This window comes from Trachinotus anak, unplaced genomic scaffold (genome assembly GCF_046630095.1).
Source record: "Trachinotus anak isolate AG129_WGS33_773 ecotype Australia unplaced genomic scaffold, CSIRO_AGI_Tana_v1 ptg000008l, whole genome shotgun sequence".
Classification (NCBI taxonomy): Eukaryota; Metazoa; Chordata; class Actinopteri; order Carangiformes; family Carangidae; genus Trachinotus; species Trachinotus anak.
The window spans coordinates 7,100,939-7,223,514 of NW_027273859.1; the positions used below are offsets into that span (position 1 = coordinate 7,100,939).

General features: G+C 40.7%; 1 protein-coding gene and 1 long non-coding RNA gene across 3 annotated transcripts; both read left to right on the forward strand.

The window, feature by feature from the left end:
• The first annotated feature begins 803 nt into the window (after positions 1 to 803).
• Positions 804 to 8,518, forward strand: LOC139623473 (uncharacterized). The gene is made up of 3 exons (XR_011691518.1): positions 804 to 1,347; positions 7,848 to 7,986; positions 8,409 to 8,518. It is a non-coding gene; the product is annotated as an uncharacterized lncRNA (long non-coding RNA).
• A 9,396-nt stretch (positions 8,519 to 17,914) lies between these two features.
• galnt9 (polypeptide N-acetylgalactosaminyltransferase 9) lies at positions 17,915 to 106,581 on the forward strand. Of its 2 annotated transcripts, XM_071482151.1 has the most exons (11): positions 17,915 to 18,943; positions 30,455 to 30,635; positions 41,312 to 41,478; positions 50,446 to 50,620; positions 62,322 to 62,519; positions 72,623 to 72,740; positions 94,614 to 94,799; positions 96,377 to 96,514; positions 98,661 to 98,756; positions 105,191 to 105,358; positions 105,596 to 106,581. In XM_071482151.1, the coding sequence occupies exons 1-11, from the start codon at positions 18,703 to 18,705 to the stop codon at positions 105,740 to 105,742; spliced, it is 1,815 nt and encodes a 604-aa protein (XP_071338252.1). In that variant the 5' UTR covers positions 17,915 to 18,702; the 3' UTR covers positions 105,743 to 106,581. The 2 variants fall into 2 exon arrangements, with proteins under 2 accessions (XP_071338252.1, XP_071338253.1); XM_071482152.1 differs by lacking the exons at positions 17,915 to 18,943; positions 30,455 to 30,635 and adding an exon at positions 40,928 to 41,022.
• Positions 106,582 to 122,576: the final 15,995 nt, after the last annotated feature.

The following is a 122,576-nucleotide window of genomic DNA, read 5'->3' on the forward strand; positions in this document are numbered from 1 at the left end:
TTAGGTTGTTGGTGTTATTTACTCTATACAGTCACTTAATCAACAGTAGCCACAGCAGAGATGACATAACAGGTTTCATGAGAATGTTAAGTTAATCTGCTTAAAAGAGACTGTGGCTACATCAAGGCTGTCAGCAATAAAAAAGGGCCTGGGTGAAACTCAATTGGATGAGATGAGTTGCGACAGTTGATACAGAGAGCTGTTGCGCTGATGAAATGGATTCATTGTGACGGCTGAAGATAATGAGCTTTACTCAATCAGCTTGAGAGGGCATCCAACCACCGTTTCAGTTGCTACCTTGCTGGTGTGCGGGGGTCTGTTAGGGACAGACAGTACAGACAGACAGAGCACTGCTGTCCAGCTGTGGTCTGTCGAGACCTGCCACAGTACACTGAACAACATCCCCACAGGAGGCACAGCTCACACTGCTCAGCACCCCGCAGGGACATTTTGATACTGTAATTGAGTAAACTTTATGTTTTATGTTCACACTTTCTAGGGGACTTTTGTTGGTCCTTGGAGTAAACTTTAAAGCTGCACTAATCAATATTTTAAATGAACAATAAAATTACTTGCAATGTACATGCAATGTTGTTTTGGTTTTATGGCCCTACTGTTTTCATCAGTCCTATGTATATGTATATGCAGATGTATATCTTCCTAGCACCAACAGCAGACCGACACAGTTAGCAACTAGCATATAGAAACTAAAGAATGATATATTCTGCAGACTTCGGTTTAGAGTGAACCAAATATAGAAGTTGAGATTTAATATGGATTTGCTTTCATTGGGTGGAGAGAAACACAACCCATATTAATACTAATGTTCCTTCATGGCCACTTGGTGTATAAATTGCCACTGTTTTCTCACTGAAGAATCATTAACAATACATAAGCCAAAAACAAGTTCAAATAATTCAGCTGTAATCTCAATTTTAACTTGATCACTTGATTCTAGTATGTTCTTTATATCAAATTAGAGAAAACTAAAGACAGCAGCAGAAATAAACATGTTTACTTCCTGGTACAAAATAAACTTCTGGTGTCTCGAAGTAAGTTCTTCATGCATGACACCTCACCCATTTGTTTATTCATTTATACAAAATTAAGGGTGTGGCTGCTTTGAGTGACAGGTGGGTGCTGTCACAGTCTGCTAGCTGGCTGCTTGGCTCCACCTCAGCTAATTCAACTCACTGAATGTGACCACACGGCCATGTTTGTGGTTTTTTGGCTTTTGGAGGATTTTTGATGCAAATTTCCGACAAATAATATGACTTGTTGTGCATTTAATTGAGGAAGAGGAACAGAGGAACAGAATATGAGGAAGTCTGTGCTCCTGTTTTTGAGGTGAGTGGAATTCTAGTACTCTATTTATATGTTTGCATTAATTAGCAGGTATCAATGTTTGCCTTCATCTTACCTGGCTTGCTAGCTTAGCTTGTTAACTAGCTAATTAGCCAGCAAATGAATTAGCCTTGGGTTAGCCTTTGAGCAAGATGCCCAGATGCCCAGCTGTTCTAATGACGCCAAGGGGAGTGTATGCTTGCCAAAGTAAACCGACGTGCATGAAAGTGTCGGCAACACACACGCTCCACTTATTTCCCCAGTTTTGGTTTACCTGAGAGCTCGGTGGAGTCCGGCACTGCCAAGATGCAATCCATTCTTCAGACACCTATGGGTGACAACACAGATGTCCATCTCTATGTAAAGTCTGAGGGCTACAAAACCATCAGTCATGTGATTGAAGGTATATTTCATTTTACAATATCAAGTATACATTATATATAAAATGCTCCAGTATTTTTATTTCTTTCAAGTCAAATTTTAGCAAACCAGTATATCTACTTCTTTTGAAGTCTAATTTGGCAAGCTTTTTCTCTTTTCGTGAGCACAATTCATTCTATGGTCATGGGATTATTTTCAACAGCTTCTGCAAGCCAGGGCACTTTGACCTTCACACCATTTCTTGGCATCTTGTATGGTTTGTGGTGCTAGACATCTGCTTTAGCACCATGAAACACATTAGCAAAAAAATCCTGAGACCTAAATATTAACTCTGTTTTTTTTTTGTAGGAAACCCACAAAAATGTGCATTTGCAAAACATCTAAAAACATTTAGTTTCAGCAATAGTCACTTCAGTATTGCTTATCCTGATTTTGCAAGTGCTTCAGGGTAATTTGTTTTAGTTCTGCACCACCGCTATTTTTGTTCCAGCAGTGCTAAATGCATTCATGAAAAGATACATTTTAAACATTAGGATTAGACTTCTTCATGTTTTATACACAGAAAAGCTGTTAAATTATTGTGGGTACAGAGGAAACTGCTCATTTGTGGTCCTATGGCAATTTATAATGTGGCAATCCTATTCCATTTAAATACCATGGAGTTAAAACCAACATTTAGAAAGCTCACTTTGATGCATGGTGTAAAACCCAGTCAGCAGTGCACAGTGTGGGGGCACAGGATTAGCAGCAAATACAATACCTATCAAAATTTCCCTGCACCACAGAATTCTGACAATTTCCTTACAGAGAAGACAGTGCGGAGCAGATCTGTCACAAAAGCTTCTCTAAAAAAGAAACTGATGTCCTTGCGTGGGAGGTGCAGCATCACCGCAAGCGAATACACTATGCAGAACCTTAAATTAGCTTGGGAGGAGATAACACATTTGGTTACTTTATTTTTCTGTTCCAAGGAGATCTGATGTCCAGTGAAAGAAACCGTTTAATGATATTAGGTGATGAGCCAACTGGCTGCAGACCATAAGCACAGTTTTGCCAGGGAGCACCCATCATGCTTAACATTTTTAGACATTTCCCATCAATTCACATACTCACAGTTTGCTGTATATAGTTGGCATGAAAAATGTAGTTGGCCTCAAATATTTTTCTCTGCCTGAAGGGTTTATATCAAAGTCAAGTTGTTCACACTCCATCACTGAGGAAGGTCGTGAAAATGTGAAAGATTTTAAATGCATAAATGAAAATAAAGCAAAGAGAAATACATTACACACTGTTATTTGCATTACATGTTTGACTCGATCCATGCAGGAAGTGGCAAATGCACAAATCCTGATTATCCTTGACACCTTAAATTTGCATTACGGTATGCCACTTAATTACTGACACACCTCTTATTGCAATTCTTTTTAACCTCTTAGGTTTTGCATCTGTTTGTAGTCATTTTGTGTTACTTTGTATTGAATTTGCATCATTATGTGCAACCCTTGGCTGCCTCTCAGCTCTTGCCTTTGCTTATCCAAAATGTTCTTTTTCATTTGAGCAATCATTCTGAGAGTAGATCTAATTATTTTCAAACGGTGGTTATGTCCCGATGATACATGAAACTCATATCCAGAGTACCACACAGCAAAAGTAATCAAGCTTTAATTCTAGGGAAACATTTTAAGGTAATCTAATTGAAACTAAGCCATTCATGGTGAGATAAATGCTACAGGGAAAAAAAAATCCCAGATTAAGAATAATTTCTTTGCGTTTGAAAAGCCTACATTATTTACCACTGCTGCTTTTAAAGTATTCTTTTTGCTCGCAGTGCACTCTTCCACAGAGAGGTATCTGCACCTTTGCAGAGATCTATCCTTCATGCTAGGAGGTGATTTGAGGTTTTCCACTGTTTTTCAGCAAGTGCACAGTATTATAAAAACAAGACAGAGGTTGTATGGGCATAAAATATAGGCCACACTGTTAATGAATCCGCTTCATGTCATGTTTTAGGCATGCATCACAGTGATTGTTATTATGGAGGAGTAAGCTTATTACAAATATGTTTTTGATGTTTTTGTGTCCTGAACCATACAGAGTGTTGCCCACGCACAGTGCACCCGTTAACAACTCAAGGAGCGGAGTTAGTGGAAAGCTACAAATATCTCGTAACTTGTAATGAATTGCCATAATATCCATAGCAAAATGACAAACTTGTTTTATTGGGTTTATTAAATAATTTATACTCACATTCTTAAAGCCTGGTTCTGCCAGTTCAAGCTCTGTGCAATAAGAGCAGGCTGTGAGTTTAACGGAAAGAGTCAGGAAGGTTAGTGACACGGCAGAGATTTTGTGAGAGATGTTTGGTGAGTAAAGCCAGAGTCTGACCTGATCCTTCCCCCAGGGGGCAGTTTGGACTTCAAAGGGCATAAACCAGTGACTCATTTATCTCCACTTCAATTAGATCACTTAGAATGGATTTTTTAAGAAAAAGATAAGGTAACGTGTTTTACTAGCATTTAATTATCACATTTGCAAACCAAATTTGGAGAAATGATGGACTAAAATAAAAGAATTCAGGTCACTCACTCCTGTGACCAACAGGCTGGTGCAGTTCTCCACGTCACCTCTTCCCCACTAGGCTCATGAACACACAGCTCAACATGCTTTACCAATCAGTGTTGGCCAGCACTGTTTTTTGCAGTAAAGTGCTGGGGTGGAAACATCAAGGGCAGGGATGCAGACAGGATTAGCAAACTGGTGAAAAAGACATGGCTCCGTTGGAGAGCTGAGCCCGGACACCCTCAAGGATGTGAACTGAGCTGAACTCTGTCCTAGACAATATAAGATTCATATTTGCACACCAAGCACAGCTGTGCATCCACAGACTTGCTTCTTCAGAATAAACATGTCCAACATTCACAGTACATGTACATGGACTTATCTTGTTTTCTTCATAATTTTCTTTCTCACAATTTCCAGCAGCATACATTTCATTTTACAGGAAGACACCAAAACCCTCAGGTCTCTTCCAGATTTGCTGAGGTGTAGTTACAGTGTATGAGTAAGGTCATGAATTAAAAATGGCAGATGGCATGCTGATTGTGAGCGGTATACCAGCACAGACTCCTGCTTCTGTTCTACTGGCTAATGACCCTTTAAACCTGTGTGTTACACTGTCATACACCACTTCCTACCACTGTACACTGCATATGCAGTTGATGATTTTAATATGTTGTTGCTTTGTGTGACTTGTGAGTTCCACTGGCTTTCCAATTTCCTCCAGCTAATCCTCCCCCGAACTGTAACTCTAGCGTCTCTTAATGACATAAGTTGCCTCTGTGGTGTGCCTGCTACACAGTATCTCACTGCTGTTGAAACATGCTCTGTAGTTTTACTGCAAATTGATCATAAGGGAGAATGAAAGTGCTTGGTTTCTGTTAGCCTTTAGTTACATAGACAGCCTGACTCCAATGTCCCATGTGTACTATTATATATACATTTCCCACCATAACCAAATGATATACACACCCGTGTTTTAGAAAGGCCACAAACATAATGTCTGACCCTTCCCGCCACTCTCACCACCTGTTTGCACTCCAGAGCATCTGTGCAAAGTCTGCCAGACTGAGACACAGCTTCTTCCCCTAAGCCATCAGGACTCTAAACACCCTTCAGATGCTGCCTCTCTCCTCCCTCTGACACCATATGATAGCACAGACTAGTGTGCCACGATTGCACCAGGCCTTTAAAATATACTCAGCACTTTAAAACAGAGACAGTTGAGAACCGAGATGGTTCATTTTCAATTTCCTGTAACGGTGTCACATGGGTTTCTCCACCTCCCCGCTCCATTAGGAGACCAGCAGCAGGTCTGAGTCTGTTCATTCCAATGGGAGGGGTGAACGTGATCACAGATTATGACCAATTCTTTCTCCCCATAGTGACTGAAATAAATATTGGATCCATTTTTCACACACCACAGATGTTCCAAATATTCTGCCTCTAAAATACTTTTTTTAGATGACAGATCAGGAGAAAATAAACTCTGGTTTCACTGCTGCAGTGCTGCAGATGTGAGAGGTACTTGAAACTTATATTTCTTTGCTTAATAATACTGTTACTGTCATTCCCTGTAACTGTTGTTGAAGACAGAGAGTATTATTAAACTGATATGATCTTGTACTGGATTGATCACATATTTAGCTATCAGATAAGTGGCAAAATCATTGTATCTAGTGTTGTATTGATTTGTGGTTTTGCTTTAAAATGAACAGGCAATCACAACCATTTAGCCCCACTTAGGAGACAGCAAGTGTATACCATTTCATACCATTTACGCTGCCTTCTGTACAGAGTATCTTTGGTTAAAATAACCAAACCAGTGCCTAAGCTACTACATTATGCACACATAAATGACAAATGATTCACTCATAAATATGTCTTTGTTTTTACTATGCATCTTGTTTTTTGAATGTGTCTTGTTTGTAATATGCATCTTCTTTTTAATATGTCACCCCCCCAACTCAGACTGGTGGAGACCGATATCTCACCCCCATGTATGCAAAGTGTATGTTATAGAAATGACAACTAAATCTGATTCTGATTCTGATGCTACCTAATGGATAAGGTGCAATACAAACCCACCCAATTCTAAAGAATTCCAATTAACTGAGTTGGACTTGAGTTGGTTATTGTCTTTAACTTATCAAATCACATCACTTACCCTACAACCTTTGGATGCCTGAAACGAAGACAATAGTTCTCACTAGAGGGGAAGGTGCAGCAAAAACATTTACTCCGGGAGAGAGGAGGGAATAATTACCTGTGTGTGGCTTGAAATGGAAAAGTTGAACAGTGCACAGATTAGAGTGCATCCTCCAGTGCCCATTAATCAAGCACATTGGAATTAACTTTCAACTGACTTTCTTACCTTTTCACATAAAATAGATGCCACGGCTGAAAAATGGACTATGCAAGCAATCTGTAGTTCAAACATGGTTTGTCACACTGGTCGAAAAAAAGCAACAACAGAGGAGCTTCAATTTGCATCTGGGTTGCAAAGTAAAAAGGGACTATCTGAAGGCCCAGTGGTGCTTTCATTTCATGAGGATTCTCAATAACAATGGACAGCATGTTAAATGATTCAATATCTGAGAAGATATTTTTTGTATGTTCTGAGGAAAAAAAACTCCTTCATTCTTCTTTTTGTATTTTCATGGCAAAAGCGAGTGAGACTTACATTTGAAAATGCTTTAATGGACAGTGATATTCATTTAAATGGGGCTACAGTGTATAAAATCAGTATTCATGTTAAGATTCTGTTATTGATTCTGTCAGATTCTTACTAGATCTGCTACACTATTGTCCTTCTTTCATTGCCTTCAACAGTAATTTTATTGCTGTACACAGGGAGGCACTTAAAGCAATAGTTTGATATGTGAGGAAATACATTTATTTGCTTTCTAAGTGTTAAATAACAAGATCAATCTCATATCTGTCCAGTAAATATATGTATAACTAGAGCTAGAAGCTGGTTAGCTTAGCCTAGCATAAAGACTGGAAACAGGGAGAACCAGCTAGCCTGGCTCTGGGTCCAGATGGCCCTCAAGCCAGGGCCCAGGTGGGGCCCATGCCAAGGTATATGTTTGATCCTTAAATGGAAAAATACATTTACTGACTCATATCACTAACAATACAACTTCTATGTATTTACATATAAATATGTGTTGAAAACTATGCGGTTGAAAAACTTGGTTGGTCAGATGTTGTTCTCTCTCTGTCTGTCTGTGAACAACCCCTCCTCTCAGTGCACACCTCACATCAAAACATGATCATGGGACTTGTTGTTAGCTTTTCTAAGCAGAGAAGATGGCTAACATAGCAGGTAGGTGACATTGACTGCTAGATATTTTCAAAGACCAAGACGCTCTGCAACCAAGTCCACTTGCCCTAGATTAAACTCTTCTTGGAAAAGGGCTCGGCCTGAAGAGGTGCAAAACAGTGTGGATCAGTGGTATTAGCAAAACAGAATACCTAGAAACTTAAGAAAACACATACAGGAAAACTGAACAGTCCAACCAGTGTGATTAGCTGTCCAATTAATTTGTTTCATATATTTACAGGCCACAGCCAGTGCTGCAGTGGCAGCTGGAGAGGGTCAGGGAGAGACAGCAGTTAATGAAGAGAGAGATGTAGGAGAGGAGGAGGACTGCAGCCAACATGCTGCCGAGGAGCCAGACCCAGCTAGGGTAGAAGCAACAGGTGAGATTGACAGCAAACACAGAAATAGAGCTGTATATATTATTTATTTGTCAAGTACTTGGAAATTAAAATGTGTTGTAATTGGAGCTAAGTGAGAGGGTCCTGTACATATTTACTAATGGCTGGCCTGGTTGGTGAACTATGATAGCTGGGGAGCCAACCCTCAACACACTCAGCCAGGATACATAGCACTAAGTCAGTCACAATGGCCTTCTCAGTTTGTACTTTCTTTCTACTGTGCCCTTTACTCCACCCAGCATTTGTCCTCATGATTGAACATCATTTCATTGAATGCAGTATTTCAATCAAGACAGAAGAAGCTTTGCTTCTAACAGAACATTAAGTTCACACAGTTTATTCATGTAGCCTGTGTACCAACTCATGTCCAATTACTGTCTGCAAACCTTTGTTTTTTTATGTAGCAGATTAAACTTTGATGAAGGAGGTCAAAAAAAAAAAAAAAAAAAAAAAGAATGGATGGTGCAACACGGCCAATAAGCTAAAACAGCTTCCTCCTCTCCTTTTCTCAAAGGTGAGCACTGCCAAGATGGCCTAAACAGCACAACTCTGTGGGTCAAAGTTCACCAAGGATGAACTTGATGCAAATAAAAAGAAAAAATGCATGGATTTATTAAATTCATTAGAAAATCCATTAATTATAGCTGTTGCATTGGACACTTTTGTATGTATCAGACACATGAGATATAATATATCAGTGAGCTTTAGAGGTGACAGTAGGCAGATTTCACCTTCAGAGATTTACTTTCAGACAAAGCCAGGCCAGCTGTTTCACATGTTTCCAGGCTTTATGATAAGCTAAACTAACTGGCTTCTAGCTGTAGCCATACATTTACCTAACATCAGTGATTTTGATCTTCTCATCTATTTCAGCAAAAAAGCAAATAAGCATATTTCCCAAAATATCACATAAGACCTTAAGATAATAGAACAAATCGATTAGGTACACACATAAACCTTCCTGAAAGTCTCACCTACATACATATGAAAATTACATTTAATGTCCTCTATGCAGTTGCACCTAACGCTATCCAATTCCTTAATATCTTTGCAAATCACAACTAGCAGCACAACCACTCAGTAGACTTGTTTCTCTTTCTAGCATGCAACATGTAATGCACAAATTCTAATCTCTGCTGATCCTGGCCGGATGATGTCTGCCTGATGGATCGCCATCCTGCTCTACTGGCTCGGTGGTTACCATCATGGATCACTATCTGGCTGCACGCTCATTATGGGTACTGTCATGGACCACTATCTTGTTATGCTGCAAAAACATCAGTGACAAATCAAAGCCACAAACACATGAAATGAGCTTTAGTGAGTGTTGTGATTCTTCAGTGTTGAGGAGGCTCTGGTGCAGTGCCAGCAAGACAAATAGATGCTCACTGATGATGATTTGAAAATATAACACATGGAATTTGGATTCACAGCTTCAGTATCCGCTGGTAAATACAGATTCATGGTGGACCATGCTGTTATCCTACCTCTCACTCAAACATTACACTCTGACTGGCCTCTGGGAGGAGTGCAACCTCTTTTTCTCTCTATCTTTTTCTCTCTCTCTTTCTGCCCTCTAATCAGCCATCAGGGAGTTGTGTGTGTGTCTGCATGTGTGTGTGTGTGTGTGTGTGTGCGTGTGTGTGTGTGTGTGTGTGTGTGTGTGTGTGTTGAGGGATCTTAAATGGGGGACAGTGAGAAGAGGAGCGATGGCCCGCAGTCTTTTGCACCCACTTCGACCTCAGCGGCTGGAGTCCCCTGTGGCTTGACTTCCCCTCCCTCAACACACACACCTCAGCCACCTCAGAGCCTTACATTCATTCACCACTGCGAACCCCCCTCCACCCCCCACACCTCCTCTCTACACCCACCCACATGCCCTCTTCACTGGCTGAGCCACATAATTATTTTCTCTGGGAGACATACTGCTCGCGTGTGTCTCTATCTTTAATTACAATCGAGCAAAAGGGGGCCTTAACAGGAGGGACCAGGCGTGCTGCTTTGATGTTGTCTGCTCCTGGCCCTCCACTTTTCTCTTTCTTTTCTCTGGCAAACGGCAGAATCCTTACATATCAACCCCGTTCTGACCACACAGCATCACATTCTCTCTGGCTGTGATGGGAGGGAAAGCGTGGTATCTCTGTCCAAAAGCAGATTGGGACAGCTTGGATGAGGGGCTGGTTTTCGGGCTGCAGCGTTAGCTTAACAATGACCAGCATGTTGTTCGGCTCCGAAAGTAAATTCCACTCTGGCCATCTGCGCGCTTTGATCCCCACTGCCAACGACGACTTTGTTCTTTTGGAGGAAACACTGGCAAAAGGGATTAGTATGTGTCTGAGGAGAGTGTGGACTTCAGTGTACATGTACTGTATGTTTTGAGGAGTGTCTTCACTTAATGCATGCATACTGTATGTATGAAGTTGTGTTGTGGTGAGATTATGTGGTTTTAGAAACTGGTATAGACAATATTTCAGATCAAAGCTTTGAATCTCAGCATTTTCATACAAAATTCCCACAAATATCTTTGGAATGTATTCCTGTTAGCATATGAAACGGCAATTAGACAATTTTCATCTATCTGAAGACAGGTTGAGCCAACACATACATTCATTTCATGTGCGTGTGAATCCGAGAGTATTTACACAGACACTGGTTTGTATGTGTGTGCATGTTGGCTCGTTTGTGTGTGCGTGCTTGTGGTGACTGATTAGCGACTAAGGTCTGTGATTGCTGCTGTGAGTCTGTGATTATAGCGTTGGCTGAGATGTTGGCTGCTGCTTCTTTTTGGCCACAAACAGACAAGAAACTGGACTGAATCAGTGGCTCAGAGTCTGCCACCTCCTAGTGAGTGAGATGTGCTGCTTTCTATTCATAATAACCTGAACCTATCACTTTATTGTGTAAATAAAACATCAAAATGAAAGCTGGAGCAATATTTGTTGTCATCTAGAGCTATTATGTGAGCCATTTTGTAAAAATGGGACTGTAATATCCTCCTGGTATCACTTCAAAACATATCAGACCATGCCACAGTTTGGTGAAGCTCAGAATTACTCATGTTGTCAGGGCAAGCAAGGTGAGCAGTGTTTGCCCAGTTAAAGCTGCACAACATTAATTAGAATGAGACTCTTAGAACAGTATTTTGTCCCATAAAGGATCTGCGCAAAGCACCTTAAGTATTCGACTTTTTACTTCACTTTACTTAAGGTTGTTGTACAAACTCTCTTAAAAGGTTTCCTTGGTTAAGGAAAACATTAAGGCATTTGCAGTAATAAAAGAAATTTTACAGTGGTAAAATTCTACAGTTTCCATTGAGACCATATGTTGATAATATGTGATAGCAGTTATCATCTCACAAAGTTTGTCTGTAAAAATGAATGGCAGAAGAAAAGAAGGCAACAAAACCAAATTGGTCAGAGGAGGAAAAGGCGAAACTTCTAGAGGGATATAACAAAAGAAAATAAAGTGTTCAGGAGACGGGTAAGAGTGTTTGACAATCAGTGAATGACACGGCACGCAGTTGATTGATGGACATGAAATACTTCACCAATAACTGACTGGAAAGATCCCGCAGCATGAAACCAGAGAGCAATCATTAACTGTGAAGGAGCTGGAAGAGCACAGCTGTGGAAAGTAGAATGATCCAGCTCTAGATGGTCAGACAAATCATTGACTGACTGCCGATCGAATCTATCATGCAAAATCAATTCCTTGTCTTTGACGGTGTCCAAAAATTCTTCACGGGATGTCTTCATTCTCTTCATTTATGTTGAGTTAAGTATAAGACCAAGATAAGGAGAAAACTTCTCTGTCAATACTTAAGTGAACACTTTAAGGAAAATTCAAGGAGAAGACTTAAGGGTGTTTTGTGTAACAGTTTTTATTTTAAGGAAATCTTAAGTTGGACTTTAAGGAAAATCTGAACTTCAGGTTTTTTGTGCAACTGGGCCCTGATTTTGCCTGCAGTTGCCTGTTGCCTGTTTGCATCAGCCAGGGGTTAAGGGTTAAGTGTCTAAGACCTGAACCCTCACAGACTTAACTCATGTCACCTAGTAAGTCATTGAACACAAGAGGCTGCACAGGCTCAAAATGGTTTAAGGCGGAATGGGACAGCGTTTTGCTACATACTGTATCATTACCTTGACAACGCCAAAACATGTTTTGTACTATTGTGGATTTCGAACTTGATTCTACATTTCTTATTCTCTCCCCTCTCTACATGTTTGTGAACAAAATAACAATGTTGGGTAAGATCTGATGAAAGCATCAGAGCTGTAAAAGTCACCTCCTGCCACTGCCTCACAGTATTATCTTTTTAGACTGATGTTGATGAAATGCCTCATTGGATGGTGCTGATTCTTATGCAGAATTAGTGTTGCATGAACATAAAAGATTTTGGGTCAAAAGTGACTCAGTTGCAATTAAATTCACTTCAAAAAGAATAGTTCAGCATTGTGGGAAAATATGCTCATTCGTTTTCTTGCTTAGAAAGAAAAGATACCATTCTCATGTCATGTATGTTAAAAAGGAGGCTAGAGCCAACAAGTGGTTAGCTTAGCTTAGCATACAAAATAGGAAAAACATCTAGTCTGGCTCTGTCTAAATCTCAACAATGAGCACATTAAAGCTCTTGTAGGCACTGTATGGCAACACATGGCGACAGGCAACTGTTTCCACTTTTTGTGTTAAGCCAAGCTAACTGCCTCTTGCCATTAGCGTCGTATTTAGCATACAGGCCTGAGAGCGATGCCAATATTCTCATCCTACTTTCAGCAAGAAAGAACATAAGCTTTGCCAAGATGTCAGACTATTGCTATCAAGTTCATGAAACTTTTTTTTTTTTATTATTTCATTTTGCAGGTATCTTGTGCATCAATGTAGTTATTACTGTATCATATATCTGGTGGACTCTTTCTGTTTCTCTACCTCCCTGCCTTCTAACTCAAGCTCAGCAATATATTTTACATTTACGTTTGTTTTTGAAATCCTATACAGGATTTTAAACAGAAATTCCAGGGAGACTGTTTTTTGGGTTTTTTTTGTCTCTGGATCAGCAATAAGGTAGGGAGTGTGCTGAGATGCAACTAAACAGAGTAGAGAACTGAGCCGAGGATTTGTTGGTAATTACGGCTGATTCTGCTTTAAAGGGTTTAGTGCTGACAGTATAGAAATCCTCAAAAACATTCCATCATCACACTTTAATGCATCAATTGAATTAACCCACATACGGAGCTTCATGTATTTGTGTGTGCGTTCGTTTGTGTGTGTGTGTATGTGTGTGTGTGTGTCTCCTTCTGTGCTCAAATGCATGCCTTTCGGTGCATTTTTAATAACATTTCTTTTGTAAATCCATCAATGGCTGTTTTTCTCAGTATGAAATACCCTCATCCATTGTCTCACCAAGAAATTGAAAACATAAACAGGAGGAATGCTCACAAGCCATGGAATATCAATCAGTCTGCAAACAAGTCGGTGGTGTCAGCAGAGTAATGGCTTTTGTTTGAGAAAGAGTCCATAGCTGGTGCACACAGGGATTTAAAACAATAATCTTTCCGGCATAATGACTAGGAAATATGGATAGTCCATTTATCTTTGATTAGATTTTTTGATGCAGGGATTCATTCCCCCGGCTCCCTGTTTCATTATTCTTTCTAATTACCTGCACCGATTCGCCCATCAAGCATCGGTACACTGGCAAGATGTAATTGCTTCTGCCATAAATCAAGAAACATTTGGGGGTGTCTGGAGAGTTCCTGTGCCATTAATACAAACACACGAGAAGCTCGGCTTATGTTCATATTGATAATTCCAATCACTCATTTTGACATTTTGATATTTAATGTGCTCAGTCTCCAGCTGAATGTTTTGCTAGTTCTTACACAGATAATTCCTGTCACAGTTTTGTTTGACAACATGTGTACAGAAGCGACTTCTGCCTCTGCCTCTGTCTCATTAACAGGGTCAAGATTTGCCTGGTCCCCACTTGAGAAATAAAACACTTGGCATCAGCAGTTGGGATAGCACTGAGTGATGCATCACAGGTACAGCCACAGTTGTCTAGCAAGGTCAAGGAGCACTTTGAGTCTTAATGAGGCCTCAGCTCTGATAAACATTCAGCTGCTGGCCCCAAGTGTTCCTTCATCTATGTTGTACAAAAACCAAAAAACATGTGAAAACTTGCCTGCAGCTGAACACCACATATTCCAGTCCGCAGGGTTATTATTCTAATTTAGTTAAGGCATTAGGCAAATCAACAGCTCCTGCAGAAGCTCAGTGGGGAGAAATGGCTGGAGGAGGAATGTGAATGAGCTAAGTTAAGGCAGACAGAACTGGGGCTTAGCTGTTAGCCTCAGGGTCAAAGTGATAATGTATGAACTTAGCTCTGGCAGGCGTGCAGACAGCACTACATTAGTGACCAACAACTGTCTTTGAGTGGGCGCTTTATTCTGAAAGCGACACAGCAAGTCTGCGTGTCAGCTGATCAGGGACAAACACGGATTATTTACTCAGCTACATCAGCACCCCTGTTTCTGGTGCATCAGATTTGTCTGTTGTTTTTTTCCCCTCCTTTTCACAATGGTCGCACTGACCTTGATGTAGCTTGTGGCAAATTAGATGTGCTTTTGCCAAATGTTTTGCAGATTAGGCACCGTGAATACAAATGGAGGACACTATTTTTTCTCTTCAGAAAAAAACAGACAAACAAGCATATGTATTTTTGATTAAATTATCCAAAGCTTAGATATGCTTCAATTAATATCCTATTTGTATTTGTGCTCAGTGCTTGCTAATTGTAACTGGCAATTCTGAGTTTGCATTATACTGAATACAAACGATTTGCTTTTAAAGAAACCAAAAGGTCTTTCTCTCATTAAATTCTATCAACATGCCCAAAATGCCAAGGCATGTGGCTGGTTGAAATCTGGTTAAAATGCTAAACAAACATACTAAAACCAAAGAAAAAAGAGTGACAAAAAGTTATTTTGATCTCTCACTCTGCTGCTGAACCTAGTCCTGCACTGCAGTGGATGCGTGTGATCTGTTGACATCTGGCTGTCCTTGCTTAATAGCATCTTGTCTGAACACATCCACTCTTCCTGGCCATGTTGACCGGCCAGTGAAAAGCAGCCTCAAATGATACTGCAATCACTGAAGTGTAGCAAACTAAATGGTGCCCAACAAAGCACAGTAGTTTTTATCCTTTTTGGATCCAAGACTTTTCTAGGCTCCAACCCACAGTACCTGTGTGTAGTACATGCTCACACACTAATCAATATTTATATATAAACAGCAGATCAATGGCTAGTGTGTCGCTCATAGTGATAGTTATCACCTGATTGTGCAGTTCCTCAGCACTATGGAGCATTTTAGCATCTTTCTGATAATTGTTTTGACCTTTTGGTTCTGTCCCCCCTTGCTCATCAACCTGATTTCCAGACGCTCTTAAACCAACTGTGGGCTGCTGATGTTTTTCTGTTGAACACCAAAACAGAGCGACAAGAGGGAGGAATGTTTGAATTATAATCATCAGGTCTCCTGAAACCAGACTCCAAATGAATGCTAATGTTGCTCCATATCTGCTGGATGTGCAAATAAGCTAGTTAGCTAACACACTGAGCATCTTAAAAACATAATGGCAAATGTCAAGATGGGTTTGTTTACATGCTAAATGTCCTGGACTTTCTTTAATACAACTGCAAAGAAGACAACTATTTGTCCTTGGTTGTAAGCTACAGTGTCCTGTGCTAATATGTATTCTTTGTGTCTTGGAGGTGAAAGAGGTGGCTTAGTTTTATTTTCAAATGCATCTCAAGATTTTTGACTGCAAAAAGGGATGGCTTTATTTCATTTGGACTCTCAGAACAGCACTACTTTAAGGTCAGCAGGTTAACTTTCATCACTGCACTGATGCAGACTGATTCATATACACAATGTGTCCCACTCACAGGGTAGTTACTGTGGAAGCTTCTCATTTGTTTCCTTTGAACACGGATCTGATGAATACATAGCTTTAGATATTTCTGGCTGTCTTGCAGCAGTGACAGATGCACAGAGTTTCCTCCCACTGAATGTGTTCAAGTGGCTTATGCAGAAACACTGAGTGGGTTGACTAAGGTGCAGCTGGCAGTGAACCAGGTTAATATGGTTAAAACCCTCGGGTGGCAGTGTGTGCAGTCACAGAGGCACGCAGGGTGCTGAATGCAGACAACAGCAGAGACGTCTTCAGAGAGTCTTAGGGGAGCGTAGAGGGCAGTGATACTGTAGCTGCTGCATAAGCAGCTGTGCTGAGGCCTGCGTGGTGGTTGAGGTGGCTGTAACAGTGATTTCCCCACAGTCTGCCTGTTTCTGCAGACCTTATATCAAATCAGCACCTTTTATAATGGGACTCATGTGCAGCAGGAATCCTCATTAAAAACTGCAAACAAAGCCAGTTATTTGAAATGTACTTGTCATACAGAGCTGTGAAGCACGAGAGCTGCAGGACTGGAAAGGAAGCACATGGGCTGCTATCATTAAAACACAAAGGGGTGATGATAGGAAGTGCAGTGTATCATCACAACCCAGAGAATAGTACCATCACAGCGGATGTGTGGATGATTCCATATAATTTTTTCCCCTTTTAAACACAGCAGAACCACATTTGAACACATTTTGTGAAGTAAATGACCCTTTGAATCTCTCAGTGCTCTTGTGCGTGTTAAGTTTGTGTCTTGATAGAAGTGATGAGGTGGTGCTCTTTGAAGAGCTCGCTCAACGCCACAGTGTACCTCTCTTCTCCAACGCTGTATCTCCAAGAGGATTAAAAATAAAAGCTCTTGAATCTGCTCTCAGAGAACTGGAATTGTTTTCATCCTGAAGGAGTTTACCATCCCGACGTTTAAGGGGTATGAGAATACTTACAAGACCACGTTCTCATCCCTCCTCTGACAAAGAAGTGTCTGTAAAGCTTTTTTTACAGTTACAGTGTTTTATAGTTATAGTGAAGCAGCAAACAAACTGAGGAGTATAAATCTGAGATTCTCTGGTGGGTGTGAAGTGCTTTGGGCAGCCTGCTCCATGTCTGGGTTTGCTCAATCAAGTAAAAGTACAGTGAGACTAAATCTCTTTGTACGTGATTTACTTCAGTCATAATTTATTTGGAGCTGGAGATGAGGAGCAGGAGGGAGGTTGTGAGGAGGAGCTGGCTGCTGATGGTTACAACCTTTACTGGTCTGAACAACCCATGTTCTTGAAGATCTAAGCAATTAGCTGCTGTAACTGCATTGCAGTTCGCAGAGATCAACAGTGTGGGCTGCAATGTGAGGTGGATTTTCTGCTGAGAAAAGTTGATCTTCTGCTCTGAAGGTGGTTGTACTAGAAACAGGCCTATAGCTAAATGAATGCCACCTCTCTTCCCAGGAGCTTTAATTATAAATAGTTTATTTATTCAGAGCAGGATGATGTTCGCTCAAACCTGATGGAGTTGAAACTCTGGCCAAGCATGTGATTCGTTACATGATGACTCCTCTCCTGAGGTTGACCATGCATGTGTGCAGGGGCAGTTACGTAACATGCAAATGAAAACCTACATCTATACAGGATAGATATGGATGTTAAGCACTAAAGCTTTAAGTTGCAGTGACATCAGAGGTGAGAGCGTTAAGTGTTAACCTTCGCGTTACGGATCAGACAGCGAAAATCTGTCTTCCCATTTTCACAGCTCACTTACTGAGGCGGGGAGAAGGCTGTTACACCAAGTGGAAGTATTTACAGCTTTCACGGCCGAGCCGTGTATCTTATCCTGCGAGCCCAGCTCCTGAATATTCATGATTGTGCCTCTAAACGTCAGGACGCAGCGGCGGCTCTTCCTCCCGTAAACGGAGAGGCTGGGAGGAGAGACAGCATGCCAGAGCCCGGACACATCTCCCCCACAGACACCGAGCCTCGGCATCGTTTGACAACATCTGCTCTCAACTCCTCCTGCCCTGCACCGCCGACAGAGGAGACAACGATGGACTGACGGAGCACAAACAGAGACAGAGGGAGACAGAGAGAGGGAGAAACGCCGCCTTGTTTTTGAAGCATGCACATATTCTCTGGACATAAGCTCCTCTGGTTCATGTTTGCAGAGCGGGACGGATCGAGTGACCACAACGCCTCTGAGGGAAGAGATGCCACGGCGGAGCAGTGGTATGAGGAGGATGCTTCGACACGGGTGGTTATTGCGGTGCGTCTCCTGTAAGATGGACGAGACATACTGGGGCTGAGGAACTGGCGACTTCTCACGTTGCGGATGAGAGATGTTTTGCAACTGCTGTAGGCTGTCCGAGAGGATGAATGCTTTCTGTGGCGTCATTTCTCGCCTGTAATATGTAGCTCACCGGACGGCGGAGCGTGTGCAGCTGTTCCCCGGCTTGTGAAGCCCAGTAAAAGCGTCGGTTACAGACTGGAGCCGAGCGCATCGGCCGCCAGCAACCTCTCCCACCTTGAACTTTCGTGTGACGAGTGCGATGCCCCGCTACCGAGTGAGCGCAGCCTCCTGAGCTGTCCGCGGTGCTGAACGGATCGGTCGGCTCCTCGGGTCTCCACGGGTTGAAACCTTCTCTCCACGGAGCAGAAAATCCGCCTCCCTGCAACACACAGCAAGGTGACAGAGCAGGCCACCACACATGGACAGCTGCTGGGCTTGACTGAGTCAGCCAGACAATATTCTCTTTCATGGCTGTGGCACGCAAAATCAAAACTTTGCTGACCGTCAACATTTTAGTGTTTGTGGGGATTATCCTGTTCTCGGTGTACTGCAGGATCCAGGACCGATCCGAGGAGCTCATCCAGTTAGGGCGTATTTCTGACCAGAGGCTGCGAGCCAGGAATGGCAAAGTTTCCAACTTGGTGGACAGACAGTCTATTCTCCAGAGGCTGGAGAGGCTGGAGGATGTGGTCTACAATCAGTTAAACGGTAGGACACGGCTTCAAACTCTTTCTAATGTAAACACTGGAAAAAAATCTGTGACTTGCCGGTTATGAAATCATCATCAACATAAAGCAAAATGACCATTGCAAAGAAAATATTTTTTTAAATCCACCCTTTTGGAATGGAGCAATATTTAGTAATAATATGCAAAATACAAAATGTGCATAGGATTTACTTATCTGAGTCTTTCTGTGCACATGACCCATGACTCATGCATATTTTTCCTGACAATGTGTAGCCTCATTTCTGGGAAAAGCAGCTTCTTTTTGCACATGAAACCATGTGAGTGGTCTGCAGCCTCCAATGCACCAACCCTGCTTGTTAAGAGGCAAATGAAGCAGGGTGATGTATTACAGTGCAATAGTACTTGTGTGGCTACAGACTTTACTGGGCTGTTACTTTAACAGTCTATCAGACTGTGGCGCCTTTAACCCATAATTGACTTGTTGTAAACTTCACATAAACTTATGGTTTGAGTATTGATGTGTGTTAGTTCTGCATAGGATCCCACGGACAGGAAGTCTAACAGGAAGTCTCTATCAGCTGCTCCTGTCATTTCACTGAAGGCACCGCTGGTGAAACATATCAGATTTAACAAGCTGTTTGAGTTTTGGAGGAGAGTCTAATGTCATGGCTCCATAACTGAATGACAGAATTATATTTCATTACATGGCCATTAATCTGCGGGGCAGAGTTTTGGTTTTCTCAGCACAGCAGCAACCATCTTTAAAATCAAGTTACATTCAGTAAGACTCTGTCTTACTCATGGTCATATTCTCCTGTGGGAAATCCACATAATCACAACTGCTGTTAAAGGTACAATCTGGTATTTATTTGGCATTTGTTCACATAGATGTTTGACAACACTGAACTGGAAACAGAACATGACATATTCCATGGTTGTAATTTACCATTAGGAAAATAAAGGCCTTCATTCCATCAGTCTTTAATAATTTCAGTGATGCAAACATCACAATTCATTTTAAAATCACAAAAAGCACCATGCTCCCATGCTGTTTACACATAAATATAGGCTATATGATCATTATATTAGCAGGCAGCATTAGTGGTGAGTCAGTGGGCTTAAAGCTGATGTTTAAATGAATGACAATTAGGGATGCAACATATAATTATTTTTATTATCGATCAAGCTGCTTTTATGCTCAGTTAATTGTGATAGATGCCCGTCACAGTCTCCCAGAGCCCAAAACCAAAAAATATATTATTTACTATTATACATGATGAGGAAAATCTACAAATCCTCACATTTGCAAATCCACACATGATTTTGCAACAGCTCTTTACAAAGAACTTCTACTGTACACTATTCTCAGCTACTAATGTAAAGGTTTAGAGGTCCAATAACATCGTCTTTCTTGTAAGTTAGTCAAATAAAAAAAAAAAAGAGGAGCAATCAATTTATGTAACATAAGATAGTAATCCACTGCTGACTGCCTTCTCACTGTGAAATAGCAGTAGTTTGTCTTGCTCGCAGGATATCAAGGCTAAGTGGCATCACAAGTAGCTCCAGTTTTCTCATACTGTCGTGGCTGCTTTGGGGACGGACTTCAAGGCAATATCAGCTGCGTTGTATGAGAATAAGTTACATCGGAAATGCTTTACTACATCACAGCACATATGGAATAAAACTCCTCGCCTGCTGCCAGTTCAAATCCAAATACCCAGCCCCTCACACCTCTCCACGGAAGCTGAACCATCTTGCTCCCAAGCCAGACAATGAGAAATCAGCATCGTTGTTCCATTATATATCATGCTGAAATGTTACTGCTTAGCAAAGTGTTGCAGATGGATTTGTAATCCATCAGTAAAGTCAATTTCTATTTACTAGCTTACTGTTCTCTCCTGGGGAATGGTGACTTTATCATTCTGTAAATTGCAGGCTGCTGTAGCTGCAGATGAAGAGGGAGTGTGAGGAAGGGGGGCTGTGCAGGAGGAGGTCTTTTCTGCTTGTGTTGTTGGTCATCAGTAGAGGTCACAGATATCTTTATACTCCTCTACCCTGACGACAGTTTTCCTCCTTGAAAGCCGCTGAAACTTGGAGTTCCAGAGCACACGAAACAAAAATAGAAAATATATTTCACAGCTGAAGACAGAGTATCTTATTTCAAATTCCTGTAATGTTAGAAAGGCTCAGAAAACAGTGGCTTTATGGTCCACTTGACTGTTTTCCCAGCAGTCAGTAGTTAAGGACGTTTCACAGCTTCATGGCCCCAAAACAGCGTGGCTGTGGATTTTTTGCTGCATGATCTTGTTATTATGCCCGAGCTTCAGCAGCTATGTGAGGGTCACTCTGTCACTTTGAGTTATGCTTGGCATCTGGAGTCCAGCCAGCAGGCATTGCCTCTCAAAAAGTACAATGCATCCTTTCAGTCACTCAGCTTTATACAGAGACAATGCAACTTAGTCATTCAACCCCATACAGTATTACTGCTGTGGGACAGAAACACACTGTGTCCACAAAATTTTTGTAGTAATGAAAGGAAACTCTACCATCACCGTCATTTGTCAGATTATACAATGGGACTGTTCCAGCTGCAAATGTGTATGAATTTTATCACTTTGTCTCATGTTCATTTTCATTCCAAGTTTCAGTGGTTGTTTGGTAGCGAACATCATATCAGCTTCATAAATTATTCTCAACAGTGACTACTCTATGCAGCACCGTTAAGTGCAAGTAGCTGGGACACGATTTGCAGTTCTTTCACAAGTGGAGAGAGTAACAGTGGCTTGTGGGCTGAAGAGAGGAATAAGCTACAGCTTAACAAACTAAGTGCAAAGCTGGCACAGTTTCTTGGCCCACAAAGCTGTTTAGGAATATATTATGGTGAAGATGGTGCATTTGGTGTCAGAATATGACAGAGAATTTGAAATCACAATTCACAAACAATAACTACAGGCGTGAATCTCTTTCTATACAATTTAAGTTCGAAACATAAAAAGGAATCAGTTGCAGTTGCGTAATTCTTCTTGACAGAGGCAATGAGTACCCACGAGTGCACACAGGCTGGAAACGTTCGCTGGCTGTCACAATCCCTCAATGATTTGTCTTGAGCTCTTTAATGGCATACTTAATCATATCCTCATATCCCAGGTCACTGCCCCCTTTTCTAAATCGTGCACAGACCACAAATTGTATTCTATGGCCACTGGGAATAACTATGGTGAGAGGAGGACTCTGTGCACCAATAACTATCACCATGTCCGGCAGCGATATGAAGTAATTGCCCATTCCCTCTGTTGTTTATTGCCTACCAATGTCCTGCCATGGGAGCTAAAGCAAGGTCCAATTAGATCTGAAGGACATAAACAAGTGGGAGAATTTGTCTTTTATTTGTCTGATGGATTGTCACTGGACTCCCAACAAGAAAACAACGTTCAAGCTTTATCAGCAGCCCATTCTGCCCAGAAATGAGCAACCAGAGAGTTATCAGCAGCACTGCTGTGCTGTTGATGCCACTGTCTTTGGATAATCAGATGAGAGGTTTTAAGCTTGTTAACCAGCTTATGAAGCAGCGTTTTGACCTTAAGTACTGCATTAGACCCAGCAAATATCTCCCTGCCTGTACTTACCTGCTGAAGCCCTGTGAGTCCGACCAGCCAGTATGAACCGTAAACACAAATAAGAGTAGCTGCCATTATTTAGGAAAGATAGAAATGCATATTTTAACATTAGAGTTTGACTGATAATGATTTTGAAGGCCAATGCTGATATTTTCATTTTGAACCAAGTTGTAGATATGCGTCATAATATATTAATATTCAATTAGTGCAGAGAAAACACTATTAAAGAATTACTTCACTGCTTCCTAAATCCTGATGCCCTCCATTACTGTTGCCACGTCTTTCAGGCTTTCTCTTCATGCATGGTACAGTCATAGTGGCAGCAGGTTATTACTGTATTAGTATTGACACATTGGGTCCTTGATTTCAGACAGGTAAGACGAGAGCAGGCTGATTATTTCTGGCCAACAACCCTCGATTTTGCTCGCATAAATGACAACTGTCGCCGGTAGCAAATGCTCCAAAAAGAAGCTTCTTTGAAAAACAGATGAGCAAGTGAGTGTGCTGCTGTTCAGTTCACCCGTCTGACCACTGCTGGATGTGTCACTGTTCGAGATGGGCTGTTGTCCCACAGCTCACGGTCCCGCTGAGGCTCTTGTCATCAGCCATGTGTGTCACTCCCGGTCTTCTCCTGGTGCGTAGGTGCTGATGGGATGGCAGCCTCACAGGCCCAGCTGCAGCACCAGATATGCTTCTTATCTGTAATGCTCAATTATGGCAAAGAAACCATCGCTGTTTATATGCTAAGCCTGGTGGAGCAAAGACTTGATGAGAAATGAGAAATGTCACACTCTCTCTCTCCTCCACACTGACACACACTTGATGCTTTGACTGTATATGGGTGATACACATCACAGTGTGCCTGCATGTTGTTATTGTGGAGTGTGTAATGGCGGCGGCGGCAGGGACACAACATCACAGCATGGTAAAGCCTGATGATATAAAATATATTCCAATAATGATATGTAGATTAGGCTCTGGTCGACAAAACAGATAAAAATCAATTCTGCTGAGCCTTTAGGAATGAAGATAATGAATTCAGCGGCTCACCTGACGATCAGCATGCAGCCACAGACAAAAACGACAATTTCAGATGGAGCAAGCGTTCGCTTTATTTACACTGTTGGCCTAGAGTCATGCAGGGATTACATTGCCATCATTTAATGATGGCATCCGATGAAGGATTGCATAGAGGCTGGACAATTACTGATGTAAATATATGTTCGTGGTGTCGGCGCATGTTGATTGTTTATCAAACACAAATTTGTGCAGAATTTCTTTTTCTCTGCTTAATTGACCTGTCCCCACATTGACATAACTGAGCTTAGAAATAATATGAAAGGAGCTGCTTATGACAGGATCTTGCAACAGATTCAGACTTCAGATTCAGACTTCGATAAGAAAACTAATCCAGGTGCATAGAGAGATAGTATTTAGTGCTGCATGACTTTTTATGGTACAGATTTTCCAAAATGTAAACAAATAAAAATAAGTAAGTTTGTTATTTACATTTACTCATGATCCAATATTAAAGCCTGGCACTGAGTCAACAGAAAAACAAGCTGCAGTTAGGGATCATCTTTAAAGCACAAGACAGCGTCTCAGATGTTGTTTGTGCTTTCAGTAGCAGTGGTAGTAATTTTTCATCCCGGACACTGCAGTCCATCTTTAGTTTGTCCTGGCTCCCTCCCATCCCACGCACAAGCTCCTTTTTTTTTTTTTTTTTTTAACATCAAGCATTATGGCAATGAGCAATGAAAACAGCAGTGGTCACATTGTTTAATTAAGTGTGATGTTTCTGCCGTTATTTTGTGTCTGTAAACAGCTAAACTCACACATTTGAAGAGTTTAAATAGAAAAACAACATGACATAGAAAAGGGAGGCAGTAGATAATTGCGGTATAAATAACAACATTAAATACAGTAGGTAGCTTGTTTTGTTTTTTTGTTTTTTTTTTTACCTCTAATTACTTATATCAGACTGAAAATGCTTTTTGTTCACTGGTAATAAAGACAAAACATATGTGAGTGTGATTTTGGTGTGGCGGTCCAGTAATCCAGTCAATAATCACAGAGAGTGGGTGAGTCTGTTACAAACAGGCAGGGAGAGTTGTACTGAGACTATTAACAGGGTCTGATATAGGTTCATTTTTACATAATGTCTCTTAAACCCATGACAAATGTTATATGAAAAACAAATGAAAAAAGCTTGATAAGTGGTAAAAGAAGAATGCACTGCCTCCGCTCTTTATGCAGTTCATGCCCATGATGCTCTATACTTGGTGCTCTATATTTGGTGCTCTTGCATTGTCAAGCGAGCTCTTGTACGACTTAAATTTCTCAAAAAGACAACATTCCATTGTTTACAGATAATTTAGGGGTCTAGTGCTACCAATTTCCAAATCAGAGTGGGATCCTCCTGACATGCCTTCTGTTGTGATGAGTGGCAGTGCTAGAATTACTGCAGCTCTTCTCCCAGTTTTCAATATTTCATAGATTTGTTTTGGTCTTTGAACACTTTAAACCTCTCTAGAACGAGTTATTTTCCTCTTCTCGAAGAGATCTCTGAATCCCCCAACCCTCCCCTCACCATCAATATTTAGTACTCCACTGCATCACTTTGGACACGCATAAATCCACTCTTGCTCTTAAATCATTCATTAAAAAGGGGGTCATCTTTGAATTTGAGACTCTATCTTATAAAGGCCAAATCAAGCACATTCTGTGGGTTGTTGTATAATTTAGAGCTGTTATGGGTTTTATGTGTCATGTCAGAGGGATTTGGACAAATGGATTGCGAGGAGCGAGCGCAGAGACAGATGTATACTTGGACACAATGAGATTTAAATTGGCACCTTACGTTGCAAGGATCCACATCCAGCTGAGGCTTTGGACGGGGATAAAGCCTGAGTGGAGGAAGCAGATGTTGGGTTGTAATTGCTTTGTAGTGAGATGATGATGAAAGTGTTGCTGTGCTGTTTGGAGTGTTAACTCACAGTGGAAATGGTGAGCGGAAGGATACCTCACAGGAAACACAGGGAAACACGACAGATCTGATATTTGTTTTAGTTTATAAAGCAACATTCATTGTGTCTTTGCATTTGTCTTGTTGCAGCACTACAGGGAGCAGTGTGTGCTCCCTGTAGTGCAATCATTGTCATCTTTTTTTGACCAGAACATAACAGCCCACTTGCTGGATGCTTTTATACAAAGCGCTTCACATGATCATGTGTACATACATTTTTAACTTGTGCATTCGACATAGGAAAAGTGCTCTTTGTCCTTACAGAGACAGTGCAGTGCCTTACCCACAGATTTGCACGGTCGAATTCTTCCTTTCAAGAAATGTATTAAAAGCCTCTGTCCTTTTTTTGTAAGCGATTTTTTCATGGATAAAAAAAAAATGTTGGAGCATTTGGGTTTTGATATTGATAGATTTAAGCATATTAAATTTTTTTTTGTTTGACTTTCTGCTTTCTTCCAAACAAATTTCACAAGAAGTGGAGATGAAATGGAGAAAATGTAAAAGATGAGGAGCAATTTAACTACCTCAAATTACAAGCCAGGCATTATTGACACAGGTTTTTATCAGCAGCTGCATAATGTCAGAACCCTGCAGAAGATCCCTGAGACTTTACAGTTAACGGCTATAAACAGCATCAGTTTGCAGCAGCACTGTTTTAAGGTCAGAAATAAAAACTCTTCATCATGAAATTTTTCTACTTTTCTGGAGTCTTTGAACTTACATTGACAGACAGCAGTGGATCAGATTTTCAGGCCTGAGAGTATCCATTGCTCATCCCATAATGGAATTTCCCTCACTTAGACGGAGGAAGAGAAAGGCGGTGGGAAATGGGAAAATAACACAGTGACCAGAAAACAAAGCTGGCAGGCATTGTCCTGCTTCCAAGACTCATGGAGAGACAGAGAGGCCCTCCAGACCCGAGTCTCCAGCTCTGGAGGGTATCTATATTATTGTGTGACACAGGCCGCTGTGCCAGATGGCTAGTCCATGACGTGAACCCCACCCATACTTGTCAAAATGCCACCACACTGGCTGGTGCAGGGCATGCTAAATCCCTCTCATGGGAGAAGCCAGTTTGAAACCATTCAGCTCCAATTACAAATCTTCAGTAGCACCCGAGGATTTGAGGCCATCCAAATATGGTGATTACGCCGCAGTTCCTGGAGGGGTGAAGCTGAGAGCTGAGCTCTTCATTGGTATGCGCTGTTTACTTACTGTCTGTGTGTCCATCTGTTGATATGGTGAACAGACGCAGCTCGATTTTTCTGTGGAGGCCACACTGAAAGCTTGGCTGGAATAACAATCATCTGACATTACCCTGCAGTTTCATGGTAGTTTAAATAGTCAAATAAGACTCAAGGCTGGCAGTGACTGATACGAAGAAAGCTGACAACATACTCTTACTCTCAAACTTAAACTTTGAGAGACTGCACTAAAGTCGTTAGGGCAGGGGTGGTCAGAAAAGCAGCGGGTTCATGTATTTTGTCTATTTGCTGAAGGGAGGGTCTTTAATTTTTCTATACCCCAGATATACATTTTATTTATTCCTTTACTTGCAAGATATCCTACAAAAACACTGAACAGTTTGCCAAAATAATAATCTTAAAAACAAGACATGGATCATATAGGTTTGTTTTACCATCTACAGAGGACAACAGTTATGTGGATCTTTATCATAAGTTGGAACTGAACATTATTTCTCAGCAGTCGCCTTCTCTGTGCTCTGCATCACCACAGCACAGCTACAATAAAATTAAACGTACAGTTTCATACAGAGTTTAGCTGTAACATTGTGCTTTTTCAGCACAAGCCCACCTGCTCTACTCAAGGATGTGGAAATACTACAGTGCGGAAAGCCCTCAGCAGCCACAGAGCTGCCGCCTGTGCCTCATTCCTTTATTCATTAATGGTGGTTATGAAGGAGCTATTCATTTAGAGCTGGAGTGCTCACTAAACAAAATATACCATTAATGTTTAGCATTGTTTTGGAAATTACTAATACCCCTTTTCCACCTAACTGGTTCCAGGGCTGGTTCAGAGCTAGAGCCAGACTTAGCACCAGTTCTTTGGTTTTCCACAGACAAAGCACCGGTTCCTGGCTCTCAAAACCGGTGCTAGGCAAGCACCAACTCCTTGCTGGGCCAGTAGAAAGAACCACGTTACATTGGGGGCTTCTGGCTTACGTCAGCGAGCGGGGGCGGGATTATTGACCGTCTTCTCGAGCGTGATCGCTGTTCGTTGTATAATCGTCGAGCAGTATTTACTTGCTGGATCGCCAAATTTTGCTCCCCAAGAAAGGCTCGAAAAGCCAACAGCTAGTGACAGAGCTCAGGGCAGAGGTCAGGGGATGTTTTTTTTTTTTTTTTTTACTCCGCCCGGGCCCGGTATTATTATTTTTTAATAACGCAGGTTAAAATACGGGATATTTACGGGAAAATACTAGTACGGGAGGACGGCAGGAAAAAAGGGTAAAATACGGGACTTTCCCGGCCAAAACGGGATACTTGACAGGTATGACCGCAACGTAGTCCTCCATCTTTGTTGTGGTGATTGAATTTGGCGCTTGTTCTATTGAGGAAATGACGTGACGCATACATATACATTGACGCGATGACGTGGCTCTCTGGCTGGCACCTGCCTGTGGAAAAGCAAACCGGTTCGCAGTTGAACCAACCACGAACCAGCTCTAGCACCAGCACTAGCACCAGCCCTGGAACCAGTTTGGTGGAAAAGGGGTATAATTGTACTCTAAATGTTTGATTTGCTCTATTTAAAATGATTCTTCCATGAACACACTAAGCGACAGGTGAAACCAAATTTTTTTAATTATTATTATTTTTTCTTTTTTTAAGTCAAACATAAGTTCACACCCCTCCCTATACCAATAGTTTTTGCACGGTCCCTTAGAGGTTTGAATCGGTGAATCAGGTTTTTCATTTCAGGCTTTTTCATTTTTGACACCACTCGCCATTTTTCTCCTTCCTCTTTTTGAAAGTGTCTCTGTCACAGTACCAAACTGACAGTCCGTTCAATCAAAGTCATGAGCCATTTTAATGACAGCAGAGGGGTATTTGAAGTCCGACACATTAAATCCTGTGCTGGATTGAGTTATGTTAGACCAAAGAAGCCTAACATGATGGGGCTGACCAAGAACCAGCCCTCATTAAGCATTAAGCACACAGACAGGCATTCTGGCTGCTCTTCACGGACTCTTTGTGGGATAAAACATGCACAGTTTGAACTCCCTCTTCATGGTGACCGTGGTGCTACACTGCTTCTACAATGCTTCTATAATTAGACTTTCAGAGCCATTAGGGACTCAGTGTAACATCTGGTTGCTCTTTGTTGGACTAAAGGTCTCAGTAAACACCAGTGAGTCTTAAATGCTCTAAACCAAATTAACTCCAACTACACAGCAGTGGTGCAGTATGATCATTTTTGTCAGAACTGAGTAAGTAAAAATCATGTTTCAAACCAAATCAGCATGTGTTTTTTATTCTGTCTCTGGATAACGCAGAAATAAATGTACCCTTATATGCAAAGAGGCTCAACATTGGTCTGTTTTCTTCCAATATTTTGTGACATAAATACTTCAGGTAATTTTGCAGGTATTCTCGTTGATTTCCCCCTTTTCAAATTATTGATTCACTCTCTTTTATGTTTTGAAAAAATAACATTTTGTATTTTCATCCCAATGCCTAATAAATGGGTTGAAAATTTCCTATGGAAATTCTTAGGGATCTGGTGTATACTGTATTTACTATGGGCCACATTCCATCTGTCCTAAGCATCATCACTTCACAGCACCATATGAACAAACACTGTGACTGTGACTAACAACACTGGCAGCAGTCACTATTCATGACAACACCACACCTTTGAAATACCACCGTTGGCTGAAAACTGTATTTTTTTTTCCTAACAAAAAATACAATATAGAATACCACAGTGAACCCTGTAGAAAGCTCATGTCGCTAGCAATAATTAAAAAAAACATATTGCAGGTGACAGACTGGAAGTGGTGAGATGGGGTGTAGGAAGCTTGCACTAATATAATATACAGCACCTCAGGCACCTCATGGAGGGGGCGATGCACCCTACTGTACTTCCTGCTCTTTACCCTTATTTATAACTACCTAAAATTTGCCTGCTAGCTAGCAGTACTATAAATGCACTGTACCTGTAAGCCAAGTGGCATAATTTTAGAATGACAGACTTGTCTGATCATTATAAACTAACGCGGTTGAAACCTGACACGTGGATTTGGAAGCAAAATGTTTTTTTTATTCTCTTTATCAAATGAAAAAAAGCTCAAAGATTGAAAGACTCACTGCTGGAGTGTCGCTCCCAATAAAATGATTGCTATCTACCTTTTAACACATTCATTTGATTTGATGACTTCACAGTGTTATGCATTATTAAAATGTCAATCATAGACTTATATTTGTCATCCTCAAAGTGTAAATATCCCAAGCATTCAGAAATCAGGTATAATCATAATCATAATCCCTCTTTTTCTTTCAGGCCTGATTCTGGATGTGAATTACAGCTGTGCACTATCTCTCTGCTCTCTGTTGGCCCTTGTACCACTGTGTCTCCTTGCTTCTGCTCTGCTCCGCTTATCTGTGTGACGTCTGTGTCCATGTGGGTGTTTTGCAGCTTTTTCATTGACAGACAGTGTAATGATGCCCTATGGATGAGCCCCGCTGGGTGTCTGAGCTGCCATACACCAGTTTCCTCACACTGCTACAGAATGTCAATCAGCTTCCCCTCTGCATGGCCTCTCTTCTCACCTGTCTCTTCCTGTTCTTTGTGCGAGCGTCTCTGCCTCTAGACATGGCCGTGTACATCTGTCTGACTGTCTTTCTGTTCTGTAATTTTCTCGGCAGGTTTGGCGAAGCCCATGGGGCTGGTGGAAGGACCCGGAGGCCTTGGCCAGGGGGGAGCTGCTGCCACTCTTGGGGAGGACAGTCATGATGCTGAGGGGAAGTACGAGGAGTATGGCTACAATGCTCAGCTCAGTGATCGCATCTCCCTGGACAGGAGCATCCCTGACTACAGGCCTAAAAAGTATGTCCACCTCCTGTTTCTTTTCATTTTTTGTCATGTACTTTCTATTTCTACCTACAGCTCTACACCTCTTTTCCCCCTGGCAGGGTTTTATGATGTTAGAGAGAGGTGTAACTGAAAGGTTCGCCAGTTTAATCCCTGCAGCAGTTGATTGTTTTTATTTTCATGAGGGACACAATGTACAGGACATCGTGCCAGGAAACTTGCATTTTCATCATCTTTTTTTCTTCTTCTTCCTCTTCTTTCTGTTGGGATTTTGGTGAATCTCCAGAACATTTGCTGTGGGAAAACTAGAAGCATAGTTGCAGTAAAAGGTGTGTCAGAAATGATCGGATGTGCTGTTAAGTTGTGCTGTTGAGGATCACAGGATATTTACAAGAACTTCCTGCAAGCTCAGATCAGGTCAGAAGTGCATTGCACAGTCATTCTTTTTAACTGTTTTTGCAAATTCATGAAGTCTGCACAGATTCATTCCCACAGCTCACCAATTAATTTCCTTAAGGAGAAATATTTATGTCTAAATGCAGCAGTGGTGTGAATGGTTGTAATCCAGAAAGAAGTGTCAGGATGCTCTAAGTGAGACTTGTTCTGCAGATGTCAGGGACAGGTTGGTGTTTGGACATCTTCAGACCAATGCAACATGGTACCCAAATGAGCTTTCCACTTGAATTTAATTTTATTCTAGGTGCTGTATATTTTCAAGACTTCTTATGCAAAACATTGAATCTAGTAGCTGCTGTATAGTGATGGTGATGGGATGTATGGGATGTCACATGGATCAAAAACTGCCTCGCACTGGTTTCCATATTGAACATGAAAATGCAAATGTCACCCTTGTAAATTTAATGTCTTCCAGCAGGAGACATTCCTGTACACCTAGTTCTTTATGATGTTCATTTTGCACTGGCTGCCCTCAGTTTCCCAGTGGCACATGGCACATACTAAACTTGCTCGAACTCCAAATGACATGAGTCAGAGAGCAGTGCACAGCAGCACAACAAATACATTTATTTTATGCCAAAAACACAATTTAAAGAAGTACATTTCTGTCACGTTTGGCATTAATTTCACAATGGTCGGCATAATGCTGTTAATATCAGCGTTTTCACTGTCAGATGGCTGTGGAGAAATGGTTTGTGACCACACTGGTGTTCAGCAGAGCAGCTTTTGTGGCCCAGCATTCCTGATGTAATGTGCAAATATGTGGAAGTTGGTCTTATAATACATCCATGCTTTCCCTCCACCACTCAGATGTTGCTACGCCTCTGTGCCTCCTGCAGGGAGTAGGTCACGTGACCAACAAGGCTAGCAAGCTAGCACCACTGCTAGCAAGCTAATCTGCTAGCATATTCGAAATGTTAAGTGTTACAGTGGATATATTTCAGGAATTAATTTGATATCTTTTCACTACATTCACACTGAGCCGCCCTCTTCATTACCTGATATGTGTCTAGTCAGACATTCAGAGCAGAGCTGAGCGAAGAAGAATCTGAGGGACAGCAGCTGTAAAATAATTAATATTGAAGGATCCTTAAATGTGATTTTCAATAACGATGATTAATGTCCTTCTGTATGTGTAACCCTTGGTGGTGTCCTCCAGTCACTCTGGGCTATGTCTACAGTTTCTCTTTGAATAGTCTTCAATAGTATACACACAACCTGACTCTGTCTTTCCAACTTCATCAACTTACACTTACAACAGGTGAAAGAAGAAAGAGACATGGCAGCTTGATTCAGAGGATTTACATCGTTTTCCTTTTGCTGTGGAGAGTTTAACTATTTTTCAAGGACTGTGTGCTGTGGTATGTATAAGCAGACAATCTACCAAAGCTACTAAAATGTAGCATAACCTCGATTTATCCGTCTGTGTCAGTCACATGACTCAAGCCCCTCGCAGGTTGTGGTCCCTCGGGAGTCTCCCTCTTCACTTTACTTCCTTGATACTCGCTTGATACTTTTCATCTTCTTCATCTGTCTTATTGCCTAACTCCACTTAATCCTCCCTCCTCTCCTCCGTCAACGGCCAAGAGAAGTTTCTGAGAGCTTTAGCGGGGATAACAATTCATTTCATCCAATCTGCTTTGTTCTGAGCTCCTTTTCACACCCAGAAAAATTAGACAAGAGTGGAACAGGGAGGAGGAGGGCAACTAAAAAGGAGCGTGCTAATTAATAAAATCAGCTGAGAGTGCCTCTGGAATGGAAGGGTTTTAGGAAACTCCTTTTTTAAACCAACACATTCAACAAAAAATGTGATGCAAGACAAAAAAAAAGTGAAGTTTTGCTGAAGTAGTTCTTTGTGGTCTTAAATGCCCTGTGTCTCTGTTTCGGGGGCATTATGTGTCCTTTTATGATCAACACAATATTTTTGTGCTCATATAAACAAGCAAATATCTCCAAATGCAAACGAAGAATGTCATCTTGAACAAGGTAAAGCTTGAATACATGACAGATATCCAGTAGGTACAAAGATAAAGACATTTGCTGTGACGCTCAGTGGAAATAAATACAATACGAAGTGTATAGTTTCCTTTCTGTTTAAACCACTGAAGCAACACTTTTAAGAACAGGAGAACATCAAAGCACTGCTCTTAGCAAGTGAAAGAATTGTCCAAAGAAAGAAAATGGATATGTTTACAGCCAGCACAATACTGCTGTGGCACTACTCGGGACATTTTGGATGTTCTCACAACTTACCAAACAGGTATTGTTTGGTAACTGCCGTGTTTGTAAGCTCATGTGAAAGCTGCAGTCAGACTCTAGTGTTGATGATACAACCGGACCAAGTCCACCAGAAAAGGTGGGTCTGCTTCCAATTGAACTCAGCTGCAGTGGCTTTTGTGTTGTCATCAAATCAAAAGAGACAAACCACACGATTTTATGAAATATGTGACATAAATTGGATGGATTACATAAGAAATCTGAAATGTACTGTATGTATATTTATGAAAAAAAAAATCACTCTGCAACCATGGTAACACATACAAGTCAGCATGTGAGTGCAGGGATATTGCCTGATCAATAAGAAAATGAAAAGGTGTGAAAACAGCAGGAGACACCTCTGTTTCTCCCTGGTTATTGTTATTCATAAAAGAAGGTTTGAGTTAAAGCCTAACAATCAGCTCAGGCTACACACTGAAACGTTGTCATTTTAAAACAGAAATAGTCTCTGTCATTCTACTTGATGTCATTTGTTTCCTTCAAGAGAAAGTCACATGATTGGAGCATGATGACTCAGTGAAGGATACGTCATGACTGATAAGAGCCAATCAAGAGGGGACATGAGTGCTTGTGTCATGTTTCCAAAAGTCTAAGTTTCTGCCTACCCAGACTAAAATTCAACCCTGGAATTTAAAGTTTTTATTTTGGGCATTTTTGCCTTTAATGCAACAGGGAGAGCAAGATAAGAAAGTTGGGGGAGAGAGAGAGAGAGAAAGGATTTGAACCAAGGTCATTATGGTAGGAACTGAGCTGAAATGGTAATGCACTCTATCAGGCTAGTCATTGGGCACCCCAACCCTGGACGCCAGGTGTAAACATAGTAAACATGATGAGTCTTAAAACTAAAACATATTAGTGTGAACGATCAGCTGATGAGAGCTCTTGGACTGTTTGTAAAAAGTCAGTGTGAACAGGAACCAGAACTGAAAGATCTTTTGACCTTTTTTTTCTCAGACAGGCTCAAATGAACTGAACTGCAGTTGTAAAAGCATCCACTGGGCCTCATGCCAGAACCACCATTTACACAAACGGATTTGTTCTTCTGTGACAGTTTGTGACATTCAACAATCTTTCATTACCTAGAATTTCAGACCTGTCATATGATTCATGGACAGACGTGTGGAGACGTGTGTCTCCATAGAGGAGAAAACACTCGTTTGACTTATATTGTATTATTATTATGCCTTGGTCTGAATTGATCGGTAGATAGGAAAGCTCTTTCACTCCATCGTCTCTGTCCAGTGTGATTATTTTGTTGCACGCGATGGTGCAGCATCACTGTAGGCTTGAATGTTCCCTGGATTTCTTTTACCCTTTTCACTCTTATAATATTTTAGTGAATGAAATCTGTTCGCAAACGGGCAGCCTAACTTTCTGGGATCTGTTGAAGGCACTCATCCTCATGAACAATTACATTCATCAGACTGAAACTAATCATTTATAACTGTCCAGTTAAGAGAGTTTGGAGAATCTGACTGGGGCACTCATACCTCACAGAAAGAGGGAAGAGAGGCTTAGGATATAAAAATATTCTTGCATGAGTTGACCTGCTGTAGTCAGGTGCAGTGCCTGGCCTCACACAATATGAAAGACGGTTACATATTTCTGATTTCTAATTTGGATTCTGTAATTATGTCCTGCGGGTGAAAGGTGACTGCAGCACTGCCAAAGTGAGCTTAAATGCCGAAACCAGGCACTTTCTGTGAAACCAGGCACTTTCTGTGAAACCAGGCACTTTCTGTGAAACCAGACACTTTCTGTGCAATGGGCTTTTAATTGAACAGGAGTCACTGAGCTGAGAGGCCTTTGATGATTGTAGGGAAGCATAAGTCCATAGCCATGACTGAGTGATCTGCACATTCACAAGTCTCTCTCTTTTCAAACCTGCCAGTCTGCAGCAAAACCAACTCATAATAATTACAGCCACCATTGACTCCCACACAAAAATCTGCAATCCCCATTCACCGCCGGCTAGTCTGTATTTCTGTCCTCTGCCCTTCACGTCTGCAAGTGATATTCTGAACTCAGATACCAAGGGACTTGGGCAGAGCTGACATAGTGACTCTGCCTGCCCTCAGAATCCTTAGGTACGATAACAGTTCATTGTGCTGTGGAGAGAAAAACTAGGAAGGCAGACAAGCTGGTAAGATTGCTGATGTTCATGTAACAAACAAAAAGGTTGTAAATGCAACTTGTGTCACTCATAAATAAAAAAATAAAAAAATTAATTTAAAGTATCAGACCTGCTTTTCACCCTCCTGCTCTCCTCCTGCAAGAGGATTCTTATTCAGTTACTTCTAATCTCACCTCCATCTCTATTGTCACTTTGCAGAGGATTTGATTTATATTTTATCAAAATTGTTGTTAAACCCAAAACTATATTGAATGCTCTGCTTCCCCAAGGACCTGTCATCTTGTGTTTGTCTGCCTGTGGGATTGTGATAACCAGAAAGGGAGGCTGGAGAAACAGGCTTACCTCATCCCTTAAGCGTCTGATATTGCAGAATGGGATCGTAAGGTCTCTGCGGTGCAGGAGCTCCTGCTGCAAATTGTTGCTCTTTCCAGTGCTAGAGTTTATCTCCTTGATGGGGGAGGGTGGGGGTGTTGGAGAAATGACAAGGCAAACGATTATCTTTCTGAGAGGAGTGCTTGCGGATCGGAAAGTTGCTTTGGTGTTGCCTGCGCAGCGCGGGTTACGGGAGGTTAATGTGAAATTTCACAGCGTATAGGAGCGGCCAGCGGGAAAAAAAAAGCCAAAGGAAGCGGCTGGGACTGCTGACTGCTGGAGGAGGAGGAAGAGGGAGGTGTGGTAGAAATACATCTTAATCTGGCGCTCTGTTTCTGTCAAAGCTTGTTCCGGGTCAAATTATGAGCGCTGGCCAGTGAGCTCAGTCCCATTACAAACAGATGAGTCGATCGCTCATCCTGTTATGGCTTTACAAGGCTTCCCTGCTACTGCAGGCAGGTACAAATTTAAGGTTGAGCGATGCCCTAAATTGGATCCAGTAACTAGGGCAATGGAACTACAATTTCACTTTACGATTTCGACACTGAAATCAAGCCTCACACCACATCTCAGCTAGAAGCGATGAAGCTGCCTCGCCCTCTTTGACATTTTCAAGATATTACTCAGGCGATATTCATTAAACACACATCTCCACAAGTTGTATAACTGAGCGTGAGTGAAATATGCATTACTTTGTTTTGCACAGTTGCCATATCATGGCTGTGTCTCCTCAAAAGAGCGCAGCAGTGCAAAAACATCCCCCCCTCAAACTCACTGCCAGATTTGTCATTGTATTTATAGACCTGGCAAGGCTGATTGAGAGAGGCAATAGAGAAAGCTGTGAGAGGGAACAAAGGAGTTGCTGAGGGAGAGCATAAATGCACCAGGAATGGCTGAAATGATACAGGAGGGTTATCAATCAAAGCACTTGTGCATTTACTTTTAAGAAAAGAGTGCAAGAGCAGTGCTTAAAGTATAGATAGGCGTATGCAGTGTGCTCTATCATAAACACTCTCTGTGGTTTAGTTTTCTTTTTGTTACCTCTGCTGTCAGATGCATGTGGGCTGCAATAATGGAAGTGATTGATAACAGTGCATGAAATTAAGCTTTCCCAGTCCAGAGCAGCAAGCACTCGTCTCCATGGACAGTGAGACTATAGGCAGCAGAATGTCATTCCTGCGCATGAATAGCTGCCTATGTACCGATCTGATAACATATTAAAAAGAAATTTTAACAGCTGTATTCTACTAACCCTGTATGGATGTGATGATTGCTGTGTTTGTACAGCATGGTTCAGGTTAAACCTTTTGTAAAACATAAACATAGTGGAGCATTTAGCAGCTAAGGAGCCAGATATTTCCCTAAATAGTTGGTAGTGACCAAAGACAGAGCTAGAAGGAGATTACTGATTGGACATGTGTTCATCAGGTGACAGCACAGCGCCAAGGCTTTATCCAAAAGGGGGAGCAGTTTCAGACACAACCTAAGTGTTGCTCTGTATGAGGTTAGACAAGTTAACCCCCAAGTGTAAACTAGTCAACAAGTCAGCTGTATTGGTTATTTTCTCAACCCTTTGGTACGACCCATGGAAGTGTCTCATGAAATAGTGCCCCTACGGCAGCAGACATACCAAACCTTGGTTGTCATAGTTACAATAATAAACATGCAGATTTTACTGAGAGTGGCGTACCTACCTTTGTCACCATGGTTACTATAATAACAGTCATAGGTTGGTTAGGTTTTGGAAAATTATGAAGATTGTGATTTGGGTTAAAATAAGCACTTCTTCAACAATATATGATCTTTGTTGCCATGGCTACAATAATAACAATGTGGTTAACTTGAAATAGAAAAAACCTGAAATTCTACTTTTACTACATATTCCTGTATTTTGTTGATCCATCCACCCCAACCTCCTTCTGACGTGGACTTTGTCGCTCTCTATCCTACATCACTGCACTTTTCAAATTTTCAAGCACATCACTTTCACCATTTTAAGCCTATCACGTCAAAAGCTGTGAAATGAGGCCGCCCAGATTTAGGGCTGTGAAACAGTCTGTCCTGTCATGAACCTAATGTTAGCTACAGTGCTGAGCAGTCCACTTTAGCTAGCTAGGTGTCAGTCCGATATCAAAACTGTAAAAATTAAAAAATAATTTAATCATAATATCATTGAATAATGTATGGCAATAGAATTAGAATCTGTCTTTTCTCTCGTCTTGAAAAACTTTGCAGACATGAGATTCTTAATGTCTCTCTGAAACTGATAAGCTGTCCAAAGTCCACCTGTCCATTTACCTTTCAGTTATGTATGAAATATGAGTATAATATGAGACTCCAGTGAAACCACACATCTTATTTGCACATAAAGTTCAGACATTTAACTGACAGTTTAAAGTTGGGTGCCACAGTATGTCATGACTGATGACAGAATATGTTTAAATTCTCAAAAAAATTAATTAAAAGCAATCAGCTCAAATTGCAAGGTATTCATTTACAGTGACAGTTGATGTGACAGGTGCATGAGATGAACGTGCAAAGTAAAAAATGTAAGGTAAAGTCCAAAGAGCAAAGTTGAAATCCCTTGTCCTCACATTGTTATCATGACATGCAAAACATTTATTATCTAATTTTACAAGTAAATAAGATGCCATCTGTTGTTTCGTCCTACATAATTGCTAGTCCCTCTCTTGCCAATTCTCATTGTTGAAAGGTGAGAACCTGCTAACACATGCCCACACGCGCACACACACACACACACACACACACACACACACACACACACACACGAACCAGTAGCTGTGGAGTACGAGAAGGGTTCCACTGAGTGGAGAGAAGAGGATGTAACTTTAGCGCCAAGCTGGGATCCATCTGCTGTGTGGCTGTCCTCCTGCAGCCCGACCCCATAGATGCTGCTGACTCAAGCTGATATCCCAGTTCACCAGGGTATCAGAGCACTGAGCACCAGCAGAGTTCAGATGGCTCACAGCAAGAGTGGAGGAGCAGTTAACGTGCTGTCTTTGAACAAAACGTGTTCAAGGTAGCGTTGCCACACCAGAATTTTGACTTTGATACCAAAACTATTTATTGTTATATTTAAAGATATGACTATAAGGCGATAAAAAAAAAAAAAAAAATCTCCACCGTGATATCCACTGTTACATTTATGTAAAGCGTGGGTTTTCATTTTCTGTGCTTTAGTGTGCAGAAATAAAATAATATAACATACGATTGCACAGTTGGTCGCTACTTCCTGTTGGCAGTGATTGTATTGCAGCGCCACAGTTTCATTTGGACATTTAGGAGAGGTGTCTTATTAGTTGAGATTAAGGATGCTGTTTTCTGTAGCAGCCTTCATTTGTGATTCAGGATGAGACAGTTCATTTTTAAATAACATCTTTGCCAAGTGCAGATTTCCAGCTTTACTTGTTGCCTCTGTCACATCTAATAATCTGTGATAACATGTGAGACTGATACATTCTGACAAATCAATATATTGTCTCATTAATAGCTCTAGTGTTGAGTGGTTTTACACCTGGCAAATGCAATATGTCACCTCGATGTCTTTAACTCCACTCTGCCTCGATGAAAGACGTCAAGAGCTTAACAGGATTTACTGAAGCTAAATGGAACTCACAGATTTGTATACACTATGGTTGTTTTATGCAATTTGATATTCTAATACAGTAGAACACTACAAGTGTTTCATCACAGCCAAAATCTCTTGTAAATAATTTAACTACAACAGTTATAGTAGCCACCTCATTATCTCCACATAATGACTCAGCACTGCTGAATAAGATATGTGAAACATGGGGCAACAAAGGCAGAAGCGGGTGAAATGTGTTTGTCAGCTGTTGCGCTTCAATCCTAATTGGAGCAGCGTGGAAAGATTCACAAAACCTTGGGTGTGTGTCTGTGTGTGCTCACAGTTGCCATAGGAATCAGCTAAGTGCTTCTGTCCAGTCAACACTGTTATTTCTGACTTCAAAGCCACAGTATGTCAGTGGAAAAATACTGTATTTTACTGGAAATGACAGGGAAGTTTGACAGACTTGAGAGCAAAGATTATCAGCAGCAGAGAGTAACAAGATTGAGGCTGAGTGTGTGAGCAAGACACGCAGACCCACACAGCGAATGTTCATTTGCTTGGTGTAGTGGACGGTTTATTTGTGTTAATTGGATGGCAACATTAAGTAGGATTTGAGACACAGATGTTACCATGGAGTCCATGTATGAGAGCAGGAGAAGAAGGCAGAGACCAGGTGGTGGTGAGAGAGTGCCAAGGTTATTGACAGCAGAGATAGAGGCTGAGCGGGAGATCAAGGACGTTGAACACATCCTGGTGTACCCTGGTCTAGATCATGTTTCGGCTTATGTTTACATGGAATATTGAAAACCATGTACATATGATTAATATATCATCATCCAGGCTTCTTTATTAGTGCAGGCATGTGTTTGACCCTTCCTCATCCAGTCACGGCAGAATCTATACATGCATGTTGCATATATAGCTGACTCCATCTCTGTGGCTGCGGTTGCTTCCCTTCTCCAGTAGAGACATTTACTGTTGATTGGCCTAATCAGCATTGTGCAAACTCATTTGGCAAGGGCTTGAATGTAACAGATGTCCATTTAAATGTAAAAGTGCTGCACTCCAGTTTTAAATATTGAGAAAGTCAGTGAGTCACAACTGACTTTAATAAGAACATAATAACATAAGTGGGTACTGCCAAAGGTTGCTTGGTCATAAACCTGTCAAACCACAGTAAAAATAGATACATTCTTCTCCTGACTCTGGAGAAATATGATTTTTGCTCAACATATAGTTTCAGTATTGCAGCTGTACAGCAGCAGTGACAGTATGGTACAGAACATCCAGGTCTGGGAGCTGCAGCTTTACCATCAAATGGAAGTGGGCCTTCAAATGAAATCTTAGAAGAGAGCTATTTTTTGCCTTGCTGGCTCAGTGTACTGAGGAAAAAGATACATATCTTTGTTTTTGGAGAGAAATAAAAGGCTGTATGCACCATGGGAATGCACGGGGAATGTGATACTGAATGTTTTACTTTGTATTTAACAGGAAAAAAGCGTGTTAAACTCCAGGCAGTGGAAGGAAACTATGAGGCTGACTCAACACATCCATCTAATAAATCTCTCTAGGTGAAGATTTTGAGGCTAGCTGTTTCAAGTCTTTGTACTAAGCAGAGCTAATTGTCTCCTGACTCCTGACTGTAGCCTTATTTTCAACAGACAGATAGGAAACTTACTATCTCACATTCAACAAAAAAATAGCAAACTACAGCATGTGCATCAGATCTACTGTGTCAGGTAGCTGCTCATATGAAATGCACACAGACGACGCAATTGTGTGTTTTCCCCCATTGAACGATACGCAGCACAGTCCAGGTAGTTCCAGCACTGGCTAATAATCTGAAATGTGTCTTAACAGGTGTAAGCAGCTGACATACCCAGAGGACCTTCCTCAGATCTCTGTCGTCTTCATCTTCGTGAACGAAGCGCTGTCGGTGATCCTTCGCTCTGTCCACAGCGTGGTCAACCACACGCCAGCACACCTGCTCAAGGAGATCATCCTGGTGGACGACAACAGTGACAGTGGTAAGACCTTTTACAGCTTTATTAATAGGATGACAAGAGATATTAAAAAGTGCTTCTGCTGGACTTTGGTTGATGGTGGTCACTGTGGTCTTTCTGGCCTCTGTGGAGGTTTGATCCAGTACCTCTCTGATCACTTACTTTTTCTATGCTCATGTTTAATTGTTCCTCTCCATTAAGTGTATCCTCTCACACTCTAAATCACTAAACCTGTAGAACCTGCAGTTTATCATTGTCAGATGCTGCAGGTTTGCTTATTCAGTTGAGACAGTCTCCCTGTACACCGTGTTTTGTCTTCCCTGGAGGAACTGAAGTCAGGCACCATACACAGATGAGTTAGTGTGATGTTGCTGGACTCCTGCCAGAGCAGCCAGTCTGTTTATATTGTAGTTTCTCTGCATATTTTGGTATATGAATGCATGTTGGTGTGTGTGTGTGACACAGTTTTCTGTGTGTGTTTGTGGGTAAAGGTTGAAGGGACTGAGAACCCCTGAGGGTGGACTCTTGTACACCAGGTTTTAAAATAGCTTGACAAAGGAGGGAGGAGAAGTCTCATCTTTTCCTAAACTGCTGCATATAACTGTCTCCATGACGATGTGGGCACATGCTTCAGTTGCCTCCACACCATGATGCCCACAGCAGCTGACGATGCTCAGCCCCGCATCCCAAAATCGTTCCTGTTTGGAGAGGGAGGGACAGTGAACTAGATTCCAGACGACGCTTGGCCCTCCTTCACTTGGCACAGAGTAACGGGCCTGCCTCCCTCAGGCTGGCAGAGGAAAAGGGTGCATAAATAACATACTGAAAGAAGGCCGGGAAGGAGTCGCCACTGGCACACACTCCCCACTGAGGCTCTAACTGCCTACTATTAAGCAGGGAGCTGTTAAAAGCCAGTGAACAGACAAAAATGGAAGACGACCCCTCCTCTCATTGTGTCATTATGTCAGACTGCCCCACACATGATGACTCTTACGTAGATTGTCCCAAAATAGATTTATCGAGGACAATCCTGTTTTCACTATAAAGTCTGAAATAATTTTCTGACAGCAAACACAGTGTACTGTGCTTTACCTCATCTCAATCCCATAAAGTGTTGTTGTTGTGAGTGCATACAAGACTCTGATAGTGTACAAAAACTCTGACTGAAATCTATTATGAAACTGCTTCAGTACTTGGAGCAACTCTGAATACTTCAAAGCTGCTATAATCAATATTTCTCTATTGACAAATGAACAAGTGACTTTGTGAGCTGCGAGAGTTGTTGCTCATATTGATGAACCCACACAGACTCTGCAGTGCCCCTCTTCTCTGTGGAATATTTTAGCTTCTTTCAGCAATGTTTTGGTTTTCTGGCTGGCAACATTACTATTTGCATTCACTCTCATCAGTGTTGTTTCAGGGCAACTTGCGGGTAAAGACAGTAGCAGTAGTTTAGTCAAAGAGAATTTAGTGATCAGAACAGAGCTGAAAGGAGAATGAACATCAGACTTACATTTGCCATGTTGTCTGAAACGCAACCAAATGAATGCTAATGCTGCTCAGTGTCTGCCAGATCTATAAATAGGCAACTCTCTGCTAACACATTCATCATATCAACTTTATAAGGTGACAAGTCAATGTGGTGTTTACAGTTTGTGCTTCCTCCAAGTTGCCAAAAAATTAATGCAAAATTAATGAATAATAAATGAATGCAGGTTTAAGCATTTAAAAAAAGTAAAAAGCACAACTGAATACTGAATAAATAAACTGTGAAAGAAATGTTCATCTTTTTAATGTAGTTCTTCACAGTGTGTGACTTCATTCATCAACAAATGATGTGACTTTTAAATAACAAACTTGGCAACCCATTCCCACTCATTAAAACCTGGAGATTCACTCAGTTTGCCACAATAACGCCCCAGGCATAGAAAAGTTGTCTGCATCCAGAAAATGTGGCAAACTGAAACGGATGCAGAAGATGTTTCCTAAACCTGAACTCATGTTGCAGCTCCTGTCTCTGTCACTTCCTTAGTAACCTTTGCTGTAAAGCCTCACAGACTGGCAGTTAACATTGGTGTGCTGGGTACAGTTCACTGAGATCATTCTACATGCTGAGGAGGTGCTGATGTTTTCATTGTCCACTCGCCTTGTGTATTTTTAATGAAAGGTCAATTTCAGGTCACGATCTGCGAGCCGACACATCCGTCAGCAGCTCTTACTCTGTGTTTACCAACAGTGATGATAATTTATGCAGATGTGTGAGCGGTTTCTTGGGAGCCTCTCTGCTCTGACATTACACAATTAACATGCAGGCTAGACTGCTTGACCTTTTCAGGATGGCACTGTCTGTCCCCTCTCGTTTAATCAAGGCTCAGTGAGATGAGTGTAGGTACAGCTACACTCACTCCTGGCTTAATGAATCGCGCACAGGAAGCATGTTTGCCTTGTTGCTGCGACACGTTTCCTTTGCCGGGACAGCCGGTGACATTTATTGGTAGCTGAGAGGTTTATTCACAGCGCTGCTTCCAGCAGTCTGAACTTAATTCACATTCCCATTGATGAGCTTCAGCTGTGGGATGACTTCCACTCATTGTTGTTCGCCATGTTAGCGGCAAGGAAAGGCTTAATGAGCCCTACAGGATTCACTTCCAGCAAATACCACCACCAAATTGATAACTTAATGATTCATATAATGAAAACAGGATATAAACTGAGGACCAGTTGAGTACAGCTTGTAATATTAATTTGAACTGGAGCTGAATCACTTGAAACATTGCATACATTAAATTATCGTTGTCTGGCCAACGATCTGAATGAGTTCTACTGCCGCTTTGAAAGACAGTGGGACAAGCCTGACACTAACCTCCACATCAGAGCCACATCAGAACCCCCCTACTCCCCTACCAAAGGAACGTCTCTCTCTATCCTGGAGAGAGATGTCAACAGGCTTTTTAAGAAGCAGAACCCCCGCAAAGCAGCCGGTCCTGACTCTGTCTCTCCATCATCCCTGAAGCACTGTGCTGATCAGCTGTCTCCAGTGTTCACGGACATCTTCAACACCTCACTGGAGACCTGCCACGTGCCAGCCTGCTTAAAATCCTCCACCATCATCCCTGTCCCCAAAAAACCAAGGCCCACAGGACTAAATGACTACAGACCCATTGCCCTGACCTCTGTGGTCATGAAATCATTTGAGCGCCTTGTCCTGTCCCATCTCAAATCCATCACTGACCCACTCCTGGACCCCCTGCAGTTCGCCTACAGAGCCAACAGGTCTGTAGACGACGCCGTCAACATGGCTCTCCACTTCATCCTCCAGCACCTGGACTCCTCAGGGACCTATGCCAGGATCCTGTTTGTGGACTTCAGCTCTGCCTTCAACACCATCATCCCGGCTCTGCTGCAGGACAAGCTCTCCCAGCTGAGCGTGCCTGACTCCACCTGCAGGTGGATCACCGACTTCCTGTCTGACAGGAGGCAGCACGTGAAGCTAGGAAAGCACGTGTCTGACTCCCAGACCATCAGCACCGGATCCCCGCAAGGCTGCGTTCTTTCTCCTCTGCTCTTCTCCCTGTACACCAACACCTGCACCTCCAGCCATCAGTCTGTCAAGCTCCTGAAGTTTGCAGACGACACCACTCTCATTGGACTCATCTCTGATGGCGATGAGTCTGCCTACAGGTGGGAGACTGAGCGTCTGGTGACCTGGTGCAGGCAGAACAACCTAGAGCTAAACGCTCTGAAGACAGTGGAAATGATAGTGGACTTCAGGAAGAGCCCAGCCCCACCCACCCCCATCTCCCTGTGTGACTCCCCCGTGGCTACCGTGGAGCATTTTCGCTTCTTGGGAACCACCATCACACAGGATCTCAAATGGGAGCTAAACATCAGCTCCCTCATCAAAAAAGCTCAGCAGAGGATGTATTTCCTGAGGCAATTGAAGAAGTTCAACCTGCCAAGGACTATGATGGTGAACTTCTACACCTCCATCATTGAGTCCATCCTCACCTCCTCCATCACCATCTGGTACGCTGCTGCCACGGAGAGGGACAATAACAGACTGCAGCGTATCATCCACTCTGCTGAGAAGGTGATTGGCTGCAATCTTCCGTCCCTCCAGGACCTGTACGCCTCAAGGACTCTGAGGCGTGCAGGGAAGATTGTAGCTGACTCCTCCCACCCTGGACACAAACTCTTTGTGACACTCCCCTCTGGCAGGAGGCTGCGGTCCTTCAGGACCAAAACCTCTCGCCACAAAAATAGCTTCTTCCCATCTGCTATTAGCCTCATCAACAAGGCTAGAGAGCCCCACTGTTGCTGATCAATTGCACCAATCACCAGAAAAAATTCCTTGTATGTGAAAACATACTTGGCAATAAAACTGATTCTGATTCTGATTCTGATTCTGATTCTGATTCTGATTCTGATTCTGATTAGATTAAAGCTTCTGAAAAGTGTTGGAAATTTGTCTGAGAATGTGACACTTGCAAAAAGCAATTAGAAGAAGACACTTTGTATTTACTGTATCCTGCAAAGATCCTCATTTGTTCTTTGTCTTCTGACTTGGAGTCCCATTAAATGACTCTAAATAAGGGACCAAGTCTTCGAGAAAATCACCTACCTCCCTGTAAAACTTCACATGCAGCACACAGCACACAGAAAGTAGAACATGCAGTATATATACACATCTATAGAGCTATACAATCACCTCGCATTAGAATTAATATGTTAAAAGCACTGAAGAGTGGCCATGAATAGACAGACAGCATAGAAAAATAATTAATTCAGGTTAGAGTGTTTCCCCGATGGTAGTTTTCATAATTTATCTGCCAGTCATTCAGAGAAAATCAAGAGTGTGTTGCCAGAGCAGAATTTTAAATGAAATGGATGTAACAGTGTTAAGAGTGGGTTAAGGGTGGAGGAGTCAGGAAACATGAACCAGTTCACTGTCGTGCTGTTTCCAATAAATGTGTGAGAGGTGGATAACCTCCATATTGCTGATATGCCGCTGCACAGATTATTTCTGCAACACACAGGTCTAGTGCCAAACTCTTACCCACTCACAGTGAAGGGCCTACACTGCTGCAGCACATGTGGATATCATTCCTGAGAAGCTGTTTTCTCAGGATGAGGAGTATCATTTCTCTTTTGGTGACAGATTTTTCTTTTTTTTCGGAATATTTAACGAACATCACTTGACTTGTGGTGAGCCAGTTTACCCGTTAAGTAACTTCTCTAGTCTGCTTGTGATCAATCAAAGCGATCAATTTCAGACCTGTTCCTGTATCTGTGTCTGAGACAAGTCCATAAATCCAGCCCTAGAAGAATGTAGCCTGTGGTTTGTGGAGCAGAAGTACATCTCTCTTCTGTGAAGGTGATCATTTTACTGAACCAGACCCTTGTGAAGACACTATAAAACACAACTGATGGGTGTGTTGAGGCTGGTCTTAGTGAATATCCTGTGGGTTATTTTGAAAACAGTCATACTGCTGGTTAATGAGCACATAGGTGGCAGTATGCAGGAGGATATAATTCGAGCTTTGCAACATGTAAGTGGATTCTAAGGCTTTATCACAGTTTGAATAATTTATAGCATGTTCGATACCTCTCGACCATCTATCCTTAACACAGCGGTACCCATAATCTTCCATGTTACCAGAGAAATTCATGGGGCTCTTTGCAAAGTCTACTATGTATTAACTTTTAAATTTATGGTATGATGGATACTTATTTATCCTCTGCTATGTTGCACGCCAGTCCTTTAAAATGTATTCCCTGCTCCATAACTCTCCTCCCATGGATGCGGTCCAATGTTTTATTTGCTAGGATCAGAGGGAGGCCCATAACTTTTCTCCTTCCCAGCAAAGCCCAGTAATTATTACACTCTAATAGCTTTTATCATATTGTCGCTGCAGGGTACACTGATGATGAAGGAGTCCCATTGCACAGGTTTGAAATCTGCAACGGTGCAAGCAGAACCAAACTGCAAAGGTCTTTGGTCTCTCTAAGAGGCACAATTCAGCTTCTAACACTGACTCATCCAAATGGGAATCCAGTAAAAATTAACCTCATTATTCATTAATTGTTTTACGTGACATTAGTACTAAATACTAACATCATGTTCATTTGTACGCACCACTCAGGAAAGCTTTGTATCAGAGGATACCAAAGAGATGAAAGAGGAAAGGTCTGACTTTGATGGGTCCAGCTCTCTCTGGATGGAGAGTTAAATGCCATTTATGAGGCATTCTGCACATAAATGGCAAATGTCTTGTGGGTGGAAGAGGTCACCCGGAACCAGAGGTTCCTTTGCATCAAAATGAAAATCTTCTCAGTTTGTGAAGATGAAATAATCTAAAATCATCAAAGTGGAGGAAGAAGTAGTCAGATCCTTTACTCAGGTAAATTAAACTAAACTTAACAAAAAGTACAAATAAAACAATGTAAAAACTCCATTCTAAGTAAAAATTCTGCATTCAAAATCCAGCAGAAGTAAAATGAAATAATAAAGTAATTGTACGTATTACATCAAAAATTTTATCTCAATACTGACGGATTAATGTGCAAGTGGCATTTCACTGTTGCGGCAGGCAGAGGGTGTTTAAACTTCAGTATTTTATTCCAGTGATTCCCAACCCGAGGGGTAGGACCCCCTCCAGAGGGTCACATGGGCCATGAAATGATTAATGGGGGAGGAGTGAAGAAGAAAACCCATAAAATATTGGATAATTGAACCTCCTCTGGCCTCAAACAGTTATTTAAGTGAAACCATCTGAGAAGTTTAAATGGGATATCACTCAGCTAATAGACATGTAAAATGTGCTGAGCCCCAACTAGACACAGCTTTTTCTGTGATGGGCCACAAGCCAAAAATGTTAGAAATCAATCACTAACAGTGCATTGTATTTCATAAGATATGAGTTTTTTTAATGTAAAATCTTAATATGTAAAGTGACAAGTACAGAACCACCTAAAATGTAGAGTAGTAAAGGCTTCGAGTAGCATAAACAGAAATTCTCAAGCAAAGTACTGAAGTACTTACAAAACTGCACATGCAATCAAACAGACAGCAACATCTGCAGGCAGCCTGTCTTTGAACAGTGGGAGTAAAAACACACGGACAAGAGGAGAACAAATTGCTCACTGAAATGCTGCAGCCAGCTGGCCAGCAGACTACAATGCACTACCTACATACAGTACAGTTAGCGTGCTAATCACTGAGCAGCCATGCTGCCCATTTGTTCATGTTAAACATGAAAGCATCAATAAAATAGGAAATAACACATCCACAGACTTACACTCATTTGCGTCAAGGGTGACTGCTTCCAAATTCTCCCCCGTCCTGAAAGAAAACTTCAAAATCCCAACACTCCCTCCACTCGCTGCATCACCTCAGTCACACAGACGGGGGTTTAGACTGGCTGATTTATGTAGTGAGCCAAAGTCAGAAGCTAGGTGTGGATGCTGCTCAATGTGCCACAAGCATCCTTATTAATCTTTGCTTCAGAAAGTGGAGTGCTCAGCAGTAACCCAGAGGAGAAGCTCAAACAGCCATCTATCCTCCAACAAAACCCAGACATCAATTTGTGCAACTGGCTGAAATCTGGCAAACCCAGTGATGACAGCCAGCGTCATCTGTGAGAGCAGAGATGTTACAATCCAGCCGGAATAAAGACATGAGCAGAGGAATGCATGTATGCAGATACTGACACTGTACTGCAGCCTGTATTATAACCTTAAACGCTGTCACATTTATATTTGATTTAATGCAGTTTTACCTCTCACATCACAATGATTTCCTTTCGATAAAGCAAGAATGGGTCGCTGAACAAAACAGCCTCCTCTCATTATTTTTTCCTCTCACTATTTGCTGCTACCACCATGTATGTAAAGTTGCCACCTACAATCGGTGTTGGGCAGTAATGTGTTACTTAGAAAGGTGCAACAGTAATGTGTTACCTTTTACAGTAATGAGTACTGTAACACCCCTTTGCTTTAAAATATGGCTGTTGGCTTCTTTGGTGTGATACTGGGAGTTTGATGTCTGGTTGATATCATTATGGTCTCTATGAGTTCAGGGGACAGGCTGGTCTGGGCCTTGACAACAAAAGCGCAACACTGAGCAGGAAGAGTCCAGTCTTTATAATGGAGAGAGCAGCCACACTCTCTCAGGCATCAACACACACTACACTGATTTTTTATGAGGTTTAGTAGCAAACTTTAACCCAAAATATATTACAATTTAACTGCGCAAAAAATGGTAGAAAATTAGATTTTGCTCTGTAACTCAAGGTTAGAAAATTGGGTAAATCTTTAATTCACAGGCCGTTAATTATGTAGTAATTATGTTGTAATGTGACAAAATTTCCAATGAATACAGATGAATACAGGTTCTGGTTTTGGTCAGAGATAGATGGTGTGTAAACCCTGCAGCTTAATTGGGAGTATGACACTAGTGAGGCTAATGTTAAACTAGCAATATAAAAACCTCCAAACCATAGGCTGGCTGCTTGTTAAATATAGTGTATTGTTTTTCATCCCTACAAAGGCTAAATACAGAATATGTGACAGATACAGAATGTGTGAGGTGTGGGTGTGCAGGCTTTGTTGTTTAAAGGCGCCTGTGCTAAACAAAAAGAAAGTAAAGATTAATGTAACTCGTTGCTTTGACTGTTAGTATGTAATGTGTAATAAGTCATTTATTAAATTTTGCAATTAAAGTGCCCAACATTGGTTACATTAACAAATGTTAATATTAACATAAAGTGTGCACTTAAGCTAAAAGTGTAAAAATAATCAAAGAGCATCAAAATGAACAGTCATTCCTATTACAGCCCTGACATTAAGACTGCAAGGCCAAAACCATTCAACATTAGCACTGGGTTATCTCTGAAACACTTTATCATTGACTACAGCTGCATGGTTAATGATCTCACACAGTCATTTGGATGTCATTTAAAAGAGGATTCTCTCTTATCTGCCCTCTTTCAGTGGAGCTGAAATTCAACTTGGACCAGTATGTGAACAAACGCTATCCAGGCCTGGTAAAGATTGTGAGGAACAGCAAGCGGGAGGGCCTGATCCGAGCCAGAATACACGGCTGGAACGCAGCCACGGCTCCTGTCGTTGGCTTCTTTGATGCCCATGTTGAGTTCAACGCAGGCTGGTAAGAAAAGGTCTTGTCTAACACAAGAGGGTCTAAGCTGTTTCACTGTCCTTTCTCACCTTTGCCTTTGTACTTTGCTTTTTATGTTTTCTGTGTGAGATTATTATCATTGAGGTATTCAGTTTAATCTACCCTAAGCATTTTTATATACTGCCAGGCTGATTCTGACTGAGACAGCACATTTCAGCAACATGACCCTTGTTATTAGTGAAGGGTTTGCCGTTAATAAGCTTTTTCCTCTTGCATCTCCTTTTAAATTGTGAGTAATGAGCTTTGGTTAGAGCCGAATCAAAAGACATCCCAATTTAAAATGACACTACCTGGTCAGCAAATACACACTCACGACGAGGGAGAGAGAGAGGGAGAGAGAGAGAGAGAGAGAGAGAGAGAGAGAGAGAGAGAGAGAGTCAAACACTGTGAAAGGCCTAAGAGAGGGTAATTAAGGAAGGAGCTCAAATGTTGAGCATTTCAACATTATTTTACTTGCGGGCTATGAGTTTATTTTACAATATGAAATTACTTCTGGGGGTCTCAGTCCAATGTCTGCCTGCTGCTTAAGTTTACCGGCAAACAAGTCATTCAAATAGATGTAATTGACACCTAATTTGAGCCTGTCATGCTGCCAGTGTTTGAAGATGAAGCGTAGCTTTTGTTCCCTGGGAAACTGCCTGGGAGGCAGGAGGAGGACAGGGGGAGATGAAGGGAAAAGTGGAGGGATGGAGGAGGAGAGCCGGGAGAAAAGGTTTGATTATAAATTGTTTACAGTGTCCCTGGATGCATTTCAGTATTTTTGGATAACTAGATACTAGGTATGTAAACAAACACGAATACATTATTTGGATGATTTTGGTTATATATAACAGACAGACACACAGACAGTAGCTCTGCATTACACTCTTACTAAATACTGCCATGATGACACAACAGGCATGTTTCATGTTTATGTATTGACTCTTTTTCTACTGTGTCTCTCTTGCTTTATTAAGATGACATGAGAGCACAAAGCAGGGCGAGTGTGACCCTGCTCAGGATGAAAAAGCATAAACATAGCCAGCCACCAAACACTGTGACCTTATGACCCTTACAAAGTGATGATTTAATGTACCGTGATTGTTGCCTCTTGGCAGACTGTTTTATAGTGTGCATAGGAACTGGAGACCTGGAGGCTGTGTGGGGCGAGCCGTCCCGCCAACCAGCAGCAGGGAGAAAGTTGCATCATTGCCTAGGTGCATTACTGATAATAACTGATTCCCCTGGTGGTTCCCTCATCTGTCTCCCCATCTGTTCTTGCTCAAAAATAGACCCCCACATAACCTATTCACCTCTGTATAGGCTCTTTGTCACTGGCCCCTCACCACCCCTCCTACTGTCAATGTGTCGTCAAATTTCCTTTGAGTTAGTTCACTTGCTGTCGTGTGAATTTCACACACCTCTCTCTTCTATTCCGCACACAACCTCACCATCATCCCCACTTCCCCCCTCCTTTGATAACCTGCTGCTTTCATATATATATATTTTTTTTTTGAGTTAGTGCTTCAGAGATGCTTTTGCATGAGGTTTTATTTACAGGAATCAGTGGCAGTAGCAGAATCCTTGTGATTTTTCTACAAGTAGATAAGGGTTAAAGTGTGAAGGGTTATAGCAACGGAGGAGCTGACAGGCTTCAAGAAGCTTGTTCGTGTTGCATGGATTTCCTTGTGTGTGTGAGTGTGAATGTATTTATTATCTACTGTATGTCTGCAAACATTCTGTGCTTCTCCTTTATTCAGATAGATTCACTTGTGGTATCTACACCATCTATTTGTTAGAATGGAAGACGTTCCCTATTTATCATAATACAATTATTCACCATGCCGCATACAGTGATAAGTGAGACGGATGGTTCCAGTAGATGTTGTGGTGAGTCTCTCGCTCAATGACCTTGTACACGCCGCCTGCGCATACTGAGCCACAGACAATGCTGCCAGCTCTCAGCTGCAGCGCTGTGATTCATTGGCACGGCGTTTCCCCTGGGGTGCTGTACATTTTCAGCTGAAATGTATTGCTGGTTCGCATTACTGTTAAAGCAAACATAATTGTATCATACTGTACAGTGCACTTGACAGCTGTTTCCCATTCCCTCACACCATGTTGGTTTATGAGGAGTTAAGAAGCGAGCAGTTTCCACCAGAGGAGTGCTGGAATCTGATTTCCACGGCTTTGCTCTGCTTTAATATGAGGATATGAAAACGTTGCCTGTCATTAATGCAGTATTGCATCAGCTAAATGTTCACAATCCATCTCCTCCAGTGCTTTGTATCCATCCATCCCTGAGACAGAGGATGTCCATTCTGCTCCAAACATGACCAGTTTCCTTTTACATGCTCTGTAAATAAACAGGATTAATGGAGGGAAATGGGAGCGTGTGGTAATTAGGACCCACTGTATGCCACACTTCAGTCACACTGTTGCAGAGGGGAGGTGCAGGAAAATTGATATTTATTTGGTTTTTGAAGCCCCTACACGGTTGCAATCTCAGGTTATTAACGATTAATGATTAACAGTGTAGCTACGGCTCCCTGCTGAGTGTGTGCAGGAGATAAGATTGTCATTGCGGGGAGGCTGTAATGAAATACATGCTTCAGAAAGCAACACTTTGATGAATGTTGAATGCGACGCTGCAATGCAACCTGGTGAGATTATCTAAGAATAAACAAACTGCTGGAATTTATAAAAGTGAGAAACCAACCTCCACCTGCTGTAACAATGAAATATGTAATATTTGTCACATTCATATTTGATTACAGTTCCTTTGTTAATATCATGGACCGCTCTCTGCTCCTAACGCCAGGCAGATGTAGTGGTATCATATTACATTCAATAGCACATCAATTTCAGCATTTTTGAAGGTTGAGGAATTTTTTTTTTTTGCAAAAGTAACTCATGTCTTGTCATGTCGCTCGCTGCGTCTGGCTGCAGCCATGTTGAGTGCTTCGCTGAGCACAGGCCACTGTAACCACAGAAAAAAACAGACTCTTGCAGCTTGTACATTTGTGTCAAATCAACCACGTCTTGAGCAAATGCGTTTAGAAGTAGAGTGGAATCTAACATTGCACCATAAGAACCTTTTCCAGTTCATGCTTCTGCATCTGTCTACTTCAAAAAAGCCCTCGTGCCACAATGAATTGAAATTCTGCATGAATACCTTTACTTTCTTTGGATTCTGCATTTTTTATGGGAGGAAGGAGACTGTCTGATATTAATATGTGCTCTACATATACATGTCTGAGCTGCTGTGTGAAACGGCCAGAGAGGAGGACTGTGGATGGTCTCACATTTAAAGATTTAATTTGCATAAAAATGGCTAGAAGCACTGCAGGCTTAGAGTCTGCATCATACACAGAGCAAACTCAAATTAACACTATCAGAGTTCATTTTAGCAGTTTATAACTAAAATCTAAATGGATCCACACCACAGCGTTAATTTAATTATTTTCTCTTTTGTTTGATTAACTAAACAGGTGTTACCTCCATATTAAGGCTGTTTATTATAGGTACAAATATCACACTGGAAAAACAATCTAAAACAATAAACAGTGAAAATACAGTAGGCTATAAAAAGAGTTTTTTTTGCTTTACAACACATTTATTTAAAAATCAAAACATGTTGCATGGCATATGAATTTTAATGTTCATGTTAAATCTTTTATGCGTTCTTAAGTCATGTCCATACTGGCTTCATAACTCCCAGCTTATCCTGTTTTAACTAAATTATAGTGTTATCAATATAGTGAGAGCTGCTACCATCAAACATATTATTAATTGCAACACAGTGTACTTATACACACATACTTATATAAGCATACAGTATGCCAGTCCACATTAATGCTGGTTCACACATCTACACATGCCTTTATGTATTAATTTCATCCATTGCCTCCATGGTTTCACTTTATGTAGCTGAGACATTTATGAATCATTTTCTCCGTGTTCATAAATTTAGTGATCACAGTTTCACCTAAACATAAAACATCATGTAAATAATCTGTTGGATTCATGGCTCTGTGGAATTTCAACATCCTTAAGCATCTGTTATCCTATGTATATGTTAAAGGGATAGTTTAAGTTATTTAACGTGTGATGTACTCATACATAGTCAGTGTATTACCTGCAGTAGATTCAGATTGGTGCGCTGCCAGTTTGGAGAGGTACACACGAGAACTATCACAGAAGCTGAGCGATGTCCTGCTGTGGATGGGGTCAACGGGGCTTTAGCCATTTAAAAAATACTTACTGAAAAAAAAGCCAATATTGCTTTATGGTGAATATTTTCACTGCTTTATCTTGCTGTCAACAGCCGTTTCATTTGGAACTACATTTTCTCAGCCATTGAACTACCTACACACAAGCGCACTTTCGCTTAGCTCTTTCTGACACAGACAGCTGATCTGCGGCATTATACCGTGTGCATACAATGAAACCCCAAAATCCCTTTTAAGACTTTTTAAAGGTGGTTAGCTTTCTGATAGCAGGATTATTACAGGTAATATAAGGTGCAAGTTGCAGCACGAGCAAATATCATATATTTCTCAAACGACATGTCTAACCAACAAGAGAGAAAGTAAAACCTTTGCTGCCACTGAAGTTCTGAAGAAGCCTAAGAAAGAGAGTTAAGTGAGCCCTGGTTTTTCATATTAACTGATTCAAGAGATATACTGATGAAGTTGTACTGAGTTCAGAATAGCCTATCTAGCTTTACTGAAAGATAAAGTTAGAATTTAACAAACTGCATGCAGTTAGATTGTTGTAGACTCCAAGCAGTAAGCTGCTTACTGGTGAGATACAGCAACATATAGATGAATATATGTACTTGAAAATACATTAACACTCATTTACACTTACTTTTTTCATTTAAAGTCCAAGGTATCTTTGTTAAGTCTGATAATCTGCCTCAAGTAACGTCACTTGAGTCAGCATCAGTTGCTACTGGAGTCTGAAATTGAAAATCTGGAAGTGTAATAGATATGAGCTTGTGGCCGGTTCCTCATCTCTGCTTGAGGTTCACAGCTCAAGGATATATTGGTGGCTACTAGCATAACACACACAGAATCTCTGACTGGGCTTCTGCATTGTGAGTAATGTCAGCACACTGTTTTGACGAGGAAGAAAAATGCATGGAATAAAAAAAGACACATCTCTAGTTCTGCTGCAGCATTTGTGAAGGTTTTCACCCACAAATTCAGCTCGCCTCAATTTTCTGCATGTGCTGTCCCTGTGCATTCTCTGCCAGAGATTTTTGGGTCATCAGTGAAAGCTACTGTACACCAAAATTACATTTTGTCCTCCATGGGTAGCTCACATGTTCTGCTGCGTTAAGTCCGATGAAGAATTAAAGAAGATCTTTTTTTAGGCACTGAGGGCCCTGCTGCCCCTGAGGCATAACTCTGAGCATAGTGAGATCCCATTATCTGATAATTCCTTGCTTCAGAATCATTCCCAATTTGAGATCCATTAATCTGGAAATTTTAAATAAAAAATGTAACCTCAGAGGGGAAGGCTGCAGCTTTTTTATATCAGCACTGGATAAAGGTAGGACAGATAGTGAAACATCCTCTGAGGTTGCTATATTGAGTCAAGCAGATATAAATGGAGATTGTACAGTGATACTTATCCTGGCTCGTGACTCACCGTTCTGTTTGTTTAATTCTGCCAAATGTGTGCACAGGCTGATGTGAAGCTCCACAAAAGATGCTGGCTATTATGAAAGACAAACACAGTGAGCCACGAAAAGTTAATAAATCAAACGCTCTCCTGCTTCGGTATGAAACGCTACAAGAAATGGCATAGTGAGCGAACAGCAAGGGCGGTTGTCGACATCTATTCACAATATTGGATGAGTCATCACTGGAAGGGGGGAAAATCCTATTGTAGTATGGAGCTGAGTATGATTGGGAACGATGTGGATGAATAATCCTCTCAGTGTTATGCAGATGAAATGGCAGATATAGGAAGAGGAATGACACAGACTTGTCTGTCAAATCCAGATGTGTCCTCATTTCAGGAGCGTCTCTGTCTAACCAATCTTATGGTTCCCTGAGGTACAGGAGCTGCTGGCTGGCTCTGGGGTGTTTTTGGGTTCTCAAGGACGCAGGGAAAAGAGTGGAAGATGTTCAGGGGGGAGGCTGGGATGGCAGAGAAATCTCCTCAAGGTTAGCGAGTGTAGAGGGAGATTCAGAGACAGCACCACCTCAGCTAACCCAACAAAACTAACCACGTCACAAACACTGCCATATTAAACCTGTGTACAACATTAAGGCAAAGTCTATTCCAGCAATTACCAGCCTTCAATCAACTTAGACTGTCCATTTAAAATGACAGCCCTCATTAACTCATTATCATCATCATCATCATCTAGCAGACATCAACACACCTGTACATCCTTGATATGAGGATGTAGTGCAGGGTAAATACACCTAGTGTCACTTCTTCATATACTTTGATGTGTTTTTAGATATTTTTTTCATACGGACTAATCAGCCAGCTGATTTATTGTGTTGTGCACTGGCATAGCTGCGGAAGTCAAAATGAGTGTGTTTTTGTTGTCAGTGAGAGTATGGATGGATGTTTGGGTTATCACAGTCAGTCATCTCCCCCTTTTGACAGAGGAAGGTAGTCTGTGTAAATATGGAAGCTGTTCAGTCTCAAAACACAAGGGTGAAATTTGTAATGACACAGGCTTTGGGAGTAAAAAAGGATGTGTGAGCATGGATGTGTTAACGGAGCTGGAAACACTCAGCCTGACTGCCAATTTGCCCCAGTGGCCACCCACAGTACTGCAGTGGAAAAAAATCCCCTGCCACCCAAAAAACATTGTCTCCACAGATGTTTTAATAGTGTTTGAAATCCATGAACAAAACAGTCATACATTCAGCCGTTGTATTACTTATGGGTGGACTAATAGTGAAAATAAATTATTGCACCTTTTGCTAGGGACCCCCAAGAACCCATTTAAAGACCCTTGGGGGTCCCTGGCCCCACTTTTAGAGCCACTGCCATAGACCACCATTAAACAAGAGTTAAATGTTAAATGCTAAATGTTTGACATAGACTGCAAACAAGATCACTTGTTACAATTTGTGTTTTCTATTTTTACACCACTAAGGTTTTTTTCTTTGTAAAACCTTCCCAGAGCCGAGCAGGTCCAAGCAGGGATGAGGCGTGACCAACAGGTGAAACACTAATTTGTGGTCAGTGCACAAGGTCAAACAAAACAGGAAGCGGAGAAACTTTTCGTTAAAGTCAATGTGCACCATTCTGGAGTCTGGTAGTTTTGTAGCCTATATAGTACAACCATGGGTGTGCCCCTATAGGCATCATTACTTGCTAGTTTTAGATTATAAATGAATAAGTTTGCAGTCCATGGTTTTTTGCAGTGGAAATATATAATTTAATTAAAAACAGTAGAAAAAAGTAGAATTTCATCTAAGAAACGAGCCCAGCTAGCAATACTGCAGGCAGTGTTTTGTTGTGTAGTGATCCCTGGTTGGTTCGTTGTTGATTTGCAGATGAAGACATCAAAGGCATTTTGATGATTATTCTCTCAGTGGCTCCTTTAATAGGTACACCTGTACCATCTAAAGGTGTTTGAAATATCCTCCCTGCCTCAGGTTTGTATGTAGGAAAGACAAAAGTAGAATCATCTCTCAATATAATGCAGTCCAGTTCAACATCACCTTTAACTAGGAGCTCAGTAATAAACATATATATGACTTTACACATTTATGACATTTAAAAACTGAATATATAATAGAGTAGAATTTATAGCAGAGCTACTGCAATGAATTGCATTAATGTGATGATGTGCAGGTGTACCTAATAAATAGATAAGTCCACTGTGTGTATTTTTAACATGTAACAGGCCACATGCTCTCTCAGTCATATTTGGAGGAAACTCATTTTGGGAAATATACTTCTTCACTTTTTTGCAGACAGTGAAACGAGAAGATTGATACCACTCTGATCTGTATGATGAATGTAAAGCTGAAACCAGCTGGCAGTTAGCATGTCTTAGCAAAAAGAAAAAAATTACTCCACCTTCCTGCATCTCTAAAGTGCACTAATTAACATATGTGGTGTTTGTTTAAGCTGTATAAAACCCATGAATATCCCAAGATTTCTTTTAACTTTTTATTTAATCACGAGAGGCTGCCGGAGTAATGATGGTGTCTTTACTTCGGCCTTCAACACAGATTTGTATGGGGTGTTTACATGATAATGACTGGAGGTTATAGTAGTTACCCAGCTTTGCTTTGGTCATCAACAAGGCTACAATTAAAGAAGGAAAACTCTCAAACATCTTTCTAAAGAAGTTAATACTGCCTTGGAGTAAAGACAGAAAGCACCATCTGCCTGCCTCTCAGAGCTGAGACTGTTGTACTTTTACCAACCACTCTCGCGTTATTCAATGATGGCTTTCTCTAAGTACTCATATTTTCTAAGCCTCATATTTTACCAACATCATCCCATATAGTTCAATTTGGAGCCGTTCCCTCCGTACTCTCTGTCCCCTACCTTCATGTGATAAGTAGTAATTTTGCTTTTTGAAGATAAATGGGTTTCACTTTTTGAAGAGAAGTAGATGGGGGAGAGAGAGGGGGAGGAAGAGGGGGGCAGGAATCAGGGCAAAGACAGAGAGGGAGAAAGTCAGTGGGTGGGGAGATAGAGAGAAAGTTGGAGTGTGGGAGTAGTCTGGAGAGATACATTTATCATTTTATAATTGCGGCCTCTTTTTTAGAAGTATATCATGTGAAGAATTGAGCGTGTGAAGAGTTGCTTTGAAGATACGGCGGAGATCATCTCTCAGCGTGAGAAAGATTATACAAATGGTGCCAGTGCCAGCAGCGCTTCAGCTTCGCTCTCTACCATATAGATCTCAACACCATGTCTTCCTTAGCCAGGGTTTTAAATAGCAGAGGGAGCTTCCTGTATGTGGTGTCATCTTAAAATCATTCCAGTCACCGAGAGACACTGGCACCAAAAACCAGGAGTATTTTGTCTTACCAGTAAATCATCCTAATTGGGGATAAAGTTCCAACAGTGGCTCAGTGTTTCCTCCTAAGACATGTTAACAAAACCACTGAAAACACCAGTTACTGTGAGGAATAAAGACAACTTTAAAACAAAGAGAAAGGGTGGGTTGATACTTTTGCATTGGATAATCTTATGATCTCATGGTTGGATGAGGGATTTGGTTTGTGTTGGTGTATTTGTTGTGGGCTGAGGGCTGTGACAGTATTCATCATAAATAAATACACCAGTAGTTAGTAGTGAAAAATACACTCGTTTGTTCAAATAAGTATACCAATCTGCTGTAAGTATGTGGATGTAAGGTGAGGGGAAGGACTGAAACTGTCCCATACTGCTCACACTGTACTCTTGCTCCCATTTCTAATATGAGGACACAACATTACGTCTTATTTTTCCAGTTTGTAGATATTAAATAGTTTGGTTGAAGGGTAAGGATGGTGAAAAGAGCCAAACCAGCAGTGTGTTGGTCCATCTCTCAGTAATTTACAACTTAAGATTTCAGGTCACAAATACTGGTCATGATTAAATTTTCTAAGTAATTTCCTCAAACAGCTGAACACTATAGTTCATATATGACTCAAACAGCAGTCAGTAATTAGTTTGGTTCTGTTTTCACTGTGTTATCCTGCAGTGAGTGTTTATGGTAACAGGACAATGTATGTGGGATTGACTTAACATAAACTACATGTCCCATGTGCATCGTATTAAAGTGACATGTCGCCAGTGGAACAATGTGGCTAACTGATGTGCTTTTCATGGTTTTAGGAAAACAATGGTGGAATAAAAGTTATGAGAAAGACTGACTTCATAGTTAAATATACAGTACAACTTTTGGGTACATAATTCAGGTTCTTGCAAATAATTGGACAATGATGAATAACCTGTCACATTCATGGCTGAGTTAAATGAGCTATTTGTCAAGTTTTGCTATTGCTACATAGCTAGCGTTAGCACTAACAACTGTTTATTTACCAGTCTAGAAGAGATGTTGTGAGTTCAGCATCAAACTTGTTCAGATGGTGATGTTCAGTGGCAGAGAAAACTTACAAATAGTCCCTATATGTATGGAGCCCAGCATAGTGATTTCTTGGAGTTTCAGTGACAGTAAGTATGTAAGTAACTTCCCATAAAACCACAAATTTTTGTTTTTAAATTTATGTTCATTTACAGATTAAATAAACAAGGTAGAAATCATGCAAGTAGAGTGCAAATAAGCATGCTTCCCAAAATGTTCAACTTTTATTTAAAATAAATCCGCGCTGGCAGACTGGGAATAAACTGCATCCTCTGCTGTGATCATCGTCCAGTGATGGCCACAGTGCTGCTTCTTTATAGCTGGTATTAATCTATGAGGAATGAACTGCTGGACTGTGGCATCTGGAGAAGTCATGTCTTGTTTGATGTGAAGTCTAATTCTTCCTAAGGGCTAGAACACTGCACACTGTAACTAGCTCTGCTCTCATCAACCTACTCACAGATTTTATACATTTACCCTCAAAAGGTTAATGTCTTTAAATCTTTTAGCACTATTGACTCTGTAGTAGACTTGACTGCCTGCAGTGGCCAATTTCAGGGCTGTTTGTGGCTTGTTTTTAGTGACTTATGTCCTCTCCACTACCTCAAACCTCCCACTCATTCTGGAGCTGGTGCTAAAATGCTTTATGAACTGAGACAAAAAACTTTTATCAAAGTATTACTGTTAGGACTGATGAGCCCATAACTCTGAGGAGTTTCTCCTTAACTGGCCCGTTTGGAGCCACTCTCTTAGCCATCAGATGTTTTGTGAATATGGCCCCTGCTCTCCATTTGATGTGCTCTAAAAGAATGTGAGCAGGCCAAGCAGCCCCTGAGCAAAAGCCATGAGATGAAGACTGTGCAGAGGAAGGCTGTGTCAGAAACTAACACACAACCCTTCACACACACTGATAAAAAAAAGAGAGTGGATCGCTTTCCTGGGAGCACACTAAGCCTCTCTTTTCACCTGATTTGTTTTGCTTTATCAGGTTTTACCTCTTATCAAGTTTCTCAGCTAGAAAAGTGTCACATTTTGACATTTCGTTTTCATGAGCCTGAGATATAAAATATGATGTGATATGATTTGTTGTTCTGCGGAAAATTCATTTTGCAAGAACTTTGCATCGTAGACAGTGGAGGGGAGCAGATCCTGGCAGTCGCTTTGAACGCTGAATAAATGCAGATTGGACAGACTGCATCATCGCTGAAAGCCCATGTAAACGTAGCACTACAGTGAAAGTTGAGATGATTCATGCAGTCATCCATGGCTGCTCCTGGCATTGTTTAGTGTAGTCAGGATCTGCAGTAAATACCTCTCTCTTCAATGTGTTATCAAATATTTAGGTTGATTTCCTGTACATAATTTCTGTGAAACCACAGTCACACTTTTCATTTCACGTTTACATTCAGTTACAATATCCATCGGGCCATCCTTGACCAATTTTTTCTAACATTGTTGCAATATTAATACATCAAAACTTTACAGGGCAGTATGAAAATGTGCACAGCTTTATTTTTGCCCTGTGGCAGACTTTTGGCAAGTGTGCTGTGAAGCTTCTGCTTCTACCCACTGTACGTCGGAGAGTCCACTCTTAATTTCTGTCTCTTTTATAACCCAAAGGTCTGAACCTATTCTGACCCGGATGAAGGAGGACCACACCCGCATCATCCTGCCCGCCATAGACAACATCAAGTACAACACGTTTGAGGTACAGCAGTATGCCAATGCCGCCCACGGCTACAACTGGGGGCTGTGGTGTATGTACATCATCCCTCCGCAGGAGTGGCTGGACAAGGGCGATGAGACAGCCCCTATCAGGTGAGGGCCTTGGTTAGTGAACAGTGTTCATTATAGATGAGGATGTTTGATAAAATATGGATATCCCTGGGATATGACTTATTCATGTGTGGAACCGTCTAACTAAGGTGTTCTGTAGCCCAGTATGCCACCCAACACACAACTAAAGCCTCCTTGTAGAAAGCTAATTACCATGAAGAATATCTTCATTTTGATGCAGGATCACGAGGCCACGGCCATGTGGTGTCATTAGTGTAATTGTGTGTTGAATATGAGCAGAGCATTCCATTATACCACTGCTGTTTGGAGGAAAGCACAGGCTTGTATCATGTTTCTGTATAATCCTTGGATTGGTTATGTGCGTCCTTGGTAAAATCATATTGGATTTTAATAGCCTGAAAAAGAGCACAGGAGTAATTATGTTGCATGAAAATGGTCATATATCCAGTCTGAAGCTACAGTTACACTAACTACTGAGTACATGTAGTTAGATTTTATGTATTATCTGTGGTATTAAAGCATTTTGTTTTACCTCTAATGCTTCTCCTGTGACTGAGACCAACCATCCAACACTGGAAATGCGGTTACACCTTCTGGTTACAGTATGTGCTATAAAATATCTAATAATAAAATAGTGACCTGATAGGTACAAAGAAGGTAGGTTTGCACCTACGAAGAAAAATTTATAAATAAATAAAATCAGCATAATGTATATTTCCATAGCACTGATTTCACAAATAAAAGAGTTTCCATTATAATTATAGGTGTTATTGTTTTAGCAGAGATACTTTTCTCTCAATCTTCAATTAAGTCCCATCGCCTCTGCTTTTTTACCCAATCGCTGTAAAGCTGCTGTCTAAATAATCATCACTTGTGGTTTCAAATTAGAAGTCTACCAGAAAATACAGAGAGGAATTATACCCTTTGATGAATGTGATCAGTTGGTCTCATAAAAACATTAAAAACATAAAATTAGGAATAAAACCCCTGTCTCTAAAAGCTGAGAAATAGCATGGGAGATTTGTAATACATGGAAATGGTTTTATATTCCAATGACCATCTGTGGAGACCACACAGGTAAAGTGAATCTGTGGACATGAGGTTAATGTTGAAGGTTCTGCTGAGACTGAAACCTAAAAGTCATTCAATGTGCTTAACAGAAATAAAAGAAGCATAATAATAAAACAGTATAAAACAGTAAAACACCAGAAAAGTAAAGATGAACATCATTTCATCAGAGTCACTGATTTGCTGGTTTGTCTACCTTTTCTAATCAGTGAAAGCAGTAAAAGGCTGAGAGTCACATTTTCAGTGTGTGCTACAGTATCAGATCGTGAGGCATGTAGCCCACCATCATCTTCTCTTTGAATGCTCACATCAGAATTGGTCAGCACTACTGTAACAATAGGAAAATCTCACATCATTTGACAGAAAAGATTGCCATGATTTTGTTGCCACGGCAGCGTGGCTGAGCCTGCACGAACATGAAGACAGCAAGGAGAGGCAAGGAGACGGGAGTAACTGGAGGATGTTCAAAACCAGCAAGGTCTGTGTAGCTGCAATCTGGTTGTGAATATCTTTTATTGATTTTCTTCAACATTCAATATCTTTGACTCGACACCAGTCTAGAATAAATATGAGTAAAGCAGGAACCAAAAAAAAAAAAAAAAAAACAGACACAGTCTATGCACATAGCAAATGTGGTTGTGCTCATTGCAATGTCCTTTAACAAGCTGCCTCCCAGGTTCAAGCTTAACTCTCCTAGCTGTTCTGAGCTGTCATCTCACTGATGAAATGCATAAATACATCAGTCTCAGTGGGAACAAATGACACTGTATGAAATATCATGACTGAAGTATCTCATGGTATAGGCATTTAAAGACACTTGAAGGATACCAGTTGAACAATTCATATGGTGCTTTAGATGGAGGGACTGTACCTATAGTTGTTTGCTTCAGTGTTGTAAAGCCAGTGCAGGAGCCAAGAGTATGAGGTCAAGCCGGAGCCAGCATGAAGTACTCAGCAATTGGTTTTCATCTTTTCCATATTCATGGCACTGCTGGATTGCAAATGCTGCTGTGGGCTCGGCACTTTGCTGCTGCAATTCAAATGCTATAAATCTTATCCTGAATGCAGACCTGAAGATAAAACATCCCGACGTATGGAAGGTTGGATACCAGAAGGTTTTTAAGAGAAAAAATAATAGTATTCCAACCTAAAATTATTTACTCGGTTACAGAAGGTAAATGATGGCCAAAGGTGGCCAGCAGCCCAAATTTGTCAGGACCCAATAGGCTCAGAGTGTTTTTAGGAACCATGAATAATAACACACTATCAGTCCTTCTCAGAGAGGTCAGGGGTCAGGTGCAGTAACACCAGCCTTCATCAGCTTTCTCTGTCTTGTTCAAGGACATTTCAGTGCAGTCAGTCACAGCTGAGATGTGTCTTGAACACAATTCATCAGGTTAAAGGAAATACTGTCTATCTACCCAGCTATTAACATGCAGTTAATAGCTGGGTAAGGAGGGAAGGGTTGGGGTTTTGAGACAACTGAGATGTGAAACCTGCCAACAGGGCAACATCTCAATATCAGCAAAAGGTCCCTAAAATGTTGTTTATTCACTCTCAGTAAGAGCTTTGTATGAACGTCCTTATCATAATTACACTTTTAAACACAATTTAACAATCAACAAACCTCATCAACATCACACTGAGATTAATTAAGACAAGTACAAGACACATCACAAAAGAAAGAAGTATAGTAGCTACTGTGGCTCCTCTGCCAGGTTGTTCTCAAGCTAAAAGCCTGATCAACTTTAGTATTAAGATCAGGCATTGGAAGGGCATGAGCCTGCCTGAGGATCTAGGGCTGCACCCTGGCTGATGGCTGTTCGAAGATCTAAAGTATTTGAGCGTTGGTTCTTTGAAATAGATAGTTACTCTGCCAGTTGACTCTAACCCCATTGGTAAAAGGAACAGTGGCTGCAATAAGACTAAGGTAGATTTGTTATCACTTAAAGCCAGATGGGTTTTTTTTTACCATGCTGCAAACATGTAAACATATCCCAAACTACTATAAACCAAAACAGTTGCACATACCGTTGTTTTTTTGACCAAGAGGCTGAAGAGTTTTATTATCTCACTCGTTCCAGCGTAGGCAAAGCAATAACACTTTTATTTGATACAGGGTGTCTCACACAAACAAATAATGTGGTGGCAGTTTTTACTGTGGGCCTAAAAATTGGATGTCTTGTCAAAGCTCCATGAAAATCATGTATTATTGAGCATCAACTGCTGGACTCGAGATCGCAGAAAGATAAGAGAAAAGCCTGAGACACTGCAGAGCTGGTTTGTGTTTCCCTGTTGACGCTTTGCAGCAAATGGACAGGATCGCCTCAAGGGCTGTCTGAAGTGAGTCGGATGTGCGGATTTCTATTGGAAATCATTCTCTCGCTTATTTCCTCAAGGTTTCTGCCCATCAACAACAGAAGCTCTGTGGCCATTCATAGCACTATCTTAAGGCCTTTTCCGGCTGTTTGGACATATTCAACAAGAAAGAGAGTAAAAGGGTGCAATAAGGCACAAATGTCCCACTTTCTAGGAGTACAGAAGATTACAGCCATCTCAAAAAAAAAAAAACGGCAATTATTGAAAGGACAGAATAGGAAGGTTTTTGAAATGGCCACGAAGCCATTTTGAAGCCTGAAATCTTTAATATCAGGATGGCTTGAATGTAAAAATCTGAGTCAACGGTATGTGCAACTGTTTTAGTTTATAGTCGTTTGGGATATGTTTACATGTTTGCAGCATGGTAAAAAAAAAAAAAAAATCAGGCTTTAAGTGATAACAAATCTACCTTAGTCTTATTGCAGCCACTGTTCCTTTTACCAATGGGGTTAGAGTCAACTGGCAGAGTAACTATCTATTTCAAAGAACCAACGCTCAAATACTTTAGACCTTCGAACAGCCATCAGCCAGGGTGCAGCCCCAGATCCTCAGGCAGGCTCATGCCCTTCCGATGTCTGATCTTAATACTAAAGTTGATCAGGCTTTTAGCTTGAGAACAACCTGGCAGAGGAGCCACAGCAGCTACTATACTTATGTGACTGCTCTTACTTTTATTTTCACTATGGTTTTCATCTTTTGGTGATGTGTCTTGTACTCTTGTGTCTTAATTAATCTCAGTGTGATGTTGATGAGGTTTATTGATTGTTAAATTATGTTTAAAAGTGTAATTATGATAAGGACGTTCATACAAAGCTCTTATTGAGAGTGAATAAACAACATTTTAGGGACCTTTTGCTGATATTGAGATGTTGACTGACTGCACTGAAATGTCCTTGAACAAGACAGAGAAAGCTGATGAAGGCTGGTGTTACTGCACCTGGCCCCTGACCTCTCTGAGAAGGACTGATAGTGTGTTATTACTCATGGTTCCTAAAGGAGATCTGACAAAAAAAAAAAAAAAAATACGGCAATTATTGAAAGGACAGAATAGGAAGGTTTTTGAAATGGCCACAAAGCCATTTTGAAGCCTGAAATCTTCAATATCAGGATGGCTTGAATGTAAAAATCTGTATGTCCTCTTGAGATGGCATTTAAATCACCATCAGACAAAGAAAATCTGAGCATCTTGAATGAGTGAATAACATTCCTCTTGTTTGGACAGTACTATATTCAGTTATTGTTGGTGTATGCTTGAAGAAGATACTTCAGTCTAAGCATCTCGCTGAAGCAGATGCTCAAAGACAATCACACAGGTGCATTTATGTACAGTACATGAAGATGACGTGGGGGGACATACATTAAATATAAGCTTTCCTTTATTCGAAAGAGGTTTAGTATAAACCAGCAAATGGGATATATAACAAGACTAAAGGCTCTACTGCATAAAAGAATGTGCAGTTTCTACTTTTAGATTATTGCAGTCCAGTGAAGTAGTTTTATTGTAGTGTCATGGCTCTGATGTAAATTCTTTAAAATCGTTTTTAGGATAGTCAGATGATAATTTTCCAAATATTGCTGTATGTATTAAACACCATATGAAGAAAATACTTATTATATTATTGTTTTTTCAAAATTTCATCAATGTGTCTGCATTTTCTTCACATACCTTACCTGAAGCATCTGGGCTGTCATACAGTTTTAAATTAGAGGTCACAGAGAAGCCAGATGTCCAGCTCAAAAAAACAGCTTCAACAGCGGTGTCTCCATCTGAGAGAAAAATAAGCAATCTTGCCAAATTGCATACATGTATCAGATGTTCATACTGCATACTGCAAGGAAATGATCTGCGGGACAAAGTTAAAGGGTGCGAGGGGCGGATGAGCCTGCAGGCTGACCATCTGTACACTAAAAATAACGAAACCTACTGACATCAAATGAGAAACCCACTGCAAGATTCCAACAGCAATCTGCGAAGTGTAATACCTACTAGAAGTTGTTCTTTAACAAACTGGTACAACTTCATCTTGTCGTTTGTGTTGTGTGTCGTTTGCACACTTTCTTCAAGTTGCCGTTTGATAAACCTCAGGGAAGTGAGTCTGTGTGCAGTGAGCATGTAAGTACAAAAAGCCAGAACAGTAGTGCAGGTGAGAAAAGGGTGACAGAGAGAGAACAATGACTTGTTGTGTTGTTCCCACTTACAGAGTATTACAACAAAGCCACTGGAGACTGCATCATGTTTCACACAAGACGGCAGGGTAACACACAGTGGAAACTGTGGCTGCATCAAAATCTATTGAAACTTCTTGTTTGTGTCGATGGAGAAGTTGGTTCCTCTGTCTCTTCTATGACTGATTTCTATCTGTATAATTATTGAACATCAGGAATTAAACCATTGCTGTTTGACTCCAAACCAAAGATTGACCCGTATAGTAGTTAGCCTTTCTATTTTGTGCATATTTGGAGGAACAACTGGCTATAATTATTCATTTAATTGGATTCATTTAATTTGCTCTGGTAGGGGAATTACTTTTTCATGCCTTGGTATTGCCTGTTTGATTACATTTCACATCAGACAAATGAGAGCAGCACTAAAATTTGCCACGAGTTACTCTTTCCTTCTCCCACCAACCATTGCCAGAACATAACCCACTGAAACTCTTAAAGCTCCTCTAAAGACATGTTTTAAACTATCTAAAAATACTCTGCTATTATTAATGTTTTGTTTAACATGATTTTCCCACAAAAAAGGGCAGTAAGCACATCTACACTTACTTGCGAATCGAGAAATTTTGGATCAGGCCTTATGCCCCACCCACCACTGCTGGTTGCACTTTGACAGGTGAAAGAGCATCAAGAGTATCAAGATGGTTAGAGGAGGAGACATCAGAGAGACTCAGCCACATGTTCGAGCCTCAGTCAGATGCAGACTCAGGAGGTTTTGAGGAGTTTAGTGTCACCAAAATCAGGTACTGGAAAGCGTATCAGAACGGTTAGCGTAGTTATTTGTTTATGTTGTTTGTTAACTTGTAACTGGCAGTGGCTGACACAGTGTTAGGGGCTGTGTCAATGCAAACTCTCGCTCTCTATACTGACAAGGTTTCAGTGACCAGTGCAAGAGCAGAATCTATCAAGATGGTTAGCATTAGAGGAAACATCAGAGAGACTCAGCTACATGTTTGAGCCTCAGTCAGACCTAGATTCAGATGAGGAGTCTGTTGTGACTAGCAGACATATCAGAACAGTTAGCGTGGTTAGCATCTTTTATTTGTTCATGTTGTTTGTTAGCTTGTAATTAGCATTGGCTGATACAGTGATTGTGCTAATGCCAATTCTCGCTTTCTGCACTGACTATTTTGCCCCACCCCCCTTTCCCTAAGTTGACGCGGTTGGTTCTTTAATTATATATGACGTATGAATCCCTGGCTGTCTGAATACGTTTTTATGAGTCATTGGTTCGCTGCAGTTCCAAGGTGGAAATACTCAGTCATGATGTTGACTGCTTATTTCACATATTCACATGATATGTCTTGTATTATATCAAAACATCATATGAACATGTTAACAAGGTTAGAAATATTTATTTTCACTGAAGGGGGTCTTTAACTAATACTACTAGCCAATGTGAGCATGTTACTTTTAGAGTACTATACCTCGTGGTCAGCCAGAGGTTTTAGCTTCATCATCACATACATCTGACTTGAGCTGCTGAGTCTGTACTTAATCACAGAAAGAGCGTTTACATTGCTTGGAAGCTTTTTTCTAGAGGGAACAGTCAAGAGAGCTGCACAAAGTTTAGAGACAGGAAGGTAGGTCACTTGTCAAGAGAGGAGAAAGCATGAGGTGAACGAAGCTGAGTGTGTGCTGTGTCGGTCTTTTTATGTGCACAGCCAGTTCAAATAATGGCACTTGAAAGTTTCCCTGAGATCAGCTTATAATTTAAACAAGACTGTATGAGGTTACAGGAGGCAATAAGAGTACATACTGCAAGTCAGCAAACATGAATAATTTTAAGCTACTTTTCAGTAAGGAACTGTTTGGAGTCATCAGTTATTGATAGCAAAGACTACAAATTGTTAGATGTCATAAAGATGAAGCGAAAAGCTAACACAGGCTAGGGTAAATCGTTCACAGTATCACACTGTTGTTGCTTTAACATATTCTTTTTGAGCAGCTTACATCATTTTGACACCACTCATATGGCACATACTATAAATGTCAAGCCATTAAGATTTATGTTAGAAATAATGATGGAAAAGCTGGGTCAGGAGGGTTTGCATCCACCTTCATTTTGCTACTGGTCCAGAGAGTGTTTTATATGGGTTCTAAACCTAAAAGCACCTTTCTTGTTGGCTCACACCCCGTACAGCTCAGTGCACTCCTTTAATACAGAGTCAATGAATCATAATGCAGCTCCCACTTAATACTACTTCCTACTGCCATGTCTCTCAAACTGAACACACACATTTGCCTCTTGTCAGAATGTGTGTGTGTGTGTGTGTGTGTGTGTGTGTGTGTGTGTGTGTGTGTAGGCTATATGGTGAAATTACCCTGGATATCATTCCTGAAAGAAGGATAAAGCCTCTCATTGGTCACTTTAGAGAAAAAAAATAACGTCGCTCAGTACTCTGTATGAATGTAATGCTTTTTGTGGGACTTTTGTCCCAGAGCACTTAGGACCTGACAGATAATAGTACTGAAAAGCAGCCCTGGGGGGACAGAAGCTAAAGTGGGACCATTTCTTTTAGTAAAGGTGGCAAATAAGCTCTGGCTTTTGTGAAAAACACTCTCTAGCTCATGCTCTGTCATCTGGACTTGGGTTGTTTTTAAGTTGCAAGATTTAAAAGTATTTTAGGGTGCTTCCATTAAAACATAAGTATAAAGAACAATCTGGCATTTACAGTTAAAATACTGTTCTACTTTGTTGTATAGGACTGGGTGGTGAATATGGCTATTTTCTTATATCTTCTATAGTATTTTCTACAGTCATTTAAATATTAAAGATGCACTAATACACTAATAGACAGTGTGGAGCTCATAGTGATGAACCTACTGAGAATTAGTGTATTCTCCACCTCTGCAGTTTCCCTCAGTGATACAGAGCATTTTAACATCTAATTGTTAAAACCTCACCCCAGTTTTCTTTCACTCTCACCATTTTCATTCACCTTGTCACCAGCAGCAGCAGCAGCAGTTGTTTTCAGCAAAAAAAAAAACAACAACAAAAAAAAAAAAACTATGCCCAGCACCATACAGCAGACAGACAATATTGGCCGTTATAGCTAATGAACAGAGTTCAGCATATAGCAGGTGAAGAGGACTTGATGGAGGCCAAACCAGAGCTAAAAGGAGATGACTTACAGTATATTGACTCCAAATGAATGCTAATGTTGCTCCATATCTGCTGGATGTGTAAATAATCCACTACTGCTCTCAGACACCATTCATGAGACAGCAATCACCAACAGTGTCAGCAGAGACTCCAGTCTGCAGTGTAGTTTCAAACACTTCACTAATAACAGGAGAATTACACTGAATTGTATCAAATAATTTACCAGATGAAACAGAAGCTTCAGAGTCCTGCCTCCGTCTGTTCATCGGCAAGTTTGCTCTCTTTTGATCACCCACTCGTGTGCTATTCTCCCTCACTCCTGCTCTCTCTCTCTCTCTCTCTCTCTCTCACATGGTTTGGTCAACTGACATTTACACGTTGGTCTATTTCAATTAATTTCCATTCCTGGTGGTCAGTTCACTAAAGCCAGGCCTGTGTTGAGAGATGGGTCGTGAAGGAGGGTCAGTTGACTCGGGCTGACACACACAGGTAGCCCACAGCGTGAGTTAAATCTGCATCAGTGTGTCAGTCCAAATGGGATGTGAGGCGGTAATATGCTGCTTTAAAGCTATAATACAACTTGGCATCTTCAAATGGCAACAGGAGATTGGCAGGTTTGATACATAGTAAGCCAGTACCCCCCACCCCACACCCCCCTGAGTTCATTGTGATGGAATAAAAGACAGTTCTGTCTCAATTACAGTGGCTGCATTTTAAATTAAACTGGGCTGAGGACAAATTTAGATTGTTTTCATTCATTCATCCGTCTAACATTTCAACATTGTCACTCTGTCAGAGTGAAGAGCCACTCAGGTCAGAATGGGAGCATAAAAGAATACTAAGTGATTAATAACTGCATCACGATCTCTTCACCACATGGGTTATATCTTAACCTTGTAGTCTGCTCTAAAGCAACTGAATGAGACAAGAGTCTCTGTATGTTGTACGTATGCATTAAGCACAGTTTCAGCAAACTCAAAATCAGATTTTATCTCCAGTAAATGAGCTTTTCAGTCTTGATTAGTGGTTAAAAGATGCTTCATTTTACCATAGTCCAGCTTATCAGTGTATAGATTTACCCCTGCAAGTTGTTAAACCAAAAAACAAAATCAAGACTGTATTGTATCTGGACATTCACATTAAGTTGACCGAATGGTAAAACTGTCCTGTTACATGTTACTATGAAAACACACTACAACTAATACTTGATGATATTTTTCCAGGCTGATTCAGAAAACCTTGCCATGCCTTGATTGCAGTGAATATTTTATCATTCTCTCTGGGCGTATAAAAATTTAGTTGCTGAATAATAATATTCAAAAGATGCTGTCTCTCTTTGCTCATCCAGAACTCCTGCTATGATTGGCTGCTCCTTTGTGGTAGATCGGGAATACTTTGGCGAGATTGGTCTGCTGGATCCTGGCATGGAGGTCTACGGAGGCGAGAACATCGAGTTGGGCATGCGGGTAAGGACCACAGATTATTACCCATGTTGCTGCTAAAAAGATTTCAAATTAGAAGGGGACTTTGACAGACAACTTGAAATGTAGATTTTTTTTTAAAACTAAATTAAAACTCACTGTGTTAAGCAGAAGATGAAATTGCTTTGAGGATTCCTTGTTTTCGATGAGGCATTCCCTGAAAGCCGGAGGGTTGTGTGTGCAGTTGTACACCACACAAAAAGCCATAATTACAAATCCCATATATGAGGGGGTAATATTTAGAGTCCTCGTAGGAATGATTTGTGAAATCTATAGCCAGACTTTGGAACAGCTTATGATGAAATTTTCTTATGTTTCCCAGCTGGAGGGATACAGCTTAAGATACAAAACCCAGGGGCGTCAACAGAAGCCATGATTAAACTTTGCAAAATTTCTTAGATGGGAGTGGGGAAGAAAAAATCCCCTTAATGCAAAATCTTCAGCCAACCCAAAGGCTTTAAATCCTGTATACGGAAAATGTAAATCTCTTTTGCTGCTGCTTTGAGTTGAATTTAACGCTTCATGTGAGCGAAGGGGTTGCTGAAGAATTGGTTAGCGTTTAAATTCAGAAAATGTTTCTCTCCAGCCGAGTGGAACCTTTCTGAATCTAAACGCACTCCTTGGGCTTATTGGAATGAGAAATGCTTGAAAGATCCCACTCCTTCATTTAATGTCGTCCCCACATCCATTTCAAAATCTCGAGATGGCTTCAACGACACCTCTGAAGTGTCGGCCGCCTTTGAAAAAGCACTTGAACCAGGGCCGGAGAATGGATCTTGGTTTACAGATTGCTGCGGCGCTTTAGTGAAGCCCGAGACGTTTATAGTTGTTGATGACCATCTCAGAGCCTCTTATTATTCTACACAGAGTGGCTTTTCCTCTACATCAATAGCATGTTTTTTAAATAATGGCACAATCATCTAGCTTCTTGTGTCTTTATCTGACAGTTGCTTTGCCATTATTATTGAGTGATAACTCAGTATTATGTATTATCTGCCAACCGCCAACAACCCCCTAAAGGTTACACAGTGTTTTCTCATTCAGTAGAAATGCTTATGTGCACCTAACAAACCATGCAACTAGAGTTAGACGAGGTTCGTGGGGGAGATCAATTCAGCTACAGCACCTAAATAAAGTTAGAACAACTCTATTGAACTGTGTGATATAGCGTAACAGAGAACTTCTTTTGGCTCTCACTCACAAATGCTGCTCATTGACTCTGTCTCTTGTGAATATTTACTGTATCTTTTTGACTCATGAAGTGGAGAGAATCTGCCTCTCTGTCTGCAAACACAATGCCGTCACAAATGCAATTACCTCTCCTCCTGTTTGGCCTGTCTATGTGGAAATGAAACACATGCCACAGAAAGCGGGGGCCATTCAGCACAAGTACAAGCTTGAATAGGTCTGCAGTCAACAACCAGCTTCAACCATTCATATTGCACAGCCGCTAATGGAATGGAGATGGGCTTCTGGCGAACGGACGGCAATTACTCCTCTAAGGCTGCTGCGGCGCAGGCAGCTCATTGTAGTGCTGGCTGAGGGGCTGCCATTTGGGATAGGCTTGATTGACAAGAACATGTTTAACAATTAGCCAGGGCAGCTCACAATAGCTGAGTCCGCCCTGTACCATCTGACTACAGGGGGCTGATGAAAGGCAGGGTTCAGACAGAAAGGTTATGGTGTATTTATAATTTACTGATAGTTGTGGCATCTATAGCTTTCTTTGGGTAAAATGCTGCCAGGATCCAAAGGGCTGGCCTCCTTTTTAGGCAGAAAGGAGGCTAGGATGTGCAGGACTTATTATATGGTGCACAGCACTGCGTGTGGTGTTGTTTCTAAAAGCAAGAGCTCAGAATGAAACCAAGGCAAGGGAAAATAAATCATAGATCTCACTGCAATTTTCTGTTTGTTCAGGTGTACAATAATTTACAGGGTTGGACCTTTAAATGAAAAGAAAAAGAAATGAACAGAGAGGGGGAAACAACTGCAGATACAAAGACAATGAATATGTAAAATATGCTCCCAGCATGAAGGGTAGATATATCACCTGCAGGCGCATTATGACACTTTTTTTTTTTTCCAGGACTGAATCGATTTTGTTTATTATTTAAGGTCAAAGGGATACATACTAGTACACCTACAGAAACAGAATAACAACAGAAAACAACATATTAGAAGAGAGAGAATGAAAAAAAAAACATGGTACATGGATTGTTGGTTTGACATCTGTATAGAGTGCAAGCTTCAAAATGATTGCAAAATTAAATTCAACCAAATTGATGTATTCTTACTGTTTTTTGCAGCATGTAGTACTAACATAGTAAATTGATGACCTTTGTAAATGACTGTAAATATCTGAATGAGAACATCCTGCTCACGGCTCTGTTCGCAAACAGAGAGAAATGGTTGGGGACAGAAATGATGAATTCTGCCAGAAGTGTCAATATGAGTTTATCTTGTAATGTGTCTCCCACCCCTGCTGCACTTCAGAGTCTTTGCTGTTATAGCATCTCAGGAGACCAGGACATTGGCTTTCATTTTAAAGTTCCTGTGGGCATGGGTATTGTACTGTGATGTCTCTGTCTGCAAATATAACACTGCATCGAATCCATCAGGGGTCAGCTGCTGCTCCCACTATGTCCACTGGAGCCTGATGTTGAGGGGGGCCTCTCTGTATATACAGTACATATTTTAATTACTCTGAAGTGGTGGAAAGACAATGAGCTGAGTTTCACATTTGAATCTGTGAATAAGCTTTATCTGCAGGGGTTTGACTGATTATATTTTTTAAATGGACACATTATATTTGTACAGAAGTTGCCAGGGGCTATTGTTTATACTAAATTTAATATCCTCTAATTAATAAAGTAAACGATTGAGAAATCTCAATCTGAAACCTCTGAGACAACATTTACACCATTATGAAAACTTTCTCTCTCTCTCTCTCTCTCTCTCTCTCTGAAACCATATGCCATGCACTCAAAATTATTATTCCAAATTTGAATAATGGCTGAATGTGCAAAAAAATAAGTAATTTAAACATTATTCTTTCTTTTATAAAGCTGATAACTAGATATTAAATGATGGAGTATTTTACTTTATTCAATATGGTAATTGTGTTGATTCTACATGTGTATTACTTTTCCAGTAAGTAAACAAAAATCTACCAGCTCATTTGTATGTTGCATCGTGACAGTAGCAGGAGTAAGAAATTAATTGGACAAGATTAAAATATTCAAATCAACATGCAAAACAATTATTAATTCTGACATGCTCTAAAAGTAGTCTGGCTATCAAACCAAGTGCTTTTGTCAGTGTCAGACTCAGGGTAGGAGGCTGTGGCTATTTCCTGGAAGCAGTATGGGTAACACTGCAGACTTGGTACGTTCTGTACTTGGAGAGGTGGAAAAGATTTTCTGTACACTGCAGCAACTAAAGGCCTTGACTTGTTTGTCTAACCCATGCAGCCACAGAACTACTAATGACCTCCAGCTGATAATCACTACATCCATTTCTGCCTTTTCCCCTCAATCCCATTTTCAAGTACTTCAGTTTGGCACAACCTTATGTGACTGATTCAATTAATAAACAACTGTCAGCCAGAACATGATGGTAACTGCTCCTCAATGTGCCCATGTGCTCACTTTGCCATCAGGAAACAAAGCTGCTTCATGAAATCTGTCTCATTGTCACAACAGTCCAATTCATCAGTCCAAGAAACTCAGGAGTGCTCTCAGGTGGTGGCCGGCGTGTCTCAGTGACATTTATCAAACTCACCAGGAACTCCTTTGAGAAGTAATGAACCAAAAAATGATTCTATTTTTTTTTTCTCCTTTGAAGTCCTGTCTCAATAACCACCTGGGCTGGGCCTCAAGGCATGTGGTCATAATCTCTCTGTAGTGAGGAGAATGGTGCTAATTAAACTCTAGCAGTACCAGCAGCTAGACAGGAGCGGGACATAATTACACTGCACTTGGTCCCCTTTGCATCTCAAGCAGAGTTATTACAGTGTGATGACGGTTTACAGTACAACAGTTCAGTATTATTCTGGGTTTAGATTAGAATTTTCATCATTTTTTTGTGTTTAATAAAAGAAGATGTATCAATGTACATAATTTACAAATGAATTTAAAGAGTACAGTGGCCATTAGGTTTTCACACTGTCAAAGGTGCCTCCCGTGGGGGGAGTTCTAGCAGGGGCAAAGGGAGAGACATGAGGCAAAAATGCTGCGTGAGGTGAGCTGTTCTGAAAACAACAGGAAGTTAGTTGTTGTGGTTAGTGACCAACATGATCAAAGATTGGAGCTGCAGTGGCTGTGTCATAGCTCATGGAGTCAGTTCAGGTACACTACTGTTCAAAAGTCTGGGGTCACCTAGACAATTTTGTGTTTTCCATGAAAACTCACACTTTTATTTATCAAATGAGCTGCAAAATGAATACAAAATATAGTCAAGACATTGACAAGGTTAGAAAAAAATATTTTTATTTGAAATAATAATTTTCTCCTTCAAACTTTGCTTTCGTCAAAGAATGCTCCATTTGCAGCAATTACAGCATTGCAGACCTTTGGCATTCTAGCTGTTAATTTGTTGAGGTAATCTGGAGAAATTTCACCCCACGCTTCCAGAAGCCCCTCCCACAAGTTGGATTGGCTTGATGGGCACTTCTTGCGTACCATACCGTCAAGCTGCTCCCACAACAGCTCAATGGGGTGGAGATCTGGTGACTGCACTGGCCACTCCATTACAGATAGAATACCAGCTGCCTGCTTCTTCCCTAAATAGTTCTTGTATAATCTGGAGGTGTGCTTTGGGTCATTGTCCTGTTGTTGTTGTACCTTGTACAAATCTCCCACTTTACCAGCACCAAAGCAACCCCAGATCGTCACATTACCTCCACTATGCTTGACAGATGGCGTCAGGCACTCTTCCAGCATCTTTTCAGTTGTTCTGCGTCTCACAAATGTTCTTCTGTGTGATCCAAACACCTCAAACTTCGATTCGTCTGTCCATAACACTTTTTTCCAATCTTCCTCTGTCCAATGTCTCTGTTCTTTCGCCCATATTAATCTTTTCCTTTTATTGGCCAGTCTCAGATATGACTTTTTCTTTGCCACTCTGCCCTGAAGGCCAGCATCCCAGAGTCGCCTCTTCACTGTAGACGTTGACACTGGCGTTTTGCGGGTACTATTTAATGAAGCTGCCAGTTGAGGACCTGTGAGGCGTCTATTTCTCAAACTAGAGACTCTTTGTACTTGTCTTCTTGGTCAGTTGTGCAGCGGGGCCTCCCACTTCTCTTTCTACTCTGGTTAGAGCCTGTTTGTGCTGTTCTCTGAAGGGAGTAGTACACACCGTTGTAGGAAATCTTCAGTTTCTTGGCAATTTCTCACATGGAATAGCCTTCATTTCTAAGAACAAGAAGAGACTGTCGAGTTTCACATGTTTCACAAGTTCTCTTTTTCTGGCCATTTTGAGAGTTTAATCGAACCCACAAATGTGATGCTCCAGATTCTCAACTAGCTCAAAGGGAGGTCAGTTTTATAGCTTCTCTAACCAGCAAAACTGTTTTCAGCTGTGCTAACATAATTGCACAAGGGTTTTCAAGGGTTTTCTAATCATCCATTAGCCTTCTAACGCAATTAGCAAACACAATGTACCATTAGAACACTGGAGTGATGGTTGCTGGAAATGGGCCTCTATACACCTATGTAGATATTGCATTAAAAACCAGACGTTTGCAGCTAGAATAGTCATTTACCTCATTAACAATGTATAGAGTGTATTTCTGATTAGTTTAATGTTATCTTCATTGAAAAAACAGTGCTTTTATTTTAAAAATAAGGACATTTCAAAGTGACCCCAAACTTTTGAACGGTAGTGTACCTTGTTTTTATTTCTTTGAAATACAAAAAAATGTATTTTGTAACATTTGTGTTTCTTCAGTATCAAAGTAATGCAGTGATAGTTGTGAGGAAGAATTATCTGTTCACTAGGAGCCTTATGCTGCATCTTATGTCACCCACTACTCTCATATCACAGTCCTTCCATTTTTTTTCCAGATGGTAACTTAAAAAAAAAACAAAAAAACAAAAAAAAAAACAAACTGTGATCTCAGGATGAGTCAGTTAGCATTATTTCAGGCAGCAAAATAACAGGTGCTGCTTCAAAGCAGTTGGTAGAGAAAGTCAGATGCTGCTTTTAGTTTATTTTAGGAACATCTGCCCCACTGATACAAATATGAAACCTGGACACTTCAACACAGTTGATTAACCCCACAAGCCATCTGGATTTGTAGATACAAATGGATTCAAACCCAAGTGCCACACTCCAGATGTGTTGGCTTGATAAATATGCGATTGCAATACATTTTATTATCAGCATATCCTCTCTATACAGTGTATTTCACTGACGAGAGAGGAGACTGTTTTGTAACCTGAATATTTCTGTTACTGATGCAGGAATGTTATTCAAGTTAAACATGATATTTTAAGATTGTGGAGAAGATTGTGCTGAAACAACAATGTGTGTAATTTTGGTATCCATTAACTTTCATTCAAGGTTGTGTTTTGTTTGTTTGGTCTGATCCGTGGGTGATGACAGTGACTTTGGCAAACTCATATTAAACAGCAGGGAAATGCAAAGCCACACACATCCTAGAATAAACATAGTTTTTTAGCCCAGAAAAAACAATATGATATAGGGTTCATCCTGCCACACTTTGGTGCCTTCTGCACCTCTAAAATCATCTTCATACAGTCTGTCTCTTCACAAATGAGAGAGCACAAGGTTGTTAGATTCATCTGGTTGCTGTCAACTTTGTGAGATTTACAGAGTACACGTTAATGTCATCTGCAGGATACAATGAGTTATCACGGGCCGCTTCGATAAGCCCAGAGCGAGTTACTGATAAGCTCAGTTCCTTTGGGAGCAGCAGCCCTCTCTCTGTCCATTCAGAGCATATTGCACCAAGAATTATCTGCTGAGTAATGTGTGTGTTTGGGTGTGTGTGTGTCTTTTTGGCAATGGGTTGTCTAATGTATTCAGCATACAGGAACAGTCAGATCATTCGTTAAGAATTTAAGACATACAACCAGTCACAACCCCCAGCCGAACCTCTGTAGTGCTCGCCTTGGACACCTCCTCATGCCTGCAGCCCTCCTCAGTGAAAGCAGTCACCTTGAAAAAGGGCAGGAACGTCGTTATGAGGCAGCATCAAGCCCCAGCCATCTGTGGACACCAGCCATTTTGGCAGCTTTAAAATCACTGGTGTGCCCATGTCCATCAAGCAGCAAATGACAGTGGCTGCTTCCCATATGTGAGTCCTCTCCAACGAAAAGAGTCATTGCGAAGATGAGGACAAACCTTAGGCCTCCAAGGAACTCTGATATTACATTATAACAAATGGATACAGATTAATGTGGAGAGTTATTGGATAAGTGCCATAATGAGGAAAGCTGTAGCAGCCTATGGAGCAGGCACCACATACAGCAACTAACAATAGCACAATACACTATCATTTATTGCCTTCTGCATATGTAACAACTGTGGAACTCACAGCACTTGAGTCTAGGCTCATTTTAAGTGTGGATTCAACATTTTTTCTAGCATCTCAACATAAACACAATTTAAAGGCTGCTGGGTAAATAATTGTTCCAGGTTGGTCTTGGAAGAGGACTTTTTGGGAGTCAAGACTAACTTGTTTGGTTTCAGTCTTACCTTTGTTTGAACTGTGCTTGCTGTCAGGCTTGCCTTTGTTAGTCTTAGCTACAACCCTGCTCTGTTTGCTCAACCCATCCCTGGTAAATAACTGATTCATCCTCTCACAACACTGTCAAGCTACAACCTGGGAGGAACCATCTGTTCTTCATCAATAAAGGTTGCGTAAAGGCAACAATGGCACTGGGTATTGATTGGACATTTGTCTTTTTCAATGCCTGCATTATTTAGTGGCTGAATCAATCCGTTAGGGCTTTATGGACTCAGGTTTACTTACTCCATGGTTCATTACTATATATTCCAGCCTGCATCCATGTCAGGGAGGAGAAACACGCGAGAGTTGCTGCAGCTGTAGAAGTTCTGTGCGCAGGACTCAGATCAGGTATTGTTTTGGAGGAATTACTGCAGCTATTTAGGGATTTACTGCTGACATATGGTGAAGTGAAGCAGCTCTGCATATTCTTTGTACTGTTGTGGATTTTACTGAAGGGTTTGCATTCAATCAGCTGACATTATAAAACATGTTCATGGTTTGCGTTTATGCACCGGCGAGCTCTATGCATATATAATCCAAGGATTATATTGTCTTGTTACTTCAGGCCCTGCTGATCCAGGCTATATCTGTAATTTACACCTTGACAGATTGTGTGTTTGGGAAGCATACTTTATATATACTGTTTTAACAATGACACGTGACATACTTCTGAGCCTGAAATGGCTTTGGAAGGATGACATGACTTTCGGAGCATCAGTTTACCTCTGAGAGTTGCTGCTTTGGTGTTCAGGGCCAGAGGGAGAAGTAATTAGACAGACCTTGTCAGCTTGCCTATTATCCATGTGAATCATAAACTTCATTAAAAAACCTCTTTCATGAGTGACTGCAGATACTCCCACCTTAATTTGAGCACATTTTGACAAGGTAATTAAGAGCATTTCAGATGAATTGCAAATTCCACATCCTTCTGCTATTCAAGACAATTGACTTTTATGGAGAAGCATCAAAAGCTCCCTCTGTGGACAATGTCATCACCTGGAAATACAGTGATGCTTAACAAGCACAGATTGGCTCATCCCATCCATTATCTGAACATTAGTTAATCCGTGCTCGTAATTGCCTCTGACTCTGGCTGAAAACTTAAAATGATCTGACAAGGCCCAAGTATTTGAAGATTGCTAACACGCACTGATTTGGCCTCACCAGCAAATCGGCAAGTATATCAAAGACGAAGGGCAGCAACTGGATGGAATTAGCTCTTAACAAGCACACTTTAAAGGGCCTCTGCATCTATCAGTCTCTCCAACAACATCCTCCATCCATTTTACAGAAATCTCAGGAGAAGATGCAGGAAAAAAAGGCATGAAATGAAGCGATGAGACTCAGATGCAGCCTCTCAATGGAGGAGGGAGCCTTCAGTTCCCAACGCTTTGAATCATTTCTCATCATCACACAAGACTTGAGAGGGAGGGAGGGAGGGAGGGAGGGGAGAAGGTGAGCGAGCAATGTTTCTGTCCAGTGTGAGGTATCAACCAACTGGGGAACATGTTTTTGAATGCAGATGTCCACAGAAAGTCATCAACAGCGAAATCTTTGCAGCAGGAGTGGAAGGAAACCCACAAATCTTAAAGCTACAGTTTGACATCTTGGGAAATAACCTTACTCTCTTTCTGCAAAGAAAGTTAAGTTAAGCAAAGTTAAATGCAAAGAGTGATATCACTCTCATGTCTGTGCATATGATGCTGCTACCAGCAGACGTCATTATCTCAATAAATACTCTATAGCTCATGAATTAACATGTTACTTATAGTTTGTTTCCATATGAAAAGTGTAAAAACAACATGTTGTGGTTTTATTTTCATTAGTGGAAACTAGAAGTGTTGGAAGGTTGATATATGTCACCTTTGGACAGAGTGGGGCTTGCTGTTAAAAACTAACATGGGTGAAGGCTTTTACAGTTTCATTCAGGCTGCAGCACATCAGTCAAATGTGCGTTAAATGAGAGCTCGGGATCAGGCTCTGTGCCACTGAACACACTGACTCAGGGTGTGCTGTGCTAAGTACTCAGATTTCTGCCTTTCAAACGTAATTTTCCACCACTCCTCCAATACACTCTGCTCAAAGAAAAATATGCACAGTGTTATCTGGAATACTATTTAAAAACTCTTAACTAGATCTTATTTTGTGTGTCTCTTCCAATTAGCTAGCTAGTTTTCGCCTTTGTAAGAACTTGACTTACAGGCCACCGCAAGCTGTGCCAGAAGCCTGTCAGTGTTGTATTTCCTCCTTTGCTCATGGAGCGGTTGATAAGTCATAAATGATTTATTGCTCATGTAACTTTTCAAATACTAACGGAAGCATCTTGCTTTACTACATGAGATTGGCTTAGATCCTTTCAAAGTTATAATTCATGAGATTAAAAAAATGGCACCTTTATTACTGTTAGAGATGGATTGATGTCACAAAAGTAAACGTGTGTAGTACAGAGTATGAGTGTTCGTCCTTCATGTTATAATGTTGGCTCTGTATTTCTCTGTTGATATTCTTCTCACTCACCCAGGAGCTTTGAAAAATGACTTGCTACCATGTGATATTCACAGCTTTCAGATCTGGAAATTAATGTTGGTGTGAATAAACATTGCATAGATAGTGACACCAGAGCTGACTCTAAATAAGGAAGAGGTTAGCTCCATGCTTGGTTTAATATATGCTGCCTTCTTTATGTTTAATAACAGTTTTGTCAGCACAAGATGGTTCAACACATCACAGGGAACACAGACTGTGTCCATTTGATATTTGTTGTAATGCCTTAATGTTTTTCTTTCCATAACCTTCAAAAAAAAGGATAAGACGTAAATATGCAGTCTGGTTAGCCTGCACCTTTAATCAGCATTTCCTGGCATTTCTTTGAGAAGGGTGAGACTTTTTGGATATTATACTGCAAAAAGACATCCCATGGGCACAGAGATTGTGGAGTGAAGAGCATTTCAATTAAAAACAGGGACGTGTTCAATTCCCCAGACACAAGCAAGCTCACACAACTCATTATCTCAAGTGGATACAGCAAGTCTGTGGATGGCTGTCTTCCAAGTTAACTGTGAACATTTCAGTGTGACACAGGTGTGCATGTGAATCAACTTAACTTCACTCAGAATACACAAAGTGCTCTTGTTTGGAGTTTTAATGTTTAATCATTTTTAATTGGTACAGAAGGCAGGTAATGTAAGGTGATGTAACAGAGGGATGCTGGCTAGCTAGCAATATCTGCATATTCAGCTTAAGGACATATAGTCATGGTTCTGATGCCTAATGCATGCAAAAAATTCAGTATTTGAGTGATTTAAAATAGGAGCATATGTACATGTTTAATTTGAAGGTGTTATTTGTTGGTATTCATGATGCAGTGGTTCTCACAGCCCATCAGTTTTTCTTACCATCTATCAGGGTCTGATCAAAACCTGCTTAATGCTAATTGGTAGCTTGTAGGACCAATAACCAGCTTGGTTGTGGTACTCAAGTACCAGGACTGATAAGTGCTGGATTAAAGCATGTCCACAATCCATTCTGAATGCAGCTGTCACACTGCAGGATGAGGATCTGTTGCGGTTTTGAAATGTCACTTGTCTGTAAACTGAGCTCATACTTAATATTTACAAAATAAAAAGGAATAGATACTTAGGTTTATATCCTCATCATGAAATTATTTATAATGGGGTTTTTTTTATCGACAGAAAAGGAGACTGAAAAGAGTTGCCTAAAGTTTCCCTAATCACAAGTCACCACACAAGCTGAAAGGAATACTAAATAAAAGTAGCTGTTTGAAAGCAAAGAGATGAGTTATATAAAGTTAATTCCCCATGTTCCTCCAACAGTGCAGTAATCACACATTATCTTATGCTCCGTATGAACAAAAGACAGGAGGAGTTTAATGCATTTTTAGGATTTTCTGTGAAGAAACTTCAAGAAAGCAGGTTGATTGGCAGTCAATTAATGCCAGTCAGTGAACCAGAGAGGCTACAACATTTCACTTTCTGACACCTGAAATAATAGTCTTGTTCTTTTTTTATATATATTGTTAACAGTTCTTGTAGTTTTGTCCAGAATTAATAAAGTTCAGTTCAGTTTTTTGAACAGCAAGCATGTAGATACTGTAACTTGAATAAGGATGATGGGAATGCAGTCAGAGTGGAGGAAGTGACCTATCAGTGGTGCCAGATTTAAAAATAAATGAAATGATGCAGAATTGTACTTCTATAGATACATCTACAGCAGAGACACTAGCATTTATGTCTCAGGTGGCTCCAGCACCATGACTCTGTAATGTCAATAATCTGATGTGTGTGATTGTCCATAGGAAGAAACCATTAGTTAAAGTATTGATTTTTAGAGCAGGATGGCAGATGTCACATACGGTATATATGGCTGTGTGCTCATGCTGAAACATGCATGTGAACAGGACATAATGGAAACCTGGTAAAAAAAAAAAATAAATACATTTGTAAAAAGGCTCATGATGACAGCAGCACAATGAAACAATATATGGCAGTTTTGAACTTGGTCTTAAACAGAAATATATGCAAATGTAGAAAAGTAAAAGCAACATGGAGACTTCAAAGGTGTTTTTATCAAGGTGAAGACAGAAACATCAGGACACAGTTTTGTGTTTTTGTGCAGCTGAAAGCGGCAGAATGCTGTGATCGATACACCCGCTGAATCAGTCAGCCCTTCACTCCACAGTTAAATAGCTCCAGATAATCGTTCTTTCAGTTATGTTCAAAATGAGATCCCCTCATATCTTCAAACCTATCCGTGGTCGAGCTGTTTCAGTCATTCACACAGAATAGCTCACAAAACTGGAAATGAACTCTGGTTGACCCCAGGCTACTCCTATACTCATTTGGGCAAACCTCAAACCTGGGGCTTTGTTTGTTGCTGCAGGATAATTTTCCAGACAGATACATCAGCTGTCGAGGCAAGATGAGGCATAATGTGAAATCTGCATGACCTCAGCACACCCTTTCATCATCTCATCTGGGTTTTTAGCGGCTCACTAGCTCCTTCTCCTCTGCCCTATTTTCCAGTTTGACCACTGATGGAGAGAAAGTTAATTGGTAGTAATCACCCTTGCAGTTTCAGTAAAGGTTGCAGTGATGGTATTGAAAATGAGAGGCTACTTTCAAGGGGCCTAAAGATGCCAGTATACTTCAACATAAGTGCTTTTTGTAAGTTTAAATAGCATCTGAAACCTCCTCCTCCTCATCCTCCACAACTTTCTGATGACAGAATTGGAGAAGGGGCAGCTGCTTTCCGAAACCAACCATTGGATATTCACTGCGTGCAGCAATTGGCCAGCTGTTTGCAGGTGAGAGAGTAACCAGGTTCTCTCAATCGGTATTTTCAAAAGGCATCAGTCGATTCATTTAGAGTAGTTGACCATTATCATCTACATATTTCCAGTCACTCTTCCATTTCCTTCTCTGGGTGTTGTACATGCAGAAGTGAGCCCAAGTTTTGCCAGCTCATGATGTGTTAGTCTGAAAAACTACTGGGAATTAGTTGAGGCTGAAGATAGTGAGAAACAGGGAGTGGTTTAGATGTTGTCAGTAACAAGGAGCACTGGACTCAACTTTGATTGGAGCGTTTAGTGAACAGTTCTGGCTGGTTACATAATGTTAAGTAATTCTAATCTGGGCACACTCATGGTGTTTGGATGTTATGTCTTTTTATGCAGGGTTTCTGTGGTGAGTTTTCATAACTCATGAGGGAGTAAATGAGTATTTTGAGTTTCACCAACCTGTGAGTTTTTTTTTTTTTTTTTTTTTTGTCATGACACTAGTGGAGATCTAATATCCAAATCCTGTCTAAATGTCAGTCATAAGCCTCCATGTGCTGGATTTTCCCAGTTCATTGATTGTATTGTGTAATGCCGTTGATGAAAACCTGTTTACTGCTGTTAATAGCTTTTATGCTTTTTTATGGCTGATGTTTTCTGTAGCTCCGTGGAACTTATCACACAAATGGTCCAGCTGCAATTAACTAACTGTATGTACAGACAATTAAATTAATTTAGCAATTACATTACCACCACATCAAAGTGCTGTGTGTTAAGTGCTTCCTCTTAATGATGAAGGCTGCAATTTTATGAAGGGTGAGTGCCAAATGAACTTAACAAAAATGTAGTCCTGAGTACCTGTGTGGGATGTCAGAAGAGATGAATCTTATTTGTTATTTAAATCTAATTTCATTTTCATAATACTCAGGTATGTAAAGGGCCAGTAACCGGTGACACATAACTGCAGCTTGCCAGCCCTTTTTGAAGCCCTGTATCTTCCACATTTTTCAAAGATAAAGTTTCTATTTATACATGAACCAAATATTTATTTTCTGTGTGTGCAGAGGCTTTTGTTGAATATTAATTGTCAAATAAATGACATATTTTTTTCAGTGACTGCATCATAGTAGTAATCATTTGGCATGATATGGAACTGGTTAGTTTAATTATTGTAAATATTTTCACTTATACTTCAATGATTTTCAATGAAATTACATAAAGTGAGACCCTGTCACTAGCAGAGGTGCATTCAGCATGTCAAGACATTTTCCAGTGTAAGCACAAGTGCACAAGCATCATTATCATGTCTGTGTCAAGGGAAAAAAAATCAGACATTTGGTCTGGTTTGTTTTGCGAATGCTTTGGGTGAAGCCCTGGTTATGAAGATGCAGACTGCAGGACAGAGTCTTGATCTGTCTGCTGAGCACCACCTGTTTCTCATCCAAGTCATCAGATCATTGATTCTCTCAGCATTGATGATCCTCAAAGACAGAGTTGACTCCCTGCAGATGTTTTGTAACAGGTTGTTTGCTGTTAAATTAAGGAAGAAATTATCCCCAGCCTCCCCCATCTCCCTCCCTGTTGTATAGTTAGTGGTTTGTGATTAGCTTTTCACATCAGAGGATAGTCTCTTAACTCAGAGAATAAAGGTGACAATGTAACCACATGTTCTCTGTTGCATTGAAAGTGTCTTTCCACTTCGTTGCACATTCCGCACGTGCAGGGAAATTACAAAACACAATGTGGATAGATGACACAGTCCACTGACGTGTACAGAATAAGCACCAGCCCCAAAACAATAAACTATGTGCAAGTATACACTATTTACATGGTAAGCAACTCCTAGGCCTGCAAGGTTCTGAGTCCTGCAATTGGAGGTGAAGGGCAGCAAGAATTGGACTATAAGATCAAAAGCTGATGAGGTGATTCCTGATGGACTGATGCTGAATCTTAAAGTGACAGTCTGGGTTATTTGACATGGGGTTGTATGAGGTACTTATCCATGGTCAGTGTATTACCTGCAATGGGTCTGGGTTGGCGTGCTCACAGTTTGGAAAAGCAGGCAGGAGTCAGCTACCAAAAAAAGAAAGCCCTGTAATACTGTAATACAGTGCATAAAGGCGCTTATGTGGAGGAATACAGAAATTCAATGGTTGACAAAATGTAGTGCCAAAGGAAATGGAGGTGGGTTTTTTAGGTTGTTAAAATACTTTCTTTTTTCTGCTATACCCTATCTCCCCCAAGTTGAGTTTAGCATGAGATTAATGCTGTATTTAAAATCAAATCTCTGTAATTTATTTTAATTAATTTCTTAGCTTAGCACAGAGGCTCTAGCAAGAAAAAATGCATCATTGTCTGCAAAGAACGTACGTAAGTACGTAATTTTTTTTCCTTTATTTGGCTCCCGATTGAAAAATGGATTTATCAAGAAACTGTGTTAATGTTCTAACTTCCAAATCCAATAAAGTGTAACTACTTGTTGAAGGAACCTCTTGAGAGAAGATTCAGTTACATTGTGATCATGCTGTCACCATACTTGTGTCCACGTTTCAACAAACACTGCAGTGCACTGATGTTGTTTGTCTTTCACAATCTAGACTCAATATAAAACATGGTCAACACATAGAGGCACAAATACATTTGATCCTGTACTTGCCATCTTGGATGTGACATCTGAGGTTCAAGCTGTCTATACATGTGAGCTGTAGCAGCGATATGGCTTCTGCTTCTTCTGATGTGATGTGATTGTAGCATTTCTGAATTCTTATCATGGAACAATATGGACCAACAAATCCTGCTAGCCGTACTTTCCAACATGCACAAATCTCTTTCTTGGTTTAAATACTATCTTACTGGGCACTCCTTCACAGTGTCCTGGCTAGGGAAAATGTCCATAGCCCATCACCTCCCAACTGGAATGCCCCAAGGATTGGTTCTGGGATCCCTCCTCTTTGCTATGCACACCACCTCCTTGGGTGTAATTATCCACTCACACGGTTTCTCAAATCACTGACGACACCCAACGATACCTGTCGTTCCCACCAGACAACCCCATGGTCTCTGTGCAGATCTCAGCTTGTCCCTCTCACATATCTGCATTGATGGAGGAACGCCACCTTTAACTAAAGACTGAAGTCCTAGTCATCCCAGTGAATCAGTCACTTCATCATGATATTGATATCAATGTTGCCTCCTCATTCCTTACCGCATCTAAGGTTTCAAGAAACCTAGGGGTCATTTTTGATGACCAGTTCTCCTTCTCCGACTATGTTGCATCCATCTCTGGATGGTGCTGTTTTGCTCTATAAAACATCAGGAAAATCAGGCCTTACATCATTACACCACCCAGCGATTTGTTTAGGCTATGGTTAACGCTTGCCTCAACTACTGCCAAGCTACCAAGTTCTATCAAAGCAGGGACATCCCTCTCTATTTTCAAGAATCTCTTGAAAACTCATCTCTTGTGAGAGCACCGGCTTTCCTTAACATGTTTAACTAGCACTCAGGGGTGAAAGTAAGCCGGTACAGTCCAGTACTGCGTACCATTAAAAGATTCAGTGGAGGTACGCAGTACCAGGAAGAGGAGAGAGCGGCTGCCTGCTAAAGCCCAAATTCAGAACCAGTCACTGCCGCACTTTAGGCCAGAAAATAGATCTGCTAGCAATATGTAGTCTTGAACATCACTTTGTCTGTTTATAAATTGCTTTTAATTCGTTCAGAATTGCTTCTGAACCATCCGTGCTGTATTTTGGTCCATGTTGGACGGAGCCTTGTCCTGACATCTCCCTCTCTTCCTCAGGGCACTTGCCCTGCTTCTCTCCCCCTCCCCTGGGAGAGAGTCCAGTGGTCTCCTATAAGCCCGGCCTTCAAGACGTGCAACACTACGTTAATGTCATTCCATTCATTGCAAAATGTCCCAAATAAAATCAATAGCAGAATAAGCAGTTGTGTTTTAAGGTTATTCGTTCAATTTCAACAACACAGAGAACAGCTTGAACAAGGTGTGTGTGAGCTAATGATCGGGGACTTCACTCTCAGCAGTACGTGACTGCGCATGTGTGTCTACTTCCGAAACACAGCGGTTGCTGAGGGGATTGGTGTGTTTGATTTTTCCACAACTGGACCACGGACATCAAAAAATGTCACTTGCACCGGGACAGGATGAACAATAAACCCTAAAAATTAAAACAAATATTTTACCATATACATTGTCAAATGTTTCTAATTTCTGTCTACTCCATATAGGTACAGTAAAATATTGAAATGTTTTTATTTGTTTGTTTGATTTTTGACTTCGCTTTTTTAAGATGCATGAAGTGCGGAGAGGTGAGCAATATGAAGCACTGAAGGTTTTGGTAATAGTACTGGCTGGAATTTAAAACTACTTTCACCCCTGCGAGCACTTACTATGCACTTTTGCACTTTTTGAATAGCTGTAGTATTTAATACTTACACAAAGGTTTCCCACTGCACTGAAGCTTTACTGTTGTCCCTCACTTGCAAGTCGCTTTGGATAAAAGCATCTGCCAAATGAGTAGATGTAAATGTAAATGTTAATTTCAAATGTTTTTGTCATCACCATGCTTGCACATTGTACAAACACACATAATCAGTCACACTAATTTTACTGAGGGATATTGACCAACAATTTTAACTGCTTTACAGACTTACCCAGAGGTAAACAGAGCTTAGAATGTAGGAGCTACAGGAGCTCAATTCAATCAGCAATGCTGTCTTTGTTCAGCACTGTAACACTGTTGGAATGGTTCTTCTTCTTTTTCTGCCCTGTATGTGGATCTCAGATAAACCTGCAGCAGCCAAAACTGATAGTTTCCTGTAGTTTACTTAGCATGCAATTTATGGCACACCATGTTGTGATATATAATTAAAACAAATTGTGCTTATTGAGATGATTACAGCTACATCCCATCACTACTATCATCTGTCTAGCTGGTGCAGTGGAAACACTGCAGTGGAGTCTGCACATTGCTGCTACCATATGGAAAGAAAAAAGAAATTAACACTTGATCAAAGTACTGTATAGTCTCATTGTGTATTTTTTAACAATACATGGATATACATGAGAAATAATTTGTCTTTTCCTTAATTCTGACAAGAAAAACTTGTGTTGCTTCTGTTTAACACCACATGAAGCATAAGCTGACGCAAAGAAACTACAGCCTGTTTCACAAGCTTAGTTAGCTATTAGGTTTCTGACCTTCTGGAAATGGTGGTTGAGAAAATATTGATCTTCAATTTGCTTTTAGTGCCGGGCAAACTGCTAACTGCAATTACACATATACACATTTTCAATTATCCATGAGTAGGCTCCTCAGTGCACATTTCCACAGGCACTTAACACACATAGATATTTACACATATACACGCACACACAATTGCACACTTATACACACACACACACACACACACTCACTATTGATTTTAAATGGGAAACCTGAATAAAGAAACCAAAGAAAGACAGCATTACAGGGAGCTTACTATGTTACAAAAGGTGATGGGTGGAATCTGCAAGAACTAGAGACTTACCCTTAAATGGGTATTGCACTTACACCCACACAAATGCACTGACCATGAAGGCTATTGCGGAAAAGCAGCACTTGACATGGGCAGCAGCAAAGCAGGTAAAACCTACTCTAAAGTACTAATGGATTTTTTAGACCAGGGTCACTGTGGATCATCAGCAGTTAAGATGAGGGGTCAGGCAGTCAATGGAGGTGTTTAAGTTCAGGTCATACCTTGGCGAACTGCTCCACCACTGACACAACTGAGACATTAAAGGGTTTCAGGGTTAGAGAGAATAACAGAGGACAGATGCCTCAAATGCCTTTATTAACATACAATTAAATGCAAGCTTTCGCACACCCCTGAGCATTACAGAAACATGTAAATTACAATGAATGGGACGTGTGTAAATGTTTGATACAGTCTCATTTCCATGAACACTGTACACTTGGCCATATGGTTCAGGGCTTACTGGTTCAAACGCCTTGCCAGCCCGCAAGAGCACAGGTTGATACAGCTTACTCTTGTGATTTCATGTGGCTGTTTGCTATCTTAACAAATGCTCAGCTTGCATGAACACTGCAGGTTACAAAACTGAGATGAAGCAAAAAGATGTTTCTAACATTATTGTGTAATAGTCTATAATAAGATATAGGTATAAATACAGAGTAGTTACCAAATAGCAGGTAAGGAACAAACTAGTAATTACCAGATGATTGATTCTTTATAGTAAATAATGAAAAGTTGCTTGAAAACAGACTTTGCAATACAATTTTAATGAAACATTATATGATGATTTGTTCCGAGATGTTTGAGAATTGACATACCACTTTCTTAAAAGATGAATCACAATATTTTTCCTTTTGTCAGCTCTCAAAACCACCAATGAATTGATTCTACTGAGTATTGTTTGTTTACCTAAAACCTAATGTATCTCATTCATTTGTGCTATAGAGCTCCATTGCTGTCCAAAAACAATTAAAACCACATCAGTGAGTTACACTAGTTTCCCTGGGTGACATGTTCCTTCATTACGATCAGCGTGGGCACTGTAGTTTATTTCTAGGCATTCCCACATACACCGTTCTGCTGCTGGAAATACTCACCAGAGCACCAAATGCCTATTAATCCACAGCTGAAACAGTCCCCACTAAACGCACTATTAAAACTTTAGCGTCCAGCTTTGTTGGGGACTTGTTTAGCTGTTTTTCTTTCTTTTTTTTCCCTTTTTTTTCTTTTCTTTTTTTTTAATTCAAGTATGTTAAACAGTTTGGTTTTTTTGAGATATATTTGGGGCATTTTTGTGCCTTTATTATTTTGTAGGACAATAGAGAGTGACAGGAAAGTAGCAAAGAGAGGGGGAATGAGATGCAGGAAAGAGTCAGGTTGGTCGGGAGTCAAACCCAGCAACTCGCCTGCTAAGAGCATCTGTGCTCACATGGCACGCACCCCAACCACCTGGCCAATGGGTCGCCCGATTTATGTCATCAGTAAATTTTGGGACTGAGAGGCACTAGCAGAGTAAGGAAGTAAGCAAGCATTGAGAAAATATAGAATATGGCCAGTTTTAGGCTTTAATTAGTAGATCCTGATTTACTTGATGAAGCGTAACTACTCATTAACTTCTAATAACTGAAATATTGCTCGCAATTTTTTGTACCCACCTGACCATCACTGAAGACTTTTGTGTCATCATTCTACAAAACAAAAAAATTATATTAAAGAGAATCAAATTCTCCAAAATAAATTTCAATCATCTTCAGAGCATTTACATTAAGGCATCATGTTCCATAGTTGGTTTAACATACTCACTCATCACACAACAACAAAGAGGAGAATGAGAAGGCCCTTACCTGAGGTTAGTGTTTGTTGCTCTAAGTTCAATTGCTGTAAACTCCAGAGTCTGAATAAACTAATTCATTTCTTATGACCATGCTCTAAACCAGAAGTTGTGTTTACTACCATTGCTTAAAACAGGCATCACCCTTACACAGGACATAATTGAGGAAATAGTTCTGCAGCAGCATTCTCCTTTAACACCATGCAGGGGGTACTGTTCTGAGTTCAGAGAGAAGTTAATGGCTCAAAACATCTGTTACGCATGGTGGCGATCATCATTAAGAGACTGTGGGTGGTGGAGCCTCTGCAGTTTGTACGTCTGGGAGGACATTACCATATGCTGTGGCATTCTGATGGCGTTGCACAAGTGTCTAACTGCTGGACCACTTTCTCACAGCATGGCGTAGATTTCCAGGCTGTATATCAATGGAAGATGTCGCACAGTATTTTGCAGAGAGTGTTAAAATTCAAATCTTTTGCTGCACTCTGAGAAATGACTGTTTTACTACCATGTGACTGCCTGCCACTGTTCCCATACCTTGAGTATGTCAGTTGAGTGTCACAGCATCCCTCAGCCAACAATCAATCAATACTTTCTGCTGTGATTGATGCGTCTTAAAATGACATATATTTACTGCCTGGGTTTATATCATCCCTTATGCCATGCATGCAGCAGTCATGGTATCAGGGCTTTCTGGTTGTCATAGGCAACTCTCCGAGGACTTTTGTATCTATGGGTCATAGGCTCACAGAGCAATTTATTACACATTTTTCACTTCCTTCAGCAGAAAACAATGGACAGTGACACCTAATTGTAGCATCAAGTATGTGTGCCATGTTAAGGAAAGACTATGTAGCTAAGAAATTTCTGTAGGGTCGTTATGCGTGCTGCACTCTGCTGCCATTTCCATAGGACTGTGTTTTATATATTCAACATGACTCTTTTGTGAGCTATCGTAACAGATTTCTATGTGTCCATGTAATATCTTTATAGATATTCTAGTCTCAATATGTCCAGAGAAACCTATTAAACCACGTCTGCAGCATTAAGTTGTGAAGGTTCATATCTAAATTGCCAAAATATTGTTAAGACATTGCTACATCAGTGTTTTTCACTTACGGGCTGGTGAAGACGAGTGTGTCATACGCAAGAAAAAGGAGGTTTTTCAATGCCATAATTTCTCATATTTGGACCTGTAAAGGGTTCATTTAAATTTTTCTAAGATAAAACTTTTTTGTTTTGTGATGATGAGTTTAAGGTGATCCAGACTCTGACTGATTAGAATCTAGTGAACAATAGCTGTGAATGAGTTGAATTTCCACTGCACTCAGACAGTGGAAATGAAGCATTTTTCCAGCCTTTCCCTCATATTTGTTTGTTTTTAAAAAGAGCTCCTGTGAAAATCCATGTTTGATTGAATCAGGATTTGTCTTTTGTGCTCCTGTCCAGGTGTGGCAGTGTGGAGGGAGCATGGAAGTCCTGCCATGTGCCAGAGTGGCCCACATCGAGCGCACCAAGAAGCCCTACAACAATGATATAGATTACTACGCCAAGCGCAATGCCCTGCGGGCCGCTGAGGTGTGGATGGATGAATACAAATCCCATGTCTACATGGCCTGGAACATTCCCATGAATGTAAGCTTTCCTCCATCTTAGATCACACCCTCCCTCAGTCCCTGAGCTGCCTTTGCCCCACTCTCTTCCCTTCTCACTTTCTCATTCAGACATGCAGCCCAGGTCTCTGGAGACACTAGTCAATAGAAATTGAAAATTCAGATTTCATCCCACTTGACCTTCACATTGGCAGCAGAGCAAAGGCAGTGTGAGGAAACAGTGGAGTCTCACTCCCAACACATGAGAGAGGAGAGAGGTGCACCAAGTGAAGGAGAGGAGCCTCATATCTAATCAGTCTATTTTCATACACATCAGTCCAGCTTAATTGCTTTCAAGGGTCTTTTGAGATGGGCTGCAAAATAATAAACAGCTACTTTCATTAATAAAGAGTTTAATGTTGAATCCTAATTGCCTTCTCAGCCATGCAGACTGAGATGATTGTCAGGGAAGGACGTCAGTGAAGACCTCAGAACACAGTCCAAAACAACACACTGCTGTTCATAACAAAATAAAAAGCATCTGTGTGGCAGTCACACACAGGTCTGATGCTGCTGATGTCTGCATGTCGTCTACAAATTTGGCACAAACATCATTATATGAGAACCCACTAAGTGAAGCTTGGAAGTGCCGACTGGGGAAAGGTTGTAACCATTGTGTCTGTGTGTGTGTGTGTGTGTGTGCAGCATGGAGGACATGTTGGGGAGTGGTGGGGGGTGGGGGGTAACTTTGACAAACTAGCCAATCGGGCCACATCCCTTCTCCAATGTAATTATAAACACAGTGCCATAGCACGTTATTACCCCAGCTGTCCTGCAGTGCAGAGTTATTTTGTGTACAGTACAAAGACCTAACGCTACGATTATTCTTGTTATTGTCTAAGGTCCCTGCTGAGGGCACAATTACTTTGGTGGGGGAAGGCTGTATGATGCACCACAGTGGCTGACCTCAAGTCCAAATACCAGACAATATCTCACTGAAATTGATTTCATTTGTCAGTGACACTTTCAGGTACCCCAAAAATATTTCCAAGTAGAATTCATTATCACCAGATGTTGAGAGCAAGTTCAACAGCTGGCTGCAGGTTCCAGCAGAGACAGGAACTGATGGGAAAGCTTTGCTTGTGTGTGTGTGTGTATGTGTGTGCATATCCATGCACAGTCAAGCATTGTGCTTTATATGCACATACTGATATAGGTTTTCTGTGTGTGTATGTGTGTGTGTGTGTGTGTGTGTGTGTGTGTGTGTGTGTGTGTGTGTATGAGGATCAGGCCTCTGTGCCAGGCAGCGCAGCTATTAGGCATTCCCCCAATCAATTTGGGAAGCCACCTCCATAATGCAGGCAGGGCCGTGAGGGCTCATAATTAAGCAGCTGATTAGAATTTGCTCAGCACAGATCATGTCTAATGAAAGAACAATGAGGGTCCCACATGACAGGCACATCTATCCATCTCTTAACTAAGTGCTTGTTGTGTCCTTGCAGCACCTCAACACTCTACCGTTTCTCCAGCAGCTCGTACTCTCTCTTGGTTCTTAAGTAAAGTGCCTGCTGGATAAGAATTTTTTTTTTTTTGTCTTTGTTTTGCACCACTTGCTAACAGAACCCGGGGGTTGATTTCGGGGATGTCTCAGAGCGCTTGGCCTTAAGGAAGAGGCTGCAGTGTCGGAGTTTCCGCTGGTACCTTGAGCACGTCTACCCAGAGATGCGGATCTACAACAACACCATCACATACGGCGAGGTGAGAAGGATACTTGCTAACAGGATTACTAGAAATACTCTGCATGCTAATTTTACTATATCATCATCTGTAATTCTATTACAGAGCTGTGGTTTAAAGAGGATGCATAGAGAGAGCTAATTTGATTCCATAGATGATAAATGCACAAAATGAGTCAGTGAGAACTTATTAATTTGTGAGCTGTGCATTATCAGGATCCTTTCTATGTCTGGTGTCTTTATTGAGAAACCTTTGTCTGTGACACAGACATCAGCAGCAAGTTAATGTCTTCTTTATTTCACTGTCATGAGCAGATATGGAGGTTCATGCCCTCCACTTCTTTAGAGAAAACAAATTTACACTCATGTGGTTGAGGTCTCAAACAAAACAGCACAGCTAAACACACGCACACACAACCTCCTCTCCGCATTAAAGTTCTTCAACGTGAGACAACAAACTTAATCAGATACTTGAAACACCATCACCTCACGTGAAATTTCAAGACGCTAGCAAAGGCAAAGCAGATAAAACTACAGCTACACCACTTAACCTCACCTGTGCGTGATGGCTACCTCACTGAACTGCTGCTGCAGCTCACACACATTTGTCCACACTGCCAGTGTTTCTGTTGCTGTGCCGTGCCTCAAGAATAATAATGATAATAATAATCATCCATCGTTGATGAGTGTCCAAAAAGTGAAGAGTTGTAACCAGAAAATAGCAACATGATTTTTCTTTACCCTTGTTTAGAGAGAGCGAGAGTGCCCATCACCTATTATTTAATAGTTAATAGTCATTGTTTTATTATGAATTGATTTGTTCATCAAAGAAGATAGAAAATGTTTTGTAGCTGTCTATTATAGTTTGTAGAAAGAAAATCAGAATTGCAAAAAATCGATATCAGCACATCAGACTGACGTCAGAAAAAATTCTGAAATTGGAATCGGCCAATCAAAGTGCAATTTGTGTATCTCCAGTATCCCATTGCTATAGCAATGCAACATCATCACACAGGATTAGATGCAATTTCCTCATAATGAGCTTTAATTAAACACTTATTAGTTTTCCTATCCAACTTGATTGTTTTGGGCTTGGTTGTGCACTCAGCTCAGTGGGGGAAGAAAACAGGATTATGACTGAAGAATTGAACACATTCAGAGTCAGACACTGTTTTCAGGTTTGTTGAAGTGCACCATTTTTGAAAAACAGAGGAAAATCAATATGCTATCTAAGTGCAATGTCAGAATACATCAAAATTAACCTCTAGATTCATCAAAGCTCTGTGAATTTACTCCCTCCTTTGTTTCTTCTGACGCCTGTTTCGGCTCTTGCACCAAGCTAATGGATTCCTTGGAGCGGCAGCCACTTAAGTGGCACTATTTCAGATCTGTCGACAAGCTGGGAAACACTTACCTTGTGTTGCCACACAGCTGCCGCAGCAGAAGTGAGTCTCATCTGTCACTGAAGATCAGCGCCACGCTCGGCCATGCTGACCAGACCAGTCAAGTGGAACCTTCCCTGACAACAGCACATGATAGATATGTCACAACCTGGAAATGAAGCCGTATGCATTCAGATCACACAGAGCCGGAGCTCATGCTTCATGCACACCACCATCTGGAGGCCAGGAGGAGAGAGAGACACAGAACTGGGACTGGTCACTGCATAATGATATCCTGGCCTGGCCTGGCCTGGCAATGACTCTGAGATGATATAAGACTCAGAAATACATTTCAGATTCAAAGGAATAAAGAAATGCTAAACGAACAACTGGCAATAGATTTGCTTTCATTTTCAATTCTGTGGCAAATGTAACCACAACAGCACAGTAGCAAGGAAGTATTGTTTGAGTAGTGGAAGAAAACTGCTCTAACAAAATATTAATATGCAAAAGGGTTTGATGGACACAAGCTTTTGAAGGTCAGTACTGATACAAGCAAATATTAGCCTTTATTGTGAACTCAAGCACAGGATGTTTTGATTTGATTATTTTCATGTAGAAATATTGCATTAATTGCATAATAGCTTCCACAGCTCTGTGATTGGAGCCATCATCATGGAACTGCTATTTCTTTTAAAAGCCTCATGGCCATGCCCAGACCTGCCACCTACATTGCTTTTGTCTCTTTCTCATTTCATGTAACAATATCTGTGTGTTGTCTTTCAGGTGAGGAACAGCAAAGCCAGTGGCTACTGTCTGGACCAGGGCTCTGAGGATGATGACAAAGCTATCCTCTACCCCTGCCACGGCATGTCCTCCCAGGTTAGACCACACTTATGGACTGTTTGTGTGTTCCTGTTAACTGCTGTGTTCATGCCAATCAGTTAAGCTGTCAGTCAATGTCGAGTTGATTCTTCCAAAATAACATTGCAGGTGTAATATTTTTTATATTTGGTTTCCTTATATTGTACTCCTGGCAATACACTTCTTTTTCATTCTTAGATCTATGAATCAACGTATTCTGCATTTTAGCACTTGAGGACTGTTTAAGATGATGCGGTGTAATTACACTCCTCTTCAATCCCCACATTAGTTAAATCTAATTTTATTTAATAAGTGGTGATACCTCTAGCTTAGAGAAAGATATGTTTTGTCTGATTGCCTCTCATTTAACAGATTTATAGACTCCCACACACATCTCAGCTGAAGCTTTTAAGTGAACAGCTGAGACACACCCAAGACACAACATGGTAAACCAAGTGACCAGTGAAGTAGTTCCAATAAACTGCAAACACAGCGCGTTAGAAATCGACAATCAGGAGCGACATTGTGTAAATGGAAATAAATGTGTGTGTAGATTCAATCAGAAAAAAATATTCCACGTTTTCTGAAGGTCAGCGTCTGCAGATTTATGTCAGGACACTCATGCATGAAGAACTAGCGAGATAGCAAGAAGCCCAGCATATCTGCACATTTTCAAAGCTCAATTTGGAGACTTTTGTCTACAACTCCTATCATCAGATACGAGCATGCCCGCTAGTAACAACCAGCTGACCATGTCAAGCTAACTAGCATCTTGCTATCACCAGCAGCATCCTGCTCAGTCCACCAAGCAACCACTTCATCCTTAGCTAATACGTTAAGCTAGCTAGCATGCACGCTAACAGCATACTGCTTAAACAAACAGAAAACAGGAGGTTTGGTAGATAATAAGCAAACATGGCATTTACACACCGCAACACAACACGTCTTCTAAACCTGTGTGCGTGTAAACCTGTGTGTTGGAGCAAATAAAGGAAAGAAAGAGACAATATAGACGGATATATTCAATATGGCATTCTGCAATTGAAGCTGAAGATGTCAGTTTATTTTAATTCAGAGAACCTGAACTGTAGTGCAGAGCATGAGGCCTTAGAAAAATATACATAACTCTGTATTTTTATTTCCATTCAGAGAGAAATGTGCCAGTGCCTCCTGTCTTGTTTAATTCGCACTTGAACCACCTTCAGTCGATAAAGATTCAAAAAAGATTCAGGGTATTACAGTTGGAGGATATGAAATGAGATTGTAAATGTGCAGCAATAATACTATAACACTTATTTAGAAATGTGAAAGCATCAATCAACATGCTCAATTATAGCACTAACAAATACAGTATCTGTGTTTCATGTTAAACGAACATAACCAGGAGTTAAAGAATGTCTTTAAATATATAGTGATAATGTCAGTGAATCATAAACAGGTATGAATGTGTGTGCTGCAAACAGGTTTTAAAATCCTCTTTGGTTCCTCAAAGCATGGACGGATTTGGTAAAAAATGATTGCAATGTCAACGATTAAGTTTGATGGCTGTTAATATGTGCAGGTTATACAGTAGATGGATTTGAGTAATTAAAAAAAAATCTTACCACATTATTTCAGTGGTAAAAAAAAACCCAACATAAATTCATCAGGCATTATTGCCACTTTACTTGGCAATAATCTAATGCCTCAAATCAGCCTGAGCCGCAGAATCACAGGAACTTGAAGACAACACATTAATTCTGTCAGTAAAAAAATAACCAAATGTGTTGCTATAATTGGGAAAGAAAGTTATTTTCCTGACACCAATTAGTGTTTGAGGTTATCCTCGGTCAATCACCATGTTCTCCACAACTCTTTGTAACAAGAAAATTGTCAAATTGCATCCACTTAGATCCTTCCATCCCATCAGCTCTTTACTTTCAACTTTTTACAATTTATGATATTTATGTTTTACAGTTATAAAATTTATAGAGTATAAGATGCAATTAAACAAGAGAAATCTTCCAGATCATTTCATTTCATTTCATTTGTTAATTATACATCCATTCAGTCATCTGATCTTCAGCTCACACACAGAGGTCAATTGTAATTCCTTTTTCTCATTCAGTTAAATTTACACCTCTTTATTTGTATGTCATTTGTTTGACTTTAAGGTGTGAAAACAAACAAAACTCAAGCTCAAATCTCAAATGATTTCAGACATATCTGAAGACTTCAAAATAAAGATTTCTCTAGAGAATTTAGAGAAATTAGTGGAACTAGCCCTGGACACGTTGTTTAAAATGCAGAGAAAGTAAATCCCAGGTGACATGATGTATTTTGCTGAATAAATCACACTTAGCAGTTTGGTACAACAATGAACCATATCTTCACACTGATTCCTGTTTACTTTACATGCATTTAAATGTTTTCACTGGCTTAATAATACTCATAATAATACTCATAATACTCAGATGCTGTTGTGACTACACTACCATACAAGGTACAAATGAGCCAGGTGATTTCCAATGACTCTATTTGAGGTGCCCAGTAGGGAACACTGGGAAACTGGGGCACTCCCAGGTGAGAGTGCATGTAATTATATAAACATGCAGCTGATGCAGCTGAAAAAAAGAAGCGCACTCAGTATAACCTTTACTGGAATAGATACCAGGACACTGTGGGTGGGAGCCTGTTGCCCTGTCTTTGTGCAGAGAAACAAAAGACTATGCCGAAGAGAAATCGTGCAAATGCTATTGATGCATCATTTTTTTCTTACATTAGCCACCTTTCCTAACTGCTTCTCTTGCTGATGAGTGACATCTTCATTATCTGTCATATGAGAGAGTATTATTAGGACACCAGAAGCTCACAGGTCTCTCTGTCCTCCTCCAGTGAAAGCTTAGTGGGGTCCAGTAATGTAAAGCTTCACTGACTCTTTTAATCCTGATCCCCGGGGGAAATAAACAAATGGAGATTAATTTTGTGTCTTTGTATCATTAGATTACAGTGATGGCCGACATTACTGTGAGCGGGCCGAATTCAATTTCATGGGATGCTGTGATTTTGCATTCCTTTTCACTATTGCTCCTTTTACTTATGAAAAAATGTAATTGACCAGAATAAATCTTTATTGTGCTTCTGAGGAATGAGTCTCTTTCTGCTGGCTCTCCCAGTGGAAATCTAAATCACAGATTATGTCTCACCTTTGTCCAATAATATAATGCAGTGAAAGCATGGTGGAGGAGCTACGAGGTCTGCATCATTGCTCTAGTCACACACACACACACACACACACACTCACTCACTCGGTAGTGGTCTGTTAAAGTGACTAATGCATCTTTTTCCTTGGTTCTTGTATGTGTTGCAGTGCAAAGAGCAAAAGGGCTGGGTGAGGGTGAATATAGATCAGAGAGCATGGTGATTAATGCATACAATCACAGCCAATCACATTACTGGTCTCTCACATGGCTGTGCCAATCACAATGAAGCATGAACTCAGCTCAACAACAGGAAACTATACTGCTGTCTGGATGCTGAACACAGCACCACAGATACGCAGCCAAATATCTGCCGGTGGTTTTATTACAATAGCAAAAGAAACCAATTCTAAACAAAGCAAAACAGTGAAATTGTTAATTTAGTAACAAGGCTTAACTTGAGCTGATTGTCATAACATTATTAAACAATATCTCATTTATAATTCTACTGCATTTCACGTCATAAACAATCACATTATATCATCATTAATGTCACACATGGTGCTGTACCACAATGCATTTAAAGAATAAACAGAGAGAATAAAAAGATATAACCATGCACTTTGATGTGTTTTAATGTTTATGTTTTTTACAGCAGACCAATGTTATTTGCATGTAGCGTAAGGTAAACTCAGTGGACAGTGTGTGAAGGCACTGAGCACTGGTGGCACTCGGAGGCTGTAAACTTATCAACATGTGTCCTGCTGCTTCAGACGGCTGCAGGGATTTCTTGAACTGAAGGAGAAACTTTTCATACAGCAGCGAGCAGCTGTGGAAAACAGATAGCGAGAAACTGGCAATTATTAATTTATAGATCAATGTAGCATGACTGAGTAATTTTTTCTGCCTTAACCACGTGAAAAGTGATCAGTCAAAATAGTTTATTTTAATAGTTTATTTAAAATGTTATTGCTGAACATTTGCTTCCAGTATTTACTTTCAAAATCAAAAGTTTGTGAGACATCTATGAGCACAACAATTTTTACCACATGACCAATAACTGCCTGAGCCCTGGTTGTTGCACCACCACATAAATAGGGCCCTCAGACTCACAAGTGGACTTCCAGTATTCTCTTTCTTGGGTTCCCTCTCACAAGGAATCCCAACTATGTGAGGTGAACTCAGAGTGCATGGTGCTGATGGACACCCTCTGCACCGCTTATGCTATGGGGCCTCTTAAGTCTCCGCAGTATAAGATTGTGAAGAGGTTGGAAATTCACTCAGATTCCCATGCCACACAATAATATAGTCACGTGTGCTTGCTCCAGAGCTGAGGCCCCAAGCCGAGCCCTTCTTAAGACATTTCTTATAATCTGTGGCATAAACTTAACTTCCTCTTGGAGCAAGGTACAAGAAAGGTAGAAATGTGGAGATTACAACCCAATGCAATGGCCAAACACTCGATCTTATATTTACATTGTCACAGTGTTGCACCATTAATGAGCTAATTAAGAAACGTCTGATTAGCTTGACCTCCAAAATGGCTGCAAAACTTTTACGATGGCAGGGAGGCAATGGAGCGTCTAATGTTGCCGCACGGGGCACAGGTTAATTGGCTTGGCAGAATCATTTCCTTGCCTTAATTATTTCTTATGGTCCCATTTTAAATGTATTAGCGTATGAAAGGCTGCCAGACTGAACTGTAAACAGGTATTAGAGGGGATTATATGGGTTTTCCTTGTGCCCAGTCACAGTTTACACCATGGATAAATCTGCTTACAGCGATATAACCCCTAAAGACCCAAGACAGCAATACAAAAGTCTATGACGGTTTCTTAATCAAACTCTGATGACCTTTAGGCTTCCACCTTGAGAAAAATAGCACTAGTTCACTGCATCATATGTCTAGCATTAGTCTGAGAGTTTGAAATATGTTTATCTAAATGTCTGCTATTCCTTAGTGCAAAGAATTATCCTTACCAGCATCCTCATGAGAAGCCCAACCTGCTCCAGTGAACCTTGAGTGACACACAAAATGGCACTTCATTGTTTTCCTATTTGTTCCGAGTGGTTCTTTAGGGCAGAACATTGGATTACAAACCCCCTGCATTCTCTCTTCTCTTCTCAAGGAGCAACACCCACACAGCCCACTTACTGCAGTTTTAGTTTCTCCATCCATGCTCCAAATAACCTCCATTCAGACAAAGTTATATCAGTTTGGAGGGATTTTTTTTTTGTTAAAATTGATTTACAGAGGTACTTGAACATGGACTGTTTGTATATAAGTATACCAGAATAATGCATTTTCATACTATTACATTCTTTTAGAGATAATAGTCACAAGGGCCTGCTTTTGCAACCTTCAAAAAATCGGTTTCTAAAAACAATACAGCATATTTTTATCAATAAAGCCTTGGAAGGTACATTGTTCATAACAGTCTGGATTCAGATGAATTCTGTTGTATTGATTCCTCTGGGACTGGAGAATAACACAACATACCTACCCCGTGCTTTAATAGAAGTGTGTGTGTGTGTGTGTGTGTGTGTGTGTGTGTGTGCGTTTGTGATTCAGGACAGTCGTGTGTGTACTTTCCCTCAAAGCAGGAATGCTGTCATATTGAAGACCCCCCTATCTTTGGCATCTCATTTCTCAGAGAGGATCACTCCCATAAATAACCAATGGTATCTCTGCTGTGCCCTTATGTAACAGATACTTATCGTCACAGAGCCTTTCATGTGCAGGATTTACCAGTGAGGGATCAAGTTTAGGTTTGGGGAAGTGCTGTGGTATTAATTAGCTGTACATTGTGGTCTCCATGCATTGAAATATTTTGCAAAACAACATTAGGAAGCACAGTGTTATATTTTTGAGTCCAGAACATTTTCCTCAATCTGACTTTTTGGTACTTTACCATATAAAAGGCAAGGTGAGGCTAATTTATTTGTATGGCACATTATCATACACGGGGTCATTCAGTGTGCTTAACAGAAATAAAAGAAGCATAAAAATAATTGTAAAAAGCGTAATAAGTATATAATAAGTACGAAACAGTATAAAAACCGATAATATCTAATATCTGGAGTTTAAAAATAGCTGTCTGTCTGAACGGCATCACTGTACAACACCTGCAGTTGTCACACATTTACACCTTGTGCTTTCCACTGATATTGAGTTGCTCTCTCAAAAGTCAAGTATTTGTTTTTCAAAGCTATGATTGCTGCTACAGTACTTGAGTCCGGCAGTGTAACACATTAGTTGTCTCTGTGTTGCAGCTCGCCCGCTACTCAACTGAAGGGCTACTCCAGCTAGGACCCCTGGGGTCGACCACCTTCCTGCCTGACACAAAATGTCTGGTCGACGATGGCAGAGGACGTACTCCCAGTCTGAAAAAATGTGATGCAGTTTCAAGGATTTCCCAGAGGCTTTGGGACTTTACACAGGTAATAAAGAAAACGCATAAGTTGCCCTTTTAACAATGATCTTCAACTCTGCGACACTTAGAAAGCTAAAATAAGACAGTGACACACATGTAACTAAAGGCCTAATAACTGTTGTTGATGCCATAACAACAAACAGTAGAATATTTATTATTCTATGAATGACTCTTAGTGTTGCATCCATCTGTTTCTTCTGAAGGTTATTGTACATATTCAGTCATGTCTGTGTTGTTGTTGCAGAATGGTCCAATCATCAGCAGGGACACTGGTCGATGCTTGGAGGTAGAAATGTCCAAAGACGCCAACTTCGGCCTTCGTCTGGTGGTCCAGAGATGCTCTGGTCAGAAGTGGATGATACGAAACTGGATTAAGCATCCCAGGCACTGAAGCCAGAGGACAACCTCTGAGACAGTTTGGGCACTGTTTCAAGTGGAATTTGGATCTCAAACTGTGGACAGTTCAGAGAGGAGCGGGGACTGCTGGTGCTAGTGTGTGGTATTTCACACTACAGACCGCACCGCACACCGAGCTTCCCTCAGGCCACAGAGCTTCCAACACCGAGTGTTAAAGAAGAATTTGATCAATTCCTGTGTTCCACTGAGCTGTGTGCACTGTTTGAAATGGCCCACATTTCTGACATTCAGCTACATGTATAGAGCAGTGTAACAAGACACCTGAGTGCTGCCCCTGAAGGTGGTTCAACATCCCAGTAATTCTTTTGTTTTTACTGTAAAGCTAGAAACGAGGACGAGAGCGTGCGTGGGTGTGTATTTAGTTTTTTATTTTGCTGAGCGCATCTGAGCAAATCAGAAGATATAATTGTCGTCAATTGCCACATCAAAGTGATTATTTTGGGCTGTGATGTGGAAAATTGCTTTGGACATATTGTGCTGCCCTGGCAAGTCATGCAACAGGCTCCAAAGGGACGGCCCATCATCTGATCGGGAGGCATTTCACCTGCACTCACACAAACCACGACAGTTCTTTGTTTCTTTGGACTGTATTGCTCACTGTGGACAGGAGCAATCATGTGCCTTTTTTCTCATTTTTCTGCTTCATCTGACCAGGGAATGTCAGTCCCAAAAGCATGTACAAAATTATTTGAAAGTTATTAATATATAAAACAATGTATAAAACAGTCTAATGATAGTAATATATTGTAAAAAGTGAAACTTGATATCCGTCCTCTGATAACAATTAGGATAATAAAATCATTTTTATGATGACCCGACTCTCCCTCTTTCTCTTTCCAAGAGTTTAGACTTCAGTCGTCAGCTCTAAGAATTCAGTGTCAAATGTTGCTCCCTGAATGTACTTGGCTGTGTGCTACATAAAAACCACACATTTTCTTTTGTACTATTGTAAAGCCAGTTGCTAACAACACCAGTACAATTGCCTGTCTTTTGTTGTGCCTGCACTTACAACCACCTCAAGCCTCCATCTGGTTTCTGGCCCTGTGCGCTGTAATTGTTCAAACCGCCCACTGGATAACAGGTCTTCAGAAAGCACTGAAAGCTTTCCAATTATTATACTCAGACAGAAACTTTTTCACTTTCACAGATTTGGAAGAATGACTCGGCTGAAAGTATCTTTCGACATTTTTGATTTTAACTTGAATATCAAAAAATGTTTGAGAGATACCAACTATCTTCTTTAAGTAAATAGCCAGCTAAGCAGCCCAAGAAAGTTACGTTAGAACAGAAAATTAAAAAAAACAAAAACCAGTCTGATCATTTTTCCTCATACTTACAGGACTAGCTAGCTCTACACTGCAGGACAAGAACAAGGACTAACGTGCAGCCTCAGCCTCAGTCTTTGCACAATATCATGTACAGTATGTTCCTCTCAAGTACATGTTTACATCCCATTTTACAGGACTGTCATATTAAAATGAGTCAGATAGAGATGTTTAAATGTTAAAAAGTGAGCCAGAGGTGATCTTTTAAACGAAGCATGGAGCTAATGCTAATGCTTAATTGTAGCATTTTTCCACTGTATGGTACTGATTATTCTCCACTCGCTTTTGGTACCAGGTACTTTTTAATCCACTCCAGATGGTACCCCTTCAATGCGGTGTTGTTATCATAGCAACGACACATGAAGCTATTGTGATGTCATCATCAACACAATACAGATGAACAGTAGAGGATATCAAAGGCATACTGAACGGAGAAATGTCTGCACCTCCTCAGTTGACCACAGCATGGTTTTGTGGGTTGCCACACTTAAAGAATGTAAGTATAAAAACTAACTAAAGTGTAACAACCTACAGTGAGTGGTGTGCAGTCTGCTGTTTAAAAATGGCAGGTTTGTTCAGAACGTCCCGTCTGACACGATGACTCAGTAGTGATGATGTCTTCATTTCACCTTTTGGTATCACCTCAGCCCGCTTGGAACCTCAGCAGGAATTACATCAAAAGAGTACCAGGTGCCAGGTGCTATCCAGAACTATGGCTGGATGGAAAACCAAAAAAGGTGAGAAGAATCAAGTCCGTGCAGTGGAAAAAGGCTCAGTGAAATACAGCAACAGCTGTCATTTTGTCTAACATTGTCAGAAATCAAGGACCCAATTGTTAGATCTGCTGCCATTATCATTGTAAACTGCATATGTGTTGTGTGAGAATGGAAAGCTTGAGAGGCATAGCAACAACACTGTTAACAATGGCTCCGTTACAAAAGTATTCACCCACATTGATGGTTTTCCTGTTTTATTGCAATTAAAATTTGTTAAAGTTAAAATGTATTTTTATTTGGATTTATAAACACACCTGTTCTGAAAATACCCTGAGTCTCGAACACCACAAGGCGAGCAACATGAAGACAAAGGAGCTCTCCAAGCAGGTCAGAGACACAGCTGTGGAGAAATATAGATGATGATTGGCTCATGAAAAAAATAAATAAAACTTTGAATTTTGAACATCCCAAAGAGCGTCATTAAATCCATTAGAACAAAAGTCACAGACAGGGCAACAAGGGCATTAATCAAAGACTGCAAGAGAACACTGAAGCAGCTGCAAAGGTCCACAGTGGAGATGGTGCTATCTGTCCATAGGACCACTTTAAGCCATACACTCCACAGTGGGGCTTTAGGGAAGTGTGGCCAGAAAAAAGCCTTTGCTTATAGAACAAAATAAGAAAACATTTGGAGTTCACTAAACAGTATGTGGCACACTCCTCAAACTCATGGAAGAAGGCTCTCTAGTCAGATGATACTAAAAAGTTCAACTTTTGACTTTTTAGCCACCATGGGAAACACTATGTGTGACACAAACCCAACACTTCCCATCACCCTGACAACACCACACCCACAGTGAAGTAAGGTGATGGCAGCATCATGCTCTGGGGAGGGACTGAAAAACTGGGGTACTTACGAAGCTACAAGATTTCTGTTTTTCTTTGTCTTACTTACTGTTTGTGTGGCATGTTGTGTAAATCAAATGGTACAAACTCAAAAAAAAATCCACTTTAATTCCATGATGTAAAGCAACGAAACAGGAAAAACCTCTCTTCTTTTCCTTTTAACATAGACATCATACTGTAGCGGGATGTAAGCTAAAAAGTGCTGTCTGTCCTGAAAGCACTGAACCCATTTGTTGTGTTCACAAGAGGTTTCCCTGTGTGTCCAATCTATTTTTCCACCATCCTGAGCCCAGATATACTGTGCATTCGCAGACGCAATGGGAAGTGAAAAGTCCTTTTTGCTGGGGTTAGCCATGCTATCCAACCTGCATGTTCCAAAGGCCCATTTTAATTTGGTTTCCAGCTGGTTTACCCTGAGAGATTGCCTGCACTTGCCACCACGTCATGCTTCTTTGCCTCTAATCATTTCATATAAGCAATGCATCATCTGTGTGTCCTCTAAACGAAGACCGCTCCAGCCCTCCTGAGGTAATATCTTATTCAGGTCTTGGACAAGGTTTACAAACACAGTGTCAGTGCTATGTCTCACGGCCCCTGTGTCAGGAAATAGCCTGAACTGGGAAATTATTATTCTAGCAATATGGGTTCCCCTGGACTTCACACCTGCAGAATAACGTTAGCCCACCTGATAGAATGAAAGGATTCAGTGGGTTACAGCTCTGTGCCACAGAGGCTACAGTGCTGTGTGTGGCTTCACCGGTCAAAGGAACAAATGTCCTCAGAAAACTATTGGATTTAAGGTTAAAATTGCTGTTAAAATTAGAGTAGTAGTCGTACTTCACCTATAATCTACCTTTTAAGTATCAAACAAATCACTCTTTGTTGACTTCAAATGTAGCGGTTTGCATGTTTACAGAGCATAGAGGCTGTTATCATCTTGGATACTGAGGAGTCACAGTCATTCTCTGTGTGAAGAAGCAAAACGTGAGCAGCAGTGTATTAATCAGACACATTTTGGGCTGATTATTATTCAAAGGGAGGGCTATGAATTAACATCAGGGATTAAGGTTAGTGTGTGTGACCAACAGAAGTCTCATCACATGTATCGTGTTACTCCTGCATGTGGACTGAATGTGTGCCAATGTATTAGCCCTGCATGCGTGAGCATCAGACAGTAGCGACTGAGCTTGTCACGGGAGGTGAAAGGGAAGGTTAGCCTCCATTACAGGTTTCATTTTCCCTCCGAGTGGATGACAGAGTGACAGTGAGTGATGGGCTGGTGGAGGGTGGGATGGTGGGGGTAAGGTGTGTGTCACAGGGCGACAGGAGGTGGGGAGTGGTGTTGTGGATTGGGGTGTTGGGGGGATGGATGGACAAGGACACCACATTCGTTTCCCAAGCAGGGACCCTCGTTCTTTCTCACTGTGATGCTGACAATACTGTTTTTTACGCCTGGGCTGCGGCCAAGTGGGAGAGGTGACTTCATTATTCAGACAGCTGCGTGTGCAGGGGAGGGAGGGGAGTTTGCAGGGGGTGCAGAGGTTGGTGGGTTTTTTTTCAACAGCATCTAATAGAAGTGCTGCAAAAGGCAGCATTTCCATTTTGAGACCAAACTGATGCTGATGCTAATTCCCTGGACTGCCACGGGTGGATACTGTTTGCACACATATTCATAATTATGAGGGAGCCAGGAGAGCAATCAGAGGTTTATTTATCTGCAGAGAAACTGACAGCACTTACTGCCGTGCTTGGAAAGCACAGAGATCTGGACACATAGCCAGCTCAGTAAGGGAAAGTTATCAAAGTTTTAATGAGCAATGTTTGAGAGGCAAACACACAAACAAGACTCATCATATAGAAAATTGTAGCATAAGTGCAATGGAAATGTTATCTTTGGAGGTATGGATAATAAATTCATTAAAAACAATTCTTTCAATTCCTAATAAAAAGAAAGAAACCCCCCTGATTTTTACATAATAGAATCTAAATCCATCAATAAAGATTATAAAAAAATAAAAAATAAAACCTCATACTTTCCTGTGGTCTGGATAACAGCCAGAGTTTATGGGGACCGTGAGTGGGTCATTCCTGCACACATTAGTCATACAGTTTATGAGCCCTTCTGGGGATAAAACGATCATTTCTCCATACAATATTTCACCTCTTTTATTGTCCCCATCTGAGACAGTGAATGTTCACTCTCATCCTGGGCTCACATAACAGGGAACACATTAAGCAGTGTTCCATTTACAAAGACACAAAATGGGATTATGAAAGAATACTCAAATAAATTCAAGTATATAAAGCAAAGCATAAAGTTTCCATCCAGAGTGGCTTTGCCTGGGCAGGACACCAACTTAAAAGAGGGAATTGTTTGGTGTTAGAAAATCCAAGACATGATGTGTAAACTTGAAAGTAAAGTGTTTTTTTTTGGTTTTTTTTACTTTGGAGAGAGCAAAGATAGCTGTTTCTCCCCTCATTTTAGTTTCTATGCTAAGCTACGCTAATTGCCTCCCAGCTCCAGGTCCATGCTTGAGTGTGTTACCTTTTCATCTCTCTCTTGCAAAAAGAGCAAATATATGTATTTCCCAAAAGCACTCCTTTAACAGCTTGGCCTACATAAACATCCCTACAAGTATTACTGTAGCTCTAACCGGCAACTCAGGACCTCAGCAGCTTCTGTTCAGAGCAGTATAGTTTCCAGTGGCGGTAATGTTGTTTTTTTAAACCTGCAAGACTATAATGTAGTGAAAAGTTGTTCATACTTGGGTTGATTTGGCAAGTATACAAAAAGCAGACTGAGGATCATCACAAATGATGATAACAATAATGACACTGTTAAAATGCTGAATTTGTGGAAAAGGAAAATTGAGAGAGGCTGAAGGTGAAGATCATGAAAAAAGTGATGGTTCCAGCGACCGTTTCTGCTGTCAAATGGACAAAAATATCTAAAGACTTTGAAACCCGCACTGATCTCATGGCTTGGATCAGAGATAATAACTAGAACCTGTTATTGACAGCTAACGGCAAGATCAAACACCTCGCCGTGCAGTTTATCTCTTTGTCTCTATGCGTTTCTCTTTAGGTGCACGGTGCAATTTCCTAATCAACAATAATTGCTTTATTCTGTCAATACTGCAAGGGGGCGATGGAGATTTCAGACAGTTATGCTGTACAAGCCGATGGGATGAGAGAGTGAAAAGAGCGGGTACGTGCCTGAACAGCTTGTGGATCTTATAATGAGATCTCCAGAGATGAGCAGCACAGTAGCTCCAAGACACAATTAGGCCCAGCATTGCTCTGCCTCTAAGATAGAAGTGTACAGGCAGCACAGAGGTGGTACTGTATGTGAGCGTGTGTGTGTGTGTGTGTGCATAGTGGTATGTTTGAAATTTGAAAAATGCAATAAATAGTAGACTGTTTTTCCAGGGCTAGCTGTAGCATCCACACACAATGGCCCTGAGATGACTATATGTTCCTTTTATTATATTTCATTTCAAACTTGCTTCGGTGTTTTGTATTGGTTTAGTTAATGAATTTATATATTGATGACTGTACTACCTGCAGCCAGTCAGATCTTTTTCCCTACAGACAGGTTGCTCCAGGCTGGTTTGAAAACCTAAAGTGGGCCCAGTCCCTCAACATAAAGTACCTGGTCCATTGGTTGGACTGCAGCAGTCCCTACTGCTTAAGCCCAGCTGATGATGAAACTTTAAAATAACAGCTGTAGACCAAAAGGTTTTGGATATGCCCTTTGGCCAATATTTGGCAAAGGAATAGAGAAACTGGTTTGACTTGCTTTTGGCTTACATTTATTATGATAGAGAATGAAAAGTTGTCTGCAGGGATGGTTATTGAGTCAAAGTGGAGGAATCTGTAGCTTGTAGAATGACCGTTATTATAATATGTTCCAGCCTTTAATAGGGTCATAAAGAGAGCATAAGTTACATTCACTGGCAACAGACACCGCTGAATAATCTATCTCTGAAGTTAGATCAACGCTGACAGAATTTGTCTTCTCCAACACAGGTATCTATCATGCAAGACTAATGTGTGGGGAGTTTTTATTCAACCAGGAGTTCAAGCTGAAAAGTCAGAGGCATCTGGCCAAATAAATAATGCGTTCCTGGTACTGAAATGTTCAGCAACTCTTCCAACATCAACAACAAATAATCATCAACACAAAAATACTCACAGCTTCACACATTTACAACTAAGACAGACCCAAATCTTTACTACTGTTGGCTAGTGCAGAGCAGCAGCATAAACCACGAGAAAACACTGTTCACAAAAAGGCTAAGTGTACAATACAAGGACACCTGTGATTGTAATTTGTATATAATTTATGAAATAAAATAGTTTTATCATTCTTGGACATGGCTAAAGTTGCACTAGTCAACATTTTTAGTCGCTCATAGAGGCAAACCCACAGAGAATTATCACTAGACTCTGAAGTTCGACTCAGCCTTACAGATGTTTCAGCATCTTTCTGGTTGCACTTCCAATAGCTTTGTTTTCCAGCTGCAACAGGCAGGTTTTTTCTGCATGACACCAAATAGCAGGCAAACAACCTTAGAAACAAGCTAGTGAACATAGCAGAGCCTTGTAGCAGCTAAAGAGCCAGATATTTTTTGGTTGGTAGAGACCAAATTAGAGCTAAAAAGAGTGAATACTGTACTTAAAGGAGCCATTTGTAAGTTTTGCAATTGCTACATAGCTAACATTAGCATTTACAGCTGTTTACTTACCAGTCTAGAAGAAACGCTGTGAGTTCAACTTCATTTCTTTACTCACCGAGAGCCAGTGGAAAGTAACGCTAATGTTGGCTTATGTTTCTATCACACCTTTTCTTCTACTGAAGTTAGCACGCTAACCAGTTAGCCCTGGCCGGTCTCGTTACTTTCCAATAGTGACTCACTATAGCCTCCAACCTGCCCTGCATATGTAGCACTGCTCAGAGGGCGTTTCATAACCCGCTGTATCATAAAAAGAATGATGGCCGAAGCTCTTGACAAGCAACAATCACCATCACCCGCTCCCAGTATGAAACCATGTTTGGTAGCAGATAAAACTTGCAAATCACCTCTTTAAATGTTTTATATTCAGTAAATTAGCCTAACAGACTCTTTAAAAGTATGTATTTCAAGTCATTAGTTTAATTATTTCTAATTTTCTAATTGCATTTACTGTAACAGTCTTTTGTCAATAGATTACACCAATCCTATTACATGTGATCTGTTACCTTCCATTTCAGAATTGTAGATACAGTTAACAGCGAACATGACAGAAATATAATCCTTTTTTATATAATACAAGGTTATGGGGAACAGCTTGCAGAGCTGACTACATTTACACATACACACACAACCACCTAGTATGTCGGGCCCAAAGGGCTGCTTTATGCTAATAAGCTCCATCAAGGTCAGCCAGTCTTTTCACTGCTCCCACATCCTTGTGTTTTTTCCACATCGCAGACAGTGATGACTTTAATGGCGCTACTTCCCAAAACAGCACAATGACTTAAGGGGAAACGCATTACCCGTAGCAGCATTTGAGGTTATTTGCCACAGCAAGGTCTCAGCCCAACTCTATCTGCAGCTTCATCCCACCAGAAATCTCGAACAGTGTGTTTCCTGCTCTGGTTTCTGATAATACATCTACAAATCAACACACTGGCATTGCAAAAATGGCTTGGTGCCGTCTGTCTCTAAACATCAATGAATACTGAGGTTCCTTGTTGTTACACCCCAAAGAAACAGCTCATGAATTAAAATGACATCGGACCTGCTATAAATTCTACAACGAGAAAGTGAGTTAAAGCTTTTCCAAGCCATGGGTTCCCTCAGCTGAAGACTGATGAAAGCTGAAACACCGTTTGTGGTTAAGACAAGCTCAGGACAGTTTTAAGTTGCGTACTGTGATAAATTCTTGTCAAGTGCAGAATTTTTGCTGTGAACTGCACACTGATGTGGGAGGAGAAGCACAGCAAGAGTCGGTAATGATCCAGAAATGCAGTCCAATTTTAGTGTTGAGGATTATTGGGATTGCTGTTTATGTCACTTGCCTAAAACCTTGTCAAAGGCACACAGTTTGACGCAGTGAGGTGTGAGTGGTGTTCTGTGATTTTACTAAGTAATGAGCACATGAACAGATCCCAGGGTTTAGCTAATTTTGCTGTGGATTTTGTCCAGTTTGACTTTGGTATAATTTCCTCAGGCAGTAAAGAGTGAAAGTCAACATATTAATGTAACAACAGTATAAGCACATGTGATATATATACACATGGTAAGCACATGTGATATATATATATATATATATATATATATATGTGAGTGTTTGCTAAGTAAAGTTTTGCAAAGTAGAATCAGACAGAGACTATAAAGCAGCCATGTCTATAGCTATCAGACACCCGCTGGTAGATGGATCCCCCTCCTCTCGGAAAACTGTCCCTGTCAGTCACTTGTTTGGCTCTCTTCCATAAATCACTGAATCACCGCAGTGGTTGATAGCATCTCCTCCCAAGCTAATTTTATACTGCCATATTAACTTTCTACACTTCAAGGACAAGTGTTGTAAAAATACTGAAGCTTATGCATTGTCTGATGTGTGTGGGAACTGAGCTCCATTTTCTTCTGCTGTGACTGAAAATGCTGATTGTCCAAAAGCGATTTTCCTAAATTTAGCTGAGCAGTGACCTCTGACTGATGGCCGCCCTAACATTGTCCGTGTGGAATGACACACATTGTTTAAGTGAGGGTGGTGCAAGATCATGAATTAACTTATATACTGTATCAGGCACATATCTACACATATCTGCACTTACACATTAGCATTTGTATTACTGTGACAAAATCAGCTCCTCTGCAAGGTCACCATGCTGCTATGAACAAAAAAACAAGACGAGATGTCCCTCTCTTCGGTGAGATACGTGTTCATGTTACTCAGATGAACTGCAGCAAGCAGCTATCGCTACGTGCAGTTTGTAGCACTGAAACGTCTACTAAACCGGTGCTTGGCTAAAAGTGCAGTGTACTGTAGTCGAGAAACCTCATCTGTATTAGCATAATAACACCAGATTTTCTTCATTTTTGTTGCTGTTTTTGTAGTTTCATTGACTTTTCTTTTCTTTCTACTGGGAGGTCAATATTAATTGTAAAATGGATTGGTAATGGAGTAAACGTTTCTTTGCCTTTGTGATTATGATAGCTGTTGTTAAAGCTTAAACTGATTTTACATAAATGTGGTAAGCAACAGAGTAAATGTAGGTTACTGAACGTTATAGCAATGAGGAGTGAAGGTCAGTCTGCCAACCTGAAAACAGCACACCATAATCTAGTTTACAATATCCTGCAGAAATGAGCTTCTTGCTGATCTTGTGACACAAATTCAGGAATAAAATTAAAGGTTATGAGAGAAGTACTGCAGCTGCAAGATAAATGATTATATTCATTGATGGCGCACTAGTCACTTTCAGAGAGAATAGAGGCGAGAGCTGTAATTTGAATGTGCTTTTGTGTATTCTAAAATGACACCGTCACTGATTTTCTACAGCTGTTACACTGAAACCAATCTCTGAGCTGAAAATATCAGGAGAAGCCCCTCCATCCATCCCATTAACCTGACGTCCTTTCAGCCAATCACCATGTTGCGTGCATCTGAGGCACAAGCCAAGGATGCCATCACTTTACATAGGTTGATCGTCAGCAAAACTTACTGATGCAGGTCGTGTGGAGGTGGTGCAAAGATGGAGGAAGCTAATTGAATTGTCACCGTAGCTCTGCTGTACCATACTGTACTGCCTCTTCATTGGCCGCCGTCCAGGCCTCTAATAACACGGATGAATGGAATCAATCTCACCGTACAGTGTGGTGGTAATGGGACATTCAGAGATTCATACATCTGGGTGTGCAGTGGGCTGAGAGGAGTTAAAAGCCAGCCAATGAAGTGGAGGCAACCGATCAGGTTATCTGTCTGATCATACTACTTCCTGAATGGAGAAACCGTAGATTTTCTTTTCTAAACTCTGTAGTCTGGCCCTGAACTTGTTTGGTTTTTCTGTAGATGACCGGTGAAGCACTCCCAGCCCCCCCTCAAGTCAGTAAATCAGCCCACACAGACAAAGATGAGGCCGTCATATACTGGACTGTACCTGTCCACAGGGTGTCCTTCCATCAGGGGAAGCTGGGAAACATGGTGAAAATCATGTTTTCTTACTTTCGCAGCACATTTCAACAAAATAAAGCCCCATCTCTCTGGAAGGCTCAAAGCAGTGCTCTCCACCTGACTCAGCTCAGGGTCATACCTCCTCCAGATGTTCTCTGATGACTCTCCTATTGTGGGCTGCACCAGTGAGCACAAAGAGGAGGAGTTTGATGTAAACCTTTGTCAGTGTAGATCTGAAATTTTTAGTATGCTTGCTCCTCTTTCAGTGTGGTATTTTTTCATACACATATGCACATTTTTGTCCCTACTCTATTGTTTTGTTTTTCAGAACTGTGTGGCAATCATTGTCTAAAATCTTTCTGAAGGAAGATTATTACTATTTTTTCAAGTTAATCAGACAATATCAGAATAATCCATCACGGTATCTGCCAAAACCTCTGGAGTAACCTTTGTTTCTAATTTAAAGCTTCACTCACCACATTTTTATACTAATAGTATGAAAAATTGCTATATATAATGTCACTTGTAGTAATGAATACACAGAAAATCACGACCCTACTTCCTGCTCCACAGAGTGTTTTTGCCTCTTTCACATCATTGTTTTGTTTTTTCAGCCACAACTTTAATGGTTTGGTTCAGTCTTTTACAACTGTCTTTTTTTTGTTTGTGCTGTTTTATAACATGCAGGTTGATTTAGTTTTAATACCTTTACCACCTTTAGTTGTTATATATTGTTCAGCTTCTGTATCTGATAAACATGCCATTTTGTTAAGTGTTGGACAAATACAGTCATTATCATCATAGTAAGATGTAGTTGTAGTTGTAGTAGTAGTAGTTTGTAACTGTTGTTGTTCCAGCCACAGTCTTTGCAGACATTTTCTGCAGCAAAAACACGAGAGGGAAACATCTGAAAGTCACAACGGAGGTTAATAATTCATAGCAGAGAATATACTAAATATTCCACCAGCGGAGACTCCCAGTTGACCTAGTAGGTGAGGTATGTGTCAATATGCAGCATGCATTGGGTCCAGATATTGAAAAGATCAATTGCACAGAACAAATAACACAGACATGCAACATAACATACTGTCTTGCGTAAGGTCTATAGGCTTCACAGGAAACTGAAACCTGTTCACTTTTATTACAGGTCTCTTTTTTCATTATGTGAAAAAAGGGTAAAAAGTGGAGAAACTGAGTTTATCTAGGAATGGTTTATCATTTCAAATATGCAGAGGAGCGAGAAAGAAAATAGCAACGCAAATGTCAATCCTCTCCAGGATGCTTGAAGCTTTGTTTAAATGCCAATCAGAGATTGGCTGAGGAGGAAATGGAAATGAAAGCTTAGAGAACAATTCTCAACAGATGGGACTCATCTCTGAAGTGAATTTAGAATATTCATTCAAATATTCATTCTTACAGATTCCCTTTTGAAATGTTTTTCCTTTTTCACTCACTGTAAGAGAGCAAAGGATTGGTGAGTGGCGGGATGGTGTATATATAATTTAATAACGTGGTCATTCGTTGCATTGTTGAGGTGGTAAGTGTTATTAAAGATAGAAATAGCCTTGCTATGCCACTTTACAGTATTATCATAGACAAGGTATTGATTTGACCTGAGGGTTGCTTTCATTTGCAAGTATCGTTCCTGACCGGGGCGTGATGTACTCTCTTCTCCCTCTTTACTCATCCCTGAATACAAATGAGCCTCCTTTTATCTGTCTAAATAATCAGCTGTGTCTGTTCAAATGTAGGCAGCTGCTGATGTCCTTGCTGTGGTTCTTTAAGGGGACATTTGCACAACAAACATACGTGACAATACTAGTCCTTACCTCTGCCGAGAAGGACATTCAATCTACAAAACTCATGAAAATGAAGTCACTTTCCGAATTTCACAAGAAATTTCAAAGGATAGTCGTGCAAATTGAGGGGCAATCTGTCCAAGGTTGTTCTCAGAAGAAAGGAACACTTTTATCTTACTTCTCGATAACCTTTGCAATCAGTCTGTGAATAGTTGTAATCTGGAACAGTGGGGTAAAATACATCACTTGCTACTTCTCTGATGGAAAATCAACAATTAATCACCGTTGCTTTGCTCTGCTACAGATGATTATCATCAATAGGAAGCATATCGCCATCTTAACAGAGCCAAGGGACACTACATGCAAAATTATTACCTCTACACTCTGGGGAAAATATACCAAGGACACACTGTACACACTATGAAAGCAAAATATTTTTGAATGTTTCAGATCCTAACATAGGATAAAATGGAAAGTACTTTTTCTAGAAATAAAAATCAGTGACATGGTTGAGTGATTTGAAGTTGTCTACAGACATTTTAATAGCATGCAAGCAAAGGAAAAACTGGTAGCACTTTATTTCAGGCTCTCTACCATTGATAAGTGATATGTCATCAGCAAATGGTTTATAACACGCTATAATATAGTTGTAAGTAGGCATCCGGACATTTCAGTGTTTATTCATTCATTTTGAATAACTATACTTCTGTAGGCCTATATGATAAACAGTTAATGAGTGACTTGCAATATAACACAGATGTAATTATATAAAATATATTCATACATTTAATCTAATTTGCAAATATTTAGTATGTGTTTATATTAAATAAATATTTAGAGTTTGGTTTAATTAGTTGTTGCGTGAATGACAACTTTGACAAGAACATCATTGTCAAATGAAAATTATTTACAGGTCCTAAGAGTCTTTCCACCTTTGTCCTGTAAAAAAAGATCCCATAGGTCATCTGTGCAGCAGATTATTATGACCCAGAGTTATGTTTTGTTTTTAGGGAACATCTAGCCGCCACAGAAATTATGACAGGAGCAAGGCAGCAAAATGCACAATGACATAATATATAGAGCAACAAAGTCTGTCAGGAGGAGGTTGGGGACGGATGGAACAACAAAACACAAGAATATGACATAAGAGACCGGTGTTTGAGTCCCATGTAAATCTAGCAGTTCATGTTGTTTCTTTTGTTGTTTATTTTTAACCAAAGGTAACCACATTGTAATTATTGTAACCATGACAACAAAGATTGTCTAATGTTAAAGAAGTAGTTTATATGTAACCCATACCAGGATCTTCTCCTAAACCTAACTAAGTATTTCTTGTGCCTAAACCTAAACAAGTCATGACCATTTATTATCATAACCATGGCAACAAGGTCACATACAGTCTGTATGTTTATGATTGTAACTATGTCATGATGACTAGTTATTATGACCCACAGTTACACTGACATCTAGCAAAGTAATTATGGGACACTCCTATGGGTTGTGTCAGGAAAAAAAAAACCTATATGGTTCAGGTTGGAGGACTTTTTGGTCTTATGCAAAAAACACAACCTCAAACCTCCTGAAACACCTACTACAACAGTACAACAAGGTGAAACTCGTGGAAATATACCCCAAAGATGCCTCTGTGGCTGTGGAGGATGGTTGTAGCCCTACAATGGCTAAAAAAAACCCAGAACTGGTCAGCAGACTACAACCTAGTGAAGGTTGTAGCTGGATATATGGTGGATGAAATGTTGCTTATCTCCATGACTGATCCTCCATCTTTCAGACAGATCCTTGGGAAAATAACAGTCAGAGGCAACAGAAGACCCCAGGTAAAAAATATGAGCCTTTTAAGCTTTAGCTGCGCTTACTGGCAATTACCCTGACATTCACACGGAGGTGCACATGTAAAGTCTGAATTTTGAGGAGAGGGGACGCAATTACCAATTTCAAATTCCCACAGCATCCAGAGCCGGCTTTGACCGACTTTTTAAACACAACCTACAAATCCACCTGGGCACTTCCAAAAACTGAAGGTTGAAATCTTCAGTTTAATTCATATGCCTAAAATACAAAACACAGGCAAAACAGAAGATTTTTCATTTAGATTCCGCCCCATTCACTCATTAATGTGATCTCTGCTGATCGTAGAGTTTATTTTTTTATCTGCCAGATAATCACTTAGTGACTGAATATAACAAAACAGCCACACTCTTAGCATTTACCCTCCAAAGCTTTATTTACTTTCATATTTACCTCACTAATGGGAATCTTGGTTTTCTTGTCCCAGCTGTGGTGAAGCCAGTGATGACCGCACTGTCCAATCAGTAATGATTTATGGTTTGTTTGTTTCATGAGATAGAAAAGGGTAGCCTTTGATACCCACAAACAATTGTGGCGCCGGGTGCTCTTGCTATAAATTGATTCTCCTCTGTATCTGCGTTGGAAAATGCACTTGCTCAACCTCAAAGATCAATTGTTTTTCAGCCATATGGTCTTCAGAAAAAAAAACAAAAAAACAATGTGGATAAAGAAAAAACAATTACAGCAACAACAGAGTGGGCACTGAATCATATTTCCAGTGTATTAGTCTTTCTCTTATGTGTGCAAGACTATTTAAGGCATGGATAACTTTTAGGATAAAAACATACAACAGGACATGAAGATTTGAAGTTGGCAGTGCAAAACCAAAAACCAAAAAAAAAAATTATGTCCCTATATAACCTGTACTTCAAATAAATGAATGGCCACCATATGAATGCAATATACTGGGGAGTTGAAAACTTTCTAGCTCAATGGGAGACTAACTAGTGATGACCTTTAGTCAGTTATGAAGGTAGCAGAATCATTTCAACACTTCACATACATGGTCACATTAGTTTCAGCAAAGGAGGAACATTTGTCACCAGTCACAGATCACTGGCAGGCTGAGATACACACTGAACAGGGCTCTTGCAGAATTACCTTTATCATGGAACTAAAGACTTTTGTTGAACCATCTGTAAAAAAAACTTTGACTCATGTGGCAGCACTGACATTTAGAAAAGGCTTGTGTCTAGGGTGAATGCACAAAGTCACATAACCCAATATAGCACAAAAGACTTAGATTTGAAAAGAAGTAATATGGTGTGATCGTCCAGAACATTTATTTTTGAAAACAGGCAAAGGATAATGTCAACATACAATGGGGATGGATTGGTAATGGCAGCAATGAGGCGCATGTTAGAGTGCACAGCCTGATCACTCATGCTATTGCCTTTTTACAAGACACACTGCTGTATGATATCAAGAGTGGTTTCATGAATCCAGGATGGAGTCAAAATTGTTCCACAACCCTCCCAGCTGCTGGAGCCGAACAGTCCACTATTCAAAACACAGTGTTAAGTACTTAAGTAGCAATACCTTGAATGGAGGATATTAGCATGAAGTAGCTTAATTCCAGCTGAAAAGCTGTTTCACCACCATTTCTGGCTGAAAGAGTCATCAAACAGTTGTTGAGGGTGAAAACTTGGTTGTGATGGGCCAGCGAACCCAGCCACAGAACACAAACCACGATTTGTCCTGGTGTCCGAAGGCCAGTCCTGCCCTGCACTGAGACAATCCAAGACAACTTCAAACACTTGGGACTGCGAGTAGCTTACAAGGGATAATTGTTAAAAATGTTACTGTGACGACATCATGTAACATGACATTGATAAACACACGTAGTGTATTTGTATTTACTACTACAGCTGGTCTGTGCTACTTTATACCCAAAGGACATAAAAGCAAACAGAGGAAAAGGTCAGGATGAATCCCAATGACTATGATTAGCCCGTGACATCTTTGATCCAGAGTAAAATGGATGAAATGATAAAATTACTGGATGGATTGTCATGAAATTTGGTACAGACCTG

Coding starts and splice junctions, on each gene's coding strand:
- galnt9 (XM_071482151.1), top strand. CDS start 18,703: ATGGCTGTGGCACGCAAAATCAAAACTTTGCTGACCGTCAACATTTTA. Junction 30,636..41,311: donor CCTGACTACAGGCCTAAAAA/GTATGTCCACCT, acceptor GTGTCTTAACAG/GTGTAAGCAGCTGACATACC. Junction 98,757..105,190: donor GCCACGGCATGTCCTCCCAG/GTTAGACCACAC, acceptor TCTGTGTTGCAG/CTCGCCCGCTACTCAACTGA.